The sequence below is a fragment of the Argiope bruennichi genome, chromosome X2 (assembly GCF_947563725.1).
Source record: "Argiope bruennichi chromosome X2, qqArgBrue1.1, whole genome shotgun sequence".
Lineage (NCBI taxonomy): Eukaryota > Metazoa > Arthropoda > Arachnida > Araneae > Araneidae > Argiope > Argiope bruennichi.
Genome location: NC_079163.1, coordinates 112,755,560 through 112,875,743, shown reverse-complemented (window position 1 = coordinate 112,875,743; position 120,184 = coordinate 112,755,560). Strand labels below are relative to the sequence as shown.

Here is a 120,184-nt window from a genome sequence, read left to right as displayed (position 1 = left end):
TAACCTTTTAACTAAAACTTTTAAAAAAAAATTTATTAAAATTGATTTTTAAAAAAACTGAGAGTGATAAAGGCTAAAGAGGAGGATAACTAATGTAAAAGGAAATTTCACATAAAATGTATTGAAAATCTTTTTATAAAAAAACAATAAAATGATCTGGTTTTCTAAAAGATCCTTTTTGTTTGAAGTTGACTGCTGGGTTTAATGTAGGAAAGTACACTCGCTCGTAAAACATTAAATTTAAAAAAAAATTAAAATTGATTTTTTTCGATAAAATACTAAAAAAATCCCAGTTTCATTTATTTACCATGATTAGTAATAATAAAAATAATTAATTTCCGAAACACAATGTTTTATTATATGAAATTCCTATCTTAGTTATTTTCGATTGTCAGTTTTAAAAATTCGTTCAAATATTAAATAAAAACTACGTCACTTAATCTTCGAAATAATACTTCATAGGCTCTATACAGACTCAATGAATTAGAAAAATCTGCTTTTCGAAAATATGTCTTTAGTTAACAGTGAAATTATTTCTGAAGAGCTTAATTTGATTTTTTACTGAATTTTTATTGCTGCATATTTTTTTTAGCTCTTAGTAGTTGATTTATAATAACGCTTTTTCAAATTTTATAAGATAGAATTCCTGAAAATAAGTCTTTAATTGTTTTGATAATCAAGAATTTAAAAAAATCGTTGGATCTTGATATTTACCGATTTTGTTTAGTTAAAATTGTGAGGATAAATGTTATTACTACAAGTAATAGAATAGAAATCAATATGGTTAAATATAATGAAGTCATCACTATCTTTGAAAATGAGATTAAAATTTAAATCAAAATTCTTTAAAAACATTCAGAAATAAATTAGCCTAGAGGAAGAGTCTTTTATTTGTTGGAAAATACTTTTCTCTATTAAAAATATTATTGTAGAAGTTTTTAAGGCCTTTCCAATAAGTGAATTTTGTATATTTTTGTGTTATAGAAATAACTTACTGAAACTTCTTGTGGTTTATCTAATTGAATAATTCATAAGAGATTTGCTAGTCATGAATTTATCTTAAATCTACTTTATGATTTTTAAAGAACTGCATATTTGCAAGCCATGAGTTTGTCTTAAATCTACTTTGATTTTTAAGGAACTGCATATTTGTAAGCCATGAGTTTCTCTTAAATCTACTTAGTGATTTTTAAAGAAGTGCATAGTTTTATTATTGTCTTTTATTTTCAAAGAAAAATTTTCAAGAAGGTAAGGTGAAAAAAAGCTAAAGGCATTTCAAGGCAAAATTTTCGAAGTTTTTAAGATTGTTGCACATTTTGCTTATTATTCGGACATTTTAAAAACGTGAAATTTGTTTGCAATAGACTTAAGAATATATTGAGAAGAGTTTTCAGTTCTTAATTTTTGAAGATAAATGGATTTTTTTTCATGTAAACTTTAAATAATATTTTTTTCGAAAAGTTTTCAACAACACATGTTCTTAGCACATAAACTAACTGTAATATAAATCACAGCACAGACCATTCGGGTTTTCGTTCCAATTGATGCTAGAAGTAATGATGCCGAAATTATTTATGTTCCCTTCTAAAGTTCTCCTCTAGCTGTGTTTGAATTTAAATACAAGCATATAAATACTTAAATGCCAGCTGCGTTTATTACACGCCTCATTATAATCTTAAACATAATTGAATAATAAATTATACTTGCTTCTTTTAGCAAAGAAAATGAGAAATCATAATCCGTAATAACAAGTTTCTAAATCAAAAATTGGGAAAATCTCTACTTTTCTGTGACATCTGATATCTTTATTTTTCCTCTGAATTAAAAACATGTTGAAATAAAGTTGTTTTTCCGATCATTAAGAGAAATGGCACATGCATTGAAATCACATTTCAAAGACAGCAATCAGTAGATCGGTGTCGTTTTCCAGTTAGACATGAATAAGTGAAAACGCAGTGACCCTGTTGATTGCCTCTTGGAACACCGAAAGCCAATTTTTTCCATTTAATTTTGCCACGCGCGTGGAAATTCGCCACGTGTCTTGGTTCTCTTCTTCTCCGAAACGGTATCTTTTGCAATTTTTTTTCTTCCTAATTGCTTTCTTCTTTTCTTCTATTCTTGAAAAAGTAAGATATTTTTTTTATCCAATGCTTCATAGTCTTTTTTATTTCTATGCTATATTTCTATAAATTTTTTCTCTAAAAATTTTCAAAGTTGAAGTGAAATAAAGCAGGTAGTTAATTTTATATGGTATTCGAAGTTTATTTTTGATTTAATAGTTGATATAAATATGCCATAAATGAGAATTAGACTGGGGAAAATTTCCGAACCAATATCAGAATGCAAAGTATAATAAATACAAAACAGTTGTTGAATGTTAATATCAAGAACTCTCTCCATTTTCAACTGTAACATCGAAAAAATAGTAAAATGTACTACGAGCAGTATTTTTATGAATAATAATATAATTTTCATTTAACATGATGGAATAAAATTATCTTTAATTTAAATCCCTACGGTGGACTTTTTTGTGTTATAAATTTGAAACTGTACAGACAACTCTATTTATTGCTGCGATCAGAAAGTTAAAATAACAATGCCGACATTTACCTTTCATAATAAACGTTTAGACTGTACGTACGAAACATCTATGCTTATATAGAGTCCATTTTCCTTGGTAACAAATATGTCTGGGCAAAACTTCGAAATTTATTTAAGAAAACTTATTGAGTTTCAACATGTTTGTGGAAAACCGATCAATTAGTTACAATCACTTATCCTGATTGCAATGTTATGTGAAAAAAAAAAAATTCGGGAGATCACAAATGAAAATAATTCTACATAATTTGCTATCAGCGTTTACTGTATCATTTGCGCTGTTAATATTTTCAGAAATCTTTTTTCATCATTCATCTTAAAGCAAGATATCTTAAAATATTTCCTTTGAAAGTGTTTCTAGAAATAAATACTTTTTTTTTGTGAACACTGGCGAGTCACATCGATCAGTTTATTTTAAGAGTTAACAGCATTCATATAACATTTCTGTGATGAAATTTTTCAAGTATCCCGAAAGATATTCGTCTTTATCTCCAAAGACTATATTACTAGAAAACTATTTGAAATGTTAAATATAAGAAAGCATCAAATTTTAGTAAAATTCAGTAAATTATGCGCTTAGACTGTTTCTTTCATTTGGTTAAATTCTCTAGTGTTTTTATATATTGTATCCAATTATTATTAGCTCATACGTATATGTTTTGATCCTAAAAAGGTTACTATACTAATAAAAATAACAGCTGCCATAAAACGCAAGCTGAATGCAAGGTGTTTGGTCTAGAAGTCGTTTATCAGATAACTGGACAAATTTATTCCTCCTGGCTTGATAGAAATAATTTGTTCTTGCTCATTACCACTTCTAGGTAGATGCCTTCACTTTATTGTCAAAAAAGAACCGTTTGCTTGCGTTTGACACTTGTCCTATTAGTAGTATGAAAGAGAAGCAATCACTTGTTTGCAAATCAGTACTATACGGAGAATGACTCCATCTCCCGCTTGAAGTGTTGCTTCAAGTTTTAAGACTTGTGTACAGCGGACCACCCCGCAACACTGAACGAAGCAGTATCTACAGCAATATACTATTGAGCTTAGTATACGCTGTCTTACAGTTCAATAAAAAGAGCGTTACCATTTGGTAGCAAATTGTTGGCGCATTGCTTTTTCTTCTCAAACTTATAGAAACTTGGACATCTTTTTCTTCTCAAAGTATTCATCCGAATGTTATACTTTCATGGGATATAATTAAAGCCCTTTTCTTTTAAGCTGTTCAAGTTCCAATAATATGGCATTTTTAATTTTTACACTGATTCTTGCATCGCTAAAAAACGGAATTGGACCAGTGTGCGATACGAAAACTATGTATGGATGCTTATAAACAAATAAATTTGCTTCTTTTTATTGTTATGTGAGAACATGTTGTTTTGGTTAGGTGGTTTTGAAGCTCTAAATCGCGTAGGCAATGAATAAAGCATAAATGGCAATTTTCATCATTATCTTTTAATAGCATATATTTTTTTACCTGCTTTTACCAGTATTGCATTATTATTATTATTATTATTATGTATGCTTCTTTGAAAGCAGATGCATTTTTAAAAGGTTGACGTAGAACTATGACATCATAGCTGTTATTTCATCTCGAAATCGGTCGAGCTCCAAAACTTTGTTTGCCAGCTAGAAAAATTGAAAATGAAAGTTTTTAAAAATTATCACTTATATATATATACCGGGTGCGGCATAAATTCTTCGGCATAAAAACTTCAAAAAATCATAATAAAAAAAGTAATGCTCGAAAAAAATTGCGGTTTGCGGGAATATGTTCAGAGAGCCTTTGGATTTCGTTATTTCCATTAAAAAATGTATTTAAAAATGACCGATAGATGGCGCTCACACGTTCATAGCGAGACTATTTATGCAAATCAGGAAAACAGAGTACAGTAACATTTTATTTTAAAGCAAAAGATGCTCAACATGACCGCCACCACAAGGTATTAAGCAAGTGAGGCGCGTAACTACGCCTGTTACAGCTGCGTGTAAAATGTCGGCATCGATGCCACTAAGGGCCAATTGAATGGCATCTTTCAGTTCCATCAAAGTGGCAGGAGAACCTCGGTAGACACAAGACTTCAGGTATCCCCACAACCAAAAGTCCGTTGGAGAAAGGACTGAAGATCGTGAGGGACACTCATTCTTACATCCTCTGCTTATCACTCTGTCCTCAGTGAATGTGTCTAGGAGGAACGTCTTAACTGAACTAGCAACGTGTTGTGGGGCACCATCCTGCATAAAGATGACAGAAGATAACGGAAGTCTTTGCTGCAAAGCAGGCATAATGTGGTCTCGCAAAAGCCTAAGATAGCTTTTTGCAGTGACAGAGCAGGTTTTCCAACCGGATACAGCACAACGCTCTTCAAAAAAGAAAGGGCCTAGAATGAAGGACGCAGTCAAATCGCACCACAGTCACATGTGGAGAATGTAGTGGTTTGGTCGTGTACGCTCGAGGGTTTGATGTCGGTCAGATACGACTGTTTTGCGTATTGACGTCACCATGCAATGAAAAGTGGGATTCATCTGTCCACATGATGTTCAGTAACCATTCTGGGTCACGTTCCATTTGTGCGAACACCCATGTTGCAAAGGCTTGACTTTTCTCGCAATCTGCCGGCAACAACTGGTGAAATGCCTCTATCTTGTACGCATGCCGCTTCAAGATTTCGTGCAGAATGCGTCGGATCGACCTTTCCGGAATTCCTGTTATTTTACCTGCTTCACGTTCACTGGAATTCCCCGTTGAAGTTTCGGCTGCCACATTTCTCATGACCCTTTGGACAACAGGGACGCGGTCAGCGCTGAAGGATGGTCTGCCACTTCGTGGACGATCCTCTCATCTTTCCGTTTCCTCAAAACGGCGAATTAAATTCAATATCCAATCAATGAAATTGAGTTTTTCTTCGCGTTAATTCCTTTCACCGCCCCTAACTGTCGCAATACTTTAATCGCGGATTCACCGTTCTTATAGAACAGTTTCACCACTATCGGTCTTTTTTAAATACATCCATCGGTCATTTTTAAATACATTTTTTTAATGGAAATAACAAAATCCAAAGGCTCTCTGAACTTATTTCCACAAACCACAATTTTTTTCCAGCATTACTTTTTTTTAATGATTTTTTGAAGTTTGCACGAATTTATGCAGCACCCGGTATTTGTGTGTGTGTGTATATATATATATATATATATATATATATATATATATATATATATATATATATATATATATATATATAATATAAGGAATAAAGACCGATAGAGAAGTTTCGTGATTGTTTCAAACCGGTTTAAACTGGTTAATAACTTAAATTAAGACAAATAATGACTTAAAAAATAATAATGTTCTCACATGATAACTTGAAATTTGCGATCGTAAATTACATTTTAATTTTTGTTGATTCTCGATTTGAAAGAAAAAGTTTCTTGATTTGTTGCAAATGATGTCATAATTGCTTTTAAATATTATTAATTGGTAATATTTATATTATGCTCAGAAGATAATGTGAATACTTAAGAGATAAATGGATCGTGTTCTCGTCACCGTTTTGTTTATTGCTTATTCTGTTTTTAATCTTGCGTTCTTATTCTGTTTTAGTCGTTAATTTGGATTGCGTGCATTTCAAGAGCAAGGACGAAAATGAGTTGGGTTATGGTATTTTTTAGGATTATGGGATATTGTCTTCTTTTCACTTTCTTGTATAAAAAATATACAAATAGAAAATATTTACATTATCATAAAGAAATTTGATCTCGAGATATTAATGAATCGCCTAATTTTAGACCACTCTGACTCCGAAAAACACATCTTTGGGATTTTAATACTGCGTCTATTCGTCTGCATGCATATGAATACCATAATTCGAAAACAGAACGAGCTAGACGAATGAAATTTGAGACCTGGGTCCTTTTGGAATAATGTGTGACGAATGACTTCAATGCTTTATATGATGTGATTTTAATCATTGAAGCATTCATAATTTCATCAGGGAATATTTTCAAACTCACATTAGGAGGTTTATCAAATCTTTCTTTTTAACTCGCATTATGAATGCAAAAAACTAAAAATAATGATTTCTTTTTAATTGAAGACGTTAATTTGTTAAAAGTTAATTTCGGGTTATCAGCTTTTATATAAAATTGGTAATGTGAATTCTGAAATCAAATACGATTGTGAATTATAAATACACGACGTTATTAAAATTTTGAAAATAACCATCACAAAAGTTTATTTAGTTGTTTTCAAAGAAGTTAGAGTACCAATAACTCTTAAATAACAAAGACATTTGTATTATTCTAGTTAAAATTTATCACGTATTGAATATGTTTTATTCAATTTCTTTTTCTTTTTTTTGTTCAAAATATATTTTTTTTGGAAATTTTTTTCTATTTTCTCATAGTTGTACGTCTAATTTTTCCCTTGATCGTTTGTATTCAGTAATCATTTAAAATTAATATTGATACTAACAATTTTTTCTGATGTTACCAATGATTAAACTTCATGTTTTCACGTACATTTTTGAACCAATTTTTTTCCTTCCATTCTTTTACTTCGTTGTATTTCAGTAAGAGGAAGGAATAGCGCCTGATCGCTAAGTTCCGACTTTTTGGGTTCAAAACTCTATTTCATCGAAGATCTCTCATTCATACTGGCTATTCCATCCCTCAGCTGCCATCTATCCCAGTATCATTCTGATACAGATACAAAAGTATGGGATGATCACATTCATGGTCTAAGTGTGCATTAAAATCTTTTAGATCAAATTCAATTCTACTGGCATAGTGGGAAAGCGCGGAAATATGTTTTTGTGTCCTCAACATCTGACCAAAGCTCAAAATTACGTGGGCAGCTTCACACTAATTTCTCGTGTAATTTGAAAGGGAACATTTATCTAACTAAAATGAAATCTGTTGAGAATGAAGCCGTTTATTAATTTTAATTGAAGAGAAAAAGTTAAAAGTTTGAAAACTTGTATTTAATGCTACAATCATTCTTTGACAGAATGATTCTTTCATTTCTCTCTATGAGTGGTTTAGTGGGTTAAGGTATATCAGAGATGATGAACATGAATCGTAAGAAGAAGGTTAAGGGTTCGTTTCTCTGGCTCCACTTTTAGCCAACATTATTCGAAATCTGATAGGTTGATATGTTAGAAGTGAGGTGTTCGCTGCTGTCGTGCTGTGTGCAGAAGATATTCCTCTTAACGAAACATAGAAGAAATTTAGCACTCCTATGAATGTTCTTTCAGGGAAGCGATTTATCTCTATATATCAATCTCAAGAGCTCCAAGATCGCTTTGATCATAGGAGTAGCAAGGTCAAAGGATGGAGGTTTAGATGTCTCGGGCACAAGTTCTGGGGGGCACCATGGAGACAAAACATTTGTGCGTTTGCATCTCTTTTTAAAATTACATACGATGAAAGAACGAAAAATGAATACTATCCGCAGGGGGTGCCATTTGCTAAGCTGCTGCTCACCATTGAAGGTGAAAAGGCGATATTTTGCCCCGGACGTTAGTGGCTTTGATTACAAAAAAAAAAAAAAAACACATTTTTTTTTTATCATGATCCCATGACTCGAGTGAGATAAGTACCACCTACACTTAATTTTCATTTGACATCTCGAAATAAGGATGAGATGCTTTCGGCATGGTGGTTGAATCCCGCCACCCTGGAGGGTGCATGACAAGCTGGGAGGCTGGCTCCTCCCATCGATGACGGGACGTACTTCCTTAGGGAAGGGTTGTACCGTGGCCGGTGATGGCCCTTAGGACTCAACCACAGTTCCCGCCAGTGTTGCTGTTGCGGCGGCCCGGTCATTCAGTATTTATTATCCGTGTGCCTTCGGGCGGTTTGGAAAGTCAGTGATATGACTTCTCTTAATTTTCTGAAAATTTTATCAGTGGTTAAATTTTCTATAAAAAGTCGAAGTCTATGAGATATGATCCATCATAAAAATTATAATATCACATATTTTTGTTTCTTCATCTTAACAAAATATGACCCTATTCACTTAAAAGCTCTTTCATTCTTACAAAGTCAAGACGCAGCGATCTGTTTTTCAAGCGCCATTTATTGTGTAACAATTAAAACTTTTCCCATTTTTCTTTCCAAAAGGGCAAGTCGGCAGATTTTTATTTCTATTTATCGTGAATAAAGTTAAGCAATTAATGTCATTAGCGATAAGTACTTAGTTTATTCCGAATAAACTTTTCCTTCACCTATTTAAAGAATTTATAAAAGCTGAAGTTGATTAAGCTCATGTTTCTAGTCTTGATTTCAAGAAACATTCAATTTCAAAAGTACAAAAAAAATCTTGATAAAAATTATCTAATAAAAATACAAAAAAATAGTAAATTTTTTTTTTAATTTTTTTTATTCAATTTTCAGAGTTATTGTTTCTCTGTTTGGTGTTGTGTGAAATAAATTTTTTCTCTCCCTTTCGTTTGTCACTTTAAGTGCCATTAAAAATCTTAATAGGTTCTTTCCATCAGAAAAATTTCGTAGAAATTCGAGACTATTTCTAAGTGAAAAAAAATGTTAAAGAAGCTGGTCGTTTCAAAAGAGTTTATTACTGTCAGAACTTTTGAGAATGTATAAAAAAATTAAATAATACAAACAAATGTTGCTTCTAATTAGTCGTTTGGGGGCAATTAAGTTTGTCATCGATTTATTTATTGTATGCTAACATTAACAAATTTTGTTAAAAGTTATTTAGTGGAAATTAAGAAAAGCTTGTTAGAAGAAACTTATTATTCAGTAAGATAATAAAAGAATTATGTTAATATTTTAAATAAGAAGTGCTGTAAATACAATACAATACAATACAATAAAACCACAAAGCATTTTAAAATGAAATAATGATTGCATTTGTAGTCTTTAAGCTTTATAAATTGGGAAGAAAGTGCCTATTATTTTAAAATTAAGTATCCTATATTTGTTGTACAGATACGAATCAATAATTCAGTCTCATCGGTAAATAAAAGCTTTATTATATTTAATTTTTAAAAAGGGAGCTGCAGTGGCTTAGAATTAAGGTCTCGGCTTCTCTTACGGGGGGGGGAGGCTCAGGTCTGAAACCCGATTCCACTAAAAAACCCCTGTTTATGCCGGCCTAGTGCGCATTAAATCTGATATACCCAAACGCCCTTCCGCTGGTGTGGGGTGAAAGTTTGGAGAGGAGCTAACACTCTGTCGCCATGTAACAGGTGCCGTCCTCGCAATCTGGCCGGGACTGAAAAATACATAGACCTAAAACAACCCTAATATTGCTTCTAAAAGGAACGTTAATATAACTAAACTTATCCAGAAACTGTTGATTTCTAAATTTTCGGTTTTTGCATACTTTTTGACCTATATCTATATTTTTCTAACGAAATAATTTAAATATTTAATTTAAATTTTATATGCTTAAATTTAAAATCATATACAGTGGATTTAATAATATGAATTGGTATGACACAGCAAGAACAACCAAAATTACAGTTACTTCTAATACAGCGCAATAAATTCCTACATTATGTGAAAGATATAGATTTAAATTTTTCAATTAATTTTTTTGTTTTGAAATTAAATATATATATATATATTTATTTATATATGAATAGTGAAGCTAACAACTTTAAAAACAAAATACAAATAATATGCACTGGTGCAATTTAGAGACATGCTTGATTTTACATAAATTTGTCCGATAGTGAATGCTATTTAATGCTAAACCATGATTAAAGTCAATACAGTAGATTCCAGTATAAATGAATTCGTATAGCACAGCAAAAAAAAAAAAAAAATGCGGCGAATACTAATACAGAGCGATAAATAGTCCATCTATTGTGCGAGATATATTTAGCATTTTTGCCTAGTTCTTGATTTTTTTTTTTTTTTTTTTTTTTTTTTTTAGAAATCAAATGTTTGAACTAGTCAGTTGCTTATATAAGAACAGTACAAATGAAAGTTCTAAATAAATAACATTTCAATAGCGATATGCGCAGGTGCAATTTAGAGATGTTTGAACTTAATTAGCCCGAAAATGAAATGTCCCACTTAAAGAATTTTCCTATTCCTCCTGAGGATATCCCTCACATTGTACGAGAGTCCAATTTATTTGAACATTCTCCTAATTTTTTTATATCATGACTATTTCCTTCTTCGTTACTTCAGGTAAGACGAATGGAAAAAAAATGGAAAGAAAGGTTTTTACTTTGAACAATTCAAGTACTTGAATTATGGAAGAATGCTTAAATTATGAGGAGAAATGTTTGACTGTTACAAGTAAATATTAATATTATTTTTTGCAATAAACGTCTTTCAATTCCATTTTTTTTAAAAAATTTTTATCATTGCGGTTGTAAGGTCTTGGTATACATAGAATGACGTCGAAAAATGTAGGTTGTCTGCAAAGTATTCTTGCGATTTCAAAAAATTATAATAATGCATTTGAAGAGATTTGGTAATCAAATTTGTTCTATATATTCAAACATCATCAAAGTTCGTAATTACATTGCATTCGTGTTTTAAACACTTAATTGAAGTAACGGAGGCTGACGAATAAGTTGTCGCTTACGGATACAAAGGCGGTATATTGGATGAAGAAAGAGTGGGAGGACAAGAATACCGGGGGGGGGAGGAACGTCGATTACATAAGACATTCTTTTGCTTGTCCTTCTACAAACTCTTTTCGTGTTCTTGATAAACAATTATAGCTGCCATTTTTAATAGGAATTATCAGATTTTGCGTAAAATCTTGTTATTGTAAGCTTGTTAAGCTCTTCTCTTAGCTTTGCAGCCAAATGAGCAACCAAGGCGAAGAGAATTTCTACTTATGTTGTTGGAAAGAATTCCTGTATGTGTTTATTACAATAAATCAAAAAGGTGCATTAAAAGTTGACAAGAGATGTATTAAATGTTGTCATATAGTTCCAGTTACTATTTTCAACACTGTGTAATCTACATGTGAGCTTGAGAGGGCATGCTAATATAATTTCTACTCTTAGAAGCACTTGGGCGAAATGATAACCATAATGAAACGTTTCTATTTATCAGGCTGGGAAGAATTCTTGCATTAGCCTCGTGCGTTCAGTGATGCCTAGGGAGACGTATTAAATGACTCACTAACACGCATACTTTAATCTACTCTATTAATAATTTTAGCAAATTTGCTGGTTCGCTTGCTTTTTAAGGGCAGAATGAACATTCTAAACAATTTCTGAGCTATTTCTCTACTGTTTTCGTGAGATTATATCAAATCATTCCTATGCTGTAAATAGATTCAGTAAAAATCATTTTTAACTGATAGATTTTATGGTAAGGAATAAATAAAAGAATAAGAGAGAATAAGATACTATAAAAATCAAATTATTCCATGCGTTTGAAATTATAACATAATTTTTTTAAAATAAAAATTTTAGATTTTCACAATTTTATGTTAAACATCGCCTTGATTACAATTTTTGCTTCAAATCTAGATTTTTTTTTTGTTGAAAATTTATAAAATTCAGTGGAATGGAATTGAACGTGACGTACAAAACAAAAATGATATACTTAAATGAGTTTTTTTCCCAGCAAACCTCTATTAGTATGTGCTTATGCAACACAGGAAAGAGATTTTAAAGTAGTGGATGAAAATTTGATACGTCTCGAGTATTTTCAAATATAGTTAACGTTATAAAATTTCATTTTAAAAAAATGCTCAAAATATACCAAAAATGTCTGTATAGCAATCCACAATATAATATTTATATTGAATAAACGTTTAAAGAAATGTTAAAAAATTCTTTTTCCAAGCTATTTCATAATTTTAGTTTCCATTTTGTACTTTTATTAAAGTATTGAAATTGTAGTGAAACCCTTTGGATGCATTGTATATTCAGTTTTTTATTAAAAAAACTTTACATTAATTCCAATTTTTTTTAATTGATTTTATGTTGCTGTTTTCACTTAATTTAGATTTCTATAATTTTCTTCAAAAATTTGCTGCTGAACAAATTAATTTAGTTAAAAAAATGAAAATTTATTCATTTTTTTTTTTATTAACATAGGCTTACGATTTTAATTTAGCCTGCTTGCGGAATCATGAAATGAATAATCAGAGAAAAAATTTTAGCATCGACTGTAACTTTCAAATGAAAGCAGAATTTAAAATGCGTTTAATTCAACGCATTTGAAAGGTCTAAAAAGAAAATATCGGATGCTGAAGTAATAATTAAAAGATAATGGAATTGGGATATTTAACCTTAACATAAAGGAAGAAAAGAATCGCGTAATAGAGAGCAAAAGAAAGAAAAAAAATACTTAACAAATTCGAGCTTGCCTCTGACGAATAGACGAAGAAGTTTAGGAAAATAGGAGGGGGGGGGGAGCTTAGAAGTTATTCTAAATATTTATCTGCTTTATGATGTTTTTACTTATATGGATGAAAGGATTTTACTTATCTGGAAAACGATTTTCATGCGAGATTCTAATCATTTTTTTTTCATCGTATAAGTTTCGTAAGTGTATCTTTTTCTTAGGGATCAACCGAGAATCAACTTTTTACTTTTCCAGTATCTTTCTGAAATTTAATTTTGATGTAAGTTGCAATTAGAATTTTGACATAAGTTGCCCTACATAATTGGCTTTGAAATTATGAAAAATTCTCTCTTACAAAACTTGTTTTTATTTACTTGTTCTGGTTGTCAAAATACCACTTATCAATGGTTTTACGGGTTTTACACACTTTCCATTTATGGAAACGTAACATTCAGTTAGATGACGAGGACAAGTCCTGAACCTTCCTCCCCTCTTCAAAATTCCAGTCTCATCAATGTGACGACGTCAGAACTATGATGTCATAAAAGCCCAGAAAAAAGAATACTAAAAAATTTAGAGCATCCCTAAGCTAGATCAAAAGTAAATATTGTCTACGAAAGATAGGGCATCTGAGGTTATTAAATTATGTTAACAATATTAAACATATTTAATATGTTCCTTTGTTGTTTTAATTCTATATTGATATCCTTAAAGTTTCTACATATGTTAAATATATTTAAACATTTTTCAGGTATATATTTATTCAATTTCATTATACTTCATATAGTTTTACCATTTTTAATGCTACATTTCATAATACAATATAGATACAAATAGAATATTTTATTGGCATTTCGGCTATTTTTAAACTTTTTTCTTTACATTTTTTGTATTTAAAATTATTATAATTTTTTTTTGCTGTTTAAAGAAATGAAAATATTTTACTTTTAAATTTATAGTCAAAGTTTATCCATACATTTAATTTTTACTGCATATTAAAATCGCAGATTATGGAACATTTCAAATTTTAAAACCAATACTTAACTGTATTCGTTTTAAAATACAACCTTCACTTTCACATATTGTGAAAGTGAAGGCTGGAAACCTTCATACAAAAGCACCTATGGCTGAATATATTCGCAATTCCAAGCTAACCTTTGTGATAATGAGAGAAAGCAGTGGTCAGGGGAAGAGAGAAAGTGGGGCGTAGCTTTTGTAAGGCTTTCTCTCATCTGAGTAGCATTTCCAATGCAAGACGTCTAGTGAAATAGGACAGCCTTTTCATAGGCTGACACGTGGCAATAACCATGACTTCTTTTATTGAATAATTATCCTTTCAAAATTCCTTCCAAAAATTGGATTTGAGAAAGCTTCGATGAAATAAGAATAAAGATATCTTCTAAATCAGAAGATTTCAAATTACGGCACAAGTGGTGCATAACTTTATTTGGCGAAAGAGGCGCAGTTTTATTGAAATTATTCCGATATCTAAATATTTTTTTTGTTTTTGGCGTTCGCTTTAATATGTAGGATACTATGCTGTATAATGTTTGTCGCAGAGCGAAATCAGTTTTTAGATATTTCAAAGAATTGATGAAAATCTCCTAAAGGAAAACTGAAAGAAATCTCTTAAGGGAGCTAAAAAAAATTTGTGCTTTTGGGTTAAGTTAAGTAGATACGTTGAAAAGTCGATTTTTGGCGAAAATATCAAATATTATTCTATTTAATACTCTTAATTTTTAGCAGTTTTTTTATGAAATTGTTTAAATTTCTTTCTTCGCAAAATTAGATCCATCTTTATATTTGGGGAAGATAAGTTTTAAAACTATTTTACATCTTTAAATGCTATTTTATCCAATTCTGAATTTTGGTAAACATTTTTTTTAAAGAAATACTTCATAAATTAAATCTTAATGAATATTTTTTGTCCAAATTTGGCATAGCGATTTTTCAATATATTTTGATGTGGTTTCTGAATGACAGAAGAAGTAGTATGTTCATTTAAAAATATTTTACAGTTCTTTTAATGTTTCATAATGCAAAATGAATTGAAAATCTCGTGTTAGGCATCATAGGAACTCTAGTATTTAAAGAGTGGATAAAAATACAGAAAACTATTTCTTATTTCAGGAAGTAAATAATACACTGGTGTTCAAAACTAAAGCAACAATGTAAATTTTAAGCATATAGCCATGGAATTGCAGAAAAGGGGGTTTTGTAATCAGTACAAGGAAGAAGCAATTCAATAGAAAGGTTATGCGTATGCAAATGTCAAGAACAAAATGTCATATGCGATGTAAGTGTACTCAAAACGCGTGCGGTCAACGCACGCAGTTCAAGACTACGAAGAAAGTAAGAAAGAATGGAGTTGCAAATATAGACATTCGTTGCAAGTGCGAGTTTCTTGAAATATGACTAGAAGAAATCACCGGGACAAGTTCATACGTGGAAGAATGATCGGAAAACGGGAGGAGAGCCCTAGCTTGACCAGTGTAGCTGGAGAATTCGGAATCAACGAAAGTGTCGTTTCGCGCTTGGAAAGCCTTTTAAACCATAGGTACAGCTGTTAGAATGGTTGGTGGTGGCCGCCCTAGAAAAAAAATTGCAGTGGATGACCGATATATTGCCCTGCAGGCGAAAAGAGCCCGATACCAGTCAGCAAGGGCTATTGCTCAGCAAATGTGCACAGCAACAGGGCGGCAAGTGTCACGGTTTACTGTGGCCAGACGCCTTCACAAAGGTGGCCTATTCGTCCGCCGTCCTGAAAGCTGCTTCCCTTTGAAAGTTGACCGTCGGCGGCACAGTTTAGAGTGTTGTAAGGAGCACACAAACTGGACATCTCATCAATGGAGTCATGTTCTCATTACGGACGAGAGTCGTTTCAGTGCCGCAAGCGATTCTCAACGCTAGTTGATTTAGAGAGAGGTCGGGACATAGTTTCATCCCAGTAACAACACGGAAAGAGACCATTACGGTGGTCCTGGAGTTGTCGTCTGAGGAGGCATTATGCTGAACGGGCGGAATAAGCTAAACGTTTTCGACAGAGGTTCTGTAACCGATAGCTATTGTAAGGAGATGATCCTTCTCCATATGCATCTGTTCTGAAGTGCATTTGGGCCAGACATCGTTTCTTTGGATGACAATGCATGGCCACACCGGATTGCTGATGTTCAGCAGCTACTGGAAAGTGCAGATATCACTCGAATGGATAGGCCAGCGTTCTCCCCTGACTTAAATCCTATAGAACATGTGTGGGATGCTTTGGGGAGACGCCTAGCGACACGTTACATCCTCCGGAGAACACCCAGCAATGAAACAGATGCTGATTGAGGAATGGGCACTCTTACCTCAAGAACTGATGGACAATATGGAGAGACGGTGCGAAGCAAACATTGGAATGAGGGGAGGGCTATCCCATGCTAATGAACATTTGCTTGTTGTTCTTCCTCTTGGACAGACAATCATGTGTAACGATACTATGAGTTTAGTAAAGCCTTTTTTTTGTTTCATTGTAATATTTTGTTTCATTGTAAATATTGTAATCGTCAAAAATTCGACGCCGAGATTTTGATGATTTTCCTCACGGGTAAACTCATTCTTCGAATGATGTCCGTCTGTGAATATAATAACGCCAACACGCTTTAAGCTAGGTGGATGAAACTTGGTTTGTGGTTTTATATTGGTGTAAACTTGGTTAGTAATTCATAATATTCTGTTCGACGAAATTTAGGAATTTTTTTTATCTATTCGGGTACAAGTGAAGACGATAACTAAGAAATGTGAAGAGCTAGGTAAATTAAATTTGGAACACAGTTTCGTCATCTAAAATGTAAATTTCTAAATTTGACAGAGTTCACCGTCTATTGGTCTGTACGCACTAATTGAAAAAATGTAAGTGCAGTGAAAACGCACTAATTGAAAAAAAAAGAAAGTGAATAGATAAATGAAATTTCTTATGCGATCCTATTATTAAAATTGTAGATTTATATCAAAATTTCGTTTCAATCGATTAAAAAGAAATTACCAAAATGCGTTCTCGGTTCTCTTCTCTACAATACAAAGCGCAAAACATTCAAATACATCTCGATTTATGCGAGGGCCGAAAAAGGGGTGGGGTGATACTATGCTTATATTATCACCCTCTTGCGTTTTCACGGTCTCTCTACCTCGGGTTCGGAACCAGAAGGTTTCAGATTCTTAACCCGATTCCACGGAAGATCCGCTGCTTAAACTGGGTTGATGCGAGTTAAATCAGTCGGAACCAAATGTCCTCTCATTGGTCTGATGCGGAAATTTGGGCAGGGGCCACCACGTCCTCATCATCTGACAGCAGTTCAAAATTACGAAACTGTCCCAAATAGCACTACAGTTTCTGCAATAGAAGTGTAAATATAACTAGCTAAAAAGCTAGTAGTTAATATATTAGTTACTAAATTAAAAATTAGACTCGGTATCAGTTCCAAAGTTAGTAAATGACTCTTTGAAATGCGCCAAAGAAATTTTCAGATTTTGTTTGTAATGGCTCTCTTTGCAATGGTGTAATTGTTCAGCAAAGTATTGATTCTTGAAAGTCATGTGGTTGCATCAAAACATTTTAGTTGAAAGCATCTTTTTATAATGGTATTAAAACATTAGTTGAAAGCATTTTTATGTACTATCAAAATATTAGTTGAAATAACTCTGCAAAAATATTCATTTAAACCTAAAACTGTGCAAAATAAAAGGCATAATCTATGATTCCTTGTATATAAATGTTTTTCTCAAGTTGTGAAAATTATTTTGACGTTATTAATGCTGCTTAACATAACTGATAATCATTTTCTACATATAATTATATTTATAATATTATATTTATAGCAATTATATTTTATACGGAGGGTGGGATTAATATGAAAATAGGGTGATCCTTTAATTTTTTTGAGCAGCTTAGTTCAGATATGTGACTGGAATTATAATATTTAGTAAAAAAAATTCAATACTTCCGGTTATTTAAAAAAATATTTTTGATTTATTTATGTTTTTTAAATCTTTAGATGATTAAGAATACATACAGTAAACTCTTGTATTATATAGGGGATACTTTCCACTAAGTAGGAACTCGCATTAAAGTATTATCGGATAGGAAATGCATTATCGGGCGAATTAATGCAAACACCACCTCCTAACGCATATTGAATATGTCGCTCATTGTAATTGTATATATTACTAGCGAGATGTTTCTACTTTTAAACTAGTATTTTCATTGTTCATATGGAAGCATTTGCTTTTCTGATCGAAATCAGAATAAAACGCGAATTCAAGAATAAATTTAAAAAAACTATAAAATTCTAAACTTATCCGATATTTAATCGTAGGCTGTTTATATCGAATAATGAAAACTAGTTACAATTTTTTTTTCTTCTTTCCGTTTCATTCATATTATAGAAGAACACACTATACGATAGCCCACGATATTTAAATTTCACTTCGAATGTTATACCTATTTCCTATAAGTTCTAGAAATTTCGCTTCGTTTTAAAAATAAGTTTCAAACTTGTACCAAGTATTAGTCTATTTCCAGTTATTAGCAAAAACCTATTTTGCTGAAATTGTTTTTTAACTCTTTAAAAGGCCATTTTTTTTCTAGTCAAAATATAGTAAAATATTTTTAGGGATGAGACTGGCTATAGGAAAGTGATTCATTTAACTTATCAGATAAATTTAATTTGATTAATTTATTGTGTTAATTAATAATTAAGTAACAAATCAATATACACCATTTTGTGTGCGACAAGGAACTGTAGCATCTAAGTTTCTGTCTTATAGAAAAATTTGTCAGAACTTAAGCCAATCTACATAACTTCACCCAAAGATAGATGAATTTGGTGGGAAGCATACTTCCCATGGCTTTACAAAAGGTTAAAGCATTTTCATGGCGATTTTGTAAAGTCAATAATTTGTACCGCATCATTATCCTCGCTAATAGATCTAAATCTATAACATTATATGACCAACTTAAGCTGAGTTAACATCAAAAGGATGATTAAAATGATTTGTTGAATCTCGTAGGCGATCTGTGTGGGGACTCTAATACGACATTTGAGGGACATATTAATTGAAACTGATAGGATTATTTCAGGGAGTAAGTAAATAAGATTGCTTTAATTAAGGTGTAATCAGTGGGACGACCAGAAAGCCGTTACACGACGTAAATAGAGAGAGCTAATGGATTGCGGATAATCTCTTAACGCATCTTTTCGCGACAAAAAGATTTTAAACTTTTTGACGGTTTTTTTTATTCAAAATATTGTTTGCAACTCTCCTTGGAATTATGTGGAGAAAATAAACGAAATTAGTGAAATAATAGGAAAGAGAAAGTTTTATATAACATTTGCTAAATGTTTATTATTTTCCTACTCGTATAGAGTTATTAACAATGAAATATTTTAAGCACTTTCTATTCAAATTTCTGACCACCTTTCTTAGTGTATTTCAGTGCTAGAAAGTGCAAAAAAGAAAGAATGCGGAATAGTATCGATGAATTCGGTTATGAGATCGCGGGTTCAAGCCCTAGCCCTAATCGTATAAGTGAGTCTACTGCACTCACTCTCTAAATGATAATCCCGCAATTTTTGAGGTTTGGAAATCAGTCTAATCAGGAAATCAATCTTCACGAACTAATGTGTTCACCTTTTATTATTGCAGCATTGCCTTATATTATGTTATTTTAGGATAGCATATAAATATCAGTTCGCTTAGTTTTAAAATCGGCAATTAGAAAGTAAGATTTGTCATAGAGGAATCAAATTCCCACGTCGTTTGACTCGAAAGTTTGAAGTAGTTGGGTCAGTTCAGGCATTTTGCGACCCTAGACAGTGCGTGATATGAGGTCTTCTCTTTTAATCAATTGGTCAATTTAGTTTTATATTTCAAGACATTTTTAACTTAAAATGTTAATGGTTTATTTTAGGTCATTTTTTATTTTAGTAACTTTGCGCTTATGTATTTTGCCATTATTTATTTATTGATCACTTATGCTTGCTCTGCATTTATGTTTGTACACAATCTTATTTAAATAAACGCTCGTGTTTTAAAAGCTATTGTAACAAAGAAAACTCAATTAAACTTATAGGAGCGTGATCAGTTACACTAGATGAAGTGTTAATTTTGTCCTGATATTTTATAATTCATATAATTTGTATTTGTTTCATATTTGTCAAATATCTTTTTAACTGACTTGCCTGTAGCCCCTCCCCTTAAATCCCATGGTCATAGGCAGATACATTATTAGAAATCCATCATTGTTTACAACCTTATTTGGAATACGACCAATGGTTTAAGAACTCATCCAATAAGAACATTTTACACAATTTCTGAATAATATGACATTCCCAGTTTTTAACGTATAACAATATAACATGACCAGACGTCTTGGAGGAGGGGTGGATAACCTGGGACAATTTTCCTTATTGTTTCCTTGTAATGGAACAGGAAAGTATCTCGAATTTCCCATAAATTTGCCTTTTTTTATTTACATACAGATAATTCAAATTTGAAAAAATAATAAGATTAAATTTAAGCTAAAAGGTTTCTCGCTCAAATTTTCATAAATAATACTGACTATTTTTTTATTTACATACAGATAATTCAAATTTGAAAAAATAATAAGATTAAATTTAAGCTAAAAGGTTTCTCGCTCAAATTTTCATAAATAATACTGACTATTAACAAATGTGGATCGTAAAATACAATAACTGATGGCTAAATATGTTTCTTTGTCTTCTTCTTTCTTCGAAATTTTATTATAATTTCCATATTCCTTTCAGAGTGTATAGATACTTGAGTATATAAATAATAGAATGTATAAAAAATCGCCATTTGCAGTAATTCCTTTAGAAGTTAGTGTTAATATGTTCGAGAAAATATTTATATACAAGAACAAAAACATCTTGTAAAACAAGCTTCGTAAAAAAGAAAAAGTATAGATTTAAATGTACGCGTAGGTGAAAAGAAAACATTTAAGGGCCTGTTCTAAAAAAAAATATTCTTTAAATACGTCAAATGATTCAGCACCAAAGCTTCCTGAGTCATTTTATATGTGTGCGATGCAACAAATACGATTTTTTGAATTTGTACAGTAAATATTTAGATTAAAAAAATTCTAAATATATTACCATTCTACACCAGATAGAAAGCCAATACTTTAAAAATATAGAGAAAAGATGCCTATTTTGAACTATCACCTTGCAAGGATCTGTATCTTAACTTCAGCTTTTTTGCATATTTTGGCCGTAAAAAGATGTACTGTTTCAGAAAACCCATACGATAATTATGCGATGAAAATTCAACAAGCACGACAACAGGTAATGAAGTCTTATTCCACAGGAAAGAACGAATCGAAACACGATATATGAAACAGCTTAAGCGTATGAAAAATCATATTTACAGAAATCAACAACAAATCGTTATTAGACAATTGCAACAACAAAAAGCTCGGAGAGAACTCGCTGGAGATCAACACCCCAAAAAGGGAATTCAAGTACTAACTTCTTTTAAGTGCACCTTCATTTACCGGGTGTTTCAAAAATGATCGGTATATTTGAAAAATCAATAAGAACTAAATGGGCAGAGATAGAAATACACCGTTTGTTGCAATATGCGTGGGACAACAGTAAATTTTCAATCAGACAAACTTGCGAAATTAGTTACAATTTACAACAACAGATGACGCTGTAGGCGATGTGAAAGATATAGAAGAAAATGCAGTCTGTAATTCGCCATTCTGTAAATCGTCTGCTTTAAGCATGTGCTGTTCACAGATTGAAAGTTTGTTGTGGAAAAATGGTTTATTCTTAGAACAGAGGATTTTTCTGGTGTTGGAATTCCACCGCCTAGAACACAGTGTTGTTGCAACAAGACGAAGTTTTCAACGAAAGTTGAATGTAACCAAAGGGCCGAAAAGCGATACGATAAAGAACCTGTTTGAAAAATTTCAACGGACTGAGAACGTGAAGGATGAACGTGCTGGAAAGATAGGGCGACCGCGTACGACAACCACAGAGGGCAATGCTCAGCTTGTGCAACAGGTGATCCAACAGCGGCCTCGGGTTTCCATTCGCCGTGTTGCAGCTGGGTCCAGATAAAGCCAACGTCCACGTATCGTCTCATGCGCCAGAGTTTACACCTCTATCCATACAAAATTAAAACTCGGCAACCCTCAGAGCTGCTTCCATGAATGCACGAGAAACATTCGCTAACGATATGATGCAAAGGATTGATGACGATGATAACCATGCGAGCAGCATTTGGTTTGCTGACGAAGCTTATTTTTACCTGGACGGCTTCGTCAATAATCAGAACTGACGCATATGGGGAACCGAAACCCCCCATGTTGCAGTCCCATTGTCCCTGCATCCGAAAAAAGTAATGTTTTGGGCCGCCATTTCTTCCAAAGGACTCATTGACCCATTTTTCAGATCCGCAATGATTACTGCACCACGCTATCTGGACATTCTTCGTGAATTTGTGGCGGCACAAAATTGCCTTAAAGGACACTGCGAACACCTCGTGGTTTATGCAAGATGGTGCCCGGCCACATCGCCCAGCCGACGTCTTTAATTTCCTGAACGAATATTTCAATGATCGTGTGATTACTTTGAACTATCCCAAACACACATCGTAGAAGCGGCATGGATTGGCCTCTCTATTCGCCAGACATGAACCCCTGGAACTTGTTTCTGTGGGGATACTTGAAAGACCAGGTGAACCGCTACAATCCAGAAACAATTGAACAACTGAAACAATACACCTGTTTTGCATGTAAAGCCATCCCGCCTGAGACGTATACACGGGTTTCTGCTCATTTCATTATGATACTACGCCATATTATTGCTGCGCATGGTGGATATTTGGAAAATATCATAGTTTAGATTTTTTCAGACTGCAGCGCCATCTGTTGTTGAAAATTGCAACTAATTTTGCAAGTTTGTCTGCCTGAAAATTTACTGTTGTCCCAAGCATATGGCAACAAACGGTGCTATTTATATCGCTGCCCGTTTAGCTTTTAATGGTTTTTCAAATATACCGGTCATTTTTGAAAGACCCGGTATATACCTTCTACGACAAGGTACGGAATGTTCGAGAAGAAACTACGAGTCTCGGGTCTTTATAGAGATATTGCCAAAATTCTCACATATTTGTCATTTCTTTTTTGTCTCCAACTTTGCGTTAATGGTCGCCAGGGCTAAGACTCGGCATCCATTAGAGCTATCTGTAAAACTCTTCTTTACTATGAGACTAATGTGCAGGGAAGCAATAATACAGATACATAATATATGTTGAAATTACGTAAATGAAGTTTACGGAATCATTTTTCAGAGAAAGCGCTGTGTGGTTGCAGATAGTAAATAAGTATTTGCATTTAGATATAACTTCTTAAATACTTTAACAAATCATTACCAGTGCTTGCACTGTTTTAAAATAAGTAGCAAAATATGTCATTGTACCTCAAAGAAGATGCTTATTTGTTTCCAGTTGTCTGCAATAATTTTATTAAAATAGTTTAAAGAAAAGATTCGATGATAATTTTTGTTGTCCAAAGGTTAGTTAAATTTGACTGCTTATATCAAAGGGAATATTAATTGTAAATAGAGAATTAATCTAGAAAGCACTTTTATTTCTTTGTAGTCCTCGTAAATTGGAAGAAATTTTTAAAAATGGAAGAGAAAAAAGTACTAAACAAATCTTAAAGACATTAAGTTTTAATTTAAAGGAAAAAAAAACTAAAGCTACTTGGTTTTCTATCATATGTGAATGATATATGGAAGTGAGGAAACAAATTAATAAAAAAAAATGAAAAGTGCATAAAATGTAATATTTTTTTATGCATTATATACTGATATAATTTTAGAATCATAAAAATCCCTTTTTTTTCCTACTTATGCAAGCGATAACTGCATTATTTGGATAATATCAAACTAAAATCTACGAATAATTCTATTACTTTTTCCAGTAAATTTCTTCTTTGTCACTTGTCATTAAAAATATATTTATGTGGTCCAAATGTCCTCTATATTTCAAATTTCAAAACTACAATAACACTTTTTATATTGTTAAAGTAACATTTCTAAATTTTTTAAAACACCTTTATATAAACTTCGATATACTATAAATTTTCATTTTTAACCGACTTCCACCATTTCTCTAGATTGGCTGACAGTTTTTTTCATTTTCAGGGCTGGCCTTTATCCGATTGGGCCAATTCGTTTCGATAAAGCTCCACACTCAAAGGGCGTCATGCTATATTCGAGATTATTCAAATAAAAATCAACCAGCGATTTAGTTTTAGAACATGACCCCTAGAAAGTTTTTATTTTTATAAAATTCACGTGTAATCAAAAATTGTCTTTTTTTTATGTGCAGCTAGGGTGTCAATATTCTAGGAAAGTTTCCCCTGTTGCAATAAGATAAAAATAAAACTTCTGGAAAAAGTGTGGAGTTGACATTCAACCGCCATCTTTATTCCTGGGGGTGACCTTGCTGTGACTGGTTTGGGTATTTTCGTCTCTTCTCATTAAACAAGTTCGCTGAATTATTAAAGCTATCTACTCTTACAAGATATTGGCAATTTTTTTCATTAAGTTTTAAAAGAGGGTATTTTCTGAAGAATAGAGTAATAGATATAATTAGATTTATAAGTAAAAACATAATTGTTTTCAAATAGCAAAAACATTGATTGCTTTTATTTTTAAAATGATTTAAAGAGAAATCATCATCATTAAATTTTCTTTGCATCGTCAAAATTAAAAAAAAAAAAAACCTTTTATTAATTTAACTGAAGAAAAAATAATTACTGCAGAAAAAGCAAATGAAAGTTTTAATTTTGATACTCGCAACAACCGCTTATTTTGCATATTCTTTCTATTTTTCAATTCTAAGAAAACATTTATGAATTGTTTTAAAATTGTTTCTTCTTACGAAAGAGGGAAACATCATTATTTTAACTACCCCATAATTAAATTGATAAAAATACACGCACAAGAAACGCACTTTATTAAATTTCATCATAATATATATTTCGATAATAATTTTTTTATCAGAACCTTATTAATTTGACATAAAACCATAAAGATGCTATTCATTTCACAACTGAGTAACACATATTATTGAATATGTATTAATTTCTTTAAAGTTAGTAGAAGTGGGAGTATATTTTAATTATGCCATTACGAACATTTAATTCTGTTGAATGAATTCTAATTAAACGTTTGACATTTTAAATTTTGTATGTTTTACTTATTTCAATATGTTAATTTCTTTCCTCTCCAACTTTACTATAAAAAGTGTTTCTTCTCATTTCGATTTTAACTTCATCAAGAACTTTGACTAACAGTTAATTACATTTCAACCTTGAAACATCTTCATTTTTGAGATTCTGAATGTCTCTTATTAACCTCTTCAAATATGCATAATTGTTGCAAAACAATTACATTATTCAAAACGTGAATGGATGCAAGAATTTTATGAGTTATCATAATTTATGCCGGCACGTACAACAATACCTCCTAAAAATATGTAAATGTACCTCGAAAAAAAGTTGAAGAACTTTTTATTCTATTACTTTTATCTCTATTAAAAGCATTTCTTTTAAACATTAGATATTTAGAAAAAAATGTTTGTAAAAAAGCAATTGTAAACAAAAATTGTATTGAAAACTGTACTTCTAAAATTTTTTCCTCTTTAACAATTCCTTTCCTCTGTGCGTAGTGCTTGAACAATATATCTAGGAATGTCCTTTGAAAACGTTCTTTTTTCTACTATGTCAGCAACAATCAACAAATGCCTTACAAAAATCTTCACAACTACTAGTCGCCTTTGGCGATCAGTTTATTTAGCAGCCCCTCAAGTTAATAATCTGGGCAAATATTAAAGAGAAATGTATATATTTTTTTAAAATTTCACCTTATTATTTGATAAGACCGAAAAACCTGAATTTAATTCAATAAGTCGAAACAAATTACAAAGCATCAAATTAAAAAGTGCTTGTGCTGCGAAATAAAAGCGGAAATTCCACCTCGAAATGAATGTCCAAAGAAGACAATTTTTTAGTCTTATTTTAACATTGGCAAAAGCACGCATTGAATGTTTCAAGAATGAATTTGAATTCCATAACATTAAAAAATGTTACAAATTGCTTATTACAATAAAAAAAATTATTAAAAATAAAAAAAAACATAGCGCAGAATGAAATGGATAGCAATTAAAAGATAATTTATTTAGAGTTTTAAGATAATACAAAAACCAGTTTTGAAAGATATAATCAAAAATTTCCATAGATAAGTCATAGCGATTATCCAACTGAAAATGGTTGATGAGCCCATTGAAACCTAACCAATGAAAGCCCATTTGGTTGATGATCCCAACCCAATGAAAGCCCATTTTCGCGCCCGATTAAACTTGAGCCCATTTCTCCAGTTCTTTTACACTTTTTTTCCCTCTGAGTGAACAGAGTTTTTCGTGAATCTTGTCCAGAGAATTTCTAATACTATTTTTTAGCTTCATTAATTTGTGAAGCATTGAATTAAATGCGACTATAGTAACGTTGAATGAAGTAATTTGAAGTGTTCGCATAATGATTTATTTACATTTGATTGTTGCCAATTGACGGTATATAATAACAGCGATTTCTGTGCCACGAACGTTAACATTTTATTTATATATATCTAGAAACATTTAAAGCTTCTGAAACAACTGTAAAATCCCTTCTGTCCATATCTTGAAAAGATTTATTAGGTGAAATTGTGTAATTTGACGATACCATCAAATTTAAGCAACTATATACAGGGTGTGTATAAAGTCCGGACCCATTTTGATGTTTAATAACTCATAAAATAATGAAGATATAAACAAATTTATGGCATTTATTGATGGAATAACTCGTATATTTTCCTTTTCATGTTTGAATATTTTTATTTTTGTAAATATCGTCTGCACGTGTGGTTAACTTCAGATAATTTCATTTCCCAGTCTAAATATCTGTACTTTTCTAAATATCGTCTGCTTATTAATTGCATTTCTCTCTTTTGTTTTTGGCAACTATTGCAATGTTATGTTTACTTTTGATGTGTTTGTTCTATGTAGTACTTTTGTATGTAATGTTTTATTCGAGCGGATAATAAGGAGAATGCATACACCACAAGAGAAAGCACAGATTTTATGGTGGTTCATAGAAACGAAATCGATAGTGCAAGCACAGAGAAATTTCAGAAGAATATACCAAAAAGATCCTCCATCCAAAAACAGCATCTTGCGGTGGAAAAAGAATTTTCTAGAAATTGGAAGTATCGCAGATAAGAAACGTTCCGGACGTCCTTACACAAGTGATTTTGATGTTGAGCGTGTCAAAGAGACATTTTTACACAATCCTAGAGTATCTGTGAGATCAGCGGCAACAGAATTGGATCTGCCAAATTCGACGGTGTGCAAGGTTATTAAGAAAAAATTAAGACTGCGTGCATACAAAGTTGAAATTGTTCAAGTTTTGGAACCGAACGATAGGCCTAGGAGGATGGCCTTTGCAACAGATATGCTAAGGAGGATAGAAGATGCTACCTGGCGTGAAATTGACTATCGACTTGATATTCTCCGTGCGACGAAGGGGGCACACGTGGGAGTTCATTGACAAGGGTCATGAAACTCTTTGAATCTATTTAACCATTTATGTTATTAATTTTAATCTATCTTTATTATTTTATGAGTTATTAAACATCAAAATGGGTCCGGGACTAAATAAACACCCTGTATATATATATAAAAAAAAGAATGGATGTAGGCGTTGACAGTATAGATTTATGGCTAAGAAATGAATATATTTTTACAACACAAAATTTCAGTTGAACAAATATTTCAAATTGCTATCGAGATTAGGAAAAAGGGAGGATTCTTTTTTTCAATCCCGAAAAAGACGTGAAAAAGGATGTCGATGTTTATATCGTGACTTCTGTAAAATCTGTTAGAAAATTTAATTGTATCATTCTTATTTCAAAGGTCTCGTCTAATTTAAAGTTGTTGTTCGAATTCATATTGTTTAGTGTAAAATCAAGAATAAAAATTGTAATTTTTCTTTCATTAAATGTACCATACTTTAGGCCCTTAATTCTCTTGAGAACATAATTAAACAATATATCTAATAAAGAAAAGCTTTTAAAAATTTCTCACCTTTTGAAATTTTTAAAAATTTGTCTTTGCATTATAAAGAAAGTTAATTAAAATTATTTTTAAATTATTAAAACTGTTAACAATTAATATTACTTTATTTATTGTAATTCCATACTATTCATTATGAATTGATTATTAAAATCGTTAAATATGACCGAGCTCTACAGCATTGTTATCATTGGTGCTCTGGTCTTTTCGTACGTAAATTGACAGTCAGTTCGTCTAACCATGCATTACTAAGCAGCGATAGTTCTTGTAATTTTCTTTATACTTTACTCAGAAATTATGTGTAATGATTAGACAAAGAATAGTATTATGCGTTCTCATTCAGTTAAAAAAAACTGATATAGCTCGTAAATCCGTTAAACTGATAATCTTTGTCTCGAAATTCATCTCGCAACTAACAAAATTCTCCAGAGTGGAAAATTACAATAGCGGAACAGAATTCTACAGAGCGAAATTACTGACAATAAATGATATTCATCATGTGCTGATTATTCCGCTTATAGATGCAAATGGATCAGTAAGGGAAGATTGACGATTTTTTTTAGTTCCCAAAAAATAAATAAGCAATAAAGGGCTTCCCTAAAATTTCTCGCGTACTCTCTAATAATAGTGTTACCCTCTTCTTACTCCCCAATATAAAAATTATAGACCCTGGGCAATGCCGTGAAGGTTAAGAGTGCTCAAATTTTTATTTCCATTGTCGCGCACAATAGTATTTGTACCGAAGAAAATCAAGTACGCATTTTGCAAGCCTTTATCTCAAACAATTGGAACAAAAATTTGACAAGAAACTACAATTTCAGAAAACAAATCAAATTATGCCAAGTTTCATTTAGATAAATCATTGTATTTTTAATAGCGCGTACATGCGCGCGATTGTACAGACTGACGGACAGTCAAACATTGGACAGATTTGGTTTAAAATTTGATATCTACATTTTAGATGCTGAACCTGTGTTCCAAATTTTATCTATGCAGACTTTTACGTTTTGTAGTTATACGGTTCGCTTAAACTCGAACAGCCAGAGAGACAGACAGACAGACTTCCGGCAAATGGATTTCCTTCAAACTTTATAGAAATCTAAATATTTTGCTTTGTCCCTATACCAAATTTCATTTACCTAACTCGATGCGTTTTTGGGTTATTGTGTGCACAGACGAATATGTCTATTTCCAAAAATGTACTTTCAAACTTAGGGAGGTATAAAACATGAAGATTGATCAAAATCTTAAAATAAAAATTTTTGAAGATTACAATATTTTCTTTTTATATATGAGAAAGTAGCCAACAAGAGGTCTCTTTAAAACTTTATCGCATACTTTATAATAAAAGTGTATTTGTGTTTTAAATTTATTTTTTCCCACCTAATTGATACAAAAATTTTGACACACAACTACAATCGCAGTCACAAAATCACATATCAAATTTGATATGTCTTAATCATTGCGCTTTTGAGTTATCGCCTTTAACTTGTTTCTGAAAGGACAGACCGAAAGACGATCAACCCATAATTGAATTTGGCTCAAAATTTGTTATCTAAAATATAAATGTTAAATCTTTGTACAGAATTTTATTCATCTGTATCTCTTCGAACTATAGTTATTTTATAAGACAGACTTCCTCTAAATAGATTTTGCTCAAAATTTGATAGGAATTTGAATATTGGGTGCAAAGACCATATACTAAATTTCATCTATCTAGTTCAAAGCGTTTTTGAGATATCTTTGTTACAGACTGAACGAACAGTCAGACATTTTTCAAAAATGTGTCGTGCGAACTCAGGGAGGTTTAAAACGTGGAGATTTGTCAAAATATCAATTGGAATTTCTTGATGATCAAAATACTTTCTGTATTTCGCATATGATAAAGCAAAAATGCGAGAATGAACCACCAATACAACTAAATAAATGCAAATCACTGATTAGAAAATCACAGAAAAGAAGGTATGCTGCTTCATGAAACATGATTTAAAAATTAATCACAATCTGTTTTGACAAAAAAAAGCTATATATGATATAATAGTTGTAGAAAAGGTAACATGATTTAAGCTATGTTTTGTTTAATATGGTAAGAGATAAAAAAAAAGTATTATGATGTTACATAAGATGTTACAAATGTATGTTCTCTTTTGAGTGCTTTTAAAATTCAAGCCGAATCGGAGTATAAAGAAACAAAGTAGGAAATAGAAAGCAGTCTTTAGCACCTTGTATCCTTTAAAAAAAGAATTAAATTCTTCCACAGTACATTCGAAATCTGTAACTGAATGAAGAAGAAAACACGACACTGAAACTTTCTTGTATACGAATCAATAAAAAGTCATTCTCAGAGTATCCAATAAGTCGAAAGCACATTTCAAATTAAAAATTCGTGTCAGTTATATTTTTTTTCCTTTTTAAGTTGCTTTTCCGTCAATTGTGCTAAGAGGTAATTGAAGTCGAGAAATTGATTTATGTGTGAGAAAAAACCATTCACGCTTTTTTGTTCCGAGATGGGAGAAATGAGAAGATGCTCTCTTAATTTCCATTTGGTCTTTTGGAGACAAAAAAAAAGTGTCAATTTAAAATACATAAAAATGAAATTTGATTTCTGCATTGCGTGATACCTGAATTATCTAAGTTTGCGTATTAGATAATAATAAAAAAAAATCTGAAGCAGAATCATCCAGCTATTGATATTTACCTAAAACAGATTCCTTTAGTTATAAATATTTTGCTTTAATTTTATTATGTATTTTAATAAGAAAATGTGTTGATTTATGAATTAACATGACGATCCAAGTAACTTCTATAATTTTAAAATGAATGTTTTTTTTTACTCTTTTAAATGTCACGCCTTTATAAATAACTGTTTGCTAATCTTCACATTTTTTTAAATTGAAATGTAAAACTGAAACATCAGCAAAATTTATCTTTTAATTGCTGCTTAACTTAAAATTTATTAATTTACTCTTTTTCTGTGCGGCGATAAATTGGAAGTTTCACATAAAATGAAAAACGAATAAGCCCTATTTTTCAAGGAGATTTTTTTCGCACTTATTTAAGTATTATCAAGCAATTTTTAACAAAAACAATTCATCCTTTTCATGCTGGAAGAATTAATTGCTAATTCAGACGCTGTATTGGTCTTGCTATTCATTAAGTGAATGAATATTTTAATTTGTCATTATTCAAAGCGAATTTAAAGCTAATTTTTTTAACCTTGAATCACACGAACATAAGAAGCTAATTAGCGAACCTCCTTAACACCTTGGCAAATTCATGGGTAAACAACTTTTTAACTCAGACAAATATTTTTAAGAATTTTTTATTCTTAGATCATTTTCTAAATTCTCTTAATCAGATCTTTAATCAGTATTTCAAATTTTCATTTTGTTAGTTGATTAAGGATGTAGAGGGCATAATTTAAGAATGGTTGCTGCAATCATTTCGGAATTTCGAGTGCATTTGCACTCAAGGCTATATAATACCTTTTTCAAAACCTTTTATAAAATATAATAATATTAAAACTAATTAATAACTTTTTCAGATTAAATTATTAAATTGATTATGATAAAAAAGACGGTTTAACAAACAAAATTATTTCAAAATTTTAAAAATGAAAAATATTTGAAGTTTTAAAATTTTTTTAAATAAAATATTCATTTTTTTAATTTTTAGTAATTCTAAGTGATTTATTTATCTTAAAATAGAGACAAAAGTTAATAAGCAATTAGAAATCTAACTCTTTGTTAAAATCAAACTCTTTGAAGATAAATCTGAAAAAAAAAGAAAAAAAAACTCTCTAAAAATATTACTTTTGACTTTTTTTTTTAAATAGTTAGAACCCTCAAACCTAAATCCATACTAATTTTTTTAGCATATATATTTGAAAGTATCTACGAAAAATTTCGTTTTTATTTTAAACCGGGGAAAGAAAAAAAAAACGCCTTTGGTAATAGGAAACACATCAACAAAAACAAGTCTGAGCAAAATGCATTTAAAGTTTATAAAGGCATAAAACAAAATTTATTGATATATGTGCAGCTCTAATTTTTGCTTTGAAGTATCGAAAGTATAGTATATTTATTATGCGTATATAAAATAAGTATAGTATATTTATTTTATGTACTAATTACCATATTATTATAAAAATTATGGTAATCATCAAAATATCCGAACGCGAGATTTTGCCGGTATTTGCCGCGAGATTCTACGTTTCAGGCCTCCCCGAATTCTAATAACACATTTTTGGCATTATGTCTATAAGTCTATCTCTCCGTCTATCTATGAATACGAAAACTTAAAAATGCATTGAGCTAGGAGGTTGAAATTTATCAAATAGATTTAAAAAATAAATTTTAAGATTTCTATCTACTTTTGAACGAAATCCATTTAGCGGAAGTCTATCTGTTTATTGGAGTCAGATGAACTCGATAACTACTAAAAGTATTGAGATAGGCGAATAAAATTCGGTGCACAGATTAAGTATGTAATAAAAATGTAAGTAATTAAGTAAACTTAAGTAAGTAAACGCAATTAAGTATGTAATAGTATAAAAACGCTGATTTCTCGCCAGCAATCTGCTTTTCATAACAGCTACTCGTCATTAGCATGCAAGGCATTCATGGACTTATCAAAGGTCCACATTTTATGCAGGGAGAGGGGGATATGACCTTTATAAGAGTGCTGGATAGTTTCGGGGAAACCATTCCTGTTTAAGTAGTAATAATACAATACACAACACTGTCATTGGTAATATGATTGAATGTTTTTAATTCGAAATAGCATATTTTTTTGTAATATCAATTTCATAGATCAAGATAATGACATATTAGCTTAACCGAAATTTGATATTTTCATAAAAGTTCTGTACACAATACATTTTTGCAAATGAATGATTATAATAATATATAATAAAATTAAAAATAACCAACTTATAACGTAATACTTTGTAATTTCTTCTCATTTTTAATTCGACGCATTTTAGCTTGTTTTTTTGTTGCGAGACTTTATACTGCACTGATTTTATATCGATAATAAGTTCTATAATCAGTAAAATGAACTAAGTGTTTTAATAAGGAACTGATAAGGAATTTCTATTTTAGGTTTTTAATTAAGTTAAGCTCTATTTTAAGTTTATTTAGTTTTTTTTAACGCTCCACCATTATACTCTGAAATTGCACTCGGCAACGAAAATTTAGAAGCACTATAAGAGTTGCGCATAAATTTGAAAATATACCTCTTCAGTTTTCACAATAATACAGATTTGATGCAAAACTTCTAAATAAAAAAATGATGTGAAAACTAATACTGCTTTTGAAAAAGCCATCTTTATGAATATTAATTAGGTAGTAATGAGAACTGAAAAAGAACGTGCACTTAAAAAAGAATATTTATTTCATATTTCACAAATCATATGCAATAATTTAATTTAAGGAATTGATTTATTCTAAAATATCTTAATTAAATTAAATTTAAGAGAGAAAAAAGGATTCAAAATAAAAAAGAAACTAATCATGCTCTTTCAGCTATCAAATTTTGAGACATGGCATTCACAAAATTTCAAAAATCTTTAATATTATTTGGATAGCAAACTTAAAATAAGGAATTAGAATTTTAAAAATGCAGAAAAATTAGATGTTTCTATTATTTTTAGTGTACTGTATCACCTTAAATATCTCTTTTGTATTTGTAAAAGGTTATTAACCTTTAGTAATGCATTTAAATTTCAAGAACAAGAATTATTTCAGAATAAGGGTTTTACGAGCTTCAGATGACATAATATACATTATATGCAAACCTTAATCTTCTATTAGAGATCAGTGTGGAAATCGTATCTCCATTAGGGCTTGTGATTTCGCGAACTAAATCATTATTGATTGATTTATATAAATTATATGAGTATATCACTGAATTATACCATAGCTGGGAATATGAATGGGAAGTAGCTTTGAGTAACATGTATTTGGATCGAATGTGTTGCATATAAATAACGGTTAATATATATAAAACAAATGACAATGTTCCTCGAAGTTTAGCTGGGTTATATAACTAGCGGAATGTTCCACTAAAATAGTAATGCCTTAAAACATTTTCAGGCATTTACATTCTTTTTCACTCTCGCAGAAAACAGCGTAATTATACAAGCCCATTTCCGATTTGAGTCGAACGATAGAAATGGTTTAAAAATATCCCGACATTGAAGAGGTGACTTTCAAAAGGATGGTATTGTGTGAAATTAGGATTAAGAAACCCTTGTGGTTGATGCCTTTTTTTAGTCCCTGATAAATTAAAACCATGTTATAGACTAATGTTTTCAAGATTGGTGAATACAGGTTTTTGAACGGAATTATCCACCCAAATCTTCCTATGTATGTAATTAGTTTAATCATTCCCATGCTAGCTTAGAGTGTAAACGTGAAGAAAGACCAGCTACAAGAGCTGTTCTCACCAACGGACTGAGTCTAAAAATAGCGGTTGCCACTTGCATCTATAATATATATATATATATAATTTCATCTTGCCTGCGTTCATAAAATTGTTTCATTCCAACTTAAAATGAAAGTTAAAAACACTTTAACTTCTCAGTTGCGCAGGTTTATCGGGATGCAATTACGGCAAATTTAATTGTCCTAATGTTAAGTTGTTCCTTGTCTTAATATCAAGTTCATTTTAAGATTTTATATTAAATTCTTCAGATTTCTAACAGTTTCATTTTCATAGAAATCAACTTCCATTTCAAAGAATAAATTCATAAGTGTCCGTCAAATGGAAGAATGTTATATTTTTCTAACATTTAATAATACGTGCACGAAAACAAACATTAAAAAAATCTATCGATCGCAAACTGTCAAAGGTAGAAGTGCAAAAATAATTGGAATAAATTAATACTCAACAAATATCTCCAAAGTTGCTGTTGTGCATAAAATGAGTAGAGAAATTAAAAAATACAACGGTTTAATGATGTCAAAAATAAATTCTAATTTTTCAGAAATATTTGAACTTATATTCTTCTATACATTGATTTTCTGAAAAATTTATGTATTTGAAATCTATTGATTTATAATTTTTCTTTCATTTGAAAAATTTAAATGGCATTTTATTAAGCAAAAAAACTTCATTAATTTCAATTTGTGTTAAAAAATTTAAATTTCAAAAAATTTCATGTTGAAAGATTGAGACTTATTTAATTGCATAGCGTTTTAATATTTTGAAATAGCATACAAGACGAATTCTAAATTTTAAGAATTGCTATAATGTGTTGCTATATTAAAAAGAATTCAACTTATACCAATGTATAAAGTTACCAAACTTGATACATAGTTTTAATTAATCAAAAATGAAGAAAAATTTCGATGGTTTTAGTGATTACTTCTGAAAATATTATCTAACACAAAAGTAGTTACAAAATATATCACCTTAAAAATACATTTTTTTTTTTTTTGCAACAAATACAAACTTAAAAACTAATATTTTCAATGATATATGTACTTGTGCAATTCCTTCCCCCAATTTTAATATATATATATTTTTTAAATACGCTATTTTCTATGCTTGATTTGTGACAGTAATACCATTTGTTGAAATTTAAGTCAGACCTGTTTCCTCGCTTCACTAAACCTTTGAAATGTTTTTTTTTTCCTGTTAAAAAATTATTATATCCCACTAACTTTTTAAATAAAAAATTTTACTTTACGCTTAAACAATGAAAAAACAGAAAGTAGTTTTATATCTTATGAATAATATTTGAAAAATTAAATTATTGTTGCTTTTCTTGATTACACAATAATTTATTTGATAGTGAAGATTATTGCCTGGGTGAAATGACTTGAAGACACGTGTTGTCTTTTATGTGGTTTATTGGTAACATCAACATTCAAAGAAACGTGATTCTGGAGAACTGCACATAAAATTTCTCGGGAGAGAGCCGAGATCACACTCCCCCTAGTACACGTGTCAAATTCGCTTTTTCGGGGAAAAAATATACCAACATCAACAGTGAAACCACGTGGTATTTACATGATTGGCAGTTAGCTCCGCCCATGAAGACCACGTGGTTAGCTAAATTCTTAAAAATATTCTCTCTCATTTCCATCTTAAACATACGGTAACTTTTATTTCAGGATTATATTTTTCGTGTTACATGTATTAAGAATATTTTAATAATTTCTAAAGCTATTGATAATTTAATTATGCATGCGCAATATTTGACATAGAATAATTAATCAAGCAACTATCTGCATTGCATAATTTCATTAAAGTCTAGAAGAGAGGAATTTCATAAAAATTGAAAACAATATTCATTTATTAAAGCTTAGTACTGAATACCTAGTTTTATTTTTTTAATATGGTATAATAACTCATTGTCTCCGGTTAATTTCAAAGTAATATTTTCGATTTTTAAAGAAATTATTGATGCTCGGATAAATTTGATAAAAATAAAAATTTTAATCAATATTCTATTCTTATTTTTTTTTTTTTTTTTTTTTTATACTTTCAAAAATTTTGGTAGCGAGTATTGAATTATTTTCTTAAATTTAACTCGACGAAAAAGCAATTTTCAGAATATTTTCTCTATTTTCATTAGAAACAGAATGTATTCATTTTATTTTCATTAAAAAAAACGCTTCTCATAGGGTATTTTGAACAATTCGTTTACAAGCTTAACACTAATATTATGAGCCGAAAAAATGCCAAGGTTCCTTTCTTGATTATTTTGATGCGAATTTATAACGATATAAATTCAATCTAACCTCAAAAAGTATCAAAAATATCCAATGAACAACTTTTCTCTACTCACGCTTCTTCCATCACAGAAAAGTTTTTTCCCCTTATATATATCTATACATGACTTTAATTCTTAGGGAATTTTATTACCTGTTCTAACTCAGCTTAGTTTATAGAAATTCTAAACAGTCAGTTAGGAATTTTAAAACACTAATCAGTTGTTTGCTGATAAGAATGTTTGATGAACAGAAATGATTTTCAAGCTCAATTAATATTAGATCCGATTTCACGTTGAGTCTAGTTTATGAAATATTACTCGCGTGATTCGCTTATATTATGGAGACATGTTTACTTTTGCTTTTATTAATCTAAAAAGTATTTTCAAACATTTATAATTCGCTTGTCCTTGTCAGAAAAGATGTTTGCGTTAGAATCTTTAATAGTAGTTTGAATCAGAGAATGAATCTAGACAACATAGTAAACAAAAATATTAAAATGAGAGAAAAATCTTCGTTTTCGTTTTTAAGAAGTTTTATTTTAGTTCTGGAGAGTAAAAAATTAAAAATAACTAAAAAATTTGGCAAGTTTGAAAAAACTGATAATATAAAGCAAAAATATTTATTACATAATTCTGAAAACAAAAATAACGATTTCCTCTTTCTGAGATCTTTGAGAGTCAAAGTTCCTTAGACTGTCTCGGAGAATAAATGTGAATTAAAGAAATAATTAAATTAAATTAAATAATGTTGAAAATACTTATGAAAAATTGTTAAAATCTTGGCAAAACAGCCTAATCAAGTAGTGCATTATTCCAAACTAAAATATGTTTTCATTCACCGGAAAAACTCAAATTAAGTCGTGTATATACAATTAAAGTCGCTTGCAAATAAAGAATTATATTACCTCACCTTAATATAATTTTGCTAAAATATTTTCTGGCATTATATCATGCAAATCGTTTTTGAATTAAAATATTTTATCTATATATGTTTTTATTATTAAATTATTTCTTCATGTTATTTATGTTTTGGCATTTGAAATAATTTTTACATAAGTTTATTGAATATTCATGCCAGAATACGGCCATTAATCAACTGTTTTCAAAATTTTAAATATATTAACCCTTTAAAAGGCCATTTTTTGCTAGTCATGGGGTATTAAAATAGTTTTAGGATTAAGATTGGCTTAAGTAAAGTGATTCATTTAGCTTATTAAATAAATTTAATTTGATTAATTAATTTAGTTAATTAGTAATTAAGAAACAAATCAAGATACACCATTGTATGTGAGATAAGGAACTGAAACGTCTAAGTTTTTGTCTAATCGCAAAATTTGTCAGAACTTGGGCTAGTCTACATAATTTCATACAAAAACTGAAAAATTTGGTGGGAAGCATGCTTCTCACGGCCCCTGAAAGGGTTAAATGAGCTGTTCTATCTTTGAATCTTATGATGACAAGGGCCAGCTATCATGTGAGACTTGCGGAGAAGGGAAATTGTAATAATTTCATTTTGATCCCGTTCATAAATTTATTTCCTACCAAATTATATTCACACTTAAAAACATTTTAACATTTCAATTGCGCTGGTTTCCCACGCCTATCTAGATGTAATAAAGGTAACTTTACTTGTCTAAACTATCGTTCTAGCATTTATTTTTAATTTTTGTTCCAGCGTCTGTCCCGATTACGGAACCCCTCCCTTTTGAACTGTTAAAAGCCGCCAACTTGATTTTTCATCCTCTTCTTACTAAATATTCTTTGCAGTGAAGTTGAGTTGCGATTTCCTAATAGTGAAAGCTCAGATTTGCTGAAATGACATTGAAAATTGCACTCAAATTTCCTCTTAATCAAATTTTAAATTAGCGAAGCTATGGCTATTTTGAAGACTGCAAATTCATTCAAGATTCTAAAATATAAAAATTGTGTACCTAACATTATATCAATAAAATGCAACTTCTGACAAAGTTGCAAGCGATGAGTTCTTGGAATAAAAATTTCGTTTTGTTTCTTGCTGATCAGAGGCAACAGGTTGAATTTTTAGTTACTTTTAAAACTTCCTTCGTTAAACCATGACCAAGTTACAATTTACATTGCAATGCAAGGCAAAAAGGAGGGGAAAAAACGTCGTTAGAATGTACTTTGAACGTATATTTGCAATTCGGACTAATCAAAATTTAGTGGCATTTTGGTTTAGATGCATGTAAAATCTGACAAATGTAAGAAAATCACACAGAATTATAACACGGATAACAACGATTGATAAAGACGAAGCACTTTTCTTAAGAGCTTATAACGTTAATTCGACGAATTGCGTACACTGACCGACATTATGTAATTGCACTATTACACACGAAGCAAAGGTCTGGTGCAGAGTAATAAGCAACTTCATCCACTGCCTTTCCTTCTTTCCCCCAACAGATTACTGCTCATACCCTCCGAGCGGATCGAGTAGTTATGAATCAATGCTGACCAATCACGTCATTCCTAATTTGTAACAGCGATAAGCTCCGATTTCTTATGGATGCAAGATAATGCCATCCCATACTTGGAGTCTTTTGGCAAACATTTCTTAACTAAAACTTGGAAGCAGAATTATCTCCAGCTGTTTTATATTCCTGTATCACCCGATCTTGCTCTAAGTGATTTCTTGCTATGGGAGTACTTTTAATTAGAAATATACATATCAAATCCGGAAACTATGTTTAGTTTGAAAGATGACATCATACGTGAGATTCAACAGATTCCTCTTTATATGGTACATGTTGTGTTATCGTGTATGAGAACGAATCATCGAACATTTGTGAAACATAATAATGTTTGCTTTAATATTGCTCCCCTATCGTTTATTGGTCGATTTCGCTTTTCCCTTCATTCTTTATCTAGTGATGCCCTTTTCTCGTTAAAAATTGTGTCATATCCGTTTTAAGTTTTTTTTTTTTTTTAAATCGTTGAGATCCGATTTCCTTGGGGGAAAAAATAGATGTTGTCTTTTGAAAAGCTTGAGATTTTGTTAGTATAACTGAGAACTGGACAATAGTTTTTCACTTCATTCTGGAATGCATAGCATATAAAAACCTGCTTTCTAAATTTTATTGCCGTCTTTTGAATAGTACGCTTGTTAAAGGGTCTTATATTAAAAAAAAGGTTTTCTTATATAATCACTCTATGTATATATAGGTATATAAGATTGATTTTTCTTTGTTGAACCTGATCAGGTACCTCCGGAGCGTATTCAAAGCACTAATGCCGAACACACAAAGAGACTAGAAAGGCATTTAATCTTTTATGCACCCAATACAGGACTTTTCCTGAACCAAAATCGACCTGACTTTCTATGAGACGTGATACGACGATTCAACATTAGACAGTCATATTTAATATGAGGGGCATAGTAAAAGCCAAAAGCGCTGACGACTCAGAACCTTAAGATTAAAGTGTCAAAGATATAAAAGTGTTTATATATTAGAATTTAATAAGAAAAAGAAAAAACTTTTAAAATTGTCAAAAGTCATATTTATTGCATACATACAAATTTATAAAAACGAATTGAATTCCTATTGTTTCTAATTTCATAATACAATTGTTTTCACTAAACTGCATTATCGACTGTTTTAATCCAATTTTTCTTTTTTCTCCGCTACTTAAAATACGAGGATAAGGCAAAAAGTAAAGGGACTTTTGCAGTTTTTCTTTCCAAGATTTGGTAACATTGATAGTATCCAGCGCTGAATTAGTGTAATCGGCAACACTTCTATGCAACGTGCCACTCTTATTCCCGCGTTAGTCGTTGGAATGTGGCAGGCCGTAAAATATGGAAGTTCCATTGTCGATTTGCACCCAGGAGGAAATGAGGGCAGTGATTCGCTTTTTGTTTGCTGACGGTGTTAAACCTGCTGAAATTATTCGTGACCAGAAGTTAAAAAATTTAAATGTCAAGCATCAACTGGTAAGATTATGCTAACTCTTTTTTGGGGCATGAAAGGTGTAGTATTCGTTCATTTCACTTAAGATGCGATACTGTAAACAGTGAGAAATATTGTGACATGTCGCGAACTAAAGTGAAACCTGCAATCAGATCCAAACGTAGTGGAAAATTGCGGAAAGGTGTCATCCTACAGCAAGATAACAGCTCGGTCACATTTTGCCCAATGGACAGCTGAAACAATAAAGGAATTGGGATTCGAAGTGCTCGAACGCATGCCACACTGTGCAGACCTGGTCCAAGCGATTTTCATATATTTGGACCATTGATGAAAGAGTTAAGAGGAAGAAGATTTGTAACCGACGAAGAAGTCTTGGTGCGGTGCAAAATTGGTTACAGATACAACAGTAAAACGTTTTTTTGCGACGGAATTAAAAAGCTTTTGAAACGTTGGGAAAAGTGTGTTGAAGTCCAGGGTGGTTATGTAGAAAAATCATGTGTGTTTCACTTTCCTGTCATTAGAATATATTCACTTTTTCTCAAATGTCTTTTTACTTTGACTCTCCCTCGTACATATACCTTTTAGATAAAAATTTTCTACAGCTTCTGTAGCTTAATGTGATCAGTTCGAAGCTTGAAAGTTTTGATAGCACTAACTGATTGATAACAACCTAATGAGTAAGATTAACTATATCCTAATCACATCAAGAAAAAAACACTTATCTCAGACTTATCTATATTTAATTTCAAAAGTCATAAAATTCCTTAATTGTTGCTTATCGACATTTTTTCCTTAACTTTTCACTTGTTTACTGTTCATACTCTTATTATTTTGCTTAAATTGTTGAATGTTGCTGCACAACGGGTTTCAAATTATCAAATGCTTGACTCTTTTCGGCTCTCACTAGAAGGTTCTCTTCAGCAAATCTAGAATCGTAAAAGTTTGTTTCACCTTAACTATAAAAAATACATTTTACTAAGAAAAGGCTATGAAATTTTCAACTGCTTCGCAGCATTGTGATGACTCGTTTTTGGTAAGCTTTCATATCTATTAAGAATTTAAATTTTGTCTTTAACACTCAAACCAATTCTTTAAAAAACCTTTTTACTTTTATTAATCAATCGCTTGTAACAGTGGTTTATGATTGTTCAACAGATTTCAAACCGAACCTGGCAGTGTAGGAGCCCATTTGTTCATCCCGACAAAAGAATGTGAACTCCATCCAATAAGACGGGCTGAAGTGGTTGACCCAAAACTTTCTTGCATAATCTCTAATAAAGGTGAGTTTGTGTTTTAAACTCATTTTTTCACAAACGATTGAAATCATAATTTGACATAGAGCTACAATTGCAGTCACAAAAAACATACCAAATTTGGTATATTTAAGTCATTACCTTTTGAATGATCTCGTTTACGTGCTTCTGAAAGTACAGAGATGTTAAACCCCTTGTTGGATTTGGCACAAAATGTGATAACCGTCGACAATATAGATGCGAAATCTGTGTACCGAATTTTCTTAAAAGTTGATAGAAATCTACAAATTTTGTGTAAAAACCGAATAGCAAATTTCATCAGTATAGTCCAAAGCCTTTTTGTGTTGTCTGTAACAAAGATATTTTTCAAAAATGTGTTTTTCTAACTCGGGGATTTCTAAAATGTGGAGATTTTTCAATCTCGAGTTCGAATTTTTTTGACGATGACAATATTTTCTCTATACTTCGTATACAAGAAAGTAAAAAAGTGACTCCCAGATATTTATTTATAAATGGAGCAAACAATTCCACGAACGTCACACATTAACGTTTGTTGAAATTGAACGTTTAATAATTCTCTGCTTCAAATTTGATAACATTGAACGATACAGTGATCACACTAAACGGATATTGTTTATGTACATTTGATTACGTCGTTTCAGGACTAGTGGGTTTTGATAATATAAAGCGAAAGATAATATTAACTACGGTGACATTAAAAGGCACCTACTGTATATTATTTTAATAGAATTAATTTTTATCTATGGATTTAATATATATTTCCATTTATTGCAATTTAAACTTCTCAGCAGGTTTTATTCATTTGGGAATTATAATTAGGTTAAATATGCCCTTTAACTAAATAGCGCGATATAGTTTTAATTTGAATTAGAATAATGCACGTATAAAATAAAAAGTATTTTTGATTGAATCTCGTTATTTTTTTAATTATTCTATCTAATACTTTTTTAATATCTGAATATAAAAATCTGAATCATGATTTTCATTAGATGAAAAATAGAATGTCTCAAATTTTAGTTCAAATACTCTTTATTTTCGCTGGTTTTTTGTGTAACTAATTTTTGGGTCTAACTTTTCTTTATAACTAATTCTTGGTCTTTTATGGCGATTGACTTTTTCAGCTTACCAAAAATAAATGAGTTATAGAAGTCAAAGTTGTCTCTTTTAAATTAATGCAATTAATAAGATGAATAATCTGTTAGTTGCTTAAGGCAGCAAGTATTTAATATAACAGAATTATTGAAGTTTAGTTTAGTTTAGTTATATTAACGTCCCGTTTGAAGCAACACTAGGGCTATTTTAGGACGGACCTCGTAATTTTGAACCACGGTCAGATGACGAGGACGACACCTGAGCTGACACCCCCCTCGCCACACCAGCGGAGGACGTTTGGTCAGGACGGATTTAACGTGCAACAGACCCCCTTACACGACGGTTCTTCAGTGTAATCGGGACTCGAACCTGAACCCCTCCGATCCCGAAGCCGAGACCTTACCACCAGGCCACCCCGGCCCAACAGAATTATTGAAAATCATAAATGTAACGAAATAATTTTTCTGACTAAAAACAGGAATGCACCCCATCCACTTCCACCACTCTTATTGGCTACGAATGAAGCGGCAGAAATCTATTCAATACGGATAAGGTCGTTTTATGAATAGTATGTATCTAGACATATCTTCCCAAACCATAGAGTTGTTGAGTCAGTCCTCAGTATTCCCCTTTCAAATAATCAAATAAGTACTCCTAAAAATTTAAGAAAAGGCAGGAATGTGTGAGATCTTCTTTCATAGATGTGTCTTAGGCCATTAAATTATTTGATCTTTTGCTTCTCCGTTTCCTTTTGACGATTTTAGAAATCCGAAAAAAAAATTTTTTTAATATAGGAGCCAATAGAGTTCGCTTGTTACGAAACTGGTACATCTCTTTCGCGACAATAAAATACAAAATAAATAAATAAATAAAAGAGTGGTCATATACAAAGTAAGTCGTTTAACAAGCTGTCACAAAGATAGCACATTGCATGAAAGCCGGTTGTCAATTCTTCAATCTTGTAAGGGGCTCCGAGAACGGATTGCTTGTTTTGACCGAGCCTTGCACTGAAGAAGTTGTATTTTTGTAACATAAAACTACTTGCTATGTTGTTCATTTATTTAAGGAAATTTGTTTGAGTAAATTCTTTCCTTTCGCTCTATAACACATTATTTGAGCCAGTGTTAACCTATGACGTTGTTGATTATACCCCCTTGTTACGAAGTAAACTAGCCACTTAATCAGTCCACTAAAGTTGCCCCCTTCTGTTGAATACTGAATAAAATAATGGTGCTAATTCTAATGCTTTGTACAATATGGCTATCACGTTCAGCTTGCAAATGCATTAATTAACATGATCTGAAGAAAAAAAAAATCATACCGTATAATAATTAAAAATTGTGGAATATATCTGTCATTCTGAAAAAAAAATAAGATAAGAGCTTGGATATTTTGCTACTTTTGTTGAATTTTTGTAGTGAAAAATTAAAATAAAATTATATACTTAACACTGATTTTTCAAAATAATGCAATCAGCATTAATGATTCTATTTGACATCCGTACTGTTAAAGAGTTCAAAAAAAAATTGGAGGAAAATAGTTTTGTAGAGCCGTATGACAATGAAATTACTATCTGTTCAAAATCTCTAAAGTTTTAATGTCTTTAAATACAAATTTGAAAATATTTGAGATAAAACAAACACACGCACGCATTCGCAACCCCCCCCCCTCCCCACCACCACACACAGACATATAAAGTTACAAGTAATGTAATTCCTATAAATTATTCTTATCCTTTACCTCGCCTGCAAACCAGACACCGAAAAGATGATTCCATGATTGACTTTTAAAAATAAGATCTATGAAGACTCGTGTCGCCATCTTCATTCATTTTAGCGAATGAAGACAAGATTTTCTTGATTTAATCCAACAGGTGCAAATAAAGAGATCGATACGGCTAAATGCGGCGCTTCACTTTGTTTAGTTTTGGCTCTTCAATGTAAAACGATTCAGATTAAATATGAATGCTATTAATACTCAATGGCGGATTTCAATTGTACAGAATAGACAGCTGGCAAGTCGATTAAAAATGAAAATGTTATTTGACGAATAAATGAATTTGTAAAAAATAGAAATTCTATGAATTATAAAATATTAATATAACATTAATACTTGTAAAGCATAATTAATCGGATTCTTATCTGTATTTATTAGCTTATTTAATTTTTATAATATTTATAATCATCGAATATTTACTTATTTAATATTATGTGCAAACGTGGGTAAATTGTTAAAATTATAAGTCATGATGGATAAATAATATATATATAATATTCATAATGTTACTAAAATAGAAGAATAACATAAAATAAATTTTTAAAAGTTTAAGTTAAAAAGGCGTTTAAATATGAAATTAAATAGTCTAGTTTCCTAAATGAGAGTCCTCATGTTGTGAACTGCCTAAAATTGCCACTGTAAATACTTGAAAATGGAGATAAGAGGATTCAGGAGTTTTCCTAGTTATCTGACAACGATTTAAAATACTCTGATCCACATTTGCTACCTTTATATAGCTTAGATATGATCAGATAGCATAACCTAACGAGATGAATTATACATATCCTGTAGAAAAAGGTTTTATGCATTGAATATTTTTTAAACCTATATAGATGAAATTTCGCTTACTTTATGGTTATATGAATAATATATTATTTTACACTCATAGAATAACAGACTGCATGAACTACTACTGTGGAGAATTACGAAATGAAGTTTGATATTCTAACTTTATTTATCCCCTCCAAACTTTTGATACTTTTAATTCATTTCATAATTTTATTCATTGCTCATTAAGTAAATTTGACAGTTTCCATATTTGTCCTCATTCTTTAGCAAATATCTTTTTTAAGTATTTATATTTAATTAGCTTTTTTCCTTTTGTCAAGATGGGATTTTCTAATCAAATTTTCTCTAAATTCCTAATCTGTTAGAATTTTGAAATTTTGTATACTTGTGTATTCTATAAGAATATAGATTTTGCTATTTACATAGTTTAATTAACCTTTTATTTAGTACTTGTAGTATAATCTAGTAAAAAAAATTTGAAATATATTTTAAGGAATTTTGAATTCTATATATGATACTGAATTCTAAAATAAAATCTAAAGTAATTATAAAGGAAATAAATAATAGTTCAGCTTCTAAAACTTGTCTAATAAAAGAGTGTTCTAAAAACATTCTTTATAAATTCTTTATTTGAGAATTTCTTATAAAATGTTATTCTTCAATAAAAAAAATATCCAACATTTTTGCTCAAAACTTTATTTACATTTCAGTTCATAAAAATAAATGCTAATATAATGCCTTACATGTGAGTGAATGAAAAGAATAAAAATATATTTCCTAACAAAAGCTACATTTTTTTAAGCTACGGAAAAACACTAAGATGAGAAAGTATGACAGCTTTAGCTGATAATTATTTCAGTACAAAAACCATTTCAGTTTTGTTTTACTCTGTATGACTTTCTCCAAGCTTCCATTAAAGCTACAGCAGAATGAAATCTGTAAAATATGACGAACGGTAAAACTATACGAGTTATGACCGGCCAAGCAATGTCGCCATAGAATTCCTGTTGCAATCCGCTTCGAAGTTGTTTTTGAGTGGTGAAAGATTCAAGAATCCAAAGAACGATATTGATAAAAACAAGGAAAATAACCACTTCTCGGCCTGGCTTCTCATCGATATTCAGAGGACTTAGACGCTTTTTTGCAACTTGGTGAATAAAAAGGGATTGAAGAAAGGCTTGAACCACCATCAGTGTTCCATCCAGAAACAACAAAAAGTTGGGCAGACGTCCCATTGAAACGCTCCCAGCTATCATGTTGCAAATACCATACACATAAACTGCCAGCATGCCGATTCTTTGAAGCAATTCTGATAGCCTTCTTTGTCTAGAAGTTTTACTCTTCATTTTTCGAATTTGAACGATCCCTAGGATGGTTGCCAAGGTAGATATACCAAATATTCCACACTCAAGGGCTCCGATCATGAAATGGACATTGAAATCTTTGTCTTGAGCAAGCACGAAAAACAAGATGATAGCAATAATTCCAGCAACAAGAATAAGTAAACCGAGAAACAATCCTCTTGTTGAGCCACCGCAATTCACTTCGTCGTGTTGATTCGGAGTTTTTCCATAAACAGAAACAGCTGCGAAACGTTGCATTTTTAAACGGTGAGAATGAAGGTTAGACCAGGTGATGTAGATAATTGCTGTTGCAACTAAGCAATATTGTACCAAAAAGGGATATAGGTAGGGCATCGCTTTTTCCCATATATCACCAATAGTAGAATTTTGCATACACAGATGGAACTCCATCAGACCTTCAGTCTCAGCGTGGTGGTCATATGATTCCCAGATGCAATGGCGTGCCACGGCAACTAAAATAGATGAAATATTTTGTTATGAAATAGCTTTTAGAACCGAAACTATGTTCGTAAGTAGATAATAAAGACCATTTTACACGTTTTTATTTAACACATTAATCGATATGTGAAGCAAATGTCGCAGTAATTATTCGTTCAAACTGTAATAATAACGCCTGCTTTACGTAAAATCTTTTTTCCATTGCAGATTAGCGGGATTCATTCTAGCCATATAAATGCTTAATAACCGGTAAACCATACTGAACAAAATAAGCTCATTGGACTTTATACGTTCATGACACTTTTTTCTTCCTTTTTTAATTAATGGCTTATCGCTATCTGCTGAGGTATTTGATAAAGAATTGCTGAATTTGGGTTCATATTCTTCCATAAAACCCTGAACTAAATTATCTTCATTGAATGGCTTATCATCTATTAATTTCTAGAAACGCAGCTTTTCAATTTTGTAAAAATTCATTTTTTTAAACATATATATTAATTTGTACGTTATGCAAAAAAATTGTATTATGAGCATTTTCAAATTATATTATTTTGTTCTCTGTTGTACTGCTAACTGAATGCAACTACGAAAAAACAAGAACAGACACGTTCGATTTTTGAATCGCGAATGCTTCCCTCGATCGCCTTAGTCATTTAAATCTAGAAGTCCGCGTGAGACACACTTGCTTCATGTTCAAAAATCATATTAATCAAATGATTATTGGCAAAAATAATTTTTTCAATACTTTTTATATCAATATTTTTATGATTTTGCATGTATAAAGAGTTATGTTTCCCGTGGCCCAGCAGACCCAAACAAATTTTGCAATTTGTGGTGATTATTATTTTAAATTAGCTTCAATTGATTAGCAAATCGATTTTTTACAAACTTCTTTATGTACTAAAGTTGTATATTCCCGACGATAATAAACTATTTTTAGATTTGTAGAATTGATTTATAAGTTAATAGATTTATTTTAATTAAATTTGGTTTCCATGTAAGAGAGTTCACCTGGTATTAGATGCTATTACTAGATTCCCCAATATTTATAACAGAATTATCAAATATTCAAATTTTAATTTGAACATTTTCATGCGCCAATTTTATTTCTGCATCTTCCTTTAATAAGGATTAAACAGCTAGAGTGAATATAATACTTTTTAATTGGAAATGTAAGTAAATCCCATGCATCGAATATTTTCCACCAAGAAAATACTGTTTGAACAAGAGAAAAATCTTACTATGAACTCTGTGGTGAGGCTTATGTCTGGCATGATCTTGGTGTTTAGTATCCGAATCAAGACTGTGTTTCGAGACATTAAATTTCGCATCTATCCATGGAATGCTGGAATTGTGCTTGTAGTGGATGGCATCCAGCCAATCTCTGGTGCTCTCCCATAACATTATTCGTATCCAAATGGCTAAATTTGTGGCAACTAAATGCATGAGAGCAAAATGGCGAAACCAGCGGAAAGAATTAACCATGTCCTGTAAAAATTAAAAAAAGAATATAACCAAAGGTTAATAATTTCAAATCATTCTTGAATATTAAGCAAAATATAAAGAATATGTGCATAAAGAAACCAGTGGGAGTAATTTTTTTTCTGCCATCGTTTTATGCTCCTCTGCATCCTCTGAACTTAAAGAAGGTGCTGGGATAGTGCAGGGAGAGAGGCATCAAACCAATAGTGTATTCTGTGTTTCGTGATATAATGAAGAAAACTGAGTATGCATTTTGGACGCCTTGTTTTCGCCGATTAGATCCGAAGTTTGACACGGATCTACAATTTTGGTCACAAAACCACATACCTTATTTCATTCTTAAGTTATCGCTTTCACATGTACGCGAATATACAGAGCACTAAATTCGCGTGTTTTTCCTCATTCGCACTCCTTTTGACTTATTTTGTCCAAAATTTACTAAACATTTACAATTTGCATGATAAATCTGTACATCAAATTTCATCCATTTAGATATTTGCATTTTTGAGTTACCAAGTTTACATGCAAATGGACATATGATCCCTTCTGCAGATTTAGTTCAAATTTTGATAGAAATTTACAAATTTGGTATTCAGACTACATATCAAATTTCATCGCTCTAGCTCAGTTTGATTTCGAGTTATCTTGTTCCCTGACTGACAAACAGACAAAAATCTAAAAGAGTGTTTTCCGAATTCTGAGAAGTGCGAAACATGGCTATTCATTAAAATATAATTTTGATTTATTATTATTATTATTATTTTACGATTACAGTACTTTCTCTTTGCATACTTCGTAGGTAAGAAAGTAAACACTTGGAGGAACTTTGAGATAAGATATATTTGTGAAATAATTGCGTTTACTATCAATTTTTTTTAAAAAATGTAATGCAATGGACTAATACTGTATCCTTATATAAAAATGTAATGTAATGGATTAATATTGTATCCTTATATAACTTTACTGTTAATTTTTTAAAAATATTACTATTTTAATATTTTAATGAAGATCGGTATGCATCATGAATTGGCAGTAATGGTCGATATACTGAAATGAGTGAAAAACAAATTGTCGTATCTAAATATTTCTGACGAAGAAAAATGTGAAAATATGTTTGTCATTGTTTTGTATAATTACTACCAGATATTGCAAAATTTTTGCAATTAATAATTATTAATTAATAGCAATATGATGATAAATAATTTAGAATAGGCTATAAAATGCATTTCCAACATTAACGATGAAACCTTTTTATTGGACAATTTGATTTGCTTAAATGTGATTTTTATATAATTTATCAAGTATCTTTATCTATGATTAATCAATCTTCATAAGAAAGTCCGCATGTGACAGAATGTTTACATAATCAATCGGCAGCATCAATCAGCTCATAATTTGCTTCGTATAAAAGAATTCTTAAGTTGTTGAGTTTTAATTCTTATACTTATTTTCATTTTTCATCTAAGTTATTTCTTCGTTTATCTTTATACAAGTATTTTGTAAATTTATGTATGTTTATACTGCCACTCTTTTTGACTGAAATTTCTCAATAAATATTCACATAGAATTTATACTTTCTACTTCCGAAGATTATACATGCCCTTCTTTAAGAATGAGTTATCTTCAATTGCATCTGAAGAACAGTACAGGCATAGTAATCTTTAAATTATTAAAATCAGTAAATATACGATACTCGTTGTTCATCAAATGTTTTTTTTTTCTTCCAAAACGTCGCTTAATGAGTATGTTAACCATTCTGAAAGGGTGAAAAAAAAAGATGTTTCTCAAACTTCATTTTTATTATAAATCATCCTTTAGTGACATTTCCCTCAATACACGTCACTAAAGAACAAGTAGATTCACCATTCTTAAAGGGTTTTAATAAAAAAATCAAGAACTGACTTTTTCTATTAATCATACTTACTTTCGTATTCATGAAAAGGAAATGCATTTGAATGAAACTGAAAAGACAACGTAGGACTGGTTGCATCATATTCAAATCATCCATACATTTTTTGGGTCCCGTGAAAATGGCAGCAACTTCAAGTCCGCTTGATATTAAGGTGCCCAATCCGAACACTGAAAATATAATGCTATGACTGAGGCATGGCATTTGTGCAATTTGAATACATTTTAAGCTATTTGAATTGACATGTTGGCAAAAGAAAGTATTGAAGTTAACATTTGAAATTAACTAAAAGGAATTACAACAATAGGTTGGTTACCCATTTATTACTAGGTAACCCCATAACCAGGTAATAAAAAAAATTAATATATGCCTTGTTGAGAATTCGAGATATGTGACCACAAAGTTACGCAGTTTGTTAATTTAACCATTATATCGTATGTGATATTCAAAGTAACTCACAACAATTATATCAACAGTTGTAGAGATTAGATATTTGATCACGAAGCGTAATTCCTAAGTTCGTAAGCGTATTGCGTAAGTTCCTAATATAACCACAACGCGATATGCGATAACAAAGTGATTCAGATATCCGGAACAACTTATTAACAAAATCACTAATTCAATAAGCAACAAACATTTTGCTTATTGCTGTGAGAAAGGATGGTTCACGGTCTGATGGGAGAGCTCCTGCATGAAGGACGACACATTGTATATTTCTCGAGCTATTGACTTATTTTATGAAATGTATCACTCCATCTTCAGAATCAATATGTAGTTTAAATTGTAAATTTTGCAACCAATTAATTCAGGTTTCGTAAGGAAAAAAATTGATTTCATTTTCTTCCCTTCTGTGCTTACATCTTTTTTATCTTCTTTTGTTCGCCTGTTAATGATTTTAAAGTTGTCCCAGATTTCTGAATTATCTTGTATTTCCTAATTTTGACTAAAAGGGACTGGAATCAATCGACTATTAATTTTTTTTTCTGAAACATAAATTTTTGGGTACATTTTTTTTTTCTATTTTCATTGAAATCTGTGAATTTGATAAATACTATGTATTATCAAATCTTTATTTTAACATTTGTTTCACATAATAAATTTGAAAAATGATTAAATTTGCACTGTTTATTACATTATGTTTGAGAAAAGGCTTATTCTAGAAAGCATTCAAATCGAAAACAAGAGAACAGGTTCAAAAGAGAAGTTTGATTCTATAAATCCCTCTTCCTTCCTTCCTCCAAATATTCGTCAAGGATGGAGACAGCTTCTTATTCTTGTAAAAAGGGACATAAATCCTAGCATTAAAATGTACTAACGAGAAAAAAATGATCATATATGAATATTGCTTTCAATTGCCTATCCAGGTAGTCCTATCGTAAATCATGTTCAGTTACCCATCTTAAATCATGCAGAGTAGAAGAAACTAGATCAGTTTTAATTTTTCTTATATTTCTCGAATATTTTGAAATTAGCTTAATAAAAAACTTCGTTTTTGAGAATGAGACATGTATGCATGCCAAACTGGAATTTCACTTTAGCAAACATAAATACATTTTATGAAACTACATAGGACCAAATTTCCCCAAAATTAGGGAGACTTGGCCCAAGGGGCTTGTTCTTTAAATGATTATTTAAAACAGCTTGTTTGTTTCTGGAATTGACCAAGGCCTGTTTGGATAGCCTTATTAGCGACAAACTACAAGAAAGTTGATTCCGGTCGTACTGAACTTCAGCCAGCAACGAAGTGACAGAAAAATGACAGAAGGTATCTATATCAACTCTTATTTTGCTAATCCTTTTTAGTAGTATCAAGGCTCCCTAACCATTTTTTCTATATAATCTAAAAATTAAACGACTTAGAATAAAGATATTGCACAGCATCATATACATATAATTGATCAGTACATAACATTGAACAGGAAACAAAGAATATTACTCAATTTTTTTTAAACATCAGAAAAAGGCTTCAATGTATGTTTCTGAACAATACATATATATAATAATTTCAGTTTATCCATGTTCATAATATTAATTATTTTCTAACCATTAAAATTCATAATTTGTTTTTACCTCTGAATTGAGCGCATTTCTACTTACCCATGCCTCTAAAAACTAATTTCTGTAAATTTAACTGTCGAAAGTGAAGTTACAATATCATGTGAAAACCACGCGCTTGAACCAAAATGACTAACTGTTCAACTAAATTTTGAATAATAGCTATTTGAAGCTATATAAACTCCAAATGAGTTCCCGCACCCTCTTTTTTGCCGCTTTGTCCCTTGCTGTGTGTTTCGCTTTAAAATTAATCTAAGTTTTCACAAAGAATTTTTTTAAACGATGCTAAAAATATCGAACCTTTGACGTAATTGCCATGGGGAAAAATATCATTTAAAGAATACGTTACCTGTTCCTTTTCAAGAAAATGCATGATGTATAAACCACAAAAATTGAAACAAACGAACTAATGAGTTTTGAGACTCTGCTTGCCTGTTGAATAACTGAATCTCCTATCCTTTATTTCAATTGAGAACATTAACTATTTGAACTGAAAATTTTTTTCTTTAGTACTTATTAAACCGAGAAGAAAATTTCTTCATCTGTATTGCCTTTTGCGTACTTCAGGTAATTGAAAAAAAATTATATCAAAATATTTGAGTTTAGTTTAATTAAGTTACCTCAAGGTTCCGTTCTGATGCAAAGTGAAAGTTATTTTCCATCGGCATTCGGAATTTTCAATTTCTTCATCGCACATGTGTTATATGTATAAGGTAGGGATTCTTACACTTTTTCAATCGTGACTATCAATTTTATAAAAAAACTTTACTCCCTATCATAAAAATATATTACCAAAAAAACTCCTGATTAAACAAATAATTCATAATAATTATAAATAAAATTCATTCAACATACATGGTATTCTAAAATCTCGAGATAAACGTTAAGGATGGTTGAATCATGCAACTTATATTTACTTACTTGTATTCACTTATATTTACGAAACAATCCGAATTATTGCGAATCAACAACTTATATTTACGAAACATGCATTCACAAGCGCAAAAAAATCGACCTTTAGAAGAGGTTTTTTTGTAAGTGAATTAAGAAAAAGAAACGAATATACTAGATAAAATGAGCAATGCAGATTTCCTTAAGTACAACAACACAATTGCTGAAATAACAACCATTGCGTGCAGCATGAGAGAAACAAAGAAAAATAGAATACAGTATAAATAGCAAAGATTTAATGTTCTTAAAATAAATGTTCAAATGACTTTCAGTTCAAAGAAATGTACACTTTCATGTTGTTTATGCAATTTGTTGTTGTCTTATTATAAAAAAAAATCCGAGTTTTATTCTTTATGTGATACAACCTTTTTTATTTAATTTATTAACAATAAACTCTCTGTAGTGGGCCTTTCCTTTTCGTGTAAGATTATCTACTGCAAATAATTGAATAACAATAGAACATGAACCGATTTGATGATTGATTTTGCTTTTATATTCCTTAACAATATACAAGGTTTTAAATCTAAACTGCCATTATTTTTGAATCAGCCTTTATTTTGTGAATAATTTCTAATGACTGAAATATTAATTTTTAAAACTTAATTTTGGGGTAAATGAAGTAAAATTAAGTCTAACAGAAACTACCACAAACTAAATAATAATTGAAAATACTCTTTCTAAAATAAACTTACCGACAGAGCCAATTCTTAAGTATATACTGATATCGGAGAAAAACAAGTTTTTCACGAACTTAGTGGAAAAAACTGCTCTGGCTCCGTTGTAACCACTTTCGGACCATCTGGGACATTTATTCATCAGCATATTCACATATGCTCCAAGAAAACAAATAATGCCTCCACCAACCAAATACGTAAAAAGATATCCCTGGAAAAAATAAAAACATTCAAGAATAATTAAGATTAAAAATTAATTTGTTTTGATTCATTACTAAACATAAATAGAATCTAAGATTTCAGTTTTTCCCCATCAAGGGAATATTAAAATATTATTACAAGTCTGTAATATCGTTTCCTCCGACGTCAGTTTCATAATTGAAAAAAGAAATTTACTTACATTTTTAACACATGCTGAATGAATGATTCAATGATTTCGGCTTTGGCGACGAATTTAGAGACAAAAATGAAGGTTTTTGAAAAGGAAAGAATTATAATTCTATGTTTAATAGGAACCGAAATCTGAAGATTCTTATAGAGAATTCCATCTGACGAAACGCACAGTTGGAAGACCATATAAGGTGAGGCGCTCACACCAAGTAATATTTCTCTTTTTGGAGTTGTGTTCGTTGAGAGAGCTGTCTAGCGGTGCTCTCCGAGTGCTATTACTATCTTGTAATAAGTCTTTGCGGTCTGTTTCTGTCGTTAGTTTCTACAAGTGAAGTGCTTGGCGTGTTCCCCAACTGCATTTTCTCATCTGTGTTTCGTGTTTTGTAGTGGAATAAATTAATTATTCCACTACAATGGATTTCATTCACGGACACCTATCATCAGTTTCAGTAACAGTATGAACTAAGCACCAAAGTAATATTGTTTCGAAAGAAAAGTTTTTATAATGAACCTTTGCAATCGTTTTTCTTTTTCATTCAATTTCCAATATGCTGGAGAATTGAAATTTTCGTACACATGTATGTCCTCGATGACAATACACTAGTCTTCACAATTTGAGAAGTTAATCAATTACTATAATTAAATTTAGGTTCTATGCGTGTAGTATCACTTGGTAGTGAATTTGAGAAAACTTCTTTTACAGATTTCATAACGTTTATAATAATGGTTTATAAATTAAATACTCTAAATATCTTACTATTTAATTAATTAAAATATTTTACTTTTTAGTAAACTTATAAAAATGCATTAAATTTTTTTTTTATTCACTGGCATTTTTTATCAAGCTTTTAAAAGGTTTAATTTATTATTTATTTTTCATTTCTGTTTTTTATGTTTCTTTTATTTTTTTCCCTTCTTTGTTGATACCTTTGATTTCGCAGTTTATTCACTACTTTTGTCGATTTATTTAATGAATTTGCACAGCAAAAACTTTCATTTATAGAATTTTATTATTAAATTAATAATTTTAAAAGTAACATTTAATGTTATTCACTCATTTATTTATTAGCTGAAAAGCAGCTTGTGATAAAAATAAAATTTTCCACTTTAGGAAAAATTTATGAGAAAAAGTTAGTGGCAGAGCAATAACAAAAAGTCGACATTAACAATAAACATAATTTAAAATGGTGTACATTTATGTTCCTATACTAATTGTATTGATAAGAATTAAAATTGTGGAGCTGAATACTTACATGGAAAAAGAAAACTGGCACTGGACCGTGCAGTAGCTCGGTGAAAACTAATATTGCGGCGACAACTAGGATTATTTGAGCATATAAACCGCTTAAGGCATGTAAAGTTGAATCGTTACTAGAACTGTAAACAAATAGAATGAAATAAGTGAAAGACTGTTTATAAACCCACAGAAATTATTCATTATACTAATATAACATTATGAATTTTTTTATTCACTGACATTTCAACAACGACTAACTATTCAACATTTACTGGCAAGTTTGTGCAAGTTTGCTAATTCATTTTAACTGTAGTCGTTTGTTGACATTTTAATTATATTCGTGCGTGTATGTATGAAAATTGTTGACATTAACAGGCCAAATATTCTATTTTTATAATACAAATATTATCATTTTCATTAATTTTCATCAGTAACTGAAATGGAAGTGAAGGCATAAATAACATTTTTTTTAAAGAAATGATTAAAAAAATCAATTATACAAATAAAAAGAGTGAATAAGCTGCTTTAACTTAGCATGATTTGTGTGTGGGGAGGGATTCAGTTTGGAGAGACTTTTGGTTCAAATCTAGAGCACTGAAATGATTACACTACCGAGCAGAAAACATTTGAAATATTTAAACAGAAAATAAAACTCTGATATTTCCAGAAAATGAAATTAAAAAATCGATGAAAAATAGCTCTAGTACTAAAGGGAATGGCGTAGGGGATAGGAAATGCCTTCATATTGCTTCAGATTTAGGCTGTCTGTTGTAGAATCTATATACGATACTTATCTATATTAGCCATTGCTGTGATGACAGAACATGATAACTTATTCACATCGAATACGTGATTGCAATTTGTGCTTTTCGTTGTACGCAAAGAAACCACCTTTGCAAGCATATTATGGATTTTTTTACTCTTTGTTTTTATTGGATGGATCTTGAACTATATATTATTGAATATTGTTTAGAATAGATTAAAACTTCAAATAACTGCACTTTTATAATTATTTTTCTGCATCCAATGCCCTTGTTGAACAGAGGTTTTAATGGAAGTTATGGATTACCACAATCTAAGTATTTGGTATCCCAAAGTAGGCGTTTGTGTTTCAGTGTTCGGTCTTTGTTCTTTCTTGGGTCTGACAAGAAAAGACATTTGACCTTTGAGCTACCAGTGATTATCAAATATTATTCCACACCCATCCGACGGAGATTTATCCAAATTTCTGCCGTAGATCTTGATTGCACCACATAGCAGAAAATTTCAGAAGTCTCTCATAAAGGAAAAGTATATCATTTCAAGAATAAAAAAAAGGAAGAAAGTTCTGAAAACGAATTTTAATGAGGACACACAAAAAAAATGAGAGATTAAGGTTTCAAAGCAGTCACAGTGTACTAGATCTCCCAAATTAAGAGATTCTAAAGCTTCCGTAAGATTGGCAAATTTAATTAATGGCGATGACGTTACAACAAAGTAAACTAAATAGCGCAACGATGGAATATATATTTGGAAATTCTAAATTTTTGGAAGACGTGAGTAGGGAAAAGAGATTAAGATATATTCATTGCAATATCAGGAATGCGCAAATTTGAAAATTTGCTTGCAAGTACATTCCATCTCTGCTAAATATGCATACAAAAAAATCCCATCTTTATTTCTTATTATAAGGTTAATTGTATTTTTTCCCTTGATCTCTAGTAAGTGTTATATGAAATTTCTTTTCTAACAGTATCTCGTATTATTTTCATAAAACAAAGTGATATCCCATAATCGCATCCTTTCTTCTATCTAGTAAATTCGGTTTACTAGAAACTGAGATCTGCATATTATTAGCTTGAAATTGGAACAACCTAACAGTTTCTGCTCATGTAATTAGCAAAATACGTTTCTGATTTTGATTTGTCATTTCAAACAGCAGTTCAAAATATTAAAAGAAAACCTTAAACAATAGGGGGGGGGGGGCGAATTTAAAAACTGACACGTGGAATAAATTAGATTATTCATTTCCATGGCTTTGAAAGAAGTACTGGAACTTGCTGCTAAAAAGGAAGTAATAAATAAAAATGATTCTGTAAAGGATTTTGAAATAGTTCTTGAATTATTTTGAATTTGAATCAACACTTCATTCATTTAATTCAACTCACTTCATTTCATTTTTATTCATTTTTTTAGATATTTTTCATTTTTTCGATTTCGATTTCATCCTGCTACAGAATTATGGAGGAATTTGAAATCTTAGGCTATTCAAACTAAAGTTGTAAATAAACAATAGCTGATACTGAGAGAGCCACACAAGATTTATTAGAAATTTTAGATTCAATAAAAGGAATTCAAAGGGAGAACACTTTATTTGCAAAATAGAAATTAAAGTTCAATATGAGGGGTGCTAGTAGTTCTATAGATGTCCAAATTGTAGTTGGTATTTTGCCAGGAATTTAATAGCAAATTTAATATAACTAAATTTGCTGAAAAGATGCTGTTTTAGATAATAAAAATCGTAGTCTTTTTTTATAAATACATCATTTTAGTTATGCCTGGGAAAAAAACTGTCCAATTGCTTTATGTTTTGAAAAGCCAGATAAGGGTGTCTATTCGCTAACTCGCAGTCAGTGTCTTCAAATTACATTTAAAACTGACTGCCAACGATATGCATTTTTCAAATCTTGGTAAAAATTTAAAATTTAAAAAAAAATCGAAATTATCCCCTATAAACAGTTCAGCAGTTTCTTTAATAATATGTATATAAAATTAAGTTATGATACCTTTAGCTCGCACATCCTTAACTTATGTCTAAAAGCATGTTCAAATTATATTTGTTTGAATAATTTTAGCAAATTTCTTTTACTAGAAAAGCGTTTTAAATGCTTTGAAACGAAATGATTTCAAACGATATATAAGCTTCAGAACATGCAATAGAATTCACTTTATTTTTGACTTAAAATTGCGTTTCAGTAATGTAAATTCAATTTTTCAAAATGGTAATTATTACCTGTCCGTTGACATATCCTTGACGCTGTTATCGTCGCCATCATGGTTGTTTTCGTAAGTCACCCTCGGATCCAAATTAAAGATATTATTCTGGTCATTCCTCGCATCGTTACCAGGTGTTAACTCTGTCTCTTGAGTGGCCATCGTTGGTACAGTTTTTCAGAACTATAAAATAAAAGATGAATACTGAATGTTTTGCATCATGTCTATATTTTTGAAAAAAAATAATTGTAAAATGTCTGTTTTTTTATTTTATAAAATTTGAGAAGTTCTATTTAAACAAATTTAACGAAACAATTTTAAAAAACCTAATACATAAAAATAACGTTTTAAAATTTTGAAACAAAGCAATAAAATTGAATGCAATTCTGACTTATTACACGCAGTTTTAAGTGTAATTGGCAGGTTTAATTTTAATGGCATAAGAAATTGAACTACAAGACAAGATACAATATTACAAGCAAATTTTCAACTTTAAATAAAAATTTTCGTTTAATCTAGAATAAACTTTAAAAAAAAACCATGTATTTACCAAGCAAATTATTTAAACGTTTTTTTAAGACTTGGATATTTCAATCTTTGACAGATTTATTAACAAACTAGTCTTTTAAAAACTAGTGATTCCAGTTTTGAAATTGATGATAAATAAAATCTTTCAGTAATGAAGAAAATGAATAATAAAAGCAATTTCATTAAAAACAGAATTTTAAAAAATTCTACATTTCAGTCCTCTAAATAAGACCCTTTTTTAATATTTTAATTATTTTCTACTTTTCAGTCTCTAATTTAATATACATTATTACAAATGTTATGAAATTTTCAAATAATTTATTTCACAACAACATGATGATGTAACTGGTATGGTATCAAAATTTAATAAATCGATTAACTGATAAAAATTACGGAATTAAAAAGTATATTGTCACCAAAAATACATATGTGTGCAAAATTTCAGAATGCCACCGTATCAAGAAATGAGTGAAAAATATATAAATTCAAATTAAATAAGTGTTAAAAAAAACTAAATAAATAGAAAGGAAAAAAATCATTTTATTTTAAAACAATTTAAAATAAGCCCAGAACCAAATAATTCCGTAAATAATTAAATTCTTCTTGCTATTAAAAATGCATTAATTCTTGAAAAATCATTAAAATGTTTGTGTAAATGCGTTTAAAGCTGCATCTTTTAATCATTGTTTATTTTAGAAATGTCTAGACGTTCATAATAAACTTTCTAAAGTTTAAAGTTCACTACAAATGACTTATTACGATTGGATTCAAGCATTTAAGCTTGCTCTTAATTGACAAATAATCTCTTTTTCGAATTTAAAAGTTGTTCTTTAATTTTTTTTAATTGGTACAACACAGCCATCGGAGCATACTGAAAAAACTAATTGTGTCGTCACTATCCGTTAATTGGCTCGATAATTTGAAGTAGCCACCGAAATGTGTTTTTGTGCTTTTTCATTTTTTTTAATGCCTCGTAAAGAAATTTTTAAAAAAAAGGGGAATTAACTCTGGATCCAATCGCTGGTCTCTCCATAGATTTGGAGTGTATTTTCACAAGCGATGCGTTTGCAGAAAAAAGTGTTTACTGTATTACTAATTACTAGTCTTTAGAATCACTAGATTACTAATTGCATTTTGATAAATGCAATTAGCCGAAATCTGTCAACCGATAAGCCGATATCTGTCAACCTATTGTGAAATATAAAAAGAATTGAAATATCTCTAATGATGATATCTGTTCATCATGGCTATATTAAAAAACAAGACATAATACATCAATGCAAACGAAGTCTATCAGTATTCAAGGTCATAAACTCTCTAAGAATTTATTAGAATTGCATTCTTCTGGACATTTTACTTCTTTAAAATTAATTCACATTACATTAAGATGACATCATTGTATGAGCATGTAATCATAAACTTTTCCAGATAGGTTTTCTCTTATTGTATAAATGGTAAATTTTAATATCCCTAAATTCTGGAAAGGCAAATCACTTTGAATAATCTTAATTCAAATTAATTCATTATTCATGGAAAAAATATTTTAGGATCAGTTTTCCTCCCAGAGAATAAGTAATAATCTTTAACTCTCGAATTTGTATAAGGCAAATTACTTCTGATGATTTCATGAATAGATTGATGTTATTCAAATAGAAACATCTGATTTGAGATAAATGTATACCTTCCCTTAAGAATTAACCTTGAATAATTCCCACATACTCCCATGCTTCACTTAATTCGTACTTCAAATGCTCAAGCTTATTTACCCTCATGCCCCTAAAATTAAGAATAAAGTCATCTAAATAATTCCCTGTTGTAATCATATGTTGCGTATAAAAAAGGCCACGAGCTGCAAAAAGGATGACGAGCATTGCTGAGCTGTCGTACCGTCCCTTCTAATAAAGACAAATTCCATTTAATTTCTGAATCGCAATTGCCAAATGTTCTGCCCGGTTGAAATGGTGCAGGGAAATGATGAAAATGGAGATTTGATCATATCCCTAAGATAGATGGACAATTAACGGAAGATGTTAAAATGACAATTCTGTGGGGTGATTTCCCCAAAGAAAGTGATTTGATCAAATCCCTCAACTGTTTTAATGAAAAGATGAAAAAACAAGTCAGGACTCGGCCATCTCTATGTTTTGCACCGCATTTGTAAATATCCAGTGCGCGCAATGTGTGAGAGTACAGTAGAAGAAGATGGACATGGATAAAAAAATTTATGCTATTTATGCCAAAAAGAAGAGAGCATTAAAGATTTAGAGAATATGGAAAATGCTGCAAAACACTTGTAAAGTTCATCTGAAAAAATGAAATAAGCCTCTTTGAAGAAATTTAAATACGTGTCTGTGGATTCCACTGTTTTGGTTGATGCACCTAAGGTTGATAGAGGGCCATAAAACGGAAATAACATTGTGGGGATCATATTAGATATAAAAAGTGATTTGAACCAAATTGGTTACCTCGGTTGGAATTATAAAAGATTGGCTACTTAGAAACGCTCTTCAAAAAGCTACTAAAACATTTACCGAAATAGTTCCATGGACTAACCTAAGTCTGTGAACAATTTTAATATAATGTAAAACAAAAGGACGTGCCTGTCAAAAAAGTAACATACTTTGTTGATTTGTGGCATCTTGAGTTACAACGTTTTTTAATAAAAATGAATGAATGAATAAATGAATGAACATCATTATTTATCAATTACATCCACTAAAAAACTTTAAAATTTCTATAAAAATATCCTCTTTGTTTTCAAAAATGTCAGCTTAAGTGCCAATTTCTTTTCTTAATTTTCGAATAAATAATTTCTATTTCAATGACTATTGTTGTATTACCTACTCTACATTTAAAAATGCATTGTTTACTAAATAAATACTTTTAATATCTGACCAATATTATTTCATCTTTTCACTGAAACAGTTAAGAGATTTGATCGAATCTCCATGTTTATCATCTCCCTGTGACAGAAATATCCAATAAAATTTTAACAACGATTACAACGCCATTAGGATAAATTGTTCTATTATTTTTCTATTTAGGTGGAATTTATTTCCTTAAGAATAAAGCGATCCAGATAATTCCCTGTCGCAATCATATGCTGCGTATAAAAAATAATCACGAGCTGCACAAGGGATGACGAGCATTGCTGAGCCATCGTGCCGCTCCTTCAAATAAAGACTATGTTTCATTTAATTTCCGAATCGCAATTGTCATGATTTCCTGCCCAACGGAAAGATCCATTGAAAACTTAAACAATGATTCCTACAGCATTAGGACAAAATGTCCTGTTCGTGTTACGTTCAGTATCTTATGGTTTATGCCAATAGAAAAATCTCTAATGATGATATCTGTTCATCATGGCTATATTAAAAAACAAGACATAATACATCAATGCAAACGAAGTCTATCAGTATTCAAGGTCATAAACTCTCTAAGAATTTATTAGAATTGCATTCTTCTGGACATTTTACTTCTTTAAAATTAATTCACATTACATTAAGATGACATCATTGTATGAGCATGTAATCATAAACTTTTCCAGATAGGTTTTCTCTTATTGTATAAATGGTAAATTTTAATATCCCTAAATTCTAAAAAGGCAAATCACTTTGAATAATCTTAATTCAAATTAATTCATTATTCATGGAAAAAATATTTTAGGATCAGTTTTCCTCCCAGAGAATAAGTAATAATCTTTAACTCTCGAATTTGTATAAGGCAAATTACTTCTGATGATTTCATGAATAGATTGATGTTATTCAAATAGAAACATCTGATTTGAGATAAATGTATACCTTCCCTTAAGAATTAACCTTGAATAATTCCCACATACTCCCATGCTTCACTTAATTCGTACTTCAAATGCTCAAGCTTATTTACCCTCATGCCCCTAAAATTAAGAATAAAGTCATCTAAATAATTCCCTGTTGTAATCATATGTTGCGTATAAAAAAGGCCACGAGCTGCAAAAAGGATGACGAGCATTGCTGAGCTGTCGTACCGTTCCTTCTAATAAAGACAAATTCCATTTAATTTCTGAATCGCAATTGCCAAATGTTCTGCCCGGTTGAAATGGTGCAGGGAAATGATGAAAATGGAGATTTGATCATATCCCTAAGATAGATGGACAATTAACGGAAGATGTTAAAATGACAATTCTGTGGGGTGATTTCCCCAAAGAAAGTGATTTGATCAAATCCCTCAACTGTTTTAATGAAAAGATGAAAAAACAAGTCAGGACTCGGCCATCTCTATGTTTTGCACCGCATTTGTAAATATCCAGTGCGCGCAATGTGTGAGAGTACAGTAGAAGAAGATGGACATGGATAAAAAAATTTATGCTATTTATGCCAAAAAGAAGAGAGCATTAAAGATTTAGAGAATATGGAAAATGCTGCAAAACACTTGTAAAGTTCATCTGAAAAAATGAAATAAGCCTCTTTGAAGAAATTTAAATACGTGTCTGTGGATTCCACTGTTTTGGTTGATGCACCTAAGGTTGATAGAGGGCCATAAAACGGAAATAACATTGTGGGGATCATATTAGATATAAAAAGTGATTTGAACCAAATTGGTTACCTCGGTTGGAATTATAAAAGATTGGCTACTTAGAAACGCTCTTCAAAAAGCTACTAAAACATTTACCGAAATAGTTCCATGGACTAACCTAAGTCTGTGAACAATTTTAATATAATGTAAAACAAAAGGACGTGCCTGTCAAAAAAGTAACATACTTTGTTGATTTGTGGCATCTTGAGTTACAACGTTTTTTAATAAAAATGAATGAATGAATAAATGAATGAACATCATTATTTATCAATTACATCCACTAAAAAACTTTAAAATTTCTATAAAAATATCCTCTTTGTTTTCAAAAATGTCAGCTTAAGTGCCAATTTCTTTTCTTAATTTTCGAATAAATAATTTCTATTTCAATGACTATTGTTGTATTACCTACTCTACATTTAAAAATGCATTGTTTACTAAATAAATACTTTTAATATCTGACCAATATTATTTCATCTTTTCACTGAAACAGTTAAGAGATTTGATCGAATCTCCATGTTTATCATCTCCCTGTGACAGAAATATCCAATAAAATTTTAACAACGATTACAACGCCATTAGGATAAATTGTTCTATTATTTTTCTATTTAGGTGGAATTTATTTCCTTAAGAATAAAGCGATCCAGATAATTCCCTGTCGCAATCATATGCTGCGTATAAAAAATAATCACGAGCTGCACAAGGGATGACGAGCATTGCTGAGCCATCGTGCCGCTCCTTCAAATAAAGACTATGTTTCATTTAATTTCCGAATCGCAATTGTCATGATTTCCTGCCCAACGGAAAGATCCATTGAAAACTTAAACAATGATTCCTACAGCATTAGGACAAAATGTCCTGTTCGTGTTACGTTCAGTATCTTATGGTTTATGCCAATAGAAAATATTTTTACTTTCAGCTTTGAAAACAACAACTTCTTATTTCTATTCATGCCTTCTTGATATTTATTTTAATCATTTTTCATGTATGCTTTTAATATTTAAAACTGGCTTCGGCTTTTGAAGCTTCTTTAGAAATATGAAAAATTTTTATGTAAACTTTTATTTAACTTCATATTTGTAAAAAAATCATTTTTAATCAATATTTCCCCTCATATTCTAGAATGTTTGCATTTCGTATACTTGTGAATTCTACGTGAGAATATAGTATGTTAAAATTTTCAGAGTTACATTTTCATTTGATAGAGAATTCAATTCAATTCAATTTTATTTCCATACAGATTATATTACTTTAACTGGATAGTTGATTCAGAACTCCATTATGCATTTAATACTGAATTATAAATTAAAGAATAAAAATATGAAATATTTTGAACTCAAAATCTACCTTTAAATGCATTAATAAAAAGCGAATTTTTTAAAACCTTTATTTTTTTTATTTCACGTCACAAATATTTTTCTAGTTTTACTAAAATTCAGAAACGGAATTTTTTTAAAAAAAATTAATATTCTATCACAAAAGGAATGCATTCATCTTCCTTTCTCTCATTAAATTTCATGTAAAATAATAAAAAGCTGAGCAGCTCTTGGGATTTTTCTGGTACCTTTCAACTTATAACCAGTTAAGAATATATTTATCTCTATCTATTATCCCTTATAATAATATTTTTAATGGTGCTGTTTTCCAGAAATCCAAATTTCATGGGAAAAAATATATTTAAAACATAAGTTAAAGCCTTACAGCCGGTATTATTTTATTGCTCTCATAACTTAAAGCGTTTTACAGTAATTATAACCAGGATAAAAGAGTAAAAGGGAAAACAATTGAAGAATTAAGCACAGAAGAATTAATAAAACGTCCGCTTATTAATCAATTATTAATAAAAACATTTTAAAAATTCATATTGTTTTTGTTTCAAAACAGTAAACATTATTTGAATAGATTTAGTCAAAGACTGACCGATTTCGTTTTTGGATATTTTAATTCCTCCTTTGATTAAATCTTATGAAATTCTTTCAAAATAAACAAAATCCAAAATTTGAACTGAATTACTGTATTTCATCATAACGGCAACATACAAAAGTATCTCTGAACTGCTACTCCCATTTAATTTTCAATGATGGTTTGTAAATTAGTGAACTATCGCCAACAATTAACATGAAAAAAAAACCCATCTTCTCGCAAACATAATTTATTCATAAAGACTCCCCACGTGATCAGCGACTCGGTCAAGAGACAGTGGCGTCATAATTAATTTTCTCTTTAGGTTCCTACTGTGGCTTTTTTTTTGGCTTCCTTTTCTTTTTTTTTTTAACATTCTATTAAACTTGATTTGTTTATTAAGAAGGAACTTCGTTATTGAATTTTTATTCATTTCTTTATGTGCTAGAGTTTTGAAATTTTGCCAATTGGTATGTTCCCAATGACAATGCAGTATGTGAATGTCTTTAGAACTGAATTATTTATTAATCGATTCCTTTTACTTAAAGCTTGATTTAAAGTAGAAATGTCATTTGGTATTGAATTTAAGAAAAAAATTAAATACAATTCTTTATAATATTGATAATAATGAATTATAAAATATATTAAAATTAAAAAGTAATAAAAATAAAAAAAAAATGTCTTATTAATATTCTGAATAAAAGAAAAAAAAATTTTTATCAAAAATATAGACATGAAAACAAAATCACAAAAATGTGATATGCTGGAAAAAAAGTTATAAGGAAAATATTAATTCTTCTGTTATTCTTCAGAATTAATTTCTTATGAATATCATCATAAACATTCTGTAAAAATCAAAAGTATTAAAAATTATTAAGATTCTCATTTACTGAGATTATTTTTATAATGCCTCACGGTTTTAAGATTGACGCTTTATTTAAAGATACGCTTTGATAATATATAGTATTACAACATTCAATATATTATAAAATTGTGCTTTCAAAATGATTTTGCTCTTTTAATATAGAAAACAGAATTTTCTTTTTATTGCGACAACAGAGTTGCCCTCCGTGAATTTATTATGTCAGCGCATATTTTTCTCCTGGTTAACAAACATTTAATATTTGCATTAAATTTTGCAATTCTATATAGTTCAGAAGTAAACAAAAAAGGCCTAAACAATTATCGTTAAAATCAAAACTACAGTAAACCCGTTTCGGGATTAAAAACGCTTTGGGGTTTTTCAAATTCGTTCGCAAATGACCATAACAACAGTTTATAAAATTAGAAAGCTGATGACAGAATTCGAGGGTGTGGATTTTAAAACATTGCACAACGGAACAAAAGACAAACAGTATCTAGCCTTCAATGTACGTGATAGTTAATCAGGAAGTTTTCCTAACGGCATACCACGCGGAAGATGTCAAAAGAAGAGCTGAAAAATAAAAACTTCTTGAAATTGAATCAACCTTCAAACGGCACGCCTACGCGGAAATAAACGACAGTTAAACTCATCTACTTAATTCGGAATTGACTCTACGGTCTCAAAGAAAAAGAAAATAACTCATTTTTTTTTCAAGTTCTTCATTCTTAGTTGTAGTAATTCAAGATTTTTTTATTCCCAAGATATTGCAATGAGAAAAACATTACTAGAATACTTGAAGTTTATCCGTTTTGTGAAACTGCATTTCAAATTACGTCGATATCTGTTACATTTCACTTTAACGATAAAATACAAGGTCGAAATCTTGTGATTTTAGTAACAATTGCATGTATATGGCAGATCTTTATTTATGAATGCCATTATAAACTCAATATTTTCAGCACAATAATTCCAATACAAACTGTAACTAATGAACTAATAACGGACTGACTTAGTAGTAACTGACTAAATGAAGTTCGGCATATTATGGTAGTTTTCTTTTAAGGGCATATACAGTAGGGTGGAATGAAAAAATCAGTTTTTGGTTTTTAATTTGTAATAGTGCGGAAAAGTTGCCTTTTGGTGTAGATAAAATAAATTATAAATGTGAAAAATATTGGAGTAGGTCTTGAGGGTCCGCAAGGACGTAAAGTTTCAAAAAATTGAAATTTTGATACATTTTAAAGTTTTTTTACAAAACAATCAACTTTCGATTTTTAATTTGTAATAGCGAAGAAAAGTTACCTTTTGATATAAATAAGATAAATTAAAAACATGAAAAATATTGGAGGACGTTTAAGTTCGTAAAAACACACTTTTTGCAACTTTTTAAGGATATTTGAATGCCTCTATTATGAAATAAAAAGCTTGTTATTGAAGTAAGGTAGAAATTTATCTAGGCCCGGTGACAAGACAGGCCTGGTTTTAAATCGGTAGCTTTGCCGAGTTCAGTTGAGTTGACATCTCTGGTCCCTCTATTGTGTAACTGATTAATGTAACCGACACGTTAGTTTGTGCTCTTAAGTGCTTTTCTGTGAGTAAAAATGGCTCATTCTAAATTAGTGAAGACAAGACAAATCTCGGAGGGCACTTTTTCGGCACTTTCAGATAATATAATATTGCAACCAAAATTTTAAAAATTGTCTTTGAACCTAAAAGGCAACTTTTCGGCGCTATTACCAAACTAAAATCTAAAAAAAAAAAAAAAAAAAAAAAAGTCATTTTCTTTCCACCCTCATATATATAGCCTTTTCATATTCATACCCATAATTGGAGTAGTTCTGCAATAAAGAACCAACTGCAATTGCTCATTTTGAGATGTAATTTTCTCAAAGTATTTCGAAATGATTCAAACGCAATTTTTTCATAAAACTAATTATAGGATTAGAAGAAATATCTTGTAAAATTTATGAAATTAGTTCAGTTTTAAGGGGTTAAGTTTAAAAGGGTTGATTTAAAATCCACAAAATGTTTGGTTTCTGATATCATAATTGATTCCACTTCTAAGTCTCGGTTAATAACTAGCAATTTATTTGTCTACAGTTCATGCAATTACCCAAATGCAGCGCTGGGCTTTCACTGTTACTTTGAAAGTGGAAGGAATGAACAGTTATAAAAACTATCGAAAAAAGAGTGGAAACTTTCGTGTGTAGGTTTTTCATAATGGTATTTAGCAAAAATATCAGATAATTCATGGATAATCAATCCAGAAGCAATTGAGGTTTCTACTTTTTGTCCTCCTTCTCTGGTTTTTTTTCCCTCGCAGATAGCTTAGCGGGTTGAATAGTTAAAGGAAATTTGGATCTCCAATTCGATAATCGAAAGTTTGTATAAGAGTCTCTATTCCTCTAAATATCCATAGTGTAATTGCTTTACGTTAGAACTCATTGTGGATCAAATATTCTTATTTCGTCCTAATGTAAATATCCTGGAAACGATAAATTAGTCCTCTGACCACAGTTCTGAATGAAGAAGAAACCCAAAATAATCCGTTCAGTTTTTAAATGAGATGCTGTACTGAAAAACCAATCACAATAGACTATCTTAATGACCTTGATAAAAATACCTTGAGCATTAAACATAAACGTAATATCTCAACTCAAGCTCCTTACATAGAAGGCTATGATATCATTTTAGATCATGTGCAAAGAGCTTACGGCTGATAAAAATAAATTGTCTAATGGCAAGTGAATATGCAAAATCTTTCAATAAAAACAAGCAAAAACATTCCAGAATTTTTATTTCAATCATTTCCGTGACGTTTGTCTTACAAATCAATTAGATATTTGATCTGCTAAATTATCAGATTAAGACTGAAATGAAAAAAGAATATTATAAATAATAGTCTTTTCAGAATAAATGTATTTTTCATTATTTTTTTAACTAAGAGTAAAATTAAACTAAAGTCTAACCTGAAAGTCTTTGACATACGATTTCTTTGAATATTTATTTAACATAAAAAAAATTCGAAATTGATTTTAAAAGCTTAGCAACCAAATGATATGTATTTTTTGTCCTCGTCTTAATTTTTATCAAGCAGAGGTATATTTTTTTCAAATATAATAAAATATAGTATCTCAGCCGTAAACAAAATGAAAGTACTTTTATTATGAAATAATTTGTTTTCAGTAGTGAAACGGGACAACTTCCAAGTTCCTTATAATATAGTAATGAGGCATAAATAATGAGAAGATAGAACCTTCATTCAGATCAATAATACTTTGTCTTACTTTTATTTAAATGATAAAGTCTTTTAGTATTTAATAAAAAGGATTTTTCTATAATAATAATTGCTTAAAAAATTTCGTTCGATTAAGTTCTCATATATTCATGAAAAAATCTTCAAAATAGACGGCTTATCGTCATTGTTATATCAAAATAGCATATATAAAATTTTCCAAAACATTTTCTTTATATAAAACACTTGTATGGGTTAGTTACATCTACAACATTATTAAATGTGATATGCGATTGTTATATGTTTATCATAAAATTCGGTATGCTGCTAGTGTTTTTTGACTCATGACATTTTAATATAACAGCAAGATTACAAAAACTTATTCCCTATTTTTTTCCCTTAAAGAATGAATGAAATTCTAGTTATACATTAATTACGATCGCATTACCACAATTAGAATAAATTATTGCCATAATACACGCCTAAAAAAGTTAAAACATTACATTTTAAATTACTCTTGGAATGTATCTAGTCAACTTCATGCAATAAAATTTATATAAAAAAACTTTCTTTATAAAGCTGAAATTTATTTAAGTATACATATGATTTATCAATTTATTCAGTATCATATTTTATCACCATATGAAGCAGAAAGATAATATAAATTCTATCAGTGATGAAACTACTAATTAAAAACATTAATTGTTGAGATTTAATGATGTATGTTTCAGAGACATACTAGAAAGCTTTTTTTTCTGGTTTAAAATTTCTTTTAGGCTTTATCCCAGAAGTTGGATTGAAGTTTGGATTTGTTCGCGAAAAATTTGCGAAATAGAAACTTCTATGAATAAAAAAGGAAAAAATTTATAATTTTCAAAATTTATATATGATAGAAAATTGCAGATTTAAATTTTAAGAAAGGGTTTAAAATCCATGTAAATTTTAGTTGCTACAAATTTTTAAAATAATTTATTCGCCAAAATAAAATCATTTTGTCAGTGATATAATTATTTCCTTCTATTCTTAACGCCATTTCAGACACACACCGTGTTAAATAAAAAATTTCAGAAATTCTGAATAATAATACAGTATGTAGTTAACTTTAAATATCCGAAGAAAAGTTCCTAAAAATGAAAAAAAAATAGGTGAATATAAAACAGTGTTTTTAGAAAGGGACTTCTTAAACTACTATTCTAATCCCAAATGGGGCCGGTGTATTGATTTTGATGACACGAAAAGGCTGAAAGCATAAACATTTATCATAGTTCTGCATTCTTGCTGAATATAAATAATTTAAAATATTTTTATTTCAAATACATTTATAAAATGCCAATAATATATTTATTTATCGAAATTTTTGAAGCTCACAGTTATTTATTACTGCTGCTCTAGATCATTTGCTTTTATGTACTCTAATAGTCCAGACTAATTTGTTGTACTTAAAATAATTCACTTAAATTTCTAACAACCCAAAAGAGATCGTGATCGAAAAAAATTTAAGAGGCTTTGTTTTAAATAAATTGTTGACACCAATCTCAGTATGATTAATCAATTAAATTCGCATCTAATATCTTTTTATGAAATCGATGTCTTTTTACGTTAAAATGAATACAAATTAATTATAAAAGTTAAATTTGTAGTAAACTACTCAATATGTACGTAAAAATTGAAATAAAATGTTGATTAAAAAGGTTTCTAAAATTCTGCCACTCTTGTTGATTGAAACTGAAAATAATTTCAATAAAAGTATTATCGAAAACGCGAAAGACGGGTTAAGCAAAATTTTGCTAGTTTTCAAAATTATAATTTTTATTTTCAATCATTTTTCATAACTATTTTACTCCGAAACATAAACATGGTTTTTATCATTAAAAATGTAGATGTTAAAATTGGACGCATTTCGCGATTTTGTCAACAAGTTGGGATAAAAATAGTAAATTTTAGTAAAGATAAAAAATACAAAGATTCGCGAATTTTTTTTAAAGCCCTTGTTGCCCCCTATTGAAAAATAAAATAATTCAGAAAGAAAATTGGAGCGCAGTTAAGTGCACCAGTCAACTAGCTTCTAATTAGGATCCTATACATAAACAAATTAATTTAGTCTAGAAATCTGCATACAAAATATTGTCTGAAAAAAACAACCCTAACCCCGTAATTAGCATCGTTATTTTCCAAGCAGAATATAAACGTAGCAGAAAGAAATAAAATAAAGCGAAGCGGCATGTCTAGATGCATCATGACAGTAAATTGGTGGAATAAATGTTCGCAGTTATTGATTATATTTTTTCAAAGGAAAAAAAATAAGTTTAAAATCACGATTTGCTTATGTTTTATTGGCACAAAAACCATTTTTTCCCCCTTACAGAACTAAATCAAAGAATAAAAAGTTAATTGTAATTATACAATAAAATCTAAGTTTAAGTTTCACAAATTATAAACAACAGTATAGTACAACTAATTAATGATTTTCAATTGGTTTTTGTGGAAATTTCGTGAATTTAAATTTTTTGAAAAATGAGAGAAAAATTAAAGAAAAATCTTACTAAAATGCAAATTTTAAAATCTTTAAATAAAGCAAATTGGTTAAGAAATCACTTTCTGGCAATATTTTTAGTACTTAAAAATTTCTAATATTCTCTAATTAATATTAAATTTTAATATTACTTATTTTATTATGGTAGACAGAATTTGTCGAAATAGTTAATGATTGTTGCCTTTATAATAATTGAGCTGGATTAAATCAACTTGGCTAGCCTAGGTAGCAATATTCCTTGTCCCTTTTTTCGCAACAATTATTCTATTTCTGCAATTTTAAGCAAAGAAAAAAAAGTGGTAAATCTCAATATAACAAGAAAATGTTGATAATTTCAAATATATGCAAGATCAAATCAAAACTTTTATTATTTTTTCAATATTATATATCAATATAATAACAATATTAATTAATTAATAATAGTCGTCTATTAATCACTTAGTGACTTTTTATGTGAAAGAAAATCTCTGTCTTACTTAAAATTCTAACATAAGATATTTTTGTTAAATAAGATTTAAAAGATATTCAGTTTCTCTTTATATATATCTATTGTGAAAAAAATATATTTACCATGGAAAACGAAGTTTAAACTCTTCGTCTTAAGAAGTACACAACCTAAGAACTAACAGCTAGCGAAGGATAAGCATTGTAATGGTGGAAAAAAATATGACGACTTTCAAGTGACTTTTATAAAATTGCCCCACAGTCACGTGATTGTCGGTCTTATAGCCGAAAGATTTTTTTTCATGCTTTTTTCCCGTCGTCTATTTTGCAAGCACTTAATTTTATTGAATTAGATTCGGTAACTGGCTCGTCGTTTGTCCTCACACTTAAGTAGAGTTATCAGCGTGTTTCTAAACCGAAGACAGATTCTTCAGAATATTCTTTAATAGCTGGAGATCCAAAGAAAGGAAGACACCGGACTCCTCGAAATTGAGATCGAGCAAAAAGATTCTTCAGTGTTTATTCAGAGAAAGGGAGAATGGTTTTTGCGTTTTATTAATATATTCGGAAGACTTATCTCAAAAACGTCATTTTTTATACAATTCTTCAGAGAAGAATTCAGATAAAGGAATACAGGCTTTTATTATGTTATTATGCAGTCTGAAGACTTATCTCAAATACATTGTTTCCTCAAAATTCTTCAGAAAGGAAGAGTTTTTGCTGTGATGATAATAAAAACAGAAGACTTATCTCAAAAACATTGTTTTTACAAAATTCACCAGAAGAGACGAAAGGATTTTTCTATATTATATCTCAAATATGCTATTTTAAAAAAATTCATTACAGTGAAATATTCGAAGAATAAAATTTCTTGATCTAGTTATAAACATTGTCCGAGGAGTTTCATATGAAAAATATCGGATTTTTCCTCAAATTATTCTTAAATGATCAGGCATCACAAATTATATCAGACTGATCAAATTTTGCAATTTTTATCCCGAAATGAATTCCACAGCCATGGCCTGGTGACAAGATCTCGATTTTGGGTTCGATGGTAACAAGATTCGAAACCCATTTTCAACAAATAAGAACCGCGTATGTGAATCTTACTGCCGTTGAGGGTCAAAGATCCGCTCGTTCTTACAGCGTGTTATTTTGGAGAAGATTGTACCAGCTCTGATTTTCTCCGTATAATCTGACCTCAATTCAAAATTACAAAGTCCGTCTTAAAATAGCCATCGTGTCGCTTTAAACTGGGACACAAATACATAAAAAAATTAACTAAACTAACCAAGATTGAAAAATATACCCTACTCTTAAATATTCCATACTAAAAATTTAATTTCTAAAAATAAAATTTAGAAGAAATTAGTCCAATTTATAATCAGACTAATTTAATGGCCTAAGTTCTAAATGGCAATTCCCTTGAATGTTATTTAAGGTTATGTGTATTCTCATGCTGTTAGTAGCGTCAATGGCAAAGTGACCTGGTGACCCGGTTTTCACCTCTCCAATCCCATCCCCCCTCCCTCAAATTCCTAGAGTGTTCTGGGCAAAAAAATCACACATAATCGGTAAATAATGCCTGATTATGCGTAATTAATACAGATTATGTACCAATTATTTGGTTAATATACTAGTTAATGCCTTCGGAATATGCGGCAATGAAATTTAATTTTTCATATAAATAATAAATTGCATGAGCTTTATTTCCGGCTCGAAAGATGGCTTGGTGATAAAGAGTTCCTATTATGTTCAATATTTTTCTTTAAAAAAATTTATTTTACTTAAGAGAAGTGGTGTCAATAATGATGCGCCTGAAAATTGTTTTTAGTAAATCAATAAATCAGTTAATGTATACAATTAATAAATTCTTATCTGAATATCATGATCAGATTTTTTTTTATCGAACTTACTTTATAACAGTCAAGTATGAAATTTCATATTGAAAATTTTTGTATTATGATTTAAAAGTAAGTTGAAAAATCGGTTCTATAATATATAAATTTCAATTTCAATGAGTAATTAAAAAGAAATTGTATTTTCACTTCTTCGTCCTAAGATTGTTGTTAATTTCTTCCAATAGTTGAGTAATCGTTATGTAGCATACTTAATAAAAGTTGTCATAAATAAAAAGTGATTCGATATGCATTTAAAAAACAGCTTTTACCTAAAAATTCACTGAAACAATACAATAAGAAAAGTTACAATGATAAGCTGCAGTATCATTCCACTACTTTTTACAGTCAGTCAAATGAATAAAATTAAGTATTTTAATAACTCTGAACAAAAAAAAAAAAAAAAAAAATACAACCAGTAAACAAAAATTAATCATAATCTGATGAATTTTCTGCCTGAAAAAGAATATTAGAATTGGTCAAAAACTAAAAACACCCATTTGATTAATTTTGTCGGTAGTAACATATTCGGAAAAATAAAAATGAAAGAAAGTTTAATTAACACGCGAAATTAAAGCTATATGCATTTTAAACGTAAAACGCTGAACATTTTGCAGGCAATTCATTGCTGACAATTTAAAAAAATAAAGCGTTCAATAAAATTTGTTCGCCTTGCAGAAGGGATTTTGAAACGATTCTTAGTTTTCAAGAGCTAGACTGGTGCATTCAGAGAAAAATAATAATATTTATTTTTATTACAAGAGGAGCATTAAACTACATGAAAAATAATTTGATTTCAGTCCTTTACTTAATGCTGTATAGCTGGAAAGATGGTGAAAATAAAACAATAAAACCTTTGATGAGAAGATTAAAACTCTTCCGTGTTCTAGTCCTTTTTTTTTTTATTCCATCGGTGCCATTACGCTGCCATTGAATTCCACGTGCTCCCAACGAATGTAGCGCGTTTTTTAATTTAAACAATTGGAAAGCCTTTTTATTGAAATAATAACTAATGTTTTAGCTTCTTAATAAAGTAATTGTAATAGCGTTTGTCGCAGCAAAGTTACGTTAGTTTGAAAAGTAATGCTGCTCTTGTAAAAGTACATTAGTTTGAAATGCGCATCTTGTAAGTTATTGGAGTAGTACTGGCTAGAATCAAATAAATATTAATTTGTATGGAGAAAGGGAACTGGCTTAATGGACAAAACGTCAATATTTCGTTCCGATGGGTTAAAGAATTGCTAAGAAATATTTTATTTAAATAAAAATCCATGATTGCTTCAAAATATATTGCAAAATAATTTTATATTTCACTCGTTAAAATTTCCTTTTCAAAATCATATATAAAAGAGGTTTCAGTAACAGAATCGATTGTAATTAGAATCGTATATAACTTTAAATTATTATATGATTTTAGAAATAAAATGAAATGAATTGTTTTTTAATAACGTTTAAGATCTTTTGACGATTTTTTGGACCCAAATTGAGAAATCTGTTCTCGATACCAGTAGTTGCCGTCTTTATTCAAAAGATGGTAAATACTGGAATACAGAGAAAAAAATACTCTCAGATATCTTCAATTTATCATATGAAATTATTTTAGATGATTGATTCGCGAGTTTAGGAATCATTTAAGTTACAAAGCAGAAGTCACTTATCACTATGCCACTTAAGATCACTTAGTGAGATGCTTGAATTCAGCATATGCAACGATTTAAAAATTTAAATTATATAGAATCATCAAAACGTTACATCTTTCTGTAAAAATTTTTTTTAATTTTGCAGTTTTGTCATTTCTTTTATAAATAAAGTCAAATTATTACTTTATGCACAGAAATTCAAAATGAAAATAAATCCGATTAATATTTCAATGAGTCGTACTTTTCTAAAATCAAATAAATATAACCAGGTATTATACTCCAGGCATAAAATTTTCAGCCAAGCAAATTCGTATTTTAAATAAATTTTGTAATTTTTAAAGCATTCTTTTTTTTAGGCTAAAAATATTTATTCCAGATTTATCTTTTTGCCATATGAAATCTGGAGCATTACTTCGAATTTGGGAAGTTGACCTTTTCTGCATTACATTCTCAAAGATTAAGACAAACTTATGAAAAACCTTCGACAATCTGATTGAAGAGTCTGTCATGACTGTTAAAATTCCACCGCCGCAATTGCAATTGTCCCCAATTATCAAAAAGAAAAAAATTAACATTACTTAAAATAAAATGATTTGGAGATAGATTTCTCAAACCAAAATTTCATTCTCTTGTAAAACTGTATTTTCCAGGATAGAACAAAATCATTGATTGTTCAAAGTAATGGTATGAAGATCATTTTCAGAATGATTATAATTATACTTGGAGTATCAGTGTATATAAATATAACGGCAAACAGAATAAAATATCTGGAATAAAAAAAAATAATGAATGAAGAGCCAAGTTACAAGAACAGAACGTAAAATGATCTTTATTAAAAGATTTCTACGATATATAAAACATACATTGAAGAATAAAAGAAATTAATCTCATACAATAGTTAAAAACTAACCTTGTAATCATGCTTTTCTCATAGCTGAATAAAAAATACACTTCAGGCAGAGACAGAAAAGAGAAATAAGAAATCTAGACTACATAATTTCATGCGCATAAAGGATCAAATTCATGTCGTGCTGATAAAATAAAATACTCAAGACAACTGAGTATCAATGTTTATATTGGTCAAATTTTTTAAAGAGAAACTAAATAGCACGGAATCGAAAATAATTCAAGCATGAACTATTTTCGTAACAAAAAATTTCATCACAACATTTTTACTTTAATTTCGCGCATATTTTCAATAAATAAAACATTTACAACATACTAATCTTTGAATATATACTCATATTTAGAAGCAAGGTATCTTTTGATGTCTTTAAATTATTTCATGTCTGTTAGAAGCAGTTAGATTCCACCATATTTCCATTACATGATAATTAATTTTTGAATATTTTTTTCTGTTACATAAATTTGCATTATTATTACATAGTTTTTCACCAGTTTGTGGATCTGTGAAATAAATGGCCAATACATTAACTTTGGAATCATTATAGCATGAATATCGCATGTATGATTCCTTCTATGATGCCGTTTCCAATCTCTTTGATTGTTTTCCTGCCATGTCTATATTAGCGCTGAAAAGAGAAATTTATAGATTTTCTTAATGGATGCTAGGTTAATGACTCCCGTACTTGAAGCTTTTGACAAGAAAGTTGGAGATTCCTGTAAGTACAAGAATTATAGCGATTATTGGGAATGGAGATGCAAGTTCCTTCTTGAAAATTTTATAACCTTCTGCAGTGTTCAATTAACGATTTGCGGTTAGAATGTATGTTGTTGATTTCTGTCAGTGCTGTCTTTCTATACGATTCAGTTTTGTTTTTCTATCTGAGTCTCACATTTTTATTGTGTAGTAAAGCGTCGTTGTCCGCTACCAAGGCTGCAGGATAACTTGAATCATACATTGGAGAAATTTCCGTACCAATATGATGTCATTTCGTTTGTTTGCCTTATTTCAGCTCTTGCTAAAGGTTAACACAAAATCAAGGGTAAAGGAAGAAAAATAAAAATTGCCAGGAAACTTTTATTTTGAAATGAGTTTGAGTCCTGTATGTGCTTTTCGAGTCTATAATTGGGCATAATGATAGTCAGATTTCAACATAATGTTTAATTTGTATCAAAATTTTGTTGCTCTTAAATTTAGATATCTGTTGATAACACTAACACTGTACTATGTATTTTGATTACGAATTAACAATCAATAATCAGCTGAGATATATTCCTAGAGAGAGTTAATTTATATTTGTAATAATGAAAAGTTTAAATGAAGCCAAAATAATATTATAGATTACTTTTGAAATTAAAAATTATGAAATTCCTTATTTTTTTCTAGTTTTATTCGGTTCTATTTTTTTCCAGTTTGCATTAAAAAAAATTTCGTTTTATCAATCATCATTATCTTTTTAAACTTAATAATTTTAATCATTAATGTTGTCTCCTTTTTTCTATAGCTTTTGTTCATTTCCGAGATAATTTTTTTATTTTTATTTTACAGAAATATTTCACTTTCGATTCAAAATTTTTATTTATTGAAATTTCTACATCCTATTTACTATGTAAATATTTTTCATTAAGAGAACGCTGCTGTGAATAAAAAAAAAGTAATCTCTCTTAATCCCAAGAAACGCCGACGTCCTGGCATAGGGGTAGCGCGTCTTCCCCGTGTTCTGGGTTCGAGTCCCGGTTTGGACAGGGTTGTTCTTCCTCCGTTCTATCTGTGAGATGTGTGAATGTGCCCCCCTGTAAAAAGGGGTTGTACAAGCGAATGAGATGTGCGAGTAGCTAAGACGTACTCTCGGCCCTAGTTGGCGCTACTAAAAACAAGAGACGCTCCCTTGGCTTAAAATCGCTGACTTCGTCAGCGAGCTTGTGCATGGCAAGTGCCATTATAAACAACAACAACAATCCCAAGAAACAACTTTGGGACGAATTGGAACATCAAATTTGAATTAGATCTAAATGAGTCACATCAGTGACAGAACTTATCAACTTTCTTAAAACAAAAATATCATATAACTCCAGCAGAAACACCCCACAAATTATTGGATAGCCTTCTTCAAAGAGTAATAACAATCTTTGCAACAACAAGGTGGCCCACTTCATATTAGTAATCGATACTTCAAAATAAACAAGCCATAAAGATATCCGGTTGTTTATGATCATTTTGTAACTCATGTTACATAATGCTAGAAGTCTAATTCTTATACAAATAATAATAACATAATAAACTTTTTACAATTTATTATATCTATTTATTAATCCAATTTTTTATTTTATATTCTTCATTTATTAATATCAAGAGATGTTTAGTATATTTCTAACCATTTTTAGAATTCAGTATCTCTTGAAAGATGCAAGTTTAAAGAATTTCTATTTCTGGAAAGCTCATCGTCATTTAGTCTCACTCAGGCAAAAATCAGAATTCGTCTCACAGCAATACTAGTATCTTTCTGAATTTTAAAAATATTAAACTGGAATTTTTACAAAAGTTGCCCTATATTTCTGGCTTTGAAGTTTTGAACAGAAAAACATTCCATATTTCAAGTGCAGCTAAATTTTATTTGCTAAAAATACTTATATTTCCTCGAATATTTATAGAATTATTTTTAGATTTTTATAAAATACTTTGTTTCATCTTCTGTAAAACTAGCCAAGTGCCTGCTTTTCCAGTGGCAAGTGGTCTCCAGGATGAGAGTGTGAGAAAGAAAAGTGAGAGCTTTCTCAATCAAGTTTCTTGAACCTTTTTTAACCTTTTCTAGGACCGTGGGAAGTATGCTTCCCACCAAATTTATCAATCCTTGTATCAAATTATGTAGGTTGGCATAAGTTCTGACATATTTCTTTAGAAAGGCAGAAACTTAGATGCTTCAGTTCTTTATCTCAAACAAAATGATGTGTCTTGGTTTGTTACTTAATTATTAATTAACCAAATTAAATTTATCCAATAAGCTAACTGAATCCCTTTTCTTATTCTAATTTCAAGCCAAAAAATATTTTAACATAATATGACTAGAAAAAAATGGCCCTTTAAAGGCCCTCTAAATGGCCCTTTTTCAAGTACAAGGTCAAGGACGCCGCAATCCCTCAAGTTTTTATTACTTTCTGGAAGCTTGCCAAAGCAGAATAAGAATTGATGTTCCTTTTTGCAGAAATATTGCAGCCTTTATACGAAGAATTCATTGTGCTTGACCACCAACATTAATCATTTTGCTGCTGCATTTTATCTGTCAGCAACTAATAGAACTGTCTTGTTATAAACGGACTGGTTCGTTTTCTAAAGTAAGAAGAAGTGGATGAAAACTTCGTGGAATTTAACGACCAATGGCAAAGGCAGTGAAAAAGGAAATTCACGCATTCACAGCTTTTCTTAGATTAATGTGTTTGGATGTCCTCATTTGATTATAATTCGATCGCTATAGAAAGGATAACTCAATGACTTGACTCTTGCTTCAAAAGTCTCTAGATTGAAGAAAGAGAAATCAATTTTATAGCAGAGTGAATCCTGAAGAGCAAGATTTAAAATAAGTCTTCACAGGTATTTTGTTTTCCATATGAATATTTAAAAGTGCTGCAATCAAATCCAAAGATGTATTGGATATGATTATCAACATGATTTTTTTAATTCCAAAATCTTATCCGCCTCAATTGCGTCAAACTGCATTTTGGAATGAAAGGGGCTGTCAAACCATTTTGATGACGTTGCCACCGAACGTTGCTAAACATCATAAATTTAAAACTCGTATTGTTTTTATCAAAAAGACAATAAATAATATATAATCGATTAATAACTCATAAACATTTTTATCCCTGATAAAGAATCCATTCTTATTTAATTATATTGAATTTAACCATTAGATTTAATTAGGTATGAAGGGTTTCTGTGCAGTACCGACTATTATAATCTCTTTTGCTGTTTAACTCGGCATTTCCACTTTTTTGGTTTGGCAGATCGTAATGACAATTATATCGACTGAGAATTTTAAAAAAATGTCTTTGAAGAATTCGAAATCCATTTTGGAGATATAGTAACATACTGGTTTTTATATTATTAATGAAAAAACTTTTAATTTATTACATTCCCATACACGAAGTATAGAGAAAATATTATAATCGATAAAAAATTCGAGTGCGAGATTTTGACGAATCTTTACTTTTTATCTCTCCCCGAGTTAAAAAAAAAATCCGCTTTTGTCATATCTGTTTGTCTATGAACTCAAAAACACTTTTCAGCTAGATGTAAGAAATTTGTTTATTTTTGATAAACTTTAAACGAAATCCATTCAGAGAAAATCTGTCTGGCTCGTTACTCGAGCAGAAATGAACTCGAAAATTACAAAACGTAAAGAGCTCTAGACAAATAAAATTTGGTATGCAGACTTGGCATCTAAAGTGTGTTCTTATCAAATTTTGAATTGAATCTGTCAAAGAAGTAACAGTCTGTCATCTGTACTTTCGCATGCATTTAAACGTAATAATTCATAAATGCAATGACTTGAATCAATGAAATTCGGTATGTGATTACAGCTGTAGTTCATGTCATTTTTTTTTCAATGGTCGGAAAAACGGCATCCTACATATACATATTCACATGATAGATTCAGTAAAAATGCTAGATTCTACCCAAAAATCTATATTTCGTAACTATTGTTCGTTAATGCTATGCAAGGCATTCACGGCCTTAGCCAAGGTCCAGAGTGAAGAGAATAACATCTTTATTGGAGAGTATGCGAGAAAGCTTCGGAGAGATCACTCCCGATTATTTAAAATGTTTTTGAAACATTGAATGAATTCCTAAATTTCCAATTTCTCTTCTAATTCTGTTGTTTTATCTCTTTACATATGATTTAGCATTAGTTAGTGGTTTTTCTACAATGAAGCAATATTGTTCAGATAATTTGTGTTATTTACTTTATATAATAGACTAAACGTAATACAATTCTTAGTTTTAATTTGCTTTTGTTTTTTGTGCTTTTTAATTGGTGAATTATTTTCCGTTTAGTTAAAAATTTCTTAAAATAACAGTACGCAATATACCTACTAGAAACTTATTTAAGATTCCACTTTAAAAATTCTATTTACATTTGGTAATTTTGACTTCCAAAAATATATTTAGTAGGTGTATTACTGTAATTAGCAATATATATAAGATTTTTAGATTTGTAAAAATGTTTGCAATATATATCAAACTAAATCTCACAGCCTAAGCCACTGTATAGATTTCACCCATTTTTATAGGATAGAAAGCTTAGGACACCTAGATATGATGGCAATATAAGCTTGTCCCCATCTTCTTCAATGTTCAAGAGATATCTCAAAAACACAACAGCATTGTAAATGCAACAGTATTGTATTATATATAATAGAATATAGAGTGATTATAAAAAAAAAAAAAAAAACTAACGATATATGAGACCGTAACTCCCATACCATTCATAGGAACAGAATAAAATTTTGATTCAAGTTATTTTGAGGTATGCACTCAAAAATCATATGAAATTTACAGTTAAGCTCTAAAAGGTACGGTTACAATGACAAAATTTCAAATTTTTCAAATGGCGACACCAACATTTTTTTCATTGGAATGCGCTCTCCATAGCAAAATACAATAAACAGCGTTGGAACGCTACCTTGTTGTACGAAAATCAGCAGAGCTAGACAGATCAAGAATAAAAGAGAAAATAATAACAAAGAAACAGAAAAAACATTTTATTGTGTTTCACAAATTTTCTACTTGACTTACTTCAACCACAACAACATTATGCATGCTGCAGATGGTGCCTAGAATCAAAGTACCTGCCATGCCGAAAGGAATTTGTTGAACTTCACATCTCTGTTAAGCACGCCACAGTTGTTTTCTCTTTTCTTCTTAGTCTGCCTAGCGCTGGTGATTTTCGTGCTATAGATACCGTTCCAACGCTATTTATTTATTTTTGCTTAGGAGAACACATTCCAATAAAAAAAAGTTGGTGTTGCTATTTAAAAATTCTAACTGTAACCGTAACTGTTGCAGTTTAACTGTTATTTTTCATTTGATTCTTGATCGCATACCTCCATATACCGTCCACTAAAATCTTGTTCCGTTCCTGTGGCCCTATTCAGATACACCTAGAGCCCATTCTACTGACTGGATTTTGATGAAACTTGGTATATACGTTATATTGAGCATGGGGAAAAGATTTCTACAATAAAAAATAGTTCAAGTTTCGATCCCCAGATGGCTCTTTAAAAAAAATTCCTTATAGAAATTAGTTAAACCAATAAAGAGACTTGCAGTCAGAACCCGAAATTCATTCTGCGTGTCATCGTTAATCACGCCCTTATAGAAGAAAGATCCAGCTTTACTGGTAAAATTCATGCAATGCTTTAGCTGCATGAATATCGTCGTTTAAAGGGATTGTGAAAAGAGTCCATGTGAAGACGATTATAAAATTTGAAGAGACTGGAGACTTGGGGGTGCTGCAAGGAAGAGGGTTTAAACCGGTTGGGAATGAAACTGTCCCCAAAGTCGCTTCAGTGGTTGAAAGAGCCTCCAGTTCCAGCTATTCTTCAGCAAGTGCTCGATCGGTGTGACATAAATTGGTGATTCCGTGGTCGACCGAACGAAAAATTTTGTGATCAATTTTAAAATGGTGTCTCTATAAGATCCACGTGATTCAAATGCTGCAACCTCAAGACCACAAATACACAATGAATTTGCTTGCTAATTTTTGGCGAAAATAGAAGTTGATGACCTGTGGCCTTGGCAAATCCTATGGTCAGATGAGGACCATATGGAACATTTTTTATTTTTTAGATGAAGCTGTGAATAATCTAATTTTCCGTATACGGGGTGCTTCACCTCCTAATGTCCTACACCAACAACCACTACATTCTGATTACGTGATTGTATGGTGTGGATTTACTGCTGATTTTATCCTCGGACCACTTTTCTTTGAAACTATCATTTCTCAAGGCCCTAAACGTGCTCTGTCTACAATGAACACCTTCGATAGCAGGTCATTACTGCTTTACAGGAACGGCAATGTTTTCAAACCGCCGTCTTCATGCAAGATAAAGCAACTCTGTAATTGAGTGCCAAGCCAAAGAACTGTTTCGTGCGAACTTTGGCGAGAATCGTATAATATCCAGAGCTCTTCCGGACGCCTGGCCTTCTCTTTCACCCGACTTAAATCCTTGTGATTTCTGGTTGTGGGGATTCCAAAAAGACCCTTTTTATGGAGGAGGAATTAGGACTTGACCTGAGTTGAAAGCCAACATTACCAGCCATGTTGCTGAAATCTCTTGAGCGTTTCCATTGAACTAGCTATAATGCGCTTTCAACACATAACAAGTGTCAATGGAGCACACTGTGAGGACATTCTGTAATTGAATAAATTGTAAAGATTACGACAGATTTTTTTTGTCTTTCTTTAGACGTCACAATTTCCCCTGGTGATAAAAATGTGAAATATTTATTTTATTGCAGAAATCTTTCATCCGTGGTTCATATAATTTATATACCAAGTTTCACCAAAATCCGATAGGTAGGACGGGTTTAAGAGGGATCTCAATAGGGTCGTTTTAATTATAACCATCCAGTATTTAAAGAAGATTGTAGTTATCACATCAGATCAGCTGCTGTTAGATACGCGATGTAAATATGGTATGCAAGGAAGTAAAAATAGTATTTAATGAAACGCCAATGCGAGCAAAACATAATATTTTAAGTGAAAATGCTAATCCACAAATTATTAATCAATAAAGTTATACTATACAAAATTCTGCTATCACATGCATCATTTGTTTTATTTAAAAGAAGAATACGATTCAAACCTAACGATTTTTAAATCTCGTTGCTTCTCAGAAAAATCAAATAGTGATAAGCCAAAACGAAAGCTCATTTTTTCCCTAAAGTTAAATTAACAATTATTTGAAAAAAAAATGTTACAAAATTTAATATAATATTGCGAGTGGCAATTCGGTGACAGATAAAACGATTTAAAATATCCGTTATTTTATCTGTTTACCGTTGAATGAAAATATAACTTGTTCTATGTATGGATACATGGTTCATATTTAATAAAAGATAAATTATTCAATTGTTACGAAATCTCCATTGGAACCTTCGTTGTACTTCATAGTATTAAGAACTTTTTCAACGACAAAAAAAAATGTAAAATTCACATCACTATAGAAATAAAGCAAATAGATTTAATTTTTCTGTCAATTTATTGTTTTATCAAAAATCTATTATATTATAAAATTTAATTTGCTGCAGGTTTATGAAGCAACACATACTTTGGATTCAAAACAGATTAGTTATTTAAATAATTACTCGCATTAAGATCCAATTTCAAAGTTAGAGAATATTTTAAAAGTTTCTTATAAATTAAATAAATTTTTATTACAGCATTTTCCTTTCGCAAAGTTATTATAAAAGTGTTCGGAAATTATAATATCTTGATTTCATGCTTTTAAGTAGCTATGAAAATTTTTAAATAGTACCCGATTTACTGAGTTTTATTTTGATTACAGATTTAGATCATCAGAACAGAAATGAAATAAAATGCTCACTAACTTCCAATGTAACAACTCATATTCAAATAAAAACAGTCTACCATAGTATAGAAAATATATCTTAGTAATTAATTAAATAACTAACACCACTTAATGAAATGTAATTGATACACACTGAATGGATAAGTATAGTTTATTTCAAAAATTCAATAAACTTGAAAGGTAAACTCGTAAATAACAAACTAAATATATATATAGATATATATATGGCACATATTTAATTGCTCACAAATACTACACTACAAAAAGCCCAAGAAAATAAAGAAAATCAATTTTTAAATACTTTGGAAACAATATGTGAAATATCACCATAATGAATAGATATATTTTTACAAAGCATACCAAGTAGGAACTTCTTACAGATATCAGCATTTTAAACTTTTGTAAATTGTAAAGCTTAAAAAATAAATCTATCTATATATATACGCAAAACAATCTTATTTTGCTTTGTTGTATTGCCTTTGGGTGTAAATGCATAAGACAACTGCAGCTTGAATTAATTGTTTGTTTATAACCTTTCTAAATAATATATTTGATAAAACTGAAATACAGCATTTTTTTTTCATTTTTTTTATCTACTATCTTTTAAACAAATAATAAAAATTATTATACACTAAACATAGGGAAAAATACACTATCAGAAAAAAATTTGCATCTTTTCAAAAGTTCAGTTGCTTTATCCAACATGTGACACAAGATAAAAACTCCAAATTAAAAACAGAAATATAGTTTACAATAAAAGTAATAAATTCAGCAATGATATTTGATGAAGTTGTTAATTTCAAACAAAGCAATAATCAACACAATGTTACATAATTCGCTTCAAACATTTTTCAATATTAATTTTATAGTTCTCGAATTCGTTAACATTTTTATAAAATATACAAATTGAATAACTGGAACTGCATCACAATAAAGATACCTAACAATGTTTTAATAACAATCGCAATAAAATATCTACGACCAATTTAAAAGTTCAACATCTAGAAACACTCAAAACTTATAAATAAAAACAATTTCGTATCGCAAATGGAGCAGTTGTCAACAATACTTATTTTTTTTAAATATCTGATAATATATTAAATTATTTTGCAAGAGAACAAGTAACATTTATGCATGAATCAAAGATATCACTGTAAATGACCAGCAATATTTTTGACCCATTTAGTTGTTTATTCAGACTAAAAAAAAGCCGACTTCAGTTAAAGAAAAAAAACATATGTATATATTAAATGCAATACTTGGAAAATTAATACATAAAAATTTCAAAAGAAATGAATTTCGGTAAAATAGAGGGTCAATTCACAAAAAGAAAAATATATGCAAAAATAGAGGAGAAAACATGTAGAAAAGAGAAGCTGAATCACAAATATAATAATTGTGGAAATAATACCTTTGCAAGAAACCTATTAAAAACGGTTCACAATATTAAGTAACTTTCAATAATAAGTATTTAAAAAATAATGGAGAAAAAGCACAAACTAAGTTTAGTTTTCTCAAATTACATAATTCTTAGAATTTCTAGAGAAATTATTAGAAGAAGAATTCAAGGGAGAAGTTCCTTATTAAAATTGTCAATACTGTGTACAAATACACTGTGGAAAATGAGATTTCTTCACTTTACAGTTAAAAAGTAAAGTATAAATAAAAAATATATCAGTTGTAAGAGATTCCTGTATATGAACAATTATGACTGTATGCAAACTTACAAAAATATTACCATACCTTTTATCTTGACTAGAAAAAATGAGGTGGGGAATAATAGGTTTATAAAAACTAACCAGAATTTCATAAATATAGGTATACAGCTCATGAGAAGCTTGATGACCATTTAGCACCGGGGAGAGGGCTTCTGAGCATAAGCAATATCCAATTTAACTATAATGATGACTCGTGACTATTTGGAAAGTTAAAAACCTATAGGAAAATGCTGTATCTCTGATGAAGGATAATTAGCATCACATAAAGCTTTTTATTGTAATGAATTAAAACAATATCAAAACAGCCAAGTAATCAACAATAAAATCGTTACAAAACTTGGAAACAAAAAAGTTCCAGAAAAAAAAAAAAAAATCAAAATATAATGGCATCCAATACCAACATAAATAAAAAAAAATAACCTTGAACTTTTGGCTACATTATATAATCGTTTCCCCTTCTATAATTTATGCAAATAGAATAATAAAGAAATAATACTTAATCATAATGTATGATGAAATACTATAAAGAATGGCAAGTCAGAAACCTCTTAATAAAAATTCTAACATACTTCAAAGAAGAAGAAGAAAGATTCGGTTGAATTCTGTGCGTTAACCATAATAATGCAAATTTTTTTAAGGAAAAAACCAGTACAGTTGACTTTATTGGTATGCTTTTACCCAAGCTTGCATAAGAGTAACAACAGAGTGATATCTATAAAATACAACAAAAGGAAGCACACATCGGATAACAGCTGTCCAAATTACTTCTGAATCATTAATTATAAATTGATGCCTCAAGTGACTCCAGGTAATAAAACATTCCAAAATACAAAGAGAAATATTACAAAATATGAGAAAAACAATTGATTGCCGACCCGGTTTCTCATTAGCATTGGAAACGTCAATTTTTTTCCTGGAGACTTGAACTATGAGCAAATATTGAGCTGTACTATTCAGAACCATACTTATTGTTTCAAAAGCAAGAAGAATATTTGGTCTCCTTGGTGATAAACTACCAGATATTACGTTGCAAGAACCGTAAATCAAAATAGCAAACAATCCAATACTTTGGAAGAGCCTGATAAATTGGACTTCTCTCAGAGACTTCCAAGAATACATTTTCTTGACCTGAAATAGCGCAAATATAGCAGAAACTGAGGAAGACCCAAAAATAACGCAATATATAATACTATGCATCATAATTAGTTCTCGGTCAACAGTAAAAAAAATAATCAAAATTATAATACTTGTACCAAAAACCACTAATCCAAGACAAAAACCTTTTGTTGCCTTGCTGCATAAATCAATTTTCTGGTTATTATTAGATGAAAATAATGAGTAACTACGCTTTACGTAATCATTGCTACATTTACACCATATAATGTACAAAATACCAATTATCAGAAAGTAATATTGAGTTTTGAAAACAAATAAAAATTGGTCTGTTTTCTCCCATATCTGTCCAGCAGTAGAATTTTGTAAGCAATATTGCACAGATGTAATATCCATCTCCTCTGATTTTTTTACTCTCCACCAACAATTTGATGTATCTAAAAAAAATTGAATAAAGGAAATAAATAGTAAGTTTCAGATCAGAGAAGAATGGAGAAAATCAACAATAACAAAAAGAAAAACTATATTTTTCATTAAGAAATTGTAATTTTGATATTTTATTCAATCTTATATATAATTCAATAATTGAGTCTTGGTTTCCTACATTCAAAAATTTTTAGTTTTGAATAATTATAAATTTTTACTTCTTGTATAAACATTCAACGTATAATTGATATAACTTCTTAATATCTAGGAGTTTAAATTATAAAATAATTTCTGTATTGTATTTTAATTCATAATCAAGTATAAAGTTCATATCAAAAGCACAATTGGTAAAAAAAGTTCAGTAAACTTTCCATTCAAAAGACTAATTTAAGTGAAAGATTACATGTGAAATCGAGTAATGAACCATGTTTAAAATCAAGTATTAGAACAAATTTTGTAGCATTATGAAAACATATGTACCATGTTAATGAGGAGAAAACTTCTAATAAAACTCTAAATCAAAGGATTACTGTTATCGAATACATTTATCCAATTTTATTTGCCAAGTTTCTATTACCTATGCATTACAAATATTTTGCAAATAGAATTTTCACTAGCATTTCAATCCTCCATCAAACATCTCATTTATTGCTGGAAAATACGCCAGAGAAGAAATATTTTACATTCCAAAATTTTACTTCAAACTGTATGTTTACTGAGGCTAAGCTGAAGATAATATATCTCAAAGTTTAATTTCCATTTTAATCATAATTATGCTGATAAAATATTAAAGTTAACGAAAACTTCTTAAATGAAATGCAAATCAATAACCTTTTTACCAAACAATTTTGGATGATATCAAAATAAAATAACTTCATAAATGTTTATAGGCGAGTGAATTAAGTATATATTCTGAAGATAGAAAAACAGTTTTAAGATAAAATTTTAACTTACAGTGTATTACATGAGCTGGATAATGTGTACTGTTATCTTTCGAATTTACATCAGATTCCAAAGAATGAACAGTAATATTCAGAGCATTATCCCAGGGAACACTTGAATTATGCTTGATATGAGTAGCTGCTTCCCAATCTTTCACAATGCCCCATACCATCATTCGAAACCACACAGCAAAATTTGCAGCAAATAAGTGCATAATAGCAAGATTTCGAAAGCATCCCAATGTGTTCAAGATATTCTACAAATATAAAAATTGATAAAATATAATTTGAAAGGGAAAGGATACACATATAATAAAACTATTATATATTTGATATATAAAATGTTTTCATTTAAATGAAAAATTTCTAAATTTCTGCAATAAATTTATTTGATCTTGCACAAAGCAAAAATGCTGTTAACAACCTGGTCTAGCATGCCAAAATTTACTTACAAAATTTTTATTAAAACACACAAATTCAATAAAAAAATTTTTAAATATACATATAATTTATTTTAATAAATTTGAAGAAAATATTTAAAAACATCAGAAGAATTAAAATTATTTTATATAAGTGCTGAAAAATGGAAGCGTTACTGTAAATTAAATACCTGTATAAATGGCACAGGATATTCCTGTCAATATCAATTGATAGTTTCTTGAAATATGTCATAATAAATTCTAAGTTTTAAAAAAACTACATGTGTCATTTTAGTGATTTGAGATTGCCGAAAACAAAATTAATGGAATTATAAAAGTATTAAAAATAGTAGGACTGTAAAATGACTACACAAAATAAATAAAATGCTTCATTGAAACCTTAATCAATTTTTGCATGGTGATATTGGTTGTTATAATTCCTTCTGGACATAAAAGGAAGAAATATTGCACCATCACGGCAGTTTTCATGCGATAGTAATACTGAAGTGTCTTTAGAAAGAATACCAATTTTTTTTTGGACAAATTACCCACAGCATGAATTTAAATCAAAAGACTAGGGTTTTTTTTTTTTTCCAGGCTTATGTTAGAATCAATTTGATATGTTTAGAATTGTAAACAGTTTGAAAAAAAAAAGTTTAATTTTACGTTTATTTTGCTTAACTTTAAAAACTTTTAGGATTGTTTAAAACAAATCCGAATATGTTTTTTTTTTCTTGTCACTTCTAAAAAGGACTCATGATGGAAAAAGATTTCCATGAACTCATCAGCACCCCCCCCCCAATAGTTAAATTCATCATTTCTGTATAATATACAGTTTGCACCAAACTTCACAGAGAAAAATTGCTCTACTCGATGAAGTTACACACATTACGTGGTTGCTGACAGAAATGGTAAGTGAAGGTCAAAACATAGAATCTAAAAAAATGCAAGCATTTCATAGATGCATACAAAAAATGAAGAGAAAAAAGCTGCAAACATAATCCACTGTCAATCTAAATTCCTTTCACTTAAAAATTGTTCAATTATTAAAGGAATACAAATAAATTACAAGGATAAATATATCAATTTTATATATTGCCTATGAAACTTCTTTAAACATTGTATTTCAAAGTACATACAATACTGCAATAAAAAAAATTTGCAAAAACTTATCAAAAACAAAGATGTAAAAAAATATCTAATCATCAGAATTGTTTGATAATTAGAGGCGTTGTTGAACAAATTCCTATATCGGACACGAGCTGAACTATGACAAAGTAACTCGTAGGTCTTGCACTAAGATACTAAGTCTTTTCATAGTGTCATTATCCGTGAATTTTTGAGTATATAATGCAGCTCCAGAAGCTCTGTGATGGTGAAGCTCTCTCATTAGACTTTATGCCCATGAATATACTTTTTTCTTGATGGCCGACCTCTGCACCTTTAAGCGGGTTTTTTGTTGCTGTTTTCTTCTTTAACATTTTGGTTAAAATTTCTTTTGATATCTTGGTCTTCAAAGTAAGCCAAATATATATTTTTTTTAATCTTGTCCTGCTACAATCTTGATTCTTTCGTCATTTTAAGGCAATTTGAATTTTCAAAATATTTCAAATAATTCAGTATATTTCAAATTGTATAGTGCAATAATCAATTGTTTTTTTAGTTTTCTAATTTCGATTCTTCTATTACAAGAAAGACTTAATATCAACTTGCCCATAAGAAAGTATTTCCCACAATTTGCTTCTGATGGATCATATCTCAGAAATTATAAAGAATTTGGTATTACTACTTAGAAAAGAATTAAACTAATACTCAATTAATATATATACTGGCATTCATTTTCCCTTGTATCTTTATTTTCACTAAATGACAATAAATGAGATAATGGCTACACTTTAAAATTTGACGAAAATAAGGCAGCTTTATCTTTAAATAATTTGTAACGCATGTAGCTACTGCCTTATCAAGAAGACGCTTCTTAACATAATATGCAAATTATGTTAAGAATTTGCATATTATGCTTTCAATATTTCCCTTATTTCATTGGACAGTTGTTGCTCTGTTGTATCTATTATTTCTTCCTCTACAAATCTTCTCTGCAGTTTTTTTATCTGACACAGAAAGCAGCTCCATAAGGTTTTTAGTAATTCTGGCTCTGTTCTTCCACCAGTTCATCGACGTCGTTGCCATGTACTTCTAACCTCATAATCTTGGTCAGAGGCAAAATATCATTGACGAAGGCTCCTCAGGCGTTTGTTTAAACTCCTTGGTGTGGAATTCCACAACGCTATCCGGCCGAAATTTCTTCCAGGTAAATATAAGAACTCTCTTCAAATCATTTTTCAATACCGACAGATATAAGGTAATCCTTCATGTGATGTCACGGTGACTCCTTGTCACATCGCTTGCTAAGCGAGTCGCACTTTTTTTTTTTAATATTTTATTTGCTTGTTATGCAAGGTTTAAATATATTACTAACTGAGTTGCAATTATGTAAGTCTTTTCTTACATTTTTTTTTTTTTTTTTTTTTGAATTTCCTGATAAACTGATATTATCGTGTGCTTTTCATAAAAACTTATTGCTTCCAGAATAAATTGAATCTTTTTTCTTTTCTTTTTTTATTTATATAACCTGCAATTTCACATTTCGAGTAAGACAAAAATGAAATGTTCTTAAGCAATCTTTGAAAAGAACAATTTAAACAAATTTTGGAAAATATATGCCGTTTTCTGAATAGTGTAACATGTAAAGTAATTAAATTGATATGATTTCTTTAGAATAATCTTATTTTTCAAGCAATCAAAAACAAAAATTTTTTGTTAGAATATAATATTATATCTTGACTTAAAATTTTAAATTTTCTCAAAATTAAAAATATATCGGTTAAAGTACAAAAATTATGCAAAAATTATACTTTAAAATGCCTACCTTAGGATTTATTAAAAAATGGATCTGGAATAAAACAAAAATACATCGTAGTATTGGTTGAGCAGAACTCAGCTGATTTACACAATGTTTCATAGATACATGAATTGACACTGCTTCCATCATTGAGGTGACAAGAACAGCACCGCCTGTAACTATAGAAAAATACCATTTTAAATAATTAAAAAATGTCATCAAAATGCAAGTTATATACTGTATATTTCCGAGGATAAACCGTGAATACATATTTTTTTTCAAAAATTTGCCGCAGGTTCAAATCTCGGATATAATCCCAAATATAAATTTTAAAAGAAATCGCACGATGTTGAAATTTGCAGTCATACGGATGAAAATAATGGCGAATAGGAAAAACGAGTGGAATATTTTTCATTTAAGTCTCTATAAAGTAAAATGCGAGATTCAATTTAAAGCTAGTGCAATTTTTTTTCTTCTTTCGTTTGCTTTTTTTGTATTCGATCCGCTCTATTAGCGTTAGTCTAATTTATTTTTAAATAATTTATTTTTTTGTTGAAAGAGGAGTGGGAAGAGAAGTTTTTATACAGTAAATTTCAAATTACAAGCGATTGCGTTAGCGAAAAATTCTAACAGCATGGCATTTCTCCATATATTTTCCCACAGACGCAACCTGTTACACAATTTTGAAAATAAAAACTCATTTTCACAAAAAGAATAACGTATTTCTTTTTAAACCCAAGAAATATAAACTATACAAATAAAAATTGCAATATTTGGAAATAGTTCGCAATTTATCGCTCGTCCCTGGTCAACAAAAGTGTACCTATGTTTTTTGCGAGATTAGCAAATCCGTATGTAATATTTATGCACAAAATTTTTTTAGAAGAACAATCTTTCTTAAAGCAAAATGATTTCATTAAAATATTCAATAGCATTCATGTTACGTAATTTTAAAAACTACATTCTAAAAATTCTTCGCCAAAATAATGGGGAAATAAAATATTGACCAATCACAGAGAAATGAACAGAAAATTTGAGCACATACCTGGTCCTTGATGCATTACTTCTAGGCACAATAATCCAAAATAATCCATTACGAAAAGTAATTGAAGAGCTCAATCACCAAAATCTGATTTGAGCATATTTTAAAATTTTGAGGCTGGACTTCGCAAATTTTGGAAGAGTGAAAACGAAAGTACCAGGTCACCAGTTTGGTGCGTGGTTTAACACGCATTGCCAAATTTACTTTAAATTAAAGTATTAAAACATTTTTACTTAATGAAAACTGCCAGCCATGTAAATAACAAAAATAAATTTTAATTACAAATTAAATTAACAAATATATATCATGATACATTGGCCGTAATTCCATCGACCAGCACGAGACAGAAGTTCTAAGCCAGCTGGCAAAGGCAGGAAGTGAATCACTCGTATCCGTTGGAGAGCAAAGTTCATCTCCAAAGGTATGATTGATGCTTATCGCCAGTTGGCGAAACAAACAGTCATTTATCGCCTGTTTGGCCGCTGCAACTCCATAGTTCAGAGATATAGCTACTATTTTCACAAAGACAATTATGAAAGGTACATTGTAGCGAGATAAAAACATACAAGATCCGGCATCCATATTAAATACTTTCCATCCTTATTTTGCATTTTAAATTACTTTTTATTTAAAAGCACATACGATAATGATAGTAATGATTAATATTTGTATGAATTTTTGCTTTCCACTTTTGATACAAGACTGATCAATCAGAAGAAAAACTAGTTTATCTTGAGTTATCAAAGGACTGCATTATTTTTTAAATTCTTTAAGAATCCTTTTCTTTACAGGATGTGTCAGAAATTCACCTAAATATCAGAAAACACACTGATGCTGGTCTACATTATAATGTCCTTTTATTTTGTTATCTATTGAAAACAGCATTTCAAATCAATAAAATATGACTTTCTAATCGATTAACATTATTTTAGTTAATGTATTTTTTCCTTGCGAATATACACATACACTTATTCATGTGTCTTAATAAAACTTCAATGTCTATTATTTTTTAAGTGAAAATCGTATGATGTTAACCATAATCAGAAATTATCCAAATCTATGTTTCATTTAAAATTTAATTTAGAGAAATTTACAACTGCCTTCATTTATGGGATATAAATATCAAATAAGCCCAGAGATATATCTTCAAACTAGAAAACATGTAGAAATGAAATGTAAAATTTCTTTGCTCATACAAATTTATTCAGAAAGCAAGATATTAGAATCCGATCAGATTAGTTATGTGATCACATTTGTCAGAATTATTGGCATTCATAAGGCATCAATTACAATATATTTCTTTTGCTTCCACTTTTAGAGATATTAGTATCAATAAGAAAGCAATTAAAAACATTTGTTTTTCTTTTGCTTCCTTCTAAATAAATACAAAAGGTATTCAGTAAATCCATGATGGTTTACAATATTGATACAAAAACACCCAACAGCCAGTTCATAAGTCTGCATCAGCAACAGTGAGATAACAAAACCAGTTCTTGAATTAGTGAAACGAGTAAAAAGGATTATCAAGATCTTTGCATACTATGAGATAAAGTATTGAAAAGACATCACACATGGTTATTATAAATTTAAACTATTTATTCAACATAAGCTAGACAGCCAAAATCTATCACTTTTAAACATCCTCCCCTCAAGAATGAAGGAATGCTGGTTTTAAAAGAAAAATTTGATACAAAAAAAGGAACAAACGTTTGCTTTTGATTAAAGTATTAGTTCTAATTAGCATGAATTAACACAACTGGAGAATAACATAATATAAATAAGGAATTAAAACAAAAAGTGGATTCATCTATAAAACTTTCAATTAATTAAATTTAACAATTTTAAAAACACTAGAAGATAATAAAAATTTAAGTATTTTTACAAAATATGAATTAAAATGCATGAAAAAAAACCTAATCAAATATGAAAAAGAAATAAAAAAAAGTAATAAATTATTAAACTACGTCTAAAACGAAAAAAGATTAAAAATAAAGCTTAAAATTAACAAAAAATGCATAAAAGAAAAAAAAAAAAAAAGATATCAAAGCCTATAAGCATGTAGGAAAACAGCATAATAAATTACTGGTTTTTAGAGTAAAGCCTTCAGCTTCAAATGAAGAAAAATTTCTAAAAACTTAATTGCATATACTTCATTAAAATAAAAATGCTAACTAATACTGTACTCATTGTTATTTATCTTTAATTAGCAAGTAAAATGTCTTAAAATTCATTCTATTGAATTTCAAAATTCATGCATATTGAAAGTGCTTGGATGCAAAAATTCTAAAACCAGCTAACATGCAGAAAACCATCTTTGGGTAAACTACTAGCATATAACACATCACATTACCAGAATGAAGAATGATTGAATCACTCCATTTTTCCAAAATTGTACTTCCGATCATTACAGAGGTTAGCTTGGAAAAGAAAAATTGAACATAAAAGCAGCTGTTAAAGATATTCAAAATAGTACAATTTGATAAGATAAATATTGTAAAATTTAAAAAATGCACTGAAAATAAGAATACAGACTGCATATATATTAGAGAACATTTATTCTGAATAGCTGAGATTACAGTATTCACAGAAGAAATAATTTAAGAGAATAATTAAAAGATAAATATATAGACAGAATGTTAATCTTTCTGCTAAGTGTATAGTTAAATAACTTATTAAAACCCATAAAATATTAAAATTAGATTTCTAGTGAAATATATTTCATCAATATGCTATATAAGAATGCTTCTCTATTAGGAGGACTTTGAGAATAAAGATTACAAGCTCGAATTCACTTTTTTCAAGTTTGAAAGTCACGTTCCTGAATAGTTTTTAGGATTTTTGTCTAGCTGAGAATTTTAGGATAATAGGAAATAATCTTAGAAATGAATCTTTTACCAGAAACTGGCAATAACTTGAAATATGTCATGGTATAGTTTTGTTCCAGGAATATTTCCGAAAGAAAATAAATAGACTTTTGCACAGTACCTCTGTTGCATTTTACTGCAAACCTCATTTAAGTACTACTTTAAAAATTACATTATACTATACAGTAGTTTTTAATGGCCACTAGGAATATAAAACATTTTCCTTCAAAAACTTCATCAAAAGCTCAGAACGAATCACAAATTCAAGCGCTTTATGATTTTATTTTATATATAAAAGGCAACAAATCCAAGCTTTCCCTAAAATAGCTTAATTATTTATAATCTCTAAGACAGATTCCAAAAGTGAATCCACAAAATACCCATCTTTAGAATGTCATTTCAGTCAAATGATCCTACATGCTAACAATATGCACATTCGGGAACATAGAACTCCTACATTGAATCAAATAATGAAAAATTCTTCAATATAATTCCATTTAGCTGAAACTTTACTTCTATAAATGAATGTATTTTATTGCAAACATAAATACATGTGCATATTATAATATAATATCTTCCATAAAATATTCTTACAAAGAAGAAAGAGAATTCATGAAACAATGATTAATATACTTACTAGCTGTTCCAACTCTAAAAAATAAATTTATGTCAGCTATGCATTTTTCTGGTGCATTTTTCTGTAATGCAGGAGAGAGTCTGCAATCATTTTCATCATTCTTGCTTGAAGTAACTTGCTGATGCAATTTGACACCATGAATGATTATGAAAACCGTAATTCCTATGCCAAGAAGGTAAACAAATAGGTAGTCCTGAATAAAATAATTGTAAATATTTCAAACGACCCATTTCTGAAAAATATATGCTTAAAAAATAATATAGTTACTTTTTTCATAAAATATAACTTTTTTAAAATATTCTGCAGGCTGCAATGTAAATGTTTATTACAAATATACAGACCATTAATAAATTCTATATAACTTATATACAATACAAATGGGGGGGGGGAAGCCCTGCAACAAATAATTACAAGAGTAAATAAAAATATTTACAATTTTTTCCTGCAAAGATTTTATTTATTTATAATTAATTTTTTGTAGATAATTTTACTTTCAAACAAGACTTTAAAAAATTTGAAATGAATTGAAGCATACTAAATAAGAAATCTTATTCAGGAAAAATTCTGAAATTTTCAAAGAAAGAAGTCATGAGGTAAAGTCAAAGGAGTAAAGAAGTGAAGTCAGAAATATAAATGATTTTATACTGTGTTAAGCAAATAATTGATATTTACTTAAATTTTGAAGTTACAAAATTAAAGGTATAAGTTTCTTTGTTAATAAAATTCTACAGTGACAATTGGAGCAATCTAATGTTGCTCCGTGAAATTTTTTAATGATTTAAAAATTACCTAAATATTGCATAACCATTTAAAAATTACATAACAGGCTACGATTTATTGCTTTAAAAAGCATCCGAATTTGATCCGATTGCTGTGAAAATGTACTGCAGAGCATGTTAAAAGCTTTAGAAAGCCTAGATTTAAAAAAAAAAAAAAAAAAAAAAGAATTGCAAATTTTTGCAAATCCCTTTTAGTATATCTGCATATTATAAAGATGAGAGAACAAAAGGCTTTGAATTCTATCAAACTAATAAGTATCATCCAAAGGAAGATCTTGGAAACAGAAAATAGATTCTATATGCACATTTTAGACAAGCTACAAGCTTGAAATAATGTTAGCTTATCCTAAATAGGTATAACCATTTTGCAAATACCCCCCCTTTATCAACATATTTGCAAGCTTCTCAAGCAATAGCAGTATCAAAGTACATTCTTATCTCATAGTAGAAACTAAGAATATTTATAATGTATTTAACAACATGTATAATGTGCAGATGCCTAATAACTTAAATAAACCATGAAACCCGTAGTAAACTTTATTAATTAAATGTTAGTCAAACTGTAAAGGAATAAAAAATTTTATAACATCTGGAACATTTTTATTTTACCAACAAATTAGGAAACGAATACTTTTGTAATACATCTCAAACAGGGTTCTCACTCTTTACCCACATAAAAATGCAAGTCCTTTTTAAGGGTTTTTTTAAAAAGCAACTCTATTAGTAAGACAGTATGGAATACAATGATTTGGTGTGCAATTAACAATTAATTTAACAAATTTATTATAAACATAGTTGAAGATAAAATTTCCATCTAAATACTAACATTTTTAGTTCGCCTTTATAAATAATTAAATAAAACAAAACATTTAATTAGAAAGGGAAACTGGCATTTCAAAAACTTGATAATTATGCATAATGTTTAAAAAAAAGGAACATAATTTATATTTTTATCACAACTTTACTCACCATAACAACATGAAGAGTACAAAAACTGCAACTCCCCCCCCCCCCCAAGAGTCAAAATTTGTGTCTGAATATAGAGAAATGCATCAGTACCAGTAGAAGAAAAAAAATTAATTTTCTTTCAACTCTTTGAACATAGCATTTCACTTTTTCGCAATATTTTCTGTTTCTTTTTTTTCCCCCTGAGCAGCAAAAATTGTTCTACCAGTAGACATATTTTATATCATTTTTCAAAGTGACTTTCTCTGCTAATTTTTCAGAACTTTTTTCAATTCTTCAAGTGCACTTAGTATGATTTCTAATTTTTTATTCATTTAAACAATCAGAAAAGCATTTCCTTTTTCTGTTGAATTTCTTTTCATTTGATTTTCAAGGTAAGCCAAACATTTTTGTCTTGTTCCTGCTACAGAAAATCTTGATTCTTTCAAGATTTCATGGCAATTTGAATTTTCAGAATATTTCAAATAATGATTTTGTTGTGCAATAAAATTGTTTTTTTAGGTTTTCAATTTCGATTCTTCTAGCACAAGAAAAAAAATTTTGTATCAACTTGCCCACGAGAAAGTATTAAAAGTGTTTTCCATAGTTTACTTAAATTTCCATTTTTATTTTTGGATGGGAATTTAGGAAAACTGTCAATATTAACTGTTTCTGATAGATCATACCCAGAAATTTTGAAGAATTAGCTATTACTATTTTACTTATAAAAAGAATTAAACTCAACTAATATATAATCACATTCATTACTTTTATATGCTATATTATCGTTTAATGAGAATACATTTTAAAAATTGTCATAACAATTTGAAGGCAATTTACTTGACTCAATACAAAATAAGCATCTATTTAGAAACAAAGTGGAGATTTTTCTAACATTTTTTAGCATTGTCAACATAAATATTTGGCATTGTTATTTTAAATCAAAAATATCTTTTTCAGATATATTCAGTGTTTAAAATCTGGTCTCCAGTAAATTCAAGACTTATCTTGGAAAGAGGGACAAAAACTGACTCTTCTTCACAATTAAATATTGATAATTTGTGAACACTATTCATGATTTCCAACGAATTTTTTCACAATAAATACATCAATTACATCTAGAATCAATTTTTTTATAGATCTCCAGCAAAGAATGACATACAAATTTTACAAGACTGATAAAGAGTTAAAAATGCTACTATCATCTGGGCCAATATTATATAGCACATGCCAAATTATTTTTAACATCCTGTAATACTATAGCATGTAATTTACAACTAATTTTTGGAAAATTCCCCTTTTCACAATCAACATAATTTTACTCATTATCCAAAACTTCTAACATTCTTTCAGCTACTGGTATGTTTTCCAGCCATCTATGGGAGCAAAATTTTCATTTATTTGAAGAAATGTAGTTTTTATGTGCTGGGGAATATGAGCTTTAAATGATCATTAAAGAGCTGAAAATAGGCTGTTCAAATTCCAATCAGCTGCTTTATGTCCTACTTTAAAATCATTATTTCAAATATGAAAACCACTGATGCCTACATTTAACAACTCTAATTTATTCTTGGATGGTGTGGAAGAATTTCCAATTAATCCATTTAAATATGAATCACCTTCCTAAAATCAACTTTTTGTGCCATCATAAAATGCTTTTCAAAGTGTATTCTATTATAGAATGACTCATAAAAACTGAAGTTAAATAACTGTAACAATTTTTAGGCATCTCAGTTCCAGAATCTTATTAGTATGTCCATCCGTTTTGTAGACTTATTTAAAAATTCACCAATTAACTAAGTATAATTTTCAATATTGGTACCGAATTAATACAGTAGTGAAGTAAAATATGGAACAACTCTAAAACAATTGCAAGGTGAAAGTCAATGTTCGCCCTAGAATTTTTGATTTTGCATCATAGATAAATCAGCTTTCACTTTTGCAACTTTCATTGCTAGGAACTCAAGCGGGTGGGGAGAAAGGTCCCAGGGGGCCTTGGAGAAAAAGAGGGGGGAGTAGCAATGACGGCATTTTTTAGCTCTCAGAAGGATTTTGGTGCTTAAGGTATTGTTAAGGTTTTGATAAGGCCTATAGGAATTCTGTCAAAGAATGTACTTTCAATCAACACAAATATTAATCAGAATCTTAAATGCTAATAGTTACCAACCTGAATGTAGTTTAAAATTACTATATTTAAACTGCATAAGCATAATGATTTATATAAAAAAATCGGTGATCTTAAGAAAATTGATTAAAATTTTGCAATTTTTCTTTGAAATTTGGTTATAAATTTTTAGTTCAAACGTAATTACTACTTCATGTTAAAAATCAATTGATATGCATTTAAGTAAATTCATTTGTTTATTAAGAACATTATAGGGAATAATATGAAATAAAAGGCAAAGGTATAACATTTATGTAGGAAAAGTCTAACTAATCTGAAATAAGTAATCTCAAAATTGTAGTTAAGCTTGATTTCAAAAGTATAAAGAAATGTTATAAATCAAGATGTCTATCAAATCAAAAATGCTTTTTCAGTAAATTAATAAATTCAAAAAGGAAATTGTAATACTATAATCACCTTTCTGAAAAAAATTAATAGGCAGTAATATTACAAAAGTCCAATAAATAAATAAAATAAAATCATGCATGGAAAAGACATAATAACAAGAAGTTCTTAGAAATATATTAGGTTAATCTGACAAAAATATTGCTGCTGTTTTAATAGTTGCTACTTGCCATAGTATAATGTTAATTTTTAAGGTATTATGGTATCTAAATATGATAAAAGTTAAATAAAATTAAATCAATCACTGAAATATGTTCTTTATCACGCAGAGTCTTGAATACATAAAAGCTTCAATTATCTCAGCTGCATATATGTGACAACTCCTTATAGTCAATTCAAGCTTAATGCTTTTTGTTATTGCCATTTTATAAACATGGACACATTTGTTACTGGATTATTATGATATTAACACTGCCTTTTAGACAGTTTAAAGTACTTATGCAATACTGCATAAATACCAGTAATCTGATTTAAGTAGCCTTCAATTATTTTAAATTAATAAAGCTCTTCACTTGCTAATACATAATTTAAGTCTGTAAAAGTTCTTACATGAAAATAAAACAAAGGCAAAGATCCAGGCAACATTTCTGTGATGACAGCTGCAGCCGTTACCACAATCAAAACTTCAGCATATATACCACTTAACGAATGCAACACATCACCATCTCTAGAACTATAAAGAGAAAGGATTCAATATGAAATGTCAAAATTCTGCATGATTTAAAAAAAGACAAAAAAAGTTTTTGGTAACTATTTTAAGGGAATGGTGCAATAATTATAAGTTACCACAGTTTTGACACTTAATATCACCAATATTAAAGTTATATATTGTGTTCCAAGAGCATTGATACTTTATCATTGTAATAAAGTTATGCTACAAGAAAATATCTAACTGACACTAGCTTCAGAATGGATACTAATATACTGTTAGAAACAGCTAATTACATTCATTAAAGTGTACCAGGAAACCAGTCCAGCAATCAAAAGTAGGTATTTGCACATTTACGCATACCTACACATCTTGAATATGTATTTTGATTATGAAATTTTCATTTCCCTCCCCCCTTGCCAATATTTTCTGGCAACTTAAAAATAAGATAGAAAATAAAAAGCAGTAATTAACTACATATGTATGGATTTTTGTACCGAGACATCTGAATTTACACTCTAAATTGTAACACTTTAATTTGTGACTAATCTTTCAAAACTCCGATTAAACATATTGCTGGGGCTTAGATTAAAAAGATTTCGACTTAACACTAACGGTGGTCTTTTTCCGATCCCAGCATTACTTTGAGAGGATATTGGGAGGGATTATCCTAGGGCGAATCTTCCCTGTGTAGACTATTCCCATATTCATTAAAGCAATAAGGAGTAGAGAGTAATCAATGGGAAAAAATTAGTTGTGTATTTTCATAGTCTCTACTTGCATATAATATGAAGGATTTTATGGCTAAATAGTATAAAGAAATCCTTCCATTGCAGCATGATAAATGGTAAACACGGATACTGACTATATTAATTGTAAGGCATGAACAGCAAATTATTGAAGAAACCAATATTTTTGTTCTTATCATATGACAGAAGTTCACAAAGGTTGTCTGAACTTTTGATTTATAATAGGAATTTTCTTTCAAATAGCATAGGAGAATTTGGAGGACTTCACAGAATACCATGAATCTTTCTTCACACTGAATAATATCAGTCACATAAATGTCAACTATCTTAATCCAGTGTTATACAGACAGTTTCTCTTCTGAATTACAACATTATTGCCTTTGTTTTTCTAAATGTTCAATTTTTTTGTCTCTTTTTACCTATTACAATTAATGATTAAGTATGAATAACATGTTACAGAATAATTATTATCAACTACAATCTATTAATAAAATTTATTTTATCTGTTTTTAATAGAAAAATCCTTATTTAAATGTCAGATATAATAGCTTTTATTAGACTACCATCGTGTAATGAGAGATTTTTTGTTAATTATATATAAAGTATAGTATTTTATAAGTTTCTATTTTATTACTGAATATTTAAAATATAGCAATTCTTCATAAATTGATTTAAATATCTCTTTTGGTATCCAAACTTTTTTGGAACAAAAATTGGCATAACTATTTTTTTTTAAACAGCTTTTTTTTTTTTTTCCTCCTCCGAATAGTAATATTTGGCAAAATTTCATTCAACAGATTTTTCTTGTTTCAACATTAAACAAAGCTTTAAAAACATTATCTTGTATTTACCAAATTCCTTTGTCAGAATAAATAAATAAATAAAATCTGATATATGCATCAATTATATTTGAAAAACTTAATATTTTGGCAGTTTAGAAATATGAAAAATAATAACATTTTGAATGCAATATTATAACTACCAGCTTTTTTTTTTCTTTCAATAATTTAGAACAAAATTCTCATTTACAAATTGTTGGAATCATTGTACGAGAATTTTGCTAAAAAAATTATGTGTTCTACAAATATGACAGAAAAATTCAAAATAATATTTTAAATTAGAAAATCATCTTAAAAATGAATTAAACAAATTTTTTTTTTCAAAAGTAAAAATAAACATATATAAAATTTTCAGATTAAATATTGAAGGAATATGTTATTTTAGAAATGTATTTCGTTGACTGTTAACTTCTAGAATTTCACTTTGCAGAATTTATTTTTTCAGAAACAAAGTGGGAATTCTTATTTCAAAAAGAATCTTGTTTTTATCATTTTAGAAATATGCTAGAAAATTCCAAATAATATTTTATAATTAGAGAATCATTTTTAAAAAATGAATGAGCAAAACTCTTCATTCTAAAAGAAAATAAAAAGTTAAATTCTCACATTGAATGTTAGCACCAAAGTCTGGTGCAAAACCACAGAACAATTACTCAAAGCTATGCACCAAAATATTTATTACTTTGAACGGCAGGGTGTAAATGGACGCTTGGAAAGATGAGTCCAAGTCGTGACATGTTTTGAAAATTCCCAATGTTTGGGTGGGGATGGGGATCACTTGAGAATTACTTCAATGTTAGAAATATTTAAGATCTTGTATAGAGACTCAATAAAAATTTAAATTCAGCATTGATTTTTCTACAACTTTTAATCAATCAATCTCGTGAAATTCAACATATTATATATATATACACATATACCACTTTGAAACTAAGCATATGTTAGCTCAACATTTAATGAGCGAACAGTCAGACAGTTAATATACGGAGAATTAAAAATCGGTTTCTCAAATTGTAGTCATGTAGTACAAGAAGCAATACAAAACTATAAATAACTTAATAAAATTAAAGCACGAGATCACTGGCATCCTGGTTCAGGCATGGTTGTTCTTCCCCTGTGTTCTATCTGTGAGATGTGTGAATGAGCTCCCCTGTAAAAAGGGGTTGTGCAAGCGAGTATGTGAGTGTCATCTTCATTTGAGCTAGAAGTTTGACTTCTGCCCCGGGGTGCTGAGGGGTCTTTACCCTCAGAAGCTACTGCACCTCCTTTCCATGGTAACACGGACACAACATCATCAAACCATGAGATCTTAGAAAATTATCAGGCAAACACAAGTTGATTTCAAAAAAGAAAATGAGAAATATTCTATATTTTAGTCCTGTATTTCTAAATGATGCATCTACAATCAAAATATGATAACTGCATCTAATAAGATAAACATGAACATAGGTCCTTTGTAACCAGACAGAAACCTTTACATATAAAATCAAATCTAATTAACAAAAAATTATATTCAAATGGATCATCAGTGATTATAGAAGTACTTATGCTATTACTATTCTTAAAACATGAGTAAGTTTAGGCTAAAAAACTTATAATCTGCATCAATGATCAAAATTATACAAACTTGCATGTTTGGTATGCCATTCATACATTTAAAGCTGATTAAATATTTCATTCTGTATTATTTCTAATTTTTTTTTAAAAAAGCAGAATAAAATTCCCTCACTGGAAAAGATATTTATGACCCATTAGGAAACTAGATTACTAATTATCAATATGTAACCTCATTTTAATAAAAAAAAAATTGTGAAATTACAATCAAATAAAAAATACTTTACCTCTGAGGACAATTTTCAGTTATACTGATATTTTCAAGACTAGTTTTTCCATCTCTGAAATCATTTAATTCATGCAGTGGATACTGCTCAGGTTCAGCAAATGATTTATCTAGGCCATTCCCATCTCTTCTGGGATCAAAACTAGTTTGGTTCTCCATTACTTTAGATGACATAAGAACAATTTATTTTCCAATTCTAGCAAGATATAAAAAATAAGATATGCATTTTTATGACTAGCTAATGAAAATGTCACCACACTCTAGAACAATGCAGCATACAATTTGTGACCGACAAAATATATACATGAAATAATTAATATACCAGGAATATTGCATTACTGCAAATTAATAATTGCAATGTTTAAAAGATATTAGTGAAAAAAAAATTGACTCAAAATAATCCTGGTGAAAACATTGCACATTTAATATACATTTATTCACATTAGTTTATTTCTTGCATTACCAACCATTTACCTCAATAATGATATTCAATTTCTTAATTTAGACAAAGATCATATTGAGAAAAAATACCTTATTATTCTTCAGAGGCATATGAATAAAATTTTTAAAGCATTCCAATAAAAAAAATATATTTAATGCATTTTAGTGTTCTATGCAAAGATGGACAAAATTAAACCACTATTTCCTCATTCTAGATTACTATCTAAATTATTTTTAAAAAAAATGTTCTCTTGTGGTAATTGCATATTTCACCATTAATACTTACAAAAATACTGAATTAATCGAAACAGAGTTAAAAGACTTTAATTTTTGCTTATTCCAAATTTATTTTAACATAAATATATATAGAAAAAAAAATCCCAAACAATATTAAAAATTATAAAAGATAATAACACTGTCAAGCAAAAACAAAGCCATATAATAATGAAAATGGTAATAAAAGGCGCGCGCGCGCACACACACACACACAAATGTATTATAATTAGTGTCATATATGCAAATTTTATAGTTCAATGAATACAAACGTAAAATCTTATCAACTATAGAAATTCCATAATTCTTATTAAAACAATTTTTTATTTTTTTTTTATTTTTACGAACTATAGCATCAAATATTAATTTTTTTCTTCATGACTAGGGATGCAATCATTACAACTACAGCTACCTGACAGTAAATCAATCACAATTTTATTTTTAATGAATACCTCAAAGCTAGAATGTTTACAGCTGAAGACTTCAATTGCAATACATAAATGAGTTGAGAGTATTCTTTGAAAATTAATGCACCCAAATGCCAACCAACATACATAAAAGCAGTCTATAATATCATTTGGCTTTATAAATAGCCTATGAACAATAATGATCAACGATTTGAATATTTCTGAATAACTGCCAAAATTTTACACTTGTATTTCAAACTAAGAAACTTAGATAAATAGAATTTATTTATGTAATAGTTATTCGAAATATGTACACGTATTTCAAAGACATTCACTCGGATATCAATTTCAAAAGCAAAGGATATCAGTTTCAAAATATCAAATGACTTCTGTATGAGTCATTTGATATTTTGGAATTATCAAATTCAATGTCTTGTAGTGAATGCCTATCATAAATCATATAAGATATCTGTAAACTACAGGCTCTGTCGAGGCTGTGTGTGACGTAATTGCCGCGCAGCCCATCACCCGGGTATGCTTCTATAAAAGTTATTCTCTTTCTTTTTGGAACGCTTTCGCGCGCACTGCCTCGGTGAAGCTAGTAGTAAAATCAAGTTTTTAATTTCTTTAGTTAAATTGTAAATAAAATTATTTTTTTAAACGTTGCAATAATTGGAGTCGCAACAAATACACGCAACCCCAATTACGACATGGTGACTTGCTGACGTTAAAAATTTTATCAGCTGTCATTTAATTAATCATACTTCCGTTTTCAAAGAATTCCGACATGGATGAAGTATCTGCAGTGAAGATACCCTCATTAAATTATGCTGATCCGCAAATTCGTTTTCTTATGGTGGAAGCTGCATTTGAATTAGCAGTGCCAAAACCGATAACTGCAGGCAAAACTAAATTCAAATTCTGTGTTGCGCATATTCCACCTGAAGCTGCATCTATTGTTCATGACATCATAATTAACCCTGATGAAGAGGATCCTTACCAGCAACTGAAATCGGAGGTAATAAAAAGATGCGGAGAATCGAAATCAAGAAATCCGAAGTCTTCTCACCGGCGAGCAATTAGGAGATCGGAAACCCAGCGAGCTACTTCGTGTTATGAGAGGTGTGCGGACATTTTTGCTCTCCTGTTAGAACTCTCTTCAACAAATGTCAAGTAACGTGCAATCTATTCTAACAGCTATCACTCCTCTCAACGCCACTAAAGCTGCAGAAATGGCTGATAGAATTTTGGAAGTGACACCACTAAAGTTAAGCAAAATTTCAAGCTCTAATTCTATAGTGCAATTTTGAATAGTGCTTATTCTCACTCAGATCTAATAGAGGTAATTAGAGCACTTCGAAAAGTAACGTCTTTGCGCAGATCAAGAAGTGTCTCTCGACGGCGCAATCACTTTCGCTTTCGAAAGCGCAGCTTTTTTGCATCCAAAGACATCTGCTGGTATCATGAAAAGTTCCAAAACAACGCCAAGAAGTGTGTTAAGCTGTGTTCCTTCTCGGGAAATGTCGACAGGCAGACTTAGAGGCGACTAAACTCCTGTCCGCCTAAACATCACAACATTATCGCCTACTCATATTTGATAGAAAACTAAGACTTTCTTTCCTTATAGATACTGGAAGTGACTTGTGTTTTCCCGGCAAATAAAAATGAAATAAAACAATACCCCATTCAAATTTCCATGCTGCTAATGGCACACCAATAGAGGTTTATGGAAAAAATTGTTATCTTTAGATTTAGGACTTCGTAAAAATTTTATATTTCCATTTTATATTTGTTATGTTTCTAGAGCAATAATTTGTGTTGATTTTTTCGTATCATTTCAACTTAAAAGCTAATCTAAGAAAACGTTGTATGATAACGATACTAAATAAAAATGTAATGTTGTATATAAAAATGCTAATGTTTTATCTGTAAAACTATATGTGGCAATGATCAGTATACTAATCTATTAAGTGAATTTCCTAACTTAACTAAATCGCCTTGCATGGACCAAACTGTTTAGAATAATGTAATACATCATATGCAAACATGTGGTGCACCTGTATTTGCTCAAGCCCAACGTTTGGCACTGATAGACACAAAATTGCCAAAATGAAATTCCAACACATGCTTAATTTAGGCCACATACGTCCGTCAAGCAATAATTATTCATCTCCATTACATATGGTTCCGAAAAAAGGATCATTAGATTGACGCCCGGTTGGCGATTACCGCTCCTTAAATGCTCGAACGATCAAAAATAAATATCTAATCCCATGTGTAGTTGATTTTGCTAGTGAATTACATGGTAATCAAATTTTTTCACATATCGATCTTGTAAAAGCATTTCACCAAATTCCTATAGCTCCCAAGGGTATTCATTAAACCGCAATAATTACTCCTTTCGGTCTTTTAGAAAGCACAAGAAAGCAATTTGGTCTATGCAATGCTTCTGCCAATTTTCAAAGGTTTATAGATGAAGTAACTAGAGACTTAGAGGGTGTATATGCCGTTATTGGTGATATTTTAATAGCTTCAAAAACTCATCAAGAGTATATGCACCATCTGAGAGCTCTTTTTACTAAATTGTGTAATTATGGTTTAACAATCATTCAAAATGTAAATTTGGTGTATCTAGCTTAGAAATTTTAGGATATCAAATTTCAGAAAATGGTTTAAAACCATTACCTGATTGTGTTGAAGCTATTCAGAAGTTTCCCAGATCACAAACTTTAACTCAATTGCGTAGATTTTTAGACATGTATAATTTTTACAGGAGATTCATTCCTAAAGCTGCTCAGATTTTAGATCCTTTGAATAAATTCTTAGAAGGTCACAAAAATAAAAATTCTCACGTCCTCCGAAAAAGCCAGAAAAACCACTTCAATGGTCTGATGAAGCATATAAAGCATTTACTTTGGCCAAGCAGGCACTAGCTAATGCTACTTTACTAAAATACCCATTCTTGGTGTTGAATTAAGTCTTTGATCGGATGCATCAGATGCAGCAATCGGAAGCTCTTTGATGCAATTGTGCAATGATAAATGGGAACCAATTGCCTTTTTATAAATGAGACTCAATAAAAGTAAGAGAAACTGGTCTACATATGATCGGGAATTGTACGCTATTTATGCATCGATAAAAAAATTCCATCATATGCTTGAGGATCGAAATTTCTCAATTTAACGGATCAGAAACCCTTGATTTTTGCATTCAAACAAAAACCTGAAAAATGTACGCCACGTCAGCTCAGATATTTAGATTACATGTCGCAGTTTTCAACTGACATTCGTCATGTTAACGAAAGAGATAACATAATTGCTGATGCTCTTTCACGAATAGAAATTGGTGCAATCACAACTCCTTCAAAATTAGATTATAAAAAATTGATCAAGAGCAATTGAATGACTGAGTTGCAGCAATTATTACAGTCATGATAAATATTAGTATTCCTATCTTTTGCATTAAAATGCTACGAATTTATATTCCGAGACCTATGTACATTTCTTCTTTTTTTTAATTTTTATTTTGAAGATAAAATTACTATGAAATATCTGAATATAAAAAATGAGAAATCTGAATGCTTTCTCTCTCTCTTTTTACATATACACTAAATAAATATGTAACACATATACTAAATTAAAAATTAAAATAAGTTTTTTTTTTTTTTTTAACACACTTATCCTACTTTAAAAATAAATAAAAATAATATATCTTAAAAATGCAACATAAAGAGGAGATTCTATAAAAATAAATACAAAAAGTGGAATACGATGATACAATTTCAGAAAAATCAAAAGCAATGCAACATAAAATGAAAATAAAAGCAATACAATTAAAATTCCTGTAGAATAATAAATTTTACTCAAATGAGATTACCAATTCTTATTTATTCTAAAGTTCAAAATACACATCTATATCTCTAAAAAGTTTATTACTTTCAATAAAATACTGCTGTATTTTTATAATTTGTTTCATAAGAACAACAAAATTTTGTAACGAGCGTAGGGGTTGAATTTTATTTATAATCAAAAGGTATTAGAGCAAACTAAATGTATATGAGAAGTAAGAAAATTGCATTAAACATTTAAAAAAAATTCTGCAAAAGGCTTTTAAAAGGTTGATATTTCAAATCAACAACTTATTAGAAGAACAAATTTCATGCCAGAAATTCTGTTTATAACATGATAGTGGTTTAGAAGTTGCTTGATTTTAACATTTGTTCCCAAAATTACCAATAACTTTATATAAATCTAATCATATAACTATAATAAAATAACACAGTATATTTAAAAAATATATTATTGTTTTGATTTCTAATCAATAAGCATGAATACACCTCATTTATGTATACACTTATCTAATTTTAAAACTGAAAGCTAAAATTAAACCAATCACATATCTTATTATTCAATGCAAAAAGTAACCATTAAGTATTCTGAGCATCTTAGTTGAATCAATTCAACAACGCATTTCTAAAACTGAAGAAGCTAATTAGAAAACAAGAGTGAAGTATCTAAAGAACATTTAAGATGTAAATGGATTTAAAATTAAATTAGAATGTCTATAAATGTTGTAATTTTTCAGTGTTAATTTTCAAATGATAATTTAATACAAGTAAAAAGCATGATCAAACAGTTTGATTTCATACTATATAGCTTTTCTTGAAAAAAATTATTTCAATAAGCAAATATCAACAAAAATTATTTTAACAAACAAACTGCAGCAAGATAATTAACAGCAATTATTTTTTATATAATAAAACTTTCTGCGACTAAAAATCTTTAATACTGCAAATGGTATTATTTTAATATGAATGAAATAATAATAGTGCAATAATAATACCTTGACATTTTCTGTTTAGAGCATACAAGCATTTATACAAGCCTGGAATATTAAGTATGCAAAATAGGTAACAGCCTTGGTGCCCCAAGAATTTTTTTCAATCTTTTAAGAGTAATTTAATCATAGGCTTTCATTTAATATACAAAGGCCATGCATTTGGGGTTCTTCAAATTAAAATAAGTATTATTTAAACTTTGGAACAATTATTATTACAAAATTCCTAATTAATTACTTTTTGTAAGTTTTATATTATGTGCTCAAAAATATACGTTACTTTATAATTAGAAAATGCCAATTTTATATTTGCAATTTAAAGTATAAGAATAATTCATAGCTGTTTAAAACTGCGTTTTTAATTTTTTTAATATTCAAAATACAGAAATCAACTCTTGAAAGTACTCTGAAATTAAGTGTCTAAAAACAGATTACAAGCAATATTAAATAGCACATTTTGATAAAGAGATTAAATTAAAATCATTAAAATCTTATGATAAGCAAAGTTATGCTTATATTTTAAATGATGAAAATAAACAAACTATAAAACAAATATAAAGTTTGAAATCTAATGCAAGCAGAATTCAAGCAGGCTCCTGCAATGCAACCACATATTTGAAGCGGAAGGGGGGGGGGGGAATCCTAGCAATAACAATTTACCATTCAAGAAAAAATGACAAAAAGCCTTTTTAATAAAATGAATTCGGCCGATTCAAACACTAACGTTTAAAGATTTCGTTTGGGAAATAAACAAAAATAAAGGTAATGAGCATATTACAGAAGTTTGTCATATCAATTACTGCTACAGGAAAAGCAAAACACAACAATCATTCTTAAGAAATTAAGTACGAATTCTACCACCAGTTATAGAATGATGCGCCAATTAGCAGTCATTATCAATAATTAAAATGCATTCACTTACTTTTAAATGAAACAATGTTTCATTGAAATTAGAGTAACACCGTAAACTTCTTCGCTTCTCTTACAATTGACAAATTTGGTTCCTTATAATGTGTCGTAATCATTCAATTCTAAGCAGATCCGGATCCGAAAAGTGAACGATATAATCCGAACATATCGAATTCCGGAATAGAAGCAATCTAATTTCTGATTAATTTAATCCTATTAGCTCCATTTTCAATTAGTTTCACTTTATATCAAAAGTGTCAAATACTTTGTTTAGTATTTGACAGTTTATCATTTCTTTATTTATATTATTTAGTTATTTAAAACAATACAGACGATGAATCATTATTGCACACAAATAAATTTGAATCTCTTTTTAAATTTTAAAATAATGAATATACCACAGTTATTTTCATACTTTTTTCTTATGTCTAATTCAATAATCTTGAAAATTCCAAAATTTACCAGAAAAAAAATTGTGAAGTAACGAAATAAAAGTGAAAGCAAATGGTAGGTTTATGTGATAACAATTTCAAAGCCGGCGTACTGGCATAGGAGTAGCGCGTCTTCCCTGTGATCTGGGCGTCCTGGGCTCCAGTCCCGGTTTGGACAGGGTTGTTCTTCATCTGTTCTATCTGTGAAATGCGTGAATGTGCCCCCCTGTAAAAAGGGGTTGTGCAAGCGAATGTGATGCATGTGTAGCTAAGACATACTCTTGGCCCTAATTGGCGCTACTAAAACAAGAGACACTTCCTTGGCTTAAAATCGCTGACTTAGTCAGCGAGCTTGTCCATGGTAAGTGCCATTATAAATAACAACAACAGTTTCAAAATATTTCAAATATATATTTAACCGCGATTCGTCAAATTTCACACTGCCGCAATATTCAATAAAGGATTTTAAATTTGAATGGTTGAAGATTTGAAGCCAATGTATTTCAAGAGTTGAAAAAAAAAGATTTATATCAAAAAGTAAGTTTTAAAAATTGATTATCTAAAATTACAAAAATTATATACCAACTAATAATTGAGTTATTTTGATTATTTAATAAAATTAACTTTTCTAAACTACAAAAAAGAAATCAAAACATATTCAGAATCGGGAAGAGTCTCATTTTCCGGTTTCTAGCGAAGAACGGATCTTTTCCTCAAAATTTCATCTGAACTGTATCTATTGCCAACTACCTTCTCTGTCGTCCACTTATCTTCAGTATATTTAATTTTACAAAGAAATCTTTGAGTTATTTTAGAACATACATTTCATATAAATTGCTTGAAAACACTGGGAATAGGACATAAAGTTCTATCTTTATAATTTAATTTAAATTTTTTTAAATCTAGAAACTTGCATCCTTGTGCCACTGTGCAATGCTACTCTCTTGAAAATGACTGCTAATATTGCAGCGTTAATGTTTCAAATGGGCTAAATTTTAAGAAATAGGATGATACGCTATGAAATTGAATCGATTTTAACTATTTAAGAGAAAGATAAAGTGCGACATACATATAATACCAATGCCCGTCACGCTAGAATTTACTTTTGTTAAGTTTATTGAAAATAATTTTTGGCAACAGTTTTCTACCTTATATTACTTCTTTCTTTTTGGTATTTATTTTACGTGTAATGTGTTGTATTTCGAGTTCTTTTCGGGACTTGTTGAAACTTAAAGATTTTTGTTTGAATAGAAAAGATTGATTTTCTACTTATAAGCTGACGTTAAGCCAATTAATTGAATTGATTCGTCGATACTTTTAAGTAATTTATCGACTGTTAGTGTGAAGTATCGAACTCATTAACTGCTTAGCATGTCCGCCGAGGAGCCAGAGCAGATTGAAAATGAAACCGCTCCAGGAGAACAGAACCCTGAGCTGATGATTAAACATCCACTGCAGAATATGTGGAGTTTATGGTTTTATAAGAATGACAGAACCAAATCTTGGGAAGAAAATCTTATGGAAATCATTACTTTTGATACCGTAGAAGATTTTTGGGCTCTGTATAATCACTTAGAAGTTGTCAGCAAAATCCCAGTTGGATGCGATTATGCACTTTTTAAACATGGTATTAAACCCATGTGGGAAGATACCCGAAATAAACAAGGTGGTCGGTGGTTGTTAAATGTTCAGAAGTCTCAAAGGAATTCAGATTTGAACAATTACTGGCTTGAAATACTTCTATGTTTGATTGGAGAAGCATTTGGTGAGCACAGTGATGATGTTTGTGGAGCTGTTGTACAGATCAGAAATAAGGGAGACAAATTGGCTGTTTGGACTGCAGATGTTAAACATCATGATTCTATAATGAAGATAGGGCAGATTATTAAGGAGCGATTAAACTTGCACCCTAGAAATATGATTGGATATGAAGCTCATGCAGATACCCAGGTTAAGACAGGCTCTGTTGCAAAGTGTAGATTTACATTATAATTATTTAATAGAAAATTAAATTGAAATTATTTGATGGATGGTGGTTTGTTATGTGCAGATTATAGAATGAAGGCTTTAATATTCAGTCTTTGATAAATATACTCCTGTTTTACTTAACACTGTGTGAGTATTTGCAATTTGATTCCCTGTATTAAGGAATCTTAAATCTTTTTGGAAATGATATAAAATGTGTCATCTTGATATTTATAATTATTATTTTCAATTGTATAATATATCATCTTTTATTAATGTAAGTGGAATATTAAATCTTAAGTAAAAATCTATTACGTAAGTATTTTATGTGACTTTAAAGAATATTAAAAATTGTATTATTATATACTTCATAATAGATTTATTTTGATTGATTTATATAATTATAATTTGTAAATAGATTTATATTGATTTGATGTAAATGTAATATAGTTTTGATTTAATCATGGAGTTGAAAATTATCATTAGAAGTAATTTGATTTGTATTCTCAAGTTATACACTTTTTTCTTTATGATATGAGATTAATTTTGTTAATAGATTTGTTAACAACTTATTTTTTGGTTAAATTATTACTCGCATTTATATATGTAATTTAAAATGTGTAACTGTGTATTTAAATGCTCTTTCTTTATAGGAAAGATTCTTTCCTATTTTTACATAATTTGGAATTTCATTAGATAAAGACTTCATTCTAGAATAAAAAGAAAATCCAGAAGTTTCGCATAATGTGTACTATTAATGTATGTTGTGCAGTTTGCTATGTTTTTGGCTTGCTTATTTCTTTAGATTCCCGGTGATTTGACAGATGTTATTAGCCCCAAATCATTGCAGAAATATTTTACCATATAGTCTGTGTATTGCCTTGGGTGAATTCTAGTTATAAAAATATTGGTTTGTGAATAATCTTGCTGTATGAATGCTTGAAGATTAGTTTGTTTTGCACATTTTTTTTAAATTGCATAATGTCATTTTAAGTAATTATAATAATTATGAACCAGTGAAATAAAATTCTCTCGTTAAAAAAAAAAAGCATTCGCTTCAAATTTATTTTTACTTCAAATAGAATAGCTGTATGAAAATGTTATAATCTGGATTTGAAAAATAAAGCATATTATAGGTTGAGAGTAATGAATATTTTTATAAAATGTACTTAAAAGTGTGCATTGTGAACAGTGCTATATGAAAATTATAGCTGTTGAGTTACAAAATACAGAGTGAAGTTTTGTTTTTGTGGTAGGTTTTAATATCTTTACACCATGCATGTTAAATTTTGATTATAGTGTCTGGACATGAATTTAGTAGTATTTGTATGATGATTATTAACAGAACTCATCTCTTTTTTTACAATTGCAAGATAATTCATGTGTACTTAAAAAGACAACATTTGATGCAAGAAAATATAAAAAATTTTAACCAAACTTCACTAATAATTAAACATTTTTGGACTATTGTGATTTATAAACGACAAATTCTAATAGGCATTATATATTGACATATCTTTTATTTTAAAAGCATAATGTCATTTTGTAAAGATGTTTTGAAAGTTTTTAATGAAATTTTACTTCAGGGAAATTTTATTCATTTTAACTCTGATGAAAATTAAAAAATAATAATAATAAGATGTGTGTTAGGTAATTGTTCTATTAGAAAAATCTGTTTCATTATTTTGTCCTAAATATATGCAAATCATTATAAGGAAACCTTGAAAGACTCTAAATTAAAAATTATAAATATTATTGTTGACATTTGCCAGTAGACTTTGCATAGAAATTATAAATATTGAAATATATGGCAAAATTGCACAAAAGTCTTTAACAAGTTATTTGTAAATAATAATGTATAAAATTTTTGGTAAGATCAAAACATATCTACCAGAATTACACTAAAGAAAGAATTTATAAAATAAATCCTAAGGGGAATTTTACAAACTTGTATTCATTTACGCTAAGTTATATGCATCTGAAGTTAACAGAATAACTATGTAGAATTTCAAATATTTTTCTTTAAAAAAAAACTAAAGATGGTTAATTTTAGTAGCATAATTATTTCAAAATATATTTATTTCTGATTGTTGTGGATTTAACGTATTTTGCTAAAAAAAATTATCTACTAATAGTTATTCTGCTTACTTGGACAGAATTAATGATGTCAGACTTTTAAATGTTAAAGGGTTCATAGGAAAGAAAAAAAAAAAAAACATTTCAGATTTATCTATAAATTCAGAGTAGTTAATAACTTGAATTTGCATAATTTAACTAAGAATAAATTGCTAAAAGAAGTATACAAAGGAAATATACTTTAACAAACCGGGAATGTTAATTTAATTGAAAATCATTTTATTGGAAAAAAATTCACTGTAAACATAGTGGAACATGTGAAAGTTAAGTTTAAAATTAATATAATTTTAAATCTAATATTTCTATTTTATCTTCTCACATTTGAAATTTGTATTCTTATAGAATTTTTTTTTTTAAATTAATTCAAAAATTGTCTTTTGAATATTATTTTAAGATTTTCTTTGCTAAGTATTAATTTTTTTTAAAAATGAAACTCGCTTCAAATAGAAAGTAATAGTAGATTCTCCAAAATATTTCATTTTAAAACATACATAATATCTTAATACTAAGATACTTTTCCATGTATTAAACAGAAGAATTACATATACATAAAAATGACTATCATATTTAAATATTTTAGGTAAATATTTTCATGATTTTGTATTACAACAAAACTGTTATATGTTTGTTAGTATTACAAATTATTGGTGACAATTTAATTTATTCAGTATGGGTGAAAATGCTTCAAAATTCAACAAAAATTTCTATTATATATATATTTGTTCTTGCAAATCATATGAGAAATTATTTCCAATGTCAGTATGCTCTCATAAGTTTTATCTATGTGAATTTACAAAGCAGTTTACAATCTCTTTTCTATAATTTTATTATGTTTTGGGAAGAATAACTGCATTTGTTTTATCAGCATGAAATCTTAAACTGATATTCTATTTTCAGCTAATTAATTTTGCAAAGATTCACAACTAAAAAAAAAATGAAATAATACTAGCATAGACCGGTCTGTACTAAATGAACTCTCACTATGCTTTTCCAAAAAAGTGGAAATACTTTTTGTATATTTCTCTCTGTTGAAGTTTAGAGTGATAATTTTTTTTTCTCTACTAATATGTCACTAACTTAAAAAAAAAATGTAGATTCCAATCATTATAAATATGGTTACTGCATCATTTTATGTTCATTTATATCAACATTTTTGAGATCCCTAGTGGAGTTCATTAATATATATATTTTTTTTTCTTTGTTGAAGTCTGATGATCATGTACATACTTATCTTTTTCTTGAGAGTAAGGAAGAAAGAAGTAGTTAGAGAGCCTTCTTAAGTAATTTTTTAAATTCTTTGCTACATTATACTGTTTATTATGTTGTTTCGAGAAACCTAGTTTCAAGAGGTTTCTATGTTATAAAAAGGACTGTATCCTTTATGTTCTTCTACACGTAGTTGGTTCCATTTTGATTTTTTAAGACTGTAAGGTGTCAGAACTAAAGAAAAATCATAAATATAAATAATTAATTTCTTAATTTTGACATTCCTGTCAATGACACTCAGAACAAAAGTCTTCCCTGTGCCACCATTGTTATGCCACTGGTCTTGTGATAAATCTTATAATTTATCTTTTGATATCTTTTGCTGTTGTCACTTCAACTGAATTCAATTAAAAAGATTTAGGTATTCTTTTTTTTTTTTTTTTTTTTTTAATTTTATCAAACAATAACTGCTTCAAATCCAATATTTTTATTTTGACTTATTTTTTCCAAATATTGTATCATTAGTTGTGCACAGTTATACTCTCTTTACTGTAATGTTAAGTATTAATATTATTAAGAAAACTTTTTTCAATGAAGTGATATGAATGCTTCTAAGAAATTTCGATTAAGTGGTAACAGAGGCATGTTGTAGTAATCTGTGTGTCATTAGTGTGCACCAAATTTATAAAGTCCTAAATTTACTTGCATTAAATATCTGAGAAAAAAAAACATTTAAATATATTGGCTATTTTCTCGTGCATGAATTAGCTGGAACAGATTGAGTATTTAAAATTAAATTCAAAAGTGGTGTAAATATTACCTAATCGTTCTTGGCAATAATAAATCCTGGTCATTATTAAAGAAATTGAAATATGCCATTGTTGAGATATTCTCAGTTATTAATTTTGAAATTAATTAGTTGTCTTAAATCAAG

The 120,184-nt window shown here is 29.6% G+C and overlaps 3 protein-coding genes across 3 annotated transcripts; 1 reads left to right on the top strand and 2 right to left on the bottom strand.

Annotated features, from left to right (window-relative positions):
* Window positions 1-46,329: 46,329 nt before the first annotated feature.
* On the bottom strand, window positions 46,330-73,451 carry LOC129961095 (proton channel OtopLc-like). The gene is made up of 7 exons (XM_056074915.1): window positions 73,308-73,451; window positions 59,143-59,306; window positions 56,167-56,290; window positions 54,542-54,734; window positions 50,859-51,013; window positions 48,694-48,940; window positions 46,330-47,466 (listed from the first exon to the last, which is right to left on the bottom strand). Exons 2-7 carry the CDS (start codon window positions 59,283-59,285, stop codon window positions 46,523-46,525), a joined length of 1,806 nt encoding a protein of 601 aa, XP_055930890.1. The 5' UTR covers window positions 59,286-59,306; window positions 73,308-73,451; the 3' UTR covers window positions 46,330-46,522.
* A 12,980-nt stretch (window positions 73,452-86,431) lies between these two features.
* Window positions 86,432-113,660, bottom strand: LOC129960027 (proton channel OtopLc-like). The gene is made up of 7 exons (XM_056073037.1): window positions 113,526-113,660; window positions 106,648-106,842; window positions 103,119-103,242; window positions 98,277-98,469; window positions 93,761-93,912; window positions 90,426-90,669; window positions 86,432-89,482 (listed from the first exon to the last, which is right to left on the bottom strand). Exons 2-7 carry the CDS (start codon window positions 106,818-106,820, stop codon window positions 88,593-88,595), a joined length of 1,776 nt encoding a protein of 591 aa, XP_055929012.1. The 5' UTR covers window positions 106,821-106,842; window positions 113,526-113,660; the 3' UTR covers window positions 86,432-88,592.
* A 1,444-nt stretch (window positions 113,661-115,104) lies between these two features.
* LOC129960028 (eukaryotic translation initiation factor 4E-1A-like) lies at window positions 115,105-117,051 on the top strand. The gene has a single exon (XM_056073038.1). The coding sequence runs from the start codon at window positions 115,315-115,317 to the stop codon at window positions 115,933-115,935; it is 621 nt and encodes a 206-aa protein (XP_055929013.1). The 5' UTR covers window positions 115,105-115,314; the 3' UTR covers window positions 115,936-117,051.
* Window positions 117,052-120,184: the final 3,133 nt, after the last annotated feature.

Bases quoted from the DNA above. Each gene is read 5' to 3' on its own strand.
- LOC129961095 (XM_056074915.1), bottom strand. From the start codon at position 59,285: ATGGCCACTCAAGAGACAGAGTTAACACCTGGTAACGATGCGAGGAAT. The intron at 51,014-54,541 runs GTAAGTTTATTT...TTATATTTTCAG, and splicing joins CTTAAGAATTGGCTCTGTCG to TGTTCGGATTGGGCACCTTA. The intron at 48,941-50,858 runs GTAAGTATGATT...TAATTTTTACAG, and splicing joins TCCTTTTCATGAATACGAAA to GACATGGTTAATTCTTTCCG.
- LOC129960027 (XM_056073037.1), bottom strand. From the start codon at position 106,820: ATGTCATCTAAAGTAATGGAGAACCAAACTAGTTTTGATCCCAGAAGA. The intron at 103,243-106,647 runs GTAAAGTATTTT...TTCTCTTTATAG, and splicing joins ACTGAAAATTGTCCTCAGAG to TTCTAGAGATGGTGATGTGT. The intron at 89,483-90,425 runs GTAAGTTAAAAT...AATTTTTTTTAG, and splicing joins TCCAGCTCATGTAATACACT to ATACATCAAATTGTTGGTGG.
- LOC129960028 (XM_056073038.1), top strand. From the start codon at position 115,315: ATGTCCGCCGAGGAGCCAGAGCAGATTGAAAATGAAACCGCTCCAGGA.